At 40.5% G+C, this 144,179-nt stretch overlaps 1 protein-coding gene across 1 annotated transcript in view; it reads right to left on the reverse strand.

Moving 5' to 3' along the window:
• Positions 1-142,851: 142,851 nt before the first annotated feature.
• INSIG1 (insulin induced gene 1) overlaps positions 142,852-144,179 on the reverse strand; it is a 9,176-nt gene continuing 7,848 nt past the window's right edge. The window contains exons 5-6 of the mRNA XM_063452677.1: positions 143,751-143,850; positions 142,852-143,612 (exon numbers count right to left, since the gene is read on the reverse strand). Of these exons, the coding sequence (XP_063308747.1) occupies positions 143,583-143,612; positions 143,751-143,850 (130 nt within the window). The 3' untranslated portion in view covers positions 142,852-143,582. The remainder of the gene's footprint in view (positions 143,613-143,750; positions 143,851-144,179) is intronic.

A 144,179-nucleotide genomic window follows, 5' to 3' on the forward strand; every position in this document is an offset into this window, starting at 1 on the left:
AATAATGACCAAGTGGTGTCTTGATTGACATGGGCGAGAAATCGCTAAAAATAATTCTGTATTCATGTTACAGCTATTATTTTACAGTGTGTCAAGTGTGCTCTAGAATACATCTAAATATGTGGTTTAAGTTAATGTAAGAGATTCATGTTTTTACTGAAATTCATTATTTATTATCACTTGTAACAAGCTAAGATTTGTGGCTTTAAATTGTAGAAAAGGGTGACAGATAAATTGACTTATAGCAATCATTGCAGGAAATATGATGAGAAACAGATTTTTCCGCTTTCACTGAGTAAGGAAGGAGTGGAGCCAAATAGTCAAGCATTTAAAGGGACACTTCACTGCCGAATAAAAATACAACTTCTTAGTAGCTATACCCAGAGTGAAAACATGCATGCATTTAATTTTGTATTTTATCTAAAACATATCTAAAAAAACAGCTTCTAAAACCTGTAGTTCTCTTGTCTGCAGCGTTTGCAAGCCCTCCCCTTCTAACCCCGCCCAGAATTTCTGTGGCTGTCCAATCACAGACTTCCCAGTGCAGTTCAATGAGAAGTCTTTGCAAGGCAGGTGCTCTGAGCAATTGCTGCCTCTTGAGTTTAGCTCCACTGAGCTAACCAAACCAGGAAGAAACAGGACTGGTTATCTGATTGACAGCCTGGGGGTGGGGGGTATAAGGTTAATTTATCACACTGCCAATTTCTATCGAAATATACACTTTTTGTAAAATGAAAAAGAGGACACACTCTTCACACATAAATCACTTCAGCAAGTCGAAGTGCTTTAGGGCTCTGGAGTGTGAGTATGCAACCTTGTATAATTTGTGGGGGGAATGTATCCACACATTGTGTTCAGAAAAGATGCAAAAATGTATTCTGTGATAGAGTCACCAATAAAAAGTGCCTAATGGTTTCTACGGTGAATGTCCCACTTTTAGCACCTTGCTCTATTTTTCAGAATACAGCAGTTTGATAAATCACCCTTATGTGTGCTTAGTATTGTTTGTATAAGGAACACTATAGTCACCTAAATTACTCTAGCTAAATAAAGCAGTTTTGGTGTATAGATCATTCCCCTGCAATTTCACTGCTCAATTCACTGTCATTTGGGGGTTAAATCACTGTGTTTCTGTTTATGCAGCCCTAGCCACACCTCCCCTGGCTATGATTGACAGAGCCTGCATGAAAAAAAAAACTGGCTTCACTTTCAAACGGATGTAATTTACCTTAAATAATTGTATCTCAATCTCTAGCAAGCTATTAACATAGCAGGGGATAAGAAAATGTTAATTAAACAGAACTTGCAATAAAGAAAGCCTAAATAGGGCTTCTTTACAGGAAGTGTTTATGGAAGGCTGTGCAAGTCACATGCAGGGAGGTGTGACTAGGGTTTATAAACAGAGGGATTTAACTCCTAAATGGCAGAGGATTGAGCAGTGAGGCTGCAAGGGCATGTTCTATACACCAAAACTGCTTCATTAAGCTAAAGTTGTTCAGGTGACTATAGTGTCCCTTTAAAGGAACACTCCGGGCACCAATAAAACGTTAATGCATTTGATTGGGGTCGTCCTCATTAATATTTTTGCACACTCAAATCTTTATAGTTTTTGCACAAAATAAACAAATAAATAAATGTTTGGCAAAATGCTGCACTAAAAGCCCACCTCCTTAACCACAAACATCACTTCCTGATTGTAGCTCCTCTGACTGTCTGCAGTAAGACGGCAAATTCAAAGTAGATCACTCAGTGCTGGTAGGGACTGAGCTGTGTACATACACTAACTACTGTACACAACAATGTGAACGTGATAGATAGACAGATAGATAGATAGATAGATAGATAGAGAGATAGAAAGACAGAAAGACAGACAGATAGACATGTAGATAGATATGTCAGACAGAAATACAGACAGACAGACAGACAGACAGATAGATCAGAGAACCTAACATAACCAGGCTGGAGAAATTCACACAACCTTCAGCATAATCTACTGAAAGATAGTTTCTGAAACTAAGAAGGATATGAAAGCTAGAACCTAGAACGTTGGATGCATATACATGTTTTGGCTTTCAACACTATGGAAGGTCACTCCAAAGGTAACTCAGAAATAATGACTACGATATAATGAATGAGGTCAGAAAACATCATACCTTAACCTGTCAGAACTGTTGTGAAAACAGAAAAGGTTTGAGCACACAAGGACACTGTCCAGTAGCAGACTTTTTTCAGGATAAAACCAAACAATGGTTAAGCTCAACAATCAAGCCTTTTCCATCGTTACTCAATGATAACGTTTGCTTCTGGACAGTTCTCATGTACTGGGCCTTGTTCTGTTTTCTTTTAAGATTGAGGGACTCTCAACAACCTGATCTGGAGGCACCTTATATTAGGTTCATTCATTTTAGCGTGTGCCATCTCAAAATAGTAATATTTCAGGACGACTGCTGTGTCAGGTGCACATTCTAAAATGCTTGAAGATGCAGTGTTTAGGAAAAAAAAGAAACAATATCTGTTTATTAGGTTTTCAATGGTAAAATCATCAGAAAAAAATTGCAAAAAGTATGAAAGAGGAATAAAAAGTAGTAGATAGATAGATTCTGCCACAAATCTGAAAGTGACTACAACTATTTTTATATATATTACCCTATGCTTTCAGCAGCTCTCTAAGCAGTGGCGTCTCCAGCATTCATATTTAGGGGGGGCACATGGGGGGCCAGGGACAGAAGTAGGGGGGCAATTACAAAACGTGTGTGTTTGTGTGTACACGCACATACACGTGGAGAACATTTAAAAGTTAACAAAATTCAGATTTCCAGCACCTTGATAAATATGCTAAAGTCTGCTTTAATATGCAACTGTAACAATATCTCATGATGCCAGAATTGTTATAAAACTAGTTTTTTATTTATTTTTTTAATATATTTTTTTAAATAATATACAACATGCAATTTGAAGGGAATTTAAATTAACACTTCTATATAAATATTTCACATACATAGAAAATGGTCACTTAACAGTGTATTCTCTACGCTACAGTTTAAGCATTTTAAAGTGACACAAAGTTGTATTTTGAGAGGCTAACTCAAATGAATTTTTCCTGTAAGAAGAGCAGATTTAGCTCTACTTCCATGAACAATTCCCAGATTTTACTAGTAACATGACGTAAAGTCATGATTTTATTAAAGACACGGAGGCGAGTATTATGCATAACTCTTTCTTTATTTCCTCAGCAGCAAAGATAGAGGAATAGAAATATTATCAAAATGAAAGAAAAAACTGTATAGGCACATAGGCAACCAATCAAAAAATAGAGGAAGTAACTATATAAGTCCTGTGTCTCCCACAATCCCCCTCTTTCTTGCGAAACCGAAGACCAGGTAAGATGAACGATGTCCCACTTGACCAGAACAGGAAAATGGGAACAATGTGATAACTTCAAGCTAAAAAAGACAGAGAAATATGGTAATTTCCAAACTCAAAACTGTAGACTTACCAAATACAACCGTCGGGAGTCACAGACAAAACTGAATTCTGAAATAGAAAAATACAATATAATTAATAATTAGAATAAAACTTATAATCTGGGAATTCTATTAAAGACACGGAGGCTCATATTATGCAAGTTCAAAGCTGTGCTATCACCCGAGATGCAATGTGTTCAATTGGTCTGAAATAGAATTCTCGAAAGGTCGATTCTCGAGACCAATCCGCCGCTCTCATAATGTCTTCCATACGACATCAGACTGTAGATGCTTTCGAAGCCATCGCGCTTTGCACAGAATGAGGCGTAAATACAGAGGTGTCTATACCCACAGAAGATAACAGCCAACGCAACCAGCGAGCCAGGGTAGGTGTTGAAACCGGTCGGTGAGACGATTTAAAGGATACGAACAGGGCATGTAGTTCGGATGAACGAAGGGATCGTGTAACGTCTAAGTAAGTCTTAAGGCAATCAACCGGACAGAGTGCCGGACAATCTGAAAACCTAGGGTATGTAAACGACTTGGATGCCGACTTAGTCCTTCTGGATATGTAAAAAATAACGCCTTCCGGAGTAAAGGCAATGGCGTCCCAATCCAGGGCCCTGACGTCGGAGACCCTCTTGCAAGAAATCAAACAGAGTAGCATCACTAGTTTGGATGACAATTGTTTGAGAGTCAGATCCTGGTTAGGGTACCATGATGATAGGAACTGCAACATCACGTTGACATCCCAAAAGGCAGAAAAACGAGGCCGAGGGGGACGAGCAAGGCGAATACCCTTGAGAAGGCGAATGCCTGCCAACTGGGGAACCGTCTAAACCCTTGTGACCGGCCGAAATAGCTGAGCGGAAAAGGTTGATCGTGCGATATGCCTTGCCCGAGTCAAACAGGAACATGAGGAACTCCAGGATCAAATGTAGAGGGGCAGATACGGGATCCATTGCCCGTTCCATGCACCAACCAGACCACGATCTCCATGAAGCTCGATAAGCCGCTCGTTACCCGGGGCCCAGGCGTTATCGAGGAGCAGGAGAGTTGTCCGCGGAACGTCTGGGACAACCCAAGGTCCCCTGAAAGTAACCATGCCATCAGGGGTAACTGGTGCTGCAACACCAGCTTGTGTGAGTTCCAAACCGGATCCAGAAGTAGGTCTGGGAAGACCGGTATCAATCGAGGGTAGTCTATCGACAACTCCATCAAGCGAGGGAACCATGGTCGAGACCGCCATAGAGGCGTGACAAGTGCCAGACAGCAGTCGTGGCGAACCAACTTCGAGATCGTGCGTGCGATCATGTTGAATGGGGGAAAGGCGTATAGATGACCCCGCGGCCATTCCTGGAGAAAGGCATCCGTCGCTACCGCTGCCGGGCCCGGCCTCCAACTGTAGAACTTCGGTAGCTGAATGTTCAGTCGCGATGCGATTAGATCTATCCTGAATCTCCCCCACAACCTGACTAGGCTCTGGAACACAGAAGCATGTAAACGCCAATCCCCAGAGTCTCTTAAGTATCTGGAATTCCAATCCGCTCCCGAATTGTCCAGACCCGGGATGTGTTCTGCCGTCACCGAGACGTTGTTGTAGAGGCAGAACTGCCAGAAATCTTTTGCTAGAATCGCCAACATCTTGGATTTGGTACCCCCTAGGTGATTTATGTAACGGACCGCCGACACGTTGTCCAACTTGAGAAGAACGCAGCAATTTGCCCGTCCTGGGGTAAGGCTGCGGATCGCGAAGGCCCCTGCCAGGAGTTCAAAGCAGTTGATGTGTAACAACTTCTCTATGTCGGACCATCTGCCGCCTGTGGAAACGTCGCCACAACGAGCACCCCAGCCGTGCAAGCTGGCATCGGACTGTATCACCACATCTGGGACAGAACCGAAAATGGCTCTCCCGTTCCATGCCTCCATGTGTGCCAACCACCACACCAACTCGTCTCTGGACTCCGTGTCCAAGCGTATCCGAGATTCGTAGGAGTGACCCGACCGAAGGTGTGACCCTTTGAGCCGCTGAAGGGCTCGGTAATGTAGCGGACCCGGGAAGATCGCCTGAATAGAGGCCGCGAGAAGGCCAATAATTCTCGCCAGTTGTCTGATGGACAAGTCCGAGACACGAAGAGCCCTCCGGATTTCCTTCTGGATGGCTTTCATCTTGGAACCCGGCAGGAATAGATACTGTTGGACGGAATCCACTTTGAAGCCCAGGAACTCTATGGACTGGGCGGGGATCAGGACCGATTTGTCCCAGTTGATCAGAAATCCCAACCCTTGCAAAAGGCTGGTCGTCCATTCCAGGTGCAGGAGGAGATCCTCTCTTGATTGGGACAAAATCAGAATGTCGTCCAGGTAAATAATGAGGCGAAACCCCCGGGTTCGGAGGAATGCCACCACCGACTTCATGATCTTGGTGAAGCACCAAGGAGCAGAGGAGAGAGCGAAAGGCAGGCAGGTGAAGCACCAACGTCGTCCGTGCCATGTGAAATGGAGATAGTCCCTGTAGTCGGAAGCAATGGGGACCATGAAGTAAGCGTCCTTCAGGTCCAGCTTGGCCAGCTGGCGTAGAAGGTCTCTGAGGCAGTGTATACCCTCCATCTGGAAGTGTTGGTAACGAAGGAAAGCATTGAGTGGGCGAAGATTTATCACAGGGTGAACCCCACCCCCTTTCTTCAGCACCAGGAACAAATTGCTCGTAAAGCCTCTTGCGGTGAACGGCAATTCCTCTATTGCGCCCTTGGACAACATTTCCACGACTTCCGCGGAAATCATCTCGTCCTGATCTGGCGGAAGAGACAGTTCCCTGGGGGGAAAAACTGGACAGGCATGGAAACAAACTCCAGGCGATATCCCCTTACGCACTGCAGTACCCAAGCATCTTAGGTTATAGCTGCCCACCCGTGGTAAAACAAGGCCAGCCTCCCCGCTACCCGAACCTGAGCGAGAGGGGAAGAAAGGGTGCTCACCGTAAGGACGTCTGTTGGGAGTGCCACCGCGGGGGTATCTGGAACGCGCGTTTCATGTTCGCCTGCGCCTTATCAATTGGCGTAAAGGTCTTTACATAAGAGCCCATGTCCTTTACGAAGGAGGAGCCGAACAGCAAGCCCTCCTCAGTCGGGTCAGGTTCTGCCACTGTCATAGCGGCCAATTTGGGGTCGATCTTCAGGAGGATTGCCTTACGCCTCTCGGAGGACATAGCTGTATTAGCATTCCCCAGCAGGCATATAGCCCGTTGGACCCATCCAATGGCCACGTCCACGTCTAAAACTGAGTCCCCAGTTCTGGCGGCATCGAGAAGCTCGTATAGCTTTGATAGGGGCCCTAGAGTATCCAGAATCTTGTCCTGGCATCCCTTCAGGGAGTGGTCAAGACCCTTCTTGGGTTTTTCAGCCCGACTTATTGAGGAACTGGGCAATCTGGGGGTCAATGTCCGGGGTTTTACCGGCAGCGCCCGGGAGGGAAGGTCTTGGGCATTCGGCGCGCAGTTTATTGCGGCCTTCTTTAGAAAGTGGGGTGTGAATACGCTTAGCCACATATTGGGCAATATGATCTGGGGGTACCCATCCAGCGGACCGGGGGTGCTGCAGGTCCTCTGGGTCGAACAGGGTTACCCTGTGGGTCAAGAATCGCCCTGGTATCCCCAGAGGGGTCCAATAATTGGCCCCGGGCCTTGGCAGAGGAACCAGAGGGGGGTCACGCCCGTAAGGGGCAAATCCTCGCCAGATTCACCCTCATAAAAGGAATCATATCCCATAAAGTCGGATTCGTCCTCCACACTCCGGTCGGTATCCGACCCATCATCCAGGGCTCTAGCCCGTTTCCATAATCTAGCCTTTTTAGCCCGGCCAGGGGCTCTTTTGCGCGTGGGGTGCGCGCTATCTGTGACCGCCTCCAGCGTGTCAGTCATGGCAGGTAGCACCTGCATCGAAGAGTGGGAGCCGACATTTTTAGACTTGGTCTTTGCCTTACGGGCCCCAGGCACGGTCTGAGCAGTGGAAGGGGACCCCTCACCCTGGGGGGCCGGGGTGGCAAGTGCAGGCAATACCATAGAATGCAGGGAGTGGGTAAAGGAGGAGGAGACAGCCCCCATGGCTGAGGCAATAGCCTTCTGTAGTGAATAAGCCATAGTGGCCTCTAGCAGGGCCTGAAATTCTTGAGAGGCCATAGCACCCTCAGCATTCTCCATGTTAAAGTCCCCAGAAACAATTGAAGCAGAGTAGAAAAGAACTGAAGGGTTGATTAACCCACAGCAGAGTAGAGAACAAAAGAATCAGACCGTTAGTGTGCTCAGGGGGACCCAGAGGAGAGCGAGGCGACCGACCGCATGGCAACCCAAAATGCAGACCGCGTGGAGGTCCGCCCAAAATGGCCGCCGCACGCGAGGGAAGCGCTCGCGGCCGGGCACCCGTCGGGGGAAGGGGCGCGTGCACTCTGCCCGCGCGGGCAGCCCGTGTGCGGGTAGGGGAGTGCACGCAGCCGCGGTCGCGAAAGAAGGAACGGCCGCGGCAGAAAATCACCGCCGGCACCCGCGAGAGACACGGGGAGCAGGGGAGGGCAGGGAGAGGACCCCCCGGTAAGGAGGGAAAAACCCCAGGGATCCCTGAGGCACACTAAAGATGTAAAACAAGCACACAACAATGCAAATATCAATGAATGAAATAACAAATGCAATAAAACAAATGAAATATCATAAACAAATCAGAACAACATGTGAGAAGCAAGAGCAAAACACGTATCTGTCTGAGGAAGCAGCAAAGAAAGAGGGGGATTGTGGGAGACACAGGACTTATATAGTTACTTCCTCTATTTTGTGATTGGTTGCCTATGTGCCTATACAGTTTTTTCTTTCATTTTGATAATATTTCTATTCCTCTATCTTTGCTGCTGAGGAAATAAAGAAAGAGTTATGCATAATATGAGCCTCCGTGTCTTTAATAAAATTAAAAATGGTTTGTGCCCTGACCTATAGTTGGTGAATACTATACCAACACAAACTAAAATGACTTGTTTCATTTTCATGCTCACAATATGGAATCCTGGTTACATACATATAATTTAGTCAAAAGCTGCAATTAAAGTTCACGTTACTTACAGTAGTAGTGCCACTGTCTGGAGTGTCTGCTCCGCTCACTCAGTCCCTCTGCAAATTGCACTCTCAGGTAGGTAAGGTTTCACACCTTATATGGGGCCGCACTGCAAACTGTTTGCAATCTCTGGTAAGTAAGGTGACACTGTCACAACACTGTCTGCAATCTCAGGAGTAAGTGCCACTGTCATACCACTCACTGTCTGCAATCAAGAGTAAGTAACCTTTGTCACACTCACACCACTCACTGTAATCAGTGCAATTAATTCACTTTTCTCAGAACCTAGATGTGGCAGAGGCCGCGGGCCACAATACCTGCTCCTCTCTGCTTGCTCTGTTCTGCCTCCTTTGCACTGCTCCTCTTGGCTTGCTCTGCTCTACCTCCACTCTGCATGCTGTGCTTCTATTTGCATGCTCTGCTCCACTCCTCTCTGCTTACTCTGCTCCGCTACTCTCGACTTGCTCTGCTTCTCTCTGCTTGCTCAGCGGTGCTGCTCTCTACTTTGCCTCCTCTCTGCTTGCTCTGCTCTGCCTCTTTTCTGCATGCTGTGCTTCTTTTTGCATGGTCTGCTTTTACTCCTCTCTGCTTGCTCTGCTCCGCTACTCTCGACTTGCTCTGCTTTTCTCTACTTGCTCTGCTCCGCTCTGCTTGCTCTGCCTCTCTCTGCTTGCTCTGCTCCGCTACTCTTGACTTGCTCTGCTTTTCTCTACTTACTCTGCTCCGCTCCTCTCTACTTGCTCTGCCTCTCTCTGCTTGCTCTGCTCTTGTCCTCTCTGCTCCTCTCTACTTGCTCTGTGCTGCCTCTTCTCTGCTTGTTCTGCTCCTCTCTGTTTGCTCTGCTCCTGCACACATATTGCCTAATACATACACACCCATGCACACACACTGCCTAATACATCCATCCATACATTTATACACACATATTGCCTGATACATATACACACACACTGCCTAATACATCCATCCATACATTTATACACACATATTGCCTAATACATATACACACACACTGCCTAATACATCCATCCATCCATTTATACACACATATTGCCTAATACATAGACCCATGAACGCACACTGCCTAATACATGCTCACTGAATACTTACATCCATACACACATACTGCCTAATACATCCATCTGCACACACATATTGCACAATACATATATTGCCTAATACATACACCCATACACACACACTGCCTAATACATGCTCACTGAATACTTACATCCATTCACACATACTGCCTAATACATCCATCTGCACACACATATTGCACAATACATATATTGCCTAATACATACATCCATACACGCACACTGCCTAATACATACATACATACATACATACACACATACTGCCAAATACCAGACATCCCAAGTCTCTCGGTAGTTCAGGGAGACTCTCGCATGTTGAATGCGGTTTCCTGACACCCGCAGATCATACACAATATCCCGGAAATCACACACACAATCAAATCTATAAAGTATGACTTCTGTGCATGTCAATATGTGTGTGTATCTGTGTGTGTTTCAGTGTGTGTATCTGAATGTATGTGCCAGTGTGCGTTTCAATGTGTGTATCTGTGTGTCAGTGTGTATGTGCCAGAGTGTGTGTATGTGCCAGTACGCGTATCTGTGTGTCTGTGTGTGTTGGTGGAGGGGGGAGAGTGAGCACAAGCATGTCAGGGGGAGTTGGAGTGACCGCACGGTGGTGGCGTAGTAACTTGTGAAGCCACCTCCCTGAAATGCATTTTTGCATGTTGGGATGTCTGTAATACATACATTTTACATGAAATATATAATTTATAGCTGTGATAATAACATTTTCATTCATTTGGTGGGATTTTATTTATAATATTGTGGGATTTAATTTATAGTAATGGGTTTGTGTTAATGTTACAGTGAACCTGTCTGACAGGTTCACTGTAAGAAACATTTTTTTTATTATAATCTATCAAATGTATTATGAATATAATTGGTCGCATAGTCACTCGCAAACAATGTCACTTACACACTCTAACATACACTCTTACTGAAGTATACACACGTCACACACTCCCACTAACACACATTTATTAAGTATATACACAATGTCACTGACACTCTCACTAACACACACTATTATTAAGTATACACACAATGTCACATACTAACACATTATTATTACGTGTACACACAATGTCACTGACACACACTATTAAGTATACACACAATGTCACACACTCCCACTAACACTCACTATTAAGTATACACACAATGTGCCACAATCTCACTAACACACACTATTCAGTATACACACACACAATGTCTCACACTCTCACTAACACACACTATTCAGTATACACACACAATGTCTCACACTCTCACTAACACACACTATTCAGTATAGACATACACACAATGTCTCACACTCTCACTAACACACACTATTCAGTATACACACACACAATGTCTCACACTCTCACTAACACACACTATTCAGTATACACACACACAATGTCTCACACTCTCACTAACACACACTATTCAGTATACACACACACACAATGTCTCACACTCTCACTAACACACACTATTCAGTATACACACACACACACACACACACAATGTCTCACACTCTCACTAACACACACTCTTACTGAACTATACACACGCAATGTCACTCACACCAGTTTAGTCACACTTTATACACACACACACAATCAGCCCCCTTGGGCTCCATGTGGGCCATACCTGTGCTAGTGCTGTGGAGGAGGATCCATTCTGAACTTACTGCTCGCTGGGCTCCCTCCATGTTACTAAAAGCCCAGCCTCTGAGCAGATCCTGCAGGCAAGGGAATCCCCCTGTAAAGACACTGGAGGGAGGAGGGAGCAGGACGTCTCACTGAAGGGGAGACTTCTAGTGCTGTGGAGGAGGAACCATTCTCCAGCCTGCAGGAAGTCTCCCCTTTGTTTCTGCTAGGGGGGCCAGGATAGCAGTGCACTGTAAACACAGCTTGCTCCCTCCTCCCTCCAGTGTCTGTCTGTGTTTACAGGCAGGGGAATTCCCCTGCCTGCAGGATCCATCTGCTCAGGGGCTGGGCTCTCAGTATAATGGAGGGAGCCCAGCGAGCAGTAAGTTCACTTTCAATTGGGGGGGGCACAAAGGGTGGCACAGTCTGATCTAGGGGGGGCCATGCCCCCCCTCCCCCCCTAGTGACGCCACTGTCTCTAAGCACCAAAACCACTATAACCTAAGACTTATAATTCATGTTGAAAAATGAACCTCAATATTTTGATCTTAATTCACTAAATTAATGTAAAGACATACACTCAATCAATAGGCCCTCACTAAGTCTCATACATACAAAATGAAGCCCTGTTTATAAACTCCGTCTACTCCTGGGCAGAGACAATGGCTACAGTATTCATCAGCCCAAATACAAACAACAAAAACCGAACAGTTACCTGCGCTCTTCCCCAAATCCCTATGCACATTGACATAACTGGAGGTTTTTAAGTATTGCCAAGTTTCAGTACAGTCTAAAAGAATCTGTCCAAAATTGTTTATTCAATCACTTATTACAAAAGTTAATGTATTAGCATAATTATTAATATAAATTAGAATGTATATTGTTAATAGGAAATAAAACCTAAAGGGATTTAGATTTTATGTATTCTTTAGAAATTGGCTAAAATGTTTTAGAAAATGAACAGAAGTATGTGCTCTATGTAACAACAGTATTTTTTGAAAATGAAACATTAATAGTAGATTGTAGATATTTTTCTCACAAATTCTTTAGCCAAAGTAGTACAGATTTTAAAAATGAAGGGTACATTACAATCAAATCACTTACTACTGCTTAAAGAAGACAAGAATTAGAACACCAATAGCTAATAGCGTTGCATAATTCCTCTTAGGAATGTCAGTCTCATTATTTCATTAGTAAAAACACTTCAACATTTTAGGTTAAAAAGATCTATGTCCACATTCATTTTCTGCTTGTAATTATATAGAAAATAAACATAACCAATAGTGATGTACCGAACTGTTCGCTGGCGCCACGGCGGGCGAACATATGCGCGGTTCGATCCGCCCCCATTGAGTAAACTTTGACCCTGTGCCTCACAGTCAGCAGACACATTCCAGCCAATCAGCAGCAGAACCTCCCTTCCAGACCCTCCCACCTCCTGTACAGCATCCATTTTAGATTCATTCTGAAGCTGCATTCTTAGATAGAGGAGGGAAAGTGTAGCTGCTGCTCATTTGATAGGGAAATGGATAGCTAGGCTAGTGTATACAGTGTCCACTACAGTCCTGAAGGACTCATCTGATCTCTGCTGTAAGGACAGCACCCCAAAAAGCCCTTTTTAGGGCTAGAATATCAGTCTGCTTTTTTTTCCTGTGTAATCTAATTGCAGTTGCCTGCCTGCCAGCTTCTGTGTCAGGCTCACAGTGGATACTGTGCCCACTTGCCCAGTGCCACCACTCATATCTGGTGTCACAATAGCTTGCATTTAAAAACAATTTTTTTTTCACTGTAATAGATTGAATAACAGTTAGTTGTCTGCAAGCGTCTGTGTGTCAGGCCTACAGCGTGTACTCTGCCAACCTCTGCCAGTGCACAGTGCCACTCATATCTGGTGTCACAATAGCGTGCATTTAAAAAGAAAAAAATATTTTTCACTGTTATAGATTGAATAGCAGTTAGTTGTCTTCAAGCGTGTGTGTCAGGCCTACAGCGTCTACTCTGCCAACCTCTGCCAGTGCACAGTGCCACTCATATCTGGTGTCACAATAGCGTGCATTTAAAAACCCAAAAACTTTTTTCACTGTTATAGATTGAATAGCAGTTAGTTGTCTGCAAGCGGGTGTCAGGCCTACAGCGTGTACTCTGCCAACCTCTGCCAGTGCACAGTGCCACTCATATCTGGTGTCACAAAAGCGTGCATTTAAAAACAAAAAAAGTTTTTGACTGTAATATAATAGCAGTCAGTGTCCTTCATAAGTGTGTGTTAGGCCTACAGCGTGTACTCTGCCAACCTCTGCCAGTGCACAGTGCCACTCTTATCTGGTGTCACAATAGCATGCATTTAAAAACCCAAAAACTTTTTTCACTGTTATAGATTGAGTAGCAGTTAGTTGTCTTCAAGCGGGTGTGTCAGGCCTACAGCGTCTACTCTGCCAACCTCTGCCAGTGCACATTGCCACTCTTATCTGGTGTCACAATAGCATGCATTTAAAAACCAAAAAACTTTTTTGACTGTAATAAAATAGCAGTCAGGGTCCTTCATAAGTGTGTGTCAGGCCTACAGCGTGTACTCTGCCAACCTCTGCCAGTGCACAGTGCCACTCTTATCTGGTGTCGCAATAGATTGCATTAAAAAACCAAAAAACTTTTTTCACTGTTATAGATTGAATAGCAGTTAGTTGTCTGCAAGCGGGTGTCAGGCCTACAGCGTGTACTCTGCCAACCTCTGCCAGTGCACAGTGCCACTCATATCTGGTGTCACAATAGCGTGCATTTAAAACCCCCCAATTTTTTTTCACTGTTATAGATTGAATAGCAGTTAGTTGTCTGCAAGCGGGTGTCAGGCCTACAGCGTGTACTCTGCCAACCTCTGCCAGTGCACAGTGCCACTCATATCTGGTGTCACAATAGCGTGCATTTAAAAACCCAAAATTTTTTTTCACTGTTATAGATTGAATAGCAGTTAGTTGTCTCCAAGCGGGTGTCAGGCCTACAGCGTGTACTCTGCCAACCTCTGCCAGTGCACATTGCCACTCATATCTGGTGTCACAATAGCGTGCATTTAAAACCCAATTTTTTTTTACACTGTTATAGATTGAATAGCAGTTAGTTGTCTTCAAGTGTGTGTGTCAGGCCTACAGCATGTACTCTGCCAACCTCTGCCACTGCACAGTGCCACTCATATCTGGTCTCACAATAGCGTGTATTTAAAAACCAAAAAACATTTTTCACTGTTATAGATTGAATAGCAGTTAGTTTTCTGCAAGTGGGTGTGTCAGGCCTACAGCGTCTACTCTGCCAACCTCTGCCAGTGCAAAGTGCCACTCATATCTGGTGTCACAATAGCGTGCATTTAAAAACCCAAAAACTTTTTTCACTGTTATAGATTGAATAGCAGTTAGTTGTCTTCAAGCGGATGTGTCAGGCCTACAGCGTCTACTCTGCCAACCTCTGCCAGTGCACAGTGCCACTCATATCTGGTGTCACAATAGCGTGCATTTAAAAACCCAAAAACTTTTTTCACTGTTATAGATTGAATAGCAGTTAGTTGTCTTCAAGCGGGTGTGTCAGGCCTACAGCGTCTACTCTGCCAACCTCTGCCACTGCACAGTGCCACTCATATCTGGTCTCACAGTAGCTTGCACGCATAGTACCACTAATCCAAAAAAAAATGACAGGCAGAGGCAGGCCACACCACAGGGGCCGTCGTGGTCGTGGTGCTGTGATTCCCTTTTGCCCTAGAATAATGTCCAGTTTTCAGAGGCCACGTACCCTGAACTTGAAAAGTCCTGAGGACATAGTTGACTGGCTAACACAGGACACCCAATCTTCTACAGCTTCCGCTTGGAACCTTGACGCACCATCCTCCTCCAACTTAGCTTCGGGCACCTCTCAAGATACCACTCACCTGCCTGCCGCCACCACCAACACTAGCACCACAGCCGCTTCACTTTATCTGTCAGAGGAGTTATTTACACATCCGTTTGAAGAAATGAGTGATGCGCAACCATTATTACCAGAGGATGTAGATAACAGGGATATGTCTCCGTCAGGCAGCATTACACACATGGACGTACGGTGTGATGATGATGATGTTGTACCCGCTGCTGCTTCCTTTGCTGAGTTGTCAGATACAAGTGAAGCGGTTGATGATGACGATGCGTCCATGGATGTCACGTGGGTGCCCGCTCGGCAAGAAGAAGAACAGGGCGAAAATTCAGATGGGGAGATAGAGACGAGGAGGAGACGAGTTGGAAGCAGGGGGAGGTCGTTGCAAGGAGTTAGTGGCACAGTCAGACAGCATGTATCGGCACCCGGGGACAGCCCGACAGCACGCCAATCAACGCATGCTGTGTCCACCACCAAAATGCCGTAATTGCAGAGCTCAGCAGTGTGGAATTTTTTTTGTGTGACTGCCTCTGACAACAGCGATGCCATTTACAACCTGTTCCAAAAGAAACTGAGTCGTGGGAAGTCCAACACCCACCTAGGTACAACCGCTTTGCGTAGGCACATGATCGCACATCACAAATGCCTATGGGATCAACACATGAGTACAAGCAGCACACAGACTCAAAGCCGCCATCCTCCTCCTGGTCCAGCATCTTCAGCCACATCAACCACTGCTGTCCTCCTTGCCCCCTCTCAACCATCCGCCACTCCATCTCTCGCCTTGAGCAGTTCCCGCTCATCTGCCCACAGTCAGGTGTCTGTCAAGGACATGTTTGAGCGTAAGAAGCCAATGTCAGAAAGTCACCCCCTTGCCCGGCGTCTGACAGCTGGCTTGTCTGAACTATTAGCCCGCCAGCTTTTACCATACAAGCTGGTGGAGTCTGAGGTGTTCAAATTTGTAGCTATTGGGACACCGCAGTGGAAGGTACCCGGCCGAAATTTCTTTTCAGAAAAGGCAATCCCCAACCTGTACTCGATTGTGCAAAAGGAAGTAATGGCATGTCTGGCACACAGTGTTGGGGCAAGGGTCCATCTGACCACTGATACCTGGTCTGCAAAGCATGGTCAGGGCAGGTATATCACCTACACTGCGCATTGGGTAAACCTGCTGACGGCTGCCAAGCATGGAATGCGTGGCTCTGCAGAGGAGTTGGTGACACCTCCACGACTTGCAGGCAGGCCTGCTGCCACCTCCTCTACTCCTCCTACTCCATCCTCTTCCATAACCTCCTCGGCTGAGTCCTCTTCTGCTGCTGCGTCTCGCTCTACATCACCAGCTCCCCAGGTACTATTCCACATCCTGGATACGGCAGTATCACGCCGTCTTGGGTTTGACTTGCTTGAAAGCAGAGAGTCACACCGGACAAGCACTCCTGTCCGCCCTGAACGCACAGGTGGAAAAGTGGCTGACTCCGCAGCAACTGGAGATCGGCAAAGTAGTTTGTGACAACGGAACAAATTTGTTGGCGGCATTGAAGTTGGGCAAGTTGACACATGTGCCGTGCATGGCACATGTGTGTAATCTGATCGTACAACGCTTTTTGCATAAGTACACAGGCTTACAGGACTTGTGTGGCCATTTCAGGCGTTCCTACATGGCCATGGCGCACTTTGCAGATATCCAGCGGCGAAATAACCTGCCAGTGAGGCGCTTGATTTGCGACAGCCCGACATGTTGGAATTCAACACTCCTAATGTTCGACCGCCTGCTCCAACAAGAAAAAGCCGTTAATGAATATTTGTATGACCGGGGTGCTAGGACAGCCTCTGGGGAGCTGGGTTTTTTTTTGCCACGTTACTGGACGCTCATGCGCAATGCCTGTAGGCTCATGCGTCCTTTTGAGGAGGGGACAAACCTAGTCAGTCGCACCGAAGGCACCATCAGCGACATCATACCATTTGTTTTCTTCCTTGAGCGTGCACTGCGAAGAGTGCTGGATCAGGCCGTAGATGAGCGTGAAGAGGAAGAGGAAGAGTTGTGGTCACCATCACCACCAGAAACAGCCTTATCAGCATCGCTTGCTGGACCTGCGGCAACGCTGGAAGAGGATTGTGAGGAAGAGGAGTCAGAGGAGGAATGTGGCTTTGAGGAGGAAGAGGAAGACCAACCACAACAGGCATCCCAGGGTGCTCATTTTCACCTATCTGGTACCCGTGGTATTGTACGTGGCTGGGGGGAAGAACATACCTTCATTGAGATCACTGAGGAGGAGGAACGGGAAATGAGTAGCTCGGCATCCAACCTTGTGCAAATGGGGTCTTTCATGCTGTCGTGCCTGTTGAGGGATCCTCGTATAAAAAGGCTGAAGGAGAACAACCTGTACTGGGTGTCCACGCTACTAGACCTCAAGTATAAGCAGAAAGTGGCTGAAATGTTACCAAATTACAACAAGTCAGAAAGGATGCAGCATTTGCAAAATAAATTAAAAAGTATGCTTTATACAGCGTATAAGGGTGATGTCACAGCACAACGGGAATCTAACAGGGGAAGAGGTGAAAGTAATCCTCCTCCTCCCACGACCACACCGGCAAGGACAGGATGCTTTACAGACGTGTTGTTGATGGAGGACATGCGGAGCTTTTTAAGTCCTACGCATCGCCACAGCCCTTCAGGATCCACCCTCAGAGAACGACTCGACCGACAGGTAGCAAACTACCTCGCCTTAACTGCACATATCGACACTCTGAGGAGTGATGAACCCCTTCACTACTGGGCGTGCAGGCTTGACCTGTGGCCTGAGCTATCCCAATTTGCGATAGAACTTCTGGCCTGCCCCGCTTCAAGTGTCCTGTCAGAAAGGACCTTCGGTGTAGCAGGAGGTATTGTCACTGAGAAGAGAAGTTGCCTAGGTCAAAAAAGTCTAGATTACCTCACCTTTATTAAGATGAATGAGGGATGGATCCCGAAGGGACTGACAGTGGGCGATACATTCGACTAAAAAAGACCTGATGAGATGAGCTGCCTTGGGCTAAAAATGGTCCACACGCTGCTGTATTTTAGCTCTGAATGCCGGTTGACTTGCGTGACTTATCCGCCACCGACTAGGGTTCAAGCCGCAATGTTTTAGGGCACTTTCTGCCTGGGAAACAAACATCTATTTTTTTGGCCGCTGCTACAGCAGCGGCTGCAACAATACCTAATTTTTCAGGCATGTGTACATGCCTAATTTTTCGGGCCTCTGGTGCTGCACTCTGGCTTCAAAACCCAAACCAAAAAAAAGACACATAACAGGGATTAAACTGATAGGAATAGTACTACTTAACACACCACTCCTATCTGGTGGCACATTAGATTGCACGCGCAGCGCCCCAAATTTGAAGTAGGAGGACCAACCAAGCATCTTTTTCCATCTTCCGGTTCTTAAAATTGATGCCATAAACACGTCCCCTGATCTCGTTATTCTCTTTTTCACTTCACTACGGACACTTTACTGCACTATGGGCACTTAGACCCACTCTTTGTCTTGCACAGTGTTATTCCTAGCCAGCATCTGTGATGGGAAATCAGGCAGTCATCTAAACTTTTAGATTGAGCTTTAGTTTACAACACCCTTGAAGGTGTTTAAGGAGATTAGGGCTAGTTTAGAGGATTATAAGGCGCTTAACACTTATTTGGTGCAGATTATTCGGTATAGCTGCTATATGCACTTTTAGTGGATACTCCAAAACCACTATAACAGTGAAACCAAAAAACACAAAATACCAAGCAGTGAGTTTAGAGTGTAAAAAACATCAAACCAAACTTGATATAGGTGCAGCGCTAAAAAGTGTAGTATAAATATTCCTTATGCACTTACCCCTTACAATAGGCACGGGGTGTACATGAAAAATAAGCAAAGGAGATATATAGAGTAGTACTGTCAGATGACTTAGTATTAGAGTAAATGATATAAAAGGGGAAACTCACATTGTCAAGAGCCTTTTATAAGGATATAGGCTCTAAACACATCAGCCAACGTGCCTTTTAAGGTAGGCAGTAACACCTAGGGATAGAGGATGCTCCTTTCTTCCCTCTGTCCGTGGATATTATCTCCAAAATAGAACACAAAAGAAAATTCCTTGTGCAGATTTATCTTCAATCAAGTGGTGTGGAACAACAAATATAAGTTCAGTGCTCACCTTTTATGGAGCCTTTTGGGGACTGGCTCTAAGTACTGCAGACATCAGTGTCAGTTTAGAGGTGACACTTCCCTCAAACGGATACCAGATATATGGAGGAGATGGAGTATATGTACTTAAAATTTACATTTATTATATCAAAAAAATATAAAATACATACAAAGTAGCATGCATAAATATAGCACTAGTAGCAAGTCCAAACTCCTCTTCTCTCAGAAACGCGTTTCGCCGTCCTTTTCGGCTTCCTCATTCTGTGTTGGTGAGTCTGCTGGTATCCGATTTTTAAATCTTCCACTCGCGCCTTTTTTCCGTCCTGCAGCTGAATTTCATTTCCGGTTAGATGCCGTCGCGTCACTTCCGGTTCGGCTTGTGTTGCCGATATGTCATTTCCGGGCTGTGGTTGTTCCTACAACTCCCGGCATGCTTCAGTTTATACCTCCGATTTTCTGATATCTGGATTTAGGAAATGAGCTATGCGAAACAATAAAAAAATACTGGCCCCTTTTAAGGAATGACCCCATGCTGTATAGTATACTACCAGACCAGCCTAAAATTGTATACAGAGGTGCTCCGAATTTAAAATGTTTTTTAACTAAAAACCACATTAAAGAAAAAAATCCAACTCCTTTTTTTCAAAAGCTAGGTTTCTTTGGGTGCGGACAGTGTCTGGCCTGCAGGGGCACTAACAGCAGCAAGAGACACCACTCCTTTGAAGATCCGCATAATAAAAAGGAATATAGATTGAGGACTATGACTACATGTTTTTCTAAAAAGGTCATCTATATCCTGCAGTGCCCATGTGATCTGTATTATGTGGGGAGAACAAAACGCTCCCTACATGTACGTATCAGTGAACACGTAAGAAATATCAGAAAAGGTTATGAAAAGCATAATGTATCCCTCCATTTTAAAACACTACATAATAGTGACCCTAGTCTTTTAAAGTTTTTTGCTATTGAGAAGGTGGAGACAAATTGGAGAGGAGAAGATGCAATTAAGAAACTTGGCCAAACAGAAATGAAATGGATTTTTAACCTTAATACCCTTGTCCCGTTTGGCCTTAATGTTGATTTTGAGTTATGTCATTTTTTATAATATTTTTTTATAATATTTATTTCTATTTATTTTTTAGGTAAATTTTAAATACATTGACTACTGTATGTTTAAGAAGCAATCAGCATTTTTATAGCATCTTTATATTTTTGTCTCCCCCACACTTAAGAGTATTTGTTACTCCTGTTGAAATATGAATGATTATATTATATTTATACCTCAACGCATTTTGATATTTCATATATGATTATTATTAAACTGATTGTCCTGAATAGAGATTTATATAATACACTAACTATATTTCATTCCTTGAGCAATGGTAAAGGACTTGTTCTCGCATAGCTCATTTCCTAAATCCAGATATCAGAAAATCGGAGGTATAAACTGAAGCATGCCGGGAGTTGTAGGAACAACCAGAGCCCGGAAATGACATATCGGCAACACAAGCCGAACCGGAAGTGACGCGACGGCATCTAACCGGAAATGAAATTCAGCTGCAGGACGGAAAAAAGGCGCGAGTGGAAGATTTAAAAATCGGATACCAGCAGACTCACCAACACAGACTGAGGAAGCCGAAGAGGACGTCGAAACGCGTTTCTGAGAGAAGAGGAGTTTGGACTTGCTACTAGTGCTATATTTATGCATGCTACTTTGTATGTATTTTATATTTTTTTGATATAATAAATGTAAATTTTAAATACATATACTCCATCTCCTCCATATATCTGGTATCCGTTTGAGGGAAGTGTCACCTCTAAATTGACACTGATGTCTGCAGTACTTAGAGCCAGTCCCCAAAAGGCTCCATAAAAGGTGAGCACTGAACTTATATTTGTTGTTCCACACCACTTGATTGAAGATAAATCTGCACAAGGAATTTTCTTTTGTGTTCTATTTTGGAGATAATATCCACGGACAGAGGGAAGAAAGGAGCATCCTCTATCCCTAGGTGTTACTGCCTACCTTAAAAGGCACGTTGGCTGATGTGTTTAGAGCCTATATCCTTATAAAAGGCTCTTGACAATGTGAGTTTCCCCTTTTATATCATTTACTTTAATACTAAGTCATCTGACAGTACTACTCTATATATCTCCTTTGCTTATTTTTCATGTACACCCCGTGCCTATTGTAAGGGGTAAGTGCATAAGGAATATTTATACTACACTTTTTAGCGCTGCACCTATATCAAGTTTGGTTTGATGTTTTTTACACTCTAAACTCACTGCTTGGTATTTTGTGTTTTCTAGTTTAGAGGATTATTCTTAGATCTCTCTGAGTCTTTGTAGCCCTTCTACCTATCCAGCATTTCTGGAAACTAGCTAAGAGAAAGGGTGGCTGTGTGTCTGTGATACATTTAACTTTATATCACCTTATTGACACTTTTTATGACAGCATCACTCCGGTCTCCATACTCTCTGCCTATACCCATCTATTTAGAGGGAATTTCCTTGCCCCTGGCAATATTATATAATAGGTAATAGTATTACCATTATTACACAATTAGCCACTATAGGTGAATGAGTATAGTATCCCTTTGTTATTTATAAATGATCCAATAAAGACTTTTGTCCATTACTCAATTTACTTTCACAAAGGGTACTAACCACGGTATTAGGAAGCATTACTCTGCTTTCCCTTTCTCCCTCTATTATACACCTATGCTCACTAGGATTTGTAGGTATCACTTTATTATAGTTGTCTAACCTTTTCCCATGCCAGTTTTAGATCTCCTTCTTGGGAGATTTTTTATTTTTTCAGTTTGATAGCATACCTGGGTACAAGCCCTCGGTGGGGCTGGCACCACCACCTGACCACATTTCCTTGTTTCTTCCACTCATACCGCTTTTTCCATCTTTGAAGGGGTTTGGCGAAACAAGGAAATAGTCCTCTATTCGTAACAGGGATTAAACTGATAAGAATAGTACTACTTAACACACCTTATAATAACGCAGAGAGAGGCAACGCAGAGAGAGGAGTCTGAAGAAGAGGAGTCAGAGGAGGAAGGTGGCCTTGAGGAGGTTAAACGGGGAGTTTGGTCTGTCACTGTGAAGCGGGCGTAACCCTTACACTACCTGATCGATACAACATCATACAGTAGGTCCCCCCCCTCATTATTTTTATGGCCCCCACCCACCGCTCACGGGTGGGGGCGGGCGGGAGGACAGTAGGTCCCCCCATTGTGATTTATGGCCCCCACCCACCGCGCAGGGGTGGGGGCTGGGGGGAGGACAGTAGGTCCCCCCCCCCTTATCCTTATTTACTGAATATTCCTCTGTATAACAATGTTTGGCATTTAGTGAATATTCCCTATTCTGCTCTGTGTCAGTGTGTATCAGGGTCTCTGAGGACAGGTGTCAATCCATATCTGCCAAGTGATCCTATGTAGGAAGAACAGTCCCTATTATGCTCTATGTCAGTGTATATCAGGGTCCCTGAGGACAGGTGTCATTCCATATCTGCCAAGTGACCCTATGTAGGAGGAACAGTCCCTATTCTGCTCTGTGTTAGTGTGTATCAGGGTCCCTGAGGACAGGTGTCAATCCATATCTGCCAAGTGACCCTATGTAGGGGGAACAGTCCCTATTCTGCTATGTGTCAGTGTGTATCAGGGTCCCTGAGGACAGGTGTCAATCCATATCTGCCAAGTTACCCTATGTAGGGGGAACAGTCCCTATTCTGCTCTGTGTCAGTGTGTATCAGGGTCTCTGAGGACAGGTGTCAATACATATCTGCCAAGTGACCCTATGTAGGGGCAACAGTCCCTATTCTGCTCTGTGTCAGTGTGTATCAGGGTCCCTGAGGACAGGTGTCAATCCATATCTGCCAAGTGACCCTATGTAGGGGGAACAGTCCCTATTCTGCTCTGTGTCAGTGTGTATCAGGGTCTCTGAAGACAGGTGTCAATCCATATGTCAAGGTGTCAATATGTCATATGTCAGGTGTCAATCCATATCCATTGTGATTTAGGAATGTTATGTGATTTATGCCCTTTATGGATTAAAACCAGACTCTGCATCAATTTCCATGGGAGTTTTTCCATGGATCCCCCTCCGGCATGCCACAGTCCAGGTGTTAGTCCCCTTGAAACAACTTTTCCATCACTATTGTGGCCAGAAAGAGTCCCTGTGGGTTTTAAAATTCGCCTTCCCATTGAAGTGTATGGCGGTTCGCCGGTTCGCGAACATTTGCGGAAGTTCGCGTTCGCCGTTCGCGAACCGAAAATTTTATGTTCGCGAAATCACTAATAACCAATTATATACTAAAGCAATGAAATAAACTTCGGGGCGATGTATGCATATATAAACTCTGAAATTAAAGTCTATTGAAGAAGAGAGATTGATACAATGAATGTAAAATACACAATTAAGGGAGACCGCAGAATCAATTACATTTGAAAAAAAGAGAATCTAATATAACTATTTGTAACATCTCTAGATTTGGTGGAAGCACTCTTTTTTTTTTTAGAGAATATTGAAAAATAATGAGAATAGAGTGTTTTGTATCAAACTTCCACAGCGAGAATGGTAAAACTCACTAAATGCAAAGTATCTAACCCAAATCAGATCTTGACATACAGCCCGAAACAATGTTAGTTGAATGCATTGATTAAAGGTCTAATTTTGTTACCTTGAAAAGAAAATTAAACAACTGTTTTTTATTGATTTAGTTACATAAATGTATTCAGAAACACTGCATTATTTTAAAATAAAAACGTTCGTTTTGAGTAAATTAAAATACATTTTGAATAATTGCTTATTCTTTTTACATTTATTGTATAGTGCTTTGCAATGATTTGCGATTATATAATTTCAGGACTGAATTAAAAAGCATCAGAATATGGGAGAATTAGGTTACCTGATCAGCAGTTGGTTAACAAAGAAGCATCTGTCACATCATGGTACCTGACCAATCATGTGCAAGATGTAGAATAAACTAGCGCCTCTTAAATGTTGCCTCTATTAATATGTCACATGTTACTATGACAGTTGGAGAATTCAGAAATGTGACAGTTATAGTAACTGCCTCTCGTTAGGATTATCACAAGGTCATTATCACAAGGTCATTGAGTACCGAACGGCAAGTGAAAAGTACCCATGTGGAAGTGTGGATCACTATTAAACTACTTGGAGAAATTGTAGCCAGCTGGACAGGAAAGTCTTTGAGGATGGCCACTTGGAAGGTATTAGGTTTGCCGATCCAATATCCTCTTCCGTTTGTTGCGACCACAAATTCAAGTTGAAAGCACAGTTTTCTGGGTTAATGAGTCACTTTTCTGGCCTTTTTTGGACACGATAACTTGGAGGTACAACATAAAGCTATCAGTAGAGAGAGAACATATCAGGAATGTGCCCATTATTAGAACCAATTAATGATACATGTTATACGGGATGAGTACAGCAGGTCTCTGCAACAAAAGGAAAATACTCTCAAGCTTAATAACTTGCCCTCCAGGATATGACCTACTCAGGGGGTCTCAAACTAATGTTAACTTACCCATTCTGATGCTGAGGGATCCTATTCAATTAAAATATTAGACAGTACATCCATGTTCCATGTAGGTGTCTTCTGAAAATTACAGCGCCCCCATGTAGGCTCTGTCAGCAAGGGAATACTTAGAACATACCGGTGATTAAGCATGACAGATCCCCAAAAAGTGTAAGAAATCCATGTTGAGAAAGAACATTTTTAATACTCTTTCCTATGAGCATTCGCCAGATTGGGAGTTTTAAACAAAATGTTTCTCAATTGTGCCATTGCGAAAGTAACCTATACCATTGGCATAAAAGGTCTGCCCCTCATATGGAAGTCTGGACATGGCAGACACGTTCCCTCTGCATACGATGTTCAGCAACCCCAAGCATTCATTTTACCCTCTTTTAGAGACCTCACCAGCAACGTGAGGGTATTATTATCACATGCAGTCCCGTATGGCAACCATCCGGCTACAGAGTATAAAGATAGAGTAATGTGCCCCATGTGATCTGTACTTTTACAAAAAAGTAGATACAATATAAAAAGAAAAACTACAATTTAAAAAAAAAAAAACACTTTAGTGTTATTTAGCTCAATATTATGGATGTTGCAAAATGGTTAAGGTATCATTCATATTATAACGATATGGCCTCGATTTAATAAACTTTCTAAATGATTCAATATTGTTGAAAAAATATCCAAATTATTTATCTATAAATATACCGATAGACTTTAATGATTACTTCTGTAGATAAATCACTTGGAAACTCTTCTAACAGTATTGAATCATTTGGAAAGCTTATTAAATCAAGGCCATGCTTTGAAGAATCAGATATCTCCTATTAATCTGGGGACAAACATTTACTGAAACAAGAAGCAAGTTTATCCAACATAAACTCCACAGATGTGGCCAAAATAGTAAAAAACTAAAAGTTAGCATTTAGTAATTATAAAAAAAAACAGAGTGAGGAAGACAGATCTTTAAGATTAAGCAGAAAGAGGCTAAGCAAGTTATAAGAGCATCCAAAGCACACACAGAAGAGAAAATAGCACAGTCAGTAAAAAAAAGGGGGATAAAACATGTTTCAGATACATAAATGAGAAAAGGAAAGTAAAACAAGGATTAGTTAGATTAAAAACAAAAGAAGGAAGGTATGTAGAAGAGGATAAAGGTCTAGCTGATTGCCTCAATGAATATTTTTGTTCAGTATTTACAGATGAAAATGAAGGAAAGGGGCCTCAGTTAGGAAAAAGGGCAAATTAGTAATTTATTACACGTGAGTTTACAGAGGAAGAGGTTCTATTTCAACTATCAAAAGTTAAGACAAATAAGTCGGTGGGGTCTGATGTGATACACCCAAAGTTATTAAAAGAACTTAGTGGTGTACTAGCAAAACCATTAACAGATTTATTTAACCAATCATTGTTAACAGGAGTAGTCCCAGAAGATTGGAAATTAGCGAATGCTGTACCCATTCACAAGAAAGGTAGTAGGAAGGAGTCGGGCAACTATAGGCCAGTAAGCCTTACTTCAGTAGTGGGGAAAGTGATGGAAACCATGTTAAAGGATAGGATTGTTGAACATCTAAAATCACATTGTCAGGGTGGCGGTCCGGTGCCCGGGACCCAGACACTGTCTGGGCGGCGGTGCGTGGACCGGGACCCAATATGCCTGATGATCCGAGTAGGAGTCACAGTGTGGAAGTAGAATAGCAGGGTCTGGAGCAGGGTGACCGCACGCCCCCTGGTGTTGAGCACCAGCATTTGTGCGGCCACAAACCAAGACCCTGTAGCAGCTTAGTGGAAGCCAGAGCAGACATATGCTGAGATGTATCCAGTACTAGAAACAAGATAAAGCTAGCATAGACACCAAACAAGAAAACAAGACAAAACTAGTAGAACCCAGAACCAGAGAAGGATAGTAAGCTAAACCCAGAACATATACACAAGACATGAGGAAAACAAGAACATAACATGGGCAAGACTGGACAGGACTGTACATGGACTGGGTATACAAACTAAAACAAGACAAGATATATTAGGCAAAACAAGAGAAGGCATAACTAAGCACTAATGAGAAAAGTATGGGGATTTAGTTACACTATATGATCATACATTGCATAAGCCTGCCACAACGCCAATGTACCCCATATTCGGCAGGTCCTACACTGCCTAATGTTCACTAAAAGAACCATACTAGACCAATAGTACTTACCTGCAAGAAAGAGCAGAAGTCTTGAGCAGCTGCCTGCAGTAACTCTGAAACCAAAGGGAAAATGGAAAACAACGGGTGTGGCAAAAAACAAACATTTAAATGAAACCAAGAGACTGGGAAATCCAGGGACGGAATATAAGAATGAACCCAGAAACCCAGCAATAAGGAAAACCAGACACAGAATAGAAAACCAAAAACCAAGAAATACTAAACAAGAATAGTAAAAGGAGTACTGGATACCAGAAGCCAAGTCCAGACATAGAACAGAGCAGACCATGACACACATGGATTTCAAGATCAGAGACAACATGGGTTTACTTCAGGGAGATCATGCCAAACTAATCTTATTGATTTTTTTGATTGGGTAACTAAATTAATAGATCAGGGTGGTGCAGTAGACATTGCTTACCTAGATTTCAATAAGGCTTTTGACAATGTTCCACACAGAGGCGGCTCTCTAATTAGGCGGTTTAGGCGGCCGCCTAAGGCCTCGCGCTAGAAGGGGCCTCGCGGCCGCCTAAACCGTGTAATTAGAGAGCCGCTTCAGGGCTTTCTTTCCCAGTAAAAAAAAAAAAAAAAATTAAATACTTTAATGCCGGTCGGCGGCCGCATCAAGATTGCCGCGGCGCCGGCGCTATTAAAAGACGAAACCCTCTCAAATGGGTTTCCCCGTGCAGGAGTGAGTCCCCTCCCCTCCTCCTGCACACTTCCTGGTAATTGGCCAATCCGCGATGTCGATGACGTCACGACGCGGCGACGTCACGACGTAACCCCTCCCTGCATTCCCCCGCCTGCGGTACCAAGAAGAAGAGAGAAGAGTAGCTGCTGCTGAAGAAAAGAGAGCAGAGGAGAAGAGAGAAAACGGAGAAAACGGAAGGACTCAGGAGAGCAGAGGAGAAGAGAGAAAAAGGTAAGGAGAGCAAAGGAAAATACATTAAAGAGAAGGGAAGGAGTGCAAAGGAAAATAAATGAAAGGGGAAGGGAAGGAGAGACAAAGAAAATAAATTAAAGGGGAGGGGAGGGGAAGGAGAGACAAAGAAAATAAATTACAGGGGAGGGGAAGGAGAGCAAAGTAAAATCAATTAAAGGAGAGCAAAATAAAATAAATTAAAGGGGAGGGGAAGGGAAGGAGAGACAAAGGAAATAAATTAAAGGGGAAGGGAAGGAGAGCAAAATAAAATAAATTAAAGGGGAGGGGAAGGGAAGGAGAGACAAAGAAAATAAATTAAAGGGGAGGGGAGGGGAAGGAGAGCAAAGTAAAATAAATTAAAGGAGAGCAAAATAAAATAAATTAAAGGGGAGGGGAAGGGAAGGAGAGACAAAGGAAATAAATTAAAGGGGAAGGGAAGGAGAGCAAAATAAAATAAATTAAAGGGGAGGGGAAGGGAAGGAGAGACAAAGAAAATAAATTAAAGGAGAGCAAAAGAAAATAAATTAAAGGGGAGGGGAAGGAGAGCAAAAGAAAATAAATTAAAGGGGAAGGGAAGGAGAGCAAAAGAAAATAAATTAAAGGGGAAGGGAAGGAGAGCAAAAGAAAATAAATTAAAGGGGAAGGGAAGGAGAGCAAAAGGAAAATAAATTGAAGGGAAAGGGAAAGAGAACAAATGGAAAATAAATTAAAGGGGAAGGGAAGGAGAGCAAAGGAAAATAAAGAAAAGGGAAGGAGAGCAGAGCAGAAGAGAGAAAAAAAGCAGGAGAGCTGTACCCCCCCATCTTTCCACAGAATAATGGTGGTATATCATGACAATATTACTTAACAATATTAAATATTATTAATAATATAATTATATTATTTACTATAATTATATATTATCCTAATTATTATATTAATTATTATCATTAAAGGAAAAATCCAGTGCCAGGAAAACAATCGGTTTTCCTGGCACTGGAGGTACCCTCTCCCTCCCACCCCCCAATACCCGGTTACTGAAGGGGTGAAAACCCCTTCAGTCACTTACCTGAGGCAGTGACGATGTCCCTCGTCGCTGTCTCCTCCTCTGCGCCGCTCCTCCTACTGTCTCCGTCGGCCGGTGGGCGAGACTAATCCCGCCCACCGGCCGAGGAGACCTAATGCGCATGCGCGGCATTAGCGCTCCCCATAGGAAAGCATTGAAAAAGATTTTCAATGCTTTCCTATGAGGAAATGAGCGACGCTGGAGGTCCTCACACAGCGTGAGGATGTCCAGCGACGCTCTAGCACAGATAATCTGTGCTATGAAGGAGGAAGTGACCTCTAGTGGCTGTCTAGTAGACAGCCACTAGAGGTGGAGCTAACCCTGCAAGGTAATTATTGCAGTTTATAAAAACTGCAATAATTACACTTGCAGGGTTAAGAGTAGTGGGAGTTGGCACCCAGACCACTCCAATGAGCAGAAGTGGTCTGGGTGCCTGGAGTGTCCCTATATTAATTGTTAATATGTTAATATTAACAATAATATTATGATAATATGTAATATGTTCTAATCACAGTATAGTATTATAGTATAGTATTGACTCCTTGACTGACATCAAAATTGAAGATCTCAGCCAATCCGATGCTTTCCTATGGGAAAGCATTGTGATTGACTGAGATCATCAGTTTAGATTATGTTAGCCAATTGGGCGGATCCGGCGCTGGCGGACTTGTGCAGCTCTAGAAATTAGGTAAGTTTTTACTACATTGGGGGGGGGTGGGGGCTAAATAGTTAAACACGATAGGGTCAGGAATACACATTTGTGCTCCTGATACTGTAGTGTTCTTTTAATACACTGTTGAACTTTATTTCAACTTTATTTCAGTTTTAGGAGACATCAACAAGAATAACTAAGTAGTCAGCCACAAACCTTTTATCTATACCCAATGTTTGTGTATAGGTATTTTGTAGAATAATTTAATAACAAAAATAAGTTTGTGAATAGTGAGATTATGAGGTTTATTAATGTTTGCCTTAAAATATATAATTTATACAGTTAATGTTAATATCGGCTGCTTATTTTTTCTTTTTAGCGCGCGTGGCGCGGGGGGGGGGGGGGGGCCTCATATTTGATTTTCGCCTAAGGCCTCAAAAAGTCTAGAGCCGCCTCTGGTTCCACATAGAAGGCTTATCAATAAACTGCAATCTTTAAGTTTGGATTCCAATATTGTTGAATGGGTTAGACAGTGGCTAAATGGCAGGCAACAGAGGGTTGTATATTCAAAGCAAGATCTAGTTACCAGTGGGGTACCTCAGGGATCTGTACTTGGACCCATTCTCTTTAATATTTTTATTAGTGATATTGCAGAAGGTCTTGATGGTAAGGTATGTCTTATTGCTGATGATACTAAGATATGTAACAGGGTTGATGTTCGAGGAGGGATAAGCCAAATGGCAAATGATTTAGGTAAACTAGAAAAATGGTCAGAGCTGTGGCAACTGACATTTAATGTGGATAAGTGCAATATAATGCACCTTGGATGTAAAAACCCAAGGGGAGAGTATAGGATATTTGATACCCTACTAACCTCAACATCTGAGGAAAGGGATTTAGGAGTAATTATTTCAGATGACTTAAAGGTAGTAATTATTTCAGATGACTTAAAGGTAGGAATAGAGCAGGTGGAAATGCAAGAAGAATGCTTGGTTGTATAGGGAGAGGTATTAGCAGTAGAAAGAGGGAAGTGCTCATGCCATTGTACAAAACACTGGTGAGACCTCACTTGGAGTATTGTACGCAGTACTGGAGACCGTATCTTCAGAAGGATATTGATACCTTAGAGAGAGTTCAGAGAAGGGCTACTAAGCTGGTTCATGGATTGCAGGATAAAACTTACCAGGAAAGGTTAAAGGATCTTAAAGGACCACTCTAGTGCCAGGAAAGCATACTCGTTTTCCTGGCACTAGAGTGCCCTGAGGGTGCCCCCACCCTCAGGGACCCCCTCCCGCCCGGCTCTGGAAAGGGGAAAGGGGTTAAATCTTACCTTTTTCCAGCGCTGGGCGGAGAGATCTCCTCCTGCTCTCCTCCTCCGATCCTCCTCTTCTCCTCCCCGTCGGCTGAATGCGCACGCGCGGCAAGAGCTGCGCGCGCATTCAGCCGGTCACATAGGAAAGCATTCATAATGCTTTCCTATGGACGCTGGCGTGCTCTCACTGTGAAAATCACAGTGAGAAGCACGCAAGCGCCTCTAGCGGCTGTCAATGAGACAGCCACTAGAGGACATAGGGGGAAGGCTTAACCCATTCATAAACATAGCAGTTTCTCTGAAACTGCTATGTTTATGAAAAAATGGGTTAACCCTAGAAGGACCTGGCACCCAGACCACTTCATTAAGCTGAAGTGGTCTGGGTGCCTAGAGTGGTCCTTTAATATGTATAGCTTGGAGTATATGTAAACCTTGATATAAACATTTATATTGAGTTTTGGTTTTCCATTTTTTTTATATATATATTAATAAAAAAAACAATATATGTTCATAACAAAGAAAAAACATTTATTTAGCAAATATGCCCCTTGTGTTCGAATACTAAAAAACAACACGATGTAGATAAAACCACTAGACCCATTGTAAAACAGCCCATGTAGCAACACAATAAACATAATGCATTATAGGCAGCCCAAACACATAGATAGACAGACAGAAATAAAGACAGACAGACGGACAGACAGAAATAAAGACAGACAGACAGAAATAAAGACAGACAGATAGACAGACAGACAGACAGACAGATACTGGATAGATAGATAGATAGATACTGGATAGATAGATAGATACTGGATAGATAGATAGATAGATACTGGATAGATAGATAGATAGATAGATAGATAGATAGATAGATAGATAGATAGATAGATAGATAGATAGATAGACACTGGATAGATAGATAGATAGATAGATAGATAGATAGATAGATACTGGATAGGTAGATAGATAGATAGATAGATAGATAGATAGATAGATAGATAGATCAGAGAAGCTAACATAACCAGGCTGGAGAAATTCACACAACCTTCAGCATAATCTACTGAAAGATAGTTTCTGAAACTAAGAAGGATATGAAAGCTAGAACCTAGAACGTTGGATGCATATACATGTTTTGGCTTTCAACTCTATGGAAGGTCACTCCAAAGGTAACTCAGAAATAATGACTACGATATAATGAATGAGGTCAGAAAACATCATGCCTTAACCTGTCAGAACTCTTGTGAAAACAGAAAAGGTTTGAGCACACAAGGACACTGTCCAGTAGCAGACTTTTTTCAGGATAAAACCAAACAATGTTTTAGCTCAACAATCAAGCCTTTTCCATCGTTACTCAATGATAACGTTTACTTCTGGACAGTTCTCATGTACTGGGCCTTGTTCTGTTTTCTCAACAACCTGATCTGGAGGCACCTTACATTAGGTTCATTCATTTCAGCGTGTAGCATCTCAAAATAGTAATATTTCAGGACGACTGCTGTGTCAGGTGCACATTCTAAAATGCTTGAAGATGCAGTGTTTCTATCTATCTATCTATCTATCTATCTCTCTCTCTCTCTCTATTTATCTATCCATCCATCCATCCACCCATCTATCTCTCTCTCTCTCTCTCTCTCTATTTATCTATCCATCCATCCACCCACCCACTCACCCATCCATCCACCCACCCACCCATCCACCCATCTATCTCTCTCTCTCTCTCTCTCTCTATTTATCTATCCATCCATCCACCCACCCACTCACCCATCCATCCACCCACCCACCCATCCATCCATCTATCCATCCATCCATCTATCCATCCATCCATCCATCCATCTATCTATCTATCTATCTATCCATCCATCCATCCATCTATCTATCTATCTATCTATCTATCTATCTATCCATCCATCTATCTATCTGTCTCATAGTTTTCAAAGAAGAGAGATCTACAAGATGCAGTTATATTATTTGCAAGCACATACAATTTCCAAGGTAACAGTCATTAACTATTTCAATTTGTTCAAAAATATTTATTTCCAAAATATAAAATAGCTGCCTACTCTAATTCCCTTGTGATAGCATGGGGTACATTGAGGATATGTTTATACTGAAGCAAAGGATGATAGGGGCGAGGTATTTCTGCTAAATTTCAGCCATTGGAGGTAACGCAGAGCTTACAGAGCTGCAGGGAATTTCACAACGAAGCAATTAGACTCTTCAGGATGTACATTATTGAGCAATTGCTGCACACTTCTGGGGCCCAGAGAAGCACACGACTGAAGGCCAAGTTCTAATTCCCAATGAGCGCTGTAAAGGCCAAGTAATTTAAACTCTGGTGACTGAGCAGAAAAATAAATAAATATATTATAATTTTCTCTTACTCTAAAATGACAAGAATGCACAAATTCTAACTTTAAATTCCAAACAGAATTTTTTGGATATATATATATATATATATATATATATATATACCGGTATATATATTTTTTTTTATTTTTTATTTTTTCTCTTCATGCAATATTCTGAAATCCATTTTTTAAGATGTCCGTTGATCTTTGCAAAGAGCTTTTAAAAAGAACATTCTGTTTTAAATAATAATATTTTTAGTCCCCTGTGTTCATTATTCATTCTATATTACTACATGTGCCCTCTTTTTAATTGTTACAAATTGCTATTTGGCTAAAGTCTTACCCAGTGCTCGGACAGACAATCCACCCTCGATGAATTCATCAAGATTGATTTGCTGTCCAATCAGATTTTTCTCACAGAGAAGCAGACAAATACGGTGCATGTGCAGCAATCCCCACGATTCAACAATCCATTGCCGCTCTAATTTTGGCCCATTTAATAACTTACAATTTTTTTTAATGTTGTAAATATTTTTATTGTTTTTAACAATAGACAGTACCGGAAAATTGCTAGGTACAAAGGTTTTAGATCATTAATGCAATCAATCAACTCTTATTGATACTAATACAGACAACGCTAAGTTAGAGCCAACGTGCATTCTTCCTGTTTTGTAGTTTTGTAGTTGGTGTCCCAGGATTGACAGGTTTTTGAAAATGTCTAGGCACTATCTGTGAGATGATGAGCCATTTCTTTGTTGTTTCTTGTTGTCTGAAGGGCTTGGATCAGACCTTATATGGGAAGCAGTGCCATGGACTTTCAGTGTCTTGCTATGTGTATTTTAGCTGCTATCAAGATATGGAACAGTTTTTCTGAGGGCCCATGACATGGTCCAGTAGCATGTCTAGAGGGAATAATTGTGGTGATTGAGGTATCTTGCATGGAATCTTCAATGATGGAGTGTTTATTTTCCCAATAAGAAAATAATTGGTCGCATTCCAAGAATACATGAAAATATGTTCCATCCTTTTGTTGCAACTCCAGCAGCATCCAGAGGAGATATGTGCATATTGTTCTGGGACCAAGTACCAATGGGACATGTATTTTAAGATATTCTTCACTTGATTTCCTGCTGTTGTCCACGCTTCAAGAGAGAATTACTGGTTGAATATACACTCTGTATTGCTTGGAGAACTGAGGCTGGGATGCAAAATTTATTGAGTGTGTGGGACATATACAACCAATTGAGCCTATTGGAGTTTTTATTTTGCATCAAGGGCCATTTACACACTGAGAGTGCTGTTTCTTTGGATAATATCTATGAGGTCCATTATGATGAATGTTATCTGATATTTGCCTGTGAGGAACGAACCCTGCTTGTTTTCTAGAAATGTGGATAGGCAGGAGCTCGATCTACCTGGCGGCCAGGATTTTAGTATGTAGTTTAATATCTGCATTAAGCAAAGAAATTGGGTGGATGTTAGAACAGAGTGTAAGTGATTTGCCTGCTTTGATAGAGTACGGTAATTATATTTGTGGGTAATATCTCTGAGGGAATAATGCCCTTGTCTTTGAATACATTAAAGAGTGCCCTTAGTTATGGCACTAGTAGATTAGCAGCAACTTTATAGTATGAGTTAAACCAGCAGTTCCCAAACTGCATACCGCCGTGACCCAGGGCACGCAAGGGAGATGCAAGTTATTTTCAAGTTATTTTGCTATGATCATAGCACAGGGAACTGGGCTCTCCCCTGCCGGCTCTGCAGGACTGGAGTGGAGATCAGAGATCTCCCTCTCTGACCCGCTAGCACTTTGCTGACAGCTGGCAGGGGAGGGAGAGAGGACCCGGGGAGCTCTAACCTGCAGCTCCGCCGGGTTCTCCTCTTGCAAGCTTGGAGCCTTGCCGCGGTTACCACTCCTGAGGCTACTAGAGTTCACTCTTACCACTGGGACCACCAGGGATTACAGAAAATGTCCCCCCTCCTAGGCAAAGGTAAGCAGGGAGGGGAGATTTAATTTTTATTTTTAATTATAAAATAAAATATATATTTATTAATTTGCCCTCCTACCCTCACAGACCCCACACCACACAATAGCTTCCCCATATACACACACTATCCCCCATATACACCCACTACCCCCATACACACACACTATCCCTCATACAAATACAGTATCTCCCATACACACACTATCTCCCATACACACACAAACTACCCCATACACACACTGCCCCCATACACACACACTATCCCCTGTACACACACACACTATCCCCCATACACACAATTATCCCCCATACACACAGTTACCCCCCCATACACACACACTGCCCCCCCCCCCCCCACACACAATCCCCATATACACACATTGCCCCCCATACACATTGTGTCTGGTTTGTCTCTTTAAATAATCTACCAGTGCCACTCCCAAGTTTAGGGGCCCAGTATATGCTACAGCCCTGTACATATATACAACCTAGAAAATTGTTTTGACCTGGGGTGCTTTGGAAAATTATTGAAATATTAAGGGCGCCTTGAACCTAAAAAGTTTGGGAACCACTGTTAGACCATCAGGATCTGGTGCTTTGTATGTAGGTAATGATTCACAAATAGGAAGTTCAAGCTGGGCAGCTTCATCGCTTGTCACTTGAGCGAGTTGGATTCCTTTCAAGTAGCTGTCGGAGGTATTATGTATATCAGAGTCTTGTCTTAAATTTTATACTGCTTAGTAAAAAGTTGCAAAGGCGTCAACTTTTTTGGCTGTGCTTGTAATTTTTGTGCCGTCTTTAACTTGGATATAGGGGATTTTAGATTGGTCCTGTTTGGATTGCAGCTTGTTGGCCAGGAATTTGCTTGCTCCGTTGCCCTGGTTATAGTACGTTAATTTGAGTTGTTGTATGCACCATTCGGTGGGTAGAAATGGCAGGGAATGAAGCTTCAGAGGGAAATTTGTGGTTTGCTTAGTGAGGTTTTTCATGGGTGAAGCCTTGTTCTTCTATTCTAAGTCTTGAAACTGGGAAATCAGTGTTTGGTGCACTAACTTCCCCTTCTTTTTATAATGCGAGCTGAGCTGTATAAAATGTCCTCTCATAGCAATGGTCCATTCAAATTGTTGGTAAATCGATGTCACTGTGATTGTTAATGGCGAAGTACTCCTCTTAGAGTCGGCGAATTTTGCCCTTTATATCATTAACTTGCAGTAAGTCTTCATTATTCTCCACTGGCCTAGAGCACTCACTGGATAGTGAGCTGTGAATGAGGTTACACTTGGTGCGTGATCTTAGGCCTATTTTTGACGCAGTCAAAGATTGCAAAGTGGGTCGGTCAGTTCGGCAGAGATTTATATACAAATATTTTTCTAGGCAGCTAAGTAAAAGGTGTAGTCTCGCTTGGTGGGATCCCTCTCTTTCCAGGTGCCATGCAGACTGAATTGGAAGTGCAGGTTACTAATCTGTTTGTCTAGACGGATAGCACCGCTTAGTGGGAGGACAAGCCAGTGTATCTTTGGTGTCCAAGTGCGGATTCGGGTAGCATGTGAAGGCTCAGGCAATGACTAGTCTTCCTTTCTGCATTCTCTAAGTCCTTTTGAAGTAAGGAATATAATTCCGGTAAGGAATATAATTTGGTTCGCGTTTGGTGTGTAGATGGATGCAATGGTGATTGCTTCATTGCTTAAGGTTTCCACCAAAATTAGAATCATTGTATTTCTCGATAAGAGAGAAGGACCAGTCCTTTTGTAACAACATGGACACCCCATTAGTTTTAGAGGGCAATTATGCCTGATAGCCAGTGTGCTATTGCTGGCAGGAGATTTTTGGAGGACTGGATTCGCAAAAATGTGTTTCTATCTATGATTACTCAGTAGAATGCCATTCACTGTTTTCAAGGTAAAATGGGAAATAAACCATTTTGATAAAAGGGATGTAGAGTATTTTTTAAAAATGTGATTGCGAAAATGGATAAGCTAGCAATGCCTTTTTAATAACGAAGTATTTTATCAAAGATATATTTATTTAAGGCAATGTCTGCTTTAATTGATCCTACCCCACCACCCCATGTTAGTAAGTCGGCATTAGCTCAATAAGCTTTTATATTGAAGAGGTTATTGCAAAAAGGTTGGTTTCTAAGAAACTAAACTGATTCAATAGAGCCCTATTGGCAAACATTATAGCTGTTCTAAAAGCTTGATTTATCATTTCACAAAATAAAAAATTAATATATATATATATATATATAATAAAAAGGATATATCATTTCTTTTTTATAGAATTCATTCCTTAACCCTTCAGAGTGCTGATGAAGCCTTTAAAGTACATTTTTCATTCACAAAATGTGTGGATCAAGTTGACCAATTTTGAGGTTTCTGGTTAAGAATAAGTGACTTTTTTTTTTAATAATGTCTGAGTATACAGTACTTTGATTACAAGGATGAGTAGGTTGTCAGAGAGGAGGCAGGTGAAAAAACTAGACAGTAAATGAAATCACCAAGGTTACAGGAGGGAATAATATTTTATTGAACGAGAAATGTTACAACAAAAGGTCATACCCTCTTGCTGGAGGGTGAGAGGTTGGCAAAATGTGAGGTCATTCCTATTTATGAAAAGAGTGGGGGGTTGTTTCAGTAACCCATAGGGAGACTAAAAGCTAACACACCAACCCCACTGTATTAGAAGAATATTGTACATGGTTAAAGGTTTGTGTCGGAAGCTACGAAAAGGCAAATAATATAGGAGCCACGTGGTCTATTTTTTATTTGCTATAGGTGAATTGAACATAAATCCATTATTGATATATATTGATATGTTTTAATTGCAACACATTTATTTAACCCCTTCTCTCCTAAAAACTTGTCCCATTACAGTTTTTTTTTTAATGTTGTAGACAATCACATTGCATTTCCGGATCTCGTCAGTCTCTCTCCAGCTCTGCAGAAGGATTATAATGGAGCAGTTCCTCACAGCATATTTTGAAGGATAAAATATATCGTGTACTGCTGTGTTCTAATAGCTTGTGAGGTGCAAGAGATAGGAAGGGCTGAGATATCACTCGGCACGGACGACAGATATTTTACAGTCTGCTATAGCAATTTACAAAGGCCTTTAGATTACGGGATGCTTGTTACAACTGTTCCTATTCTACAAGAGTATCAAGAGTAACAACAGGCGACATATTAGCATGTAGTTTGTCATGATGTAATGGGACTTGCCTCACCCCTACCCCCCTTACCAGAAGGGTTAGGGTAAACCAACATGAAGGCTGGTTTACTTTGAGTAAACATTTGATTTATTTAAGTTATGTTTTTTCCCTTTAAGTAGCACAAAAAGGCACATTACAGTGCTCTCTGCTTTACCACTCGGCCATCTCTAACAGTGTCTAAATTATCCTAGCAATCTACTTTTCTACCCTACACTTACATTTTGTGTCACTCGACCCCACTCCCTCTAGCATGTAAGCTCGTTGAGCAAGGCCCTCCACCTCTCTGTTCCTGTGCGTCAAACTTGTCTTGTTACTGTCTGATAATCCCCCCATTGTACAGCGCTACAGAACTTGTTGGCGCTATATAAATAATAATAATAATATTAGGTAGCCTGACTGGTGCTGCATGTAGGGCCTCATGTCTGGTCCAACATAAACATTAAAAATGGGACGTTTACATTCCTGGAAAACGTTAATTTATCTAGTACACATCTAATTGTATTGTGGTTTCTATGGTTACCTATGGAGCCGTTGGAAGTAACCACTGTTTTCTGATGCAGCTATTATTATCAATATTATTATTTTTATTATTTATATAGCACCAACTTATTCAGCATCGCTTTACAATATTTGTAGATAGTTTAAATATATTATAGTAAATAACAGTTGGGCATAGATTTGCTGCAAAAGCTGAAAAAAAAATCTGACTTTAGCTAATCGCCCGGAAAGTTGGTTTAAAAATATGTGATTCGACAAAAGTGATTCAAGACAATACTAATTCAAAAAGGTTGCAAGTTTGTTTGTTTTTAACAAGATTTAGTTTGCGTTTTGTATTTTGCGACCAGTGCTCATACAAGTAGAACATGCCATCTGTGAAACATGCAGATTAAAAGTTCAGATTGTTCAGTTATTCAGAGAGATTTACTAATTACTATATATTCTGCTGCTAGATCTTTAGCTAATGTATTGAGTCAAAGATACTTCAAGCTGCACTTTTCATTCCAAGCCTCCAAGACGGAAACAGCTAAGGATGCAATAAAAAGAACTCATTCCTGAGTGAAGCTGAATTTATATATTTGACTACCACAATTTATAGAACAAATTGTATCCTCTATAAAGTGATAGCATGTAGGGTTTTTTGGAACCTGGTGCAGTATAAAAATTATAAAGAATGTGGGGTTGATACAATGCTGACTCCAAAGGACAGCAAACACTGAAACTTGGATACCCTAACAATCCAAGAGAGTGAAATTGAAAAAAAAAAGGGGGTAGATTACAGGGTGCACCAAATAATAATAGAATGATTGTATGGTCAGATGCTGATGCATGAGAGCTAATAGATATTTATTTTTTATTGCTAACTTGGAACTATCTTTGGGACTTTGTATCTCACATTCCCACCACCTGCTGCTATTAAGTTACTAAGTATTAACAGAATTGTATTGTTAATTGGCGCAACCTGTGCGTGTTCTCCCCATGTTTTATTATAAAATATATACCTAGCAATTGTGGAGAGCAATGGAATGTACATTCCAAGAAGCAAGTTTAGGCTATCACATGTAATAGCACCAAGCATTAGTAGGTCACAGATAGAGGAGCCTTTCTACCTAAATCTTGGTCCCTTGTGTGTTGTACAGGGAGCTATGTACATAAAGAATAGAACTGTGTTTTATGGAATGGAAGAATGGTACAGGAGATTGTTTTCTAAGTGATAAGACCTACTCGGTTCTACTCCAACGATCACACAGTTTCGGTAAGAGAAAAACATGGAATTTTTATTTTGGTTTGGTGCTCGCAACAAATTTGACAAATTCCTGCCACTGTTAAAGAAGAATGGATGCCCCTCTTATTTTAGAAGTATGATTTAAGATAGTAGCACCAGAGCAAAGTGATCGATAGATACATTCTCGTGAATTCTTTAATTTTGATTGTGTTTCCAACTTTTTGATTACAGTTTTGTCGTGGCTGCTAGTGTTATTCATACAAAGTATGTCATCTTGTTTGACCTGCTATATTGCCAGCAAATCTTATTGAAAACTGAATATAATAGAAAGATATCCTTTGACAGCAGATAAGATGCAATTGGCCCCATTTAATATATAACAGGCACATTATTCTTTTAGTTAATTTCCTGCCCAGGAAATTGTGTATTACAGGCCTTTCTTCAACTCTTTGCCACGTTAGACATTGTCATCATCGCTTTGCCATAACCCACAAAAAGGTCAAAAAGGTATGTTACTGCTAAATCTCAAGGAAATTGAAATATCTTTTATTAAACTTTCTATTTGTATGTTTGCTTGTGTCGAAATCTGTCATTTAAATGGACATTGGCATTTAAAGTGTAAACGTGCCTACCAACATCCCTAATACGGTGCAAATGTTTTGGGTTATTTGGTTTGAAGGGATTATAGGCATACTCCACTGCCCAAATAATAAGAAAAAACAAACAAACATTATTTAGTAGAAACCCTCCCAATGAAAACATGCAGACATTTAATTATGAATTTTTAAATTGGGGTATATATAAAAAGAACTTGCAAAATCTGTAGCTCTCTCCTTCAAACCCCGCCTAGATTTTCTGCAGCTGTCCAATCACAGACTTCCCAATTCAGCTCAATGAGAAGTCTTTGCAAGTCATTGACTCTGGGTGATTGCTGCCTCTTGAGTTTAGCTCAGCTGAGATAACCAAACCAGGAAGTAACAGGACCGGATGTCTGATTGACAGTCAGGGGGGGGGGTTTAACAGATTTAATTTAAAAAATGAACATTTCTATTGAAAGCTGCACTTTTTGTACAATAAAAAACACAGAACACACTCTTCACACATAACGCACTTCAGCAAACTAAAGTGCTTTAGGTTTTTGGAGTGTTCATTTAATAACAGTATTCACTTCAGGCTCTTTATAGACTTTGCCTTATAGTTGAGAGCAGTATGGAGAATTGTTAATGCAAGACTCACCTTAGAGGTTTGGCTCCATTTAGGCTGACGATACTCAGATTTACCTCTCCTCCCCTGACCTTTCTCATGTTCTCCTGGAATGTAACAAACTGCCTCTCTCAATCACTAACTGCATGTCTTCCTAAAACTTAATCTGTCTAAAACTGAACTCCTCATCTTTTCCCACTCAAACAGCTCTCATCCATCAATCTCCCTGCAAGTTAATAGGGCACCTATTACCCCAGCCCCGCAAGCTCGCTGCCTTGATGTTACTTTTGACTCACGTCTTTTTTTTTTTCCTCGCATCAGTTCTGTCTCCAAATCCTGCAACAAAAATATTGCCCACAGTCACTCTTTTCTAACTTAAGATACAACTAAGGCACCTGTTAATGTGCTCAACTTGACTGACCCTGTGAAATTTCGAGATCAAACAATCTACGTTTTAGTAAATAAACTCTCTATGTTGTTATATAGGATAACATAGTTACACCCAAATTGAATTACTAAACATAGAAACAAAGTTCACGTTGCTTTATTCAATGCTAAAATATATATAGCTTTGTGACAAAAGATGAGCCGATGCTTGCTTTATGAATCCGGAATATCAAATGAATGGCTGAATCGTAAAATCCCAGCGTCTTCAAATGTAATATTATACAGATGGCCCTTTTTACATTTAAATTGAAAATATCATTAAGAATTAAACCTTAAGAAAATGTTATATATATATTAAAGACACTGTTAATAATAAACCCTTTCTTGGAAGATTTTTATCATTCCTTGTCAATCCCGAGGCTCTTACAGCCCTGCAGCGATTGCCTCGGGCTCCTTCCATACTCTAAGTGAGTATTATGGAATGATATCCTTATTTGTTTAACCCTTGTGAGCCTGGAGTTGCCGAGAAGTTATTGCAAATCAAGCTCTTTGTAGTTCCTTCCAGCATGAAATCAGATTATATATGGGAAAACCTGCTAATAAAAAGTACACAGTCATGATGGCTTGAAATACTATGGACAGTGCTATGAATTTATTTTACAGTCGGTGATCAATGATATATTGTTAACTAAATGAAACATTTACTATTCACATTTTTTTTTTTTTTTAAATCTTTATTTTTGGTATGCAGGTAGGTACAACAGTGCCTGTTTCGCCCCAACGGCATTCGCAGGCTTGTTATTCATTTACATATTATAACAGTTGTGGCTGATTGAGTATGCATACATTTTTAAATGAGTATGATAACAGTACAGTGAACGTATAGTAAATAACATAAGGCAACATGGATGAATGACATATCAGGTATTGTGAATGGCAAGATATGCTGCACTTTTGCTTTTTTGTAATAGTTAAGGTTACAAGAGTAAATAGCACTATTGTATAGCGTAATAGATATCGTGACTGTCGTTTGTACAGACAACGAATGCTATGGATTATGCATGTATAGGATACAGTAGTTTAGTTCATGCTAAATGGCAGGATGTATAACTTGGTTAACAAGATTGGTCTTATCCGGGAAGCCCACACGCTGGTGGCCAAGTTGGAGGTTATAGTGTGAGCTGTTATGGGGCGGAATATACAATCTGCTTAGATGGCTTACTGTCAATATGTTCAAACTTAAACAGAACTTTTAGTAACGGCTAGACAACTTGTGAGGTGGAGATACCAGTAAAGGTAAGGTAAACGTGTAAGTCAGCTGGTGTACATTGGGCATGTAAAATGTAGAACAGGCTTGTTAGCAATCAATGAACCTAATCTACTTGCCTGACTGTAACAAATGAGTATGTGTCTAACTATGTGGGCTCTGAGATTGTGGAGACACATGTGCACTCTGGTGCTAAAAATTTGATAATGGTACACTGGGTAAATTGTATATACACAAAAGGGACTGGCTTACTGCTGGATTCAGAGTCCTGTATGAATGGGTCACCCCACCCCCACTCTCACCACGATAGTCCCACTGTAGTACCAAAGTCCAGCTTTTTGCTGATGCCCCCTCCATGGGGTCCAGGTCACCATTGTGTAGTGTGGTTCCGATTTGGGCCTCAGTTGCCTCTTGTTTTTTTTTTTTTTTGAGTGCTCGCTGGCGTGTAGGGCGACTCGCCGCTGGTCTAGGTCTGCTGTTTAGGGGATTGTGTCGGATCGTCCAACGCTGCCTTCCCACCCACCGTGCTGTGCTGGAGCGAGTGTGTATACACTGCGAGGACAGTGAAGCTTTCCTTTGGCCCTGTGCTTTGTGTGGGGCCTGCATCCTGATGCCACAGGCTCGGGTGTTCGTGGAGGCCGGGCTTTTCCCCACTGGGGTGCTGTGGTGGGTCCTGGTAGTCTGCCGCTGCCCATGGCGGTTGGGCCGCCGGTGGTGTGGCCGGTGCTGCGGAGTTGATCTCCTTACGACCCTCGGTCCGGGTGGGCAGACGGTACGTTGTGCTGGCACTGGAGGGCGTGTAGTGCCCGGGACAGGCCTGTTCCGTCTCTGCTTCCCCGACCCCTGTGTCATACCTCCATGTGTCAAGGAGGGCCTTGAGAGTAGCCGTTCCAGTTCATTCCTAAATTTCTGGAATATAAGGTCCAGGCTCGTGGGTTGCGGTGGTGAGGGTTTAAGTCCTGCGGGCCGCGGTGTTCCCGCCATGTGGCTGGGCCCGGGGCAATCTCTGCCTTTACGTGTGTCCACTTGGTGGGGACCGGGATAACCCCCGCCGGTCCATAGGGGGGGGAACGAAGGCACAAACTTTGTCTCATAGCCTGCTTCAGCGTCGGGAGAGCGGCCGTCTCCCCCACCGTCGCCATGCTTGTAGGCCGCAACCTCGGGCGAATCGGAGCCGCTGCAAACATCATTCTGCTTGGTGTCTACACGGACGTCTCGGTAGCCCCAGTCGTTTGGGATGTATAAGAGGGTGGTTGACAGCCTCAGTTTGTCGGTAATCAACGGTGTTCACGTTTGAAAGCTGGAGCAGCAGCGACATGCGACTGCTCCGCTCTGCGGTCAGGCCCCGCCCCCCACATTTTTTTTTAATAGCACCTATAGTTCCTTAAAATATGTATTAGCATATATACTTGTCTATAAGTTGAATACAGTTTTTTGACCAACAATTGTGAAATATGCTATGACTCGTGGATAAGTCGAGGGTACGTGTTCCCTTATTTGTACCTTGTTTCGTCAGATGTCCCCCTGCATTCAAATGGAATTGTTCGGTAACCGAACAGACTCTATGTGGTCCCCCTTGTTAACACCTCGCAATCACCGATCACCCCTGGCTGTTAACCACAAACAAGCATTCCCTCGGTGGCCGCCATTCGTATATACGAACGCACGTGTTTAGACAAACTTGTCTCCCGAACGCAGGCAGCAGTACATGGTCGTCGATGGCATGAATCTCTGAGTCAGCTACACAAGCCCGCGAACCCCGCTGAAACTTATAGCCCTGCCTGTTCGACTTCCCGACCAGCTAGGAGAATGGCGTTCGGGAGTCGACATTGCCCCGCATTCAATGTACAAAACTAGCACTGACCCATGGATAAGTCGACTCTGCGTTTTAAAATGAAGTATACAACAAAAAATTCTCGAGTATATATGGTATATTGGAGTATAATCGAATTTTGCATCTCAAAGTATAGAAATAAGGAGCACATAGCAGGGAAATCCTATCCTACTGTTAAACTATCCCTTCCCTCAACCTAAGCCATTATTTGTCTGGGAACATGATGGCTGGTAGTCATGGCAGCTATAGCAGAACAGCAGTAGGAGAGAAACTTGTTGGTTCACCTACTGAAATATCTACATAAAAGGACACAATATACTGTACAGTTTAGTATTTTTGGTCAAATGTTTGCAGAATATCATGTTTCAAAGAGTGTATTAAAGGAGTACTCAAGGCTGGAAGTGACGCTCAATTTAATTTGTAATGTGTGTTATAGATAATTAATTAATTAAAATGAGTGCAAAGTATTTAAAGTGTGAAATATACTCACTTTTAAAGTTTAGATTTTTTAGTAAATCAGTAGACTTTACATTCTCAGCCTTGACCTCTGCCCACATTAGGCAGTTGCTTGACCAATCAGAAACCTGCCGTTCTGGTTGAATTAATCCGAACTGTTGGACATATTCGACCCAGAACTGCAAGGGATAAAGAGCAAATTAGGAACTCCTTTGGCAGAAAATATTCTGCATCTGCATCTTTCTTTCAACTGTAAATCGGTCAATTATTAGCTGCTTGTGTGTCTGCACACTGTATAACATCCAGACAGGAAGCTAATGAAAGCAGTAAGTCCGACAGAGAATCCCAGAAATATTCCCTGTGCTTCTTGATAACATGCACAGCTCTGTTATTGTGAATACTTCAGGTTATGAGGGAGGGACAGAATGAGGTGGGTTTGTGGAGCAGTGATACAATGTAGGTAGCTCAGTAGTCAGCAGCAGCAAGACCATATTTTAGAATGGGAGTGTTGGTACAGAGGTGGCAGGGTTAAGATGCAGAATCTGCAAATATGTTTTCTCTGGAAAAACTATTTAAATTTAATTTAAAAAAAAAACAACGCAACTAATCAATTTAGTGAAAACCTATAAAATGCATAAAACACATGCAAGTCCCTAGAATTTACCTTTAATTGCAAGAAAAATTGTTCATTTTCAGTCAGGCATATTACACATTTTCTGGCTACCAAATAGAGTAATCTATGTTTGTTTGTTTGTTTGTCCTTTGCTAAACAGTGAATTGCATTGATTTGGGGAGTGAATAAAAAAAATCACTCAAAAGCAGCCAAGTTGTGTCTGTAGCTGAGTTGGAAAAATTGACCAATTTGGTTATTTTGGTTGAAATTTGAAATTCCCTTTAGAATTCACGCTGACTATCTGGAAATTGACATTCTAGTGTCTGTCTGATTGTAAGTGAGAGTTGATGTGTCACAATTGTTTTGATGCATAATATCATTATTTTATTTATTTTTTATTATATGCATTTCTGATTTCTAGAATATGTTTCCTTGTGTAAAAGTATGGGCAGGGGTTCCTGGTTGATTTATACATAATAAATGTTAATTTTGCCAACTCTGCCGTTTAGCTTGATTCACAACTCAGGTCACCCTGGGGTTAGCCAACTGCCAAGTTACACTGACTTAAGAGAAACAAAATGAAAGAAGGGCATAATCACCGAATAATGTTATTCACTTTAGAAAGAAAGGCTATAAGGTAAAACATTCCTACATTTAAACAATAGCATGAAAGCACTTAAATAAGGTGAGAAGAGGACCATTTTTAGCACAAATGTTCACACTAGTAACCTTACACCGATTACTGTTAGTTGTCTTGGAATGTTGGCAATCGAAGTGATAGCGATAAACGCGTCAGGTTATCTCATACTGCCAGAAGAGGATAAAACTCCTTGATATGGATTAACGATAATCGTTACTTTAAACATTGTCTACCTTGTCCAATGACCATGATTTCATCCCAGTTATAGAGACCATCTGATGAATAAAGGTTTAATGGTAAAATAAATGTTTGGTAACAAGGAATAGATTATAAATATAATATGAGAAGAGTGTGCTGTGTTAAAGAGTAGGGACACTATAGGCATCAAGTGGTCTGGGTTCCATGTCCCCTCAGTTTAATTATGCAGCTAAAAACATTGCTGTTATTATAAAGAGTTATTAATGTAATTAATGCAGTTATTGATCACAATTACCAAGGCTTTTTTTTTGTTGGCATTACCATTTGTAGAATATTCTTTTCTGAACTGCTAGATAGAGATCCTGATTATTAGCCCAGTATTATAATCACATTTTGTCGCCTTTTGGGTCGATAACTGGTAACGATATTCTAATAATTTACAGTTTTGAAAAAAGAAAAGCAATTTTGACACAAATCTACCATTAACTGAACATGCGTATTATTTAATGTGTCTGTAAATCTTTCTTTTATTGAGTGGCAAATGCTCAAAATATGCATGCCAGTCAGATTTTTAATATTTTCAAGAATATTTATGTGTGTGTTGTGAATGCAGTGTGTGTGTTTGTGTAGTGGATGCAGTGAGTGTGTTTGTGTGGTGAATGCAATGTGTGTGTTTGTGTAGTGGATGCAGTGTGTGTGTTTATGTAGTGGATGCAGTGTGTGTTTATGTAGTGAATGCAGTGCGTGTGTTTGTGTAATGGATGCAGTGTGTTTGTGTAGTGGATGCAGTATGTGTGTTTATGTAGTGGGTGCAGTGTGTGTTTATGTAGTGAATGCAGTGTGTGTTTGTGTAATGGATGCAGTGTGTGTTTGTGTAGTGGATGCAGTGTGTGTGTTTGTGTAGTGAATGCAATGTGTGGGTTTATTGTAGTGGATGCAGTGTGTGTTTATGTAGTGAATGCAGTGTGTGTGTTTGTGTAATGGATGCAGTGTGTGTGTTTATGTAGTGGATGCAGTGTGTGTTTATGTAGTGAATGCAGTGTGTGTGTTTATGTAGTGAATGCAGTGTGTGTGTTTGTGTAATGGATGCAGTGTGTTTGTGTAGTGGATGCAGTGTGTGTTTATGTAGTGGGTGCAGTGTGTGTTTATGTAGTGAATGCAGTGTCTGTTTGTGTAATGGATGCAGTGTGTGTTTGTGTAGTGGATGCAGTGTGTGTGTTTGTGTAGTGAATGCAATGTGTGGGTTTATTGTAGTGGATGCAGTAGGTGTTTATGTAGTGAATGCAGTGTGTGTGTTTGTGTAATGGGTGCAGTGTGTGTGTTTATGTAGTGGATGCAGTGTGTGTTTATGTAGTGAATGCAGTGTGTGTGTTTATGTAGTGAATGCAGTGTGTGTGTTTGTGTAATGGATGCAGTGTGTGTGTTTATGTAGTGGATGCAGTGTGTGTTTATGTAGTGAATGCAGTGTGTGTGTTTGTGTAGTGAATGCAGTGTGTGTGTTTGTGTAATGGATGCAGTGTGTTTGTGTAGTGGATGCAGTGTGTGTGTTTATGTAGTGGGTGCAGTGGGTGTTTATGTAGTGAATGCAGTGTGTGTTTGTGTAATGGATGCAGTGTGTGTTTGTGTAGTGGATGCAGTGTGTGTGTTTGTGTAGTGAATGCAATGTGTGGGTTTATTGTAGTGGATGCAGTAGGTGTTTATGTAGTGAATGCAGTGTGTGTGTTTGTGTAATGGATGCAGTGTGTGTGTTTATGTAGTGGATGCAGTGTGTGTTTGTGTAGTGGATTCAGTGTGTTTGTGTAGTGGATGCAGTGTGTGTGTTTATGTAGTGGGTGCAGTGTGTGTTTATGTAGTGAATGCAGTGTGTGTTTGTGTAATGGATGCAGTGTGTGTTTGTGTAGTGGATGCAGTGTGTGTGTTTGTGTAGTGAATGCAATGTGTGGGTTTATTGTAGTGGATGCAGTAGGTGTTTATGTAGTGAATGCAGTGTGTGTGTTTGTGTAATGGATGCAGTGTGTGTGTTTATGTGGTGAATGCATTCTGTGTGTCTCTTTTCTAAAAAGAAGAACTTATTTTATATAACTATTATTACAATATTGAATAAATAATTTTAAAAAAAATAATTGTAATTTGATTCCCCACCTTCTGCCTTTTACCTGTGGCTTTGTGCAGACTGTTTCACATTGTAGAGGCGGCAGCATGGACCCAGCACACACTATTATCTGTTTCTGGCAGGTACTACAATGTGAGGGGAATTCAGGGTGCACTGCCTCTCCCCCGCCTTGCCACTACTGGTATCAACATAATCGCTATCATTTAAATTGAAAATTATTATTGGCAAATTTCTAAATATCAGATGATATTATCATCCCTACCGATAATTAATCAATCCCTACTAGATGGGTGCTACTGTGAGCATTCTGCAAGAAATAAGTATGCAAGCAGGCATAGGAGAAAAACAAAAAACAAAACAAATTTCTTGAGAATATGTACAAGTACAATATTATCTATTCAAGATGAAACATAACACAATGACATTCTAACTATACATGTTAACTTCTGTTTGAATAAATAAAGGGTGATACCGTTGTTTTTAGAGACTGGTGGCAGTATTTAACTCATCTGAAAGGTTACTCGGCAGCAAAAGAAGAAATTCTATCCAAATTCAAGAACTGGCTGGCTTAGAACGGTTTAATATACCACAATGGACTTTATTTACTAAAAACATATTATAGTGACTGTAACGGACCGTTTCAGCATAAAAGGGGAAAAATCCGTTTAGGCGATAATCCCCTTTAGATGGACCAGCAGCTACCATAAGCACCAAGTTCCCGAACTCCCAAACTGCACGAATTCACCAACTCTCGAACAGCAGACACACGAACCCTGGAAGCAGCCGAACAGGAAAAGCAATATGAACAGCTTACACTCCTGGCAGTCGGCATACAGTCCCCTTTCCCCCCAAGAAAGAGACACACTCCAGCTTCAGGGTTAAACAGCAACAACACTGATTTATTCACACACAGGCTTATATGAGATTCTCCCATGCAAGGGAGGGGTTTACAGTACACCAATCCAGTTTAAGGTACAACCCACACATCTCCTCCCTCCAACATATCTGTTAACACAATTAACAGGGACATAGTTTTACCCAAGTTTTGGATGATACTTGGGGTACATCCACAAATCCAACATCTCCAGATAGCCCTAGTCTGGAGGGACAATATATGTTAAAATCAGCCCATTCGGATAAACGGTTCGGGAGTTATGGGACTTTAAAGTATTGACCGACCGCATGGGTAAAGTATCCGAAAACAGTTCCATGCATTTTGGCCCTGCGGTCGGTCCCAAACAGGTGAATGAAACATACGAATTACTGGTGTTATAGAGACTAAGGGGAGTTCGTATGAATCCCCTTGTTCGTACGTTTCTTTCTACCGAACGGCGGGCCGTTCGGTAGTTTCCCCACGAAATCCTGGAAGTCTGGAGGTCTCAGCGGTGTTTGCCTAGTCGAGTGTCCGATTTCAGTTCCAGACACTCGACGGCAAAACACCGCTGTTCGGTAGTTAAAGATGGCCGCCGCCACGTGTTTGTTTCCTGAATGGCGGCCACCCAGAGGACAAAGACCACACTGCACTGATTGCCAATTACCCGTTTGCAACATTGTTGCAAACGGTAATTGGGGCACACTTAGTCCTGGGTGGTCTGGTTGTTCGGTAGTTTCCTCAATATAATGAATGGAGTGATTCTACCGAACAATCAGATGAATACTGTATATATATATAACCCAGGTTAACTGCATACATAAATACATACATGACATTAAAGTATTAAAGGCAGGATTACTGTAATACGCTCCACAGTCTTAAAGGTACAGTATCCCAAAAGTCACCATAGATCCACGGATGGCCCTTAAAGGCCCAGTAGCAGTAATATACATTATTACCTGCCCAAATATAGTTTTTCCAGTACAATATGTTGAGGGGCCATAGTCGCAGGGCAGGAGGCTAGCAACCAGGCTTCTCCAGTTCACAGTGGCGAAGTTGGTTTCGCCACAGTGACACGAAAAACTACAATTCACAAAACTTAGGCAAAAACATGCTTATTTGAAAAACATCTCCACCACAACTATATTAATAGTCACAGTTTGAGCTTAAATTTTGAAATTTGTATGTGCTATTTACTGTATTTTGGTTTTAAATCCAAATGACGAGCCCTGTATTTACATCGGCGAACAAAATAATAAAATGTGTTATGAAAAAGTGCTGAGTTTACTGGATTTTACTACATTCTCCTCTATTTCTATGACCAGCATTAAGTATTTATCGTTGTAGCGGACCACGGGTAACCCGACCGGCTACCTCTGCTGATTCCCTTCCTTCAGCCGATCAGGAACATTTACAATACAAAGAGACCCATCTTTCCCCAGTAACTGGATGACACACAGTCCTAGTCCTAGAGGTACAACACAATTTTATTGGCCACACACAGCTTTTAATGCATTACCCCATGCAAGGGGTCTACCACACAATCATACAGGGTCACATCCCAAGATCCTCACCCTCTCTGGGGACCTAGTGTGGGATGGGACTCTATTCCCTTTGTCCCCAAAGCCCGCCACTAAATCCACAGGGTCCCCCACACCAACTGCCACGGGTCTTCTTCCCAAGCGCTTCTGTGCATGGGAGTCTAGGCATGGGAAAAGGGGCTGTCCCTTTGTCTCCCAGACACAGAAAAGCCCACCTGCTGGAAAAGAGCTGATCTCTTTGTCCCTCAGGCTCAGGAGAGCCCGCCAAACTTGCCAGTGCCCTAGAAGTGCCCACACCAATCTCAGGTATCCTCGTCACGGTCCCTCAATCGGTTGGTCTCCGTTCGCGAGGTCCTGGTGTGAAACCCAGACCAGGGAAGCGTCTCCTTTCAGAGTACGAATGCTTTTATATATGAAATGGTGGCTACCCAGGGGAGCACTCATTAATTACTTGCCTTGCGGTTTCACACTTAGTTTCCAAGTGAGAACGTTCTGATTAATTGGTGCGAACGTTCTATTGGGCACCTGGAGGTCTTAGTTCGGGAAACGAATGAGCCGGGAAAAAATCCACAAACGCTCCCACTGGCTGGCGTTCGTCTGCGGTTTGCGGTTTGATACTTATGTATGTGAGGTGTGAAGGTTCTAAACTAACATTCTAAATAAGGTATCGGGGTGGACCCTGTTCAGGAGGCGAATGAATCCCCTTCGTAAAGGCACTCCCGAACGGGTAGCGGGCACTATATACGAAGAGATGGGGAAACACACACAATATCAAAAAAGCAATACACAGACAGGCAGCGGTCCCGCCACAATTGTACAATCCATTTTCTAACTGGACAGTTTAAATAGATACATTACAAGACATGGTTTCTAATTTGGGATTACTATTGCTACAGATAGTAACATGATCAAGCTACCATTTGACATTGTAACACTGCTTTTTTCCATATCAAATTGTTTAAGTAATTTTGCTTTAGTTCCAAATACCATACTGACTGCTTGCTCAGAATTTAAGAAAAACTTGTTTTAGTGATCTGTCTTTCACCCTCTGAGAATTCATCTTGTTAAACAGCCTGAAGTTATAAGTTTGCTGTGTTGATATAGATTATTTTTTTTTTACTCAAACTATACAAGAAAACAAAAAAAGTATTAAAAATAAAGAAAACACTGGTTTTGTAGAATTGTATAATACAATGCTTAGTTGTTATAAAAAAAAGTTTTTATAAAAAAAAATCTTATAATTTTTTTAAAAGACAGCTATAGGTTATGTTGTGCTATGCACACTGATGAAATATTGAACTAATTTAAAACAGATGATTATCCCAGGAGCTTAAAGTCTCAAGGGTGGGGAATTTAAAGTCAGGGGTGGGGGAGATTACAGTCTCACGGGAAGTATTTTGTTAACCCTCTTCAGTTGTATTGGTGAAAAATTAAAATTGAGTCTCAAATTGCTGATTTGGAAAAGTGTCTCCAGTTTTTTCTACATTTCATACCGTTTTTCCCCGAAAATAAGACATAGCCAAAAATATACCCTAGCTTATTTTAAGGGGATGCTCGTAATATAAGCCCTTCCCTGAAAATAGGACCTAATCAAGATCGTTGCTAGTTTGCTAACCTATGTTCAGGGAATTTTCCCCGAAACATAGATTCACGGGATCCCATGCGCTAGTAAGGTAATCTATGTTCGGGGTAGTTTCCCCGAACATAGATTGGCGGAATCCCCCCGAACGTAGACCTGCTTTCGTGCACACGCTTGCTACAGTTTTAAAATTAAAGCATCATCCGAAAATAAGCCCTAGTGTGCTTTTGTGCAAAAATGTATATAAAACCTGGTCTTTTAAGGAGAAAATGGTAGTTGTCTAGGTTGGAAAAAGACTAAAGTCCATCAAATTCAGCTCTGAACATTGTTACTGATGCTATAATTCAGGGATAGGAAGTCTTCAATGTTACGGACTACATCTCCCATAATACTCTTACAACGATAATGCTGACAAAGCATCATGGAAAATGTAGATCACAACATCTGGAGTACCAAAGGTTGCATACCTTGCTACAAATTATGGTTTACTGAGTCAGCTTTTCTTCAAGTTCAGCTTTTTTTGCCGAAAAACTTGAAATTCAAGTTGAATCTAATGTGAAATCTCACTTTAGTTAATAACCCTGGTTAATATGCTAGGAGTGATGATACTATCTTAGCAACCTACTTTTCTACCCTAGCCTTACCTTTTGTGTCACTTTACCGCACTCCCTCTGGCATGTAAGCTCATTGAGCAGGGCCCTCAATCCCTCTGTACCTGTGCGTCCAACTCGTACCCATTGTACAGCGCTACGGAATTTGCTGGTGCTTTATAAATAATAATAATAACACTACAAAAAAGTGCAATATTGAACTCACAAAACAATGAACACATAGTTTGTTCTCATTTTGTAGATTCAACATTGCATTTCTAATGCATTTTTTATGCAATCAGGGTTATTTATAAAAGAGCGAATTCAATGTGAATTTCAAGTTTAAGGTTGAAATAGACAAACTGAAAAACTTCTAAAAAGTCAGTAGTGGTTCTGGTGTCTATAGCCTGTCCCTGCAGGCTTTTGAATGTAAACACTGACTTTGCAGAGAAAAGGCAGTGTTTACATTGCTTCCTAGTGACACCTCTAGTGACAGACACTCAGACGGTCACTAGAGGCGCTTCCTGTGTCAGTGCGGATTGGCTGAGATCATCAAGCTTGATGATCTCAGTCATAGAGGCAGAGACCAGCACGACGTTGGAAAAAAAAAAAAGGTGAGTAAAACACTATTTTTAAAAACACAGACACCACGACTGACACACACACACACACACACCACGACTGACACACACACACACACACACCATGACAGACACAGACACACACACACCATGACAGACACAGACACACACACACCATGACAGACACAGACACACACACAATGATACAGACACACACACCATGATACAGACACACCGTGACACAGACGACACAGACACACACAGCATGACACATACAGACACACACGGCGTAACACAGACAGACACACACACAGCATGACACAGATAGACACACAGCATAACACAGCCACACACACACACTGCATGACACAGACAGACACACAGCATGACACAGACACACCGCATGACACAGACAGACACACACACACCGCATGACACAGACAGACACACACACCATGACAAACACACACACACACACACACCATGACAGACACAGACACACACACCATGACAGACACAGACACACACACCATGATACAGACACACACACCATGATACAGACACACCGTGACACAGACGACACAGACACACACAGCATGACACATACAGACACACACGGTGTAACACAGACAGACACACACACAGCATGACACAGATAGACACACAGCATAACACAGCCACACACACACACTGCATGACACAGACAGACACACAGCATGACACAGACACACCGCATGACACAGACAGACACACACACACCGCATGACACAGACAGACACACACACCATGACAAACACACACACCGTGACACAGACAGACACACGCACACAGCATGACACAAACAGACACACACAGCATGACACAGACAGACACACACAGCATGACACAGACAGACACACACACACAGCATGACACAGACAGACAGACACACACACACCGCATGACACAGACACACACACACAGCATGACACAGACAGACACACATACACAGCATGACACACACACCATGACACACACACCATGATACAGACACACCGTGACACAGACACACGACACAGACAGACAGACACACACACACACACACACACAGCATGACACAAACAGACACACACAGCATGACACAGACAGACACACACACAGACTGATTGCTGTGCTGGCGGCCGCAGGGGAAGCTTTTCATGAGGCCACTGGGGGAGCAGGCTCTTCTGGGGGAGCAGGCTGTTCTGTCTCTGCTCCCCCTCCCACGCGCGCTAGAAAGAGACCGGGGCCGGAATATGACGTCATATTCTGGCTCCGGTCTCATTAAGCTGCGCGCGAGGGAGGGGGAGCAGAGACAGAACAGCCTGCTCCCCCAGAAGAGCCTGCTCCCCCAGCGGCCTCATGAAAAGCTTCCCCTGCGGGCGCCTTTCAAGTTCTCCCTGCGGCCGCAGGTCACCCCGGCCCCAGGTGCCGATGGCCCACCGGGAAATTTCCCGGTATCCCGGTGGGCCAGTTCGGCCCTGTGCTAGGACAGTGATGGGCTGAGAGTATGCTACAGTGAAAGGTTTCTACATTGAAGCCAGGGCCTGGAGGACAAGCACTGTCTATGGCACTTTGGGGTTTAATCATTTCTCTTAAGGTAAACCCAGGACCCCCCCGCCCCCAGACACCAAAACAACTTGATTGGGTTGAAGTCATTATGGTGCTTGGGGTGGTCCTTTAATGCATTACAAATTAAGTTGACTGCCAGCTTAGTGAGTCCCTTTAACAAAGAAAGTAAATTGATATAGAGGTTACGTAAGTATCCTACAGTTAGTTTTAATCATCAGAATTGAGTGCAGGACTCAATTACAGTGTATTGGCTTTGGTGAATGTGTTAGAGGCTTCTAGGATGCAGTCAGGTATAGCACAGGGTTGAGTAATGAGAGACAGAATTTAGCAGTCTGAAGCAGGTGGGAGAAGTGGGATTTATTTTTATTGATCGGCGGTCTGGGGGATTTACTAAGTGATCTGATAAGCTTCTCTGAAGAAGTGAGTTTTTCGCAAAATGCTTAAAGCTTTTGAGAGTCAGGAGAGTATGGAGCTATTCAGAGCACTCTGCAGACTGAGTTCAGCACTATACATTGTATGAAGGCATTTATTTATATTTCCACTAAAGATTAACAAAGTATCAAGATTTAACGGCCCACCGTTTATTGCAAGACAATGAAAAATAAGTGAGCTAATTGACTTTGCAGCATTTCTTAATCTGCTTCAGTGTTTCCAAGTGCAAGTCCATGATGGTTATTTGATCATATGAGCGAATATTATTAATATTTATGATGCTCCAGCATATTCTCCTATATGGTAAAGCTTAATTCCAAACACAATTATAATTTAGGTAGAATGTATATATCATCTATTAAACTGTTGTCGACACCAGCAGTTGTATCTCAGGGTTAGATGTCCAACGCCTGACAAGGTCAGTCTCCAGGTATGTGGAGTATCATTTATATCTTCATCTCCAAGTCCTTATCTACCACCATCTCTAAAATGAGCTACTTCATTGATGATTCCATATCTTTTGTGTCCTATTCTGAAAGCAGATATGTGACCGGCCAAATATGTTTTTTGGATTTCTTTTTTTGCAAAGACCTTCTAAGGTGACTTGTCCACTTCTGTGGTGGCATCAAAGGGGAGAAGGTGACATTAAATAAATGTACCAAAACAGCTTGGCTCGCCTCTGTCATGTTCCTGTTTGGCTTTATCTGTCAGGAGAGTACAATATGGGGTCTATAGAAGACCCAATGAAGCTATGGATCCTCCACAGATGATCTTATGAACTCATAATGTGATGCCATGGACATCCATTACTCATCTTGAGAGAAAGTCTTTTTCCAATCAGCAGTCACTCACGTTAGCTGATTGGAAGTGGCAAGATATGGTAGCTTTTGGAAGCTCTATAAATTGTGATATTTTGTCATAAATCGGCAATTAAATAAGGTAATAAAAATACTACTTTGTCCTACATAGGATCTTCTGGAATACAAGACACAAAGCAGGGGTGAATTTGTCTTTACTAAAAAAAACTCTGCAATTTCTATGTTGTTTGAATCATAAAAGCATTGTCCATTTTTTAATGAAAATTTAACAAGACTTAGATCTCAAACGTGACATGTGCCTTTTAACATAGACCTGTAATGTGCCTAAAATAACCCTTAGACCCACTGTATTTGGTAAAGCAACAGATGTGACTGGACTACATCTCTAATCATCCCTAGACTATTGCTGCCAATAATAGGAGTTATAGTTCACTAACTACTTCTCCTGCTTAGATCTGTAGTGCAGATGTTAATATTTAGCAGACAACTGGTTTGGTTTAATGAAACAGATAACCCACAAGACGTTATTACAAACCGCACGGAATAAATATGACTGCAATATTTATTTACTCCACTCCAGTAAATCAATCCCGATGGAGACTGGAGTTTATGAATTATTATTATCTGGCGTCTATTTGCATATGAAGCTACCAGATGTATCCAGCTATGTCCCCTGGAAGGCGTAGCGCTGGTATATTCTTCTCTCCTAGATCTGATGTTGTCGTTTACATGAAATAAATGAGTTTGCACTTCTCATCAAGATTCTCCTATTTATGCCTACTTGATCCATGAAGGCAAAAAAGATGTTTTGCATGCAAATCTAATATGTCTGCGAAACGATACGTTTCTCCCCTACTTGGGTTGCCAATTGAAAATCTACCCTGGAGCAACCATATTATCAATTCTTTATGCCCCCGTAATCAGTTTTTAAAGCATGTATTATAAATGACAAAGAAAGTTTTATGAAATGCGCATGCATGAACACGTCTACTGGAAGTACAGCTCTGACACTAGATATTAGATCTAGAAAACACAACACTAGCCATATGGATCATGAAGTGTAATCTAGAAAATGTACGTCAAGCATTGTAAAATTTAGGAGAGAACCACAAGGGTAAACTGCACTGCTAACAGAAAGGGATACTTTTTTTAAATTGTGGAAATTCTAATTTCAATAAAATTATGTGCTGTTATTGCAGTTGTTCTAAAATAGAATTCTTCATGTTGTGAAGTTTACGTTGTTAATCCTAACAACCACCTAGAATGACGGCCATTTCAGGCACCTCACCTAAATTCTGAGTTTAACCTTTTATTGGGGGGGGGGGGAGGAGATTAAGGGGATAATGTTTTCTAAGGTGCAAATTACTTCTTCGATTTCCAGTTGGCTCTGACAGTTAAGATGTTCCATAAATGGTAATTCCATTATATATTTCAAATTCCAGTTTATTGTTCATGTCTACATGCATTAAAAATAAATCTAAATACTGTAGAATCCTAGAGAACTGATTGTCGTTGTCAATAATAATAGAACTTAATTTCTTACTGTGAAATGGAAGGTTGATGTGAAAGAAAACCACAATATCACTTTGAATAAATGGCCATAACAGAAACCCTTACATCATTATTATTATTATTATTATTATTATTATGTTATTTATATAGCGCCATCAAATTCCGCAGCGCTTTACAATGGGTGGACGAACAGACATGTAGTTGTAACCAGACAAGTTGGACACACAGGAACAGAGGGGTTGAGGGCCCTGCTCAATGAGCTTACATGCCAGAGGGAGTGGGGTAAAATGACACAAAAAGGTAAGGATAGTATTAGACTAGTGACAGTTGCAGAAGAGGGATCAGTCGGGAGCTATTAACAGTTTCATTGATACGCTTTTATGAAGAAGTGGGTTTTTAACGATTTTTTAAAGGAGTGGAGACTGGGTGAGCATCTAACGGAGGAGGGAAGCGAGTTCCACAGGAACGGTGCAGCCCTCGAGAAATCTTGAAGGCGAGCATCAGAGGTGGGAGTACGGACTGAAGATAGACGTACGTCTTCAGCAGATCGCAAGGGCCTAGACGGGACATACTTGTGTAGAAGGGAGGATAGATAGGTGGGAGCAGCATTATGTAGCGATTTGAAAGCAAGAACCAGAATTTTAAATTGAGCTCATTAGAATAAGATTTCTCTCACAAACGTTACTTCACTGGCTCTGGCTGAGGTTTGGTCTTCTCGAATCTTCTTTCAACCCATACTTTTCTCCTGCCCTTTCTATTATTTGATATTCACATCACCTTTTCCCCTTCCCTTCCAATCAATAATAATGTCATCAAACCATTTATCATCCTTTACAACTGCTCCACTATTCCTCCATTCGTTCTACTTGTAACATCCTTTAACTTATCTACATTCCAGTCTCCAGTCACTTTTCACCTGACTTCCGATTGCCATATTGCCCCCTTCAATTTTTGTGTTGCCCTACTACCCACTCCTTCATCCTGCTACACTTCCCTGATCATCTCTCAGCTTTCTTATCTTCAACTTCGTCTCATCATGTTGTATCCTTCTCAATCTAAGCTTTTGACTTGGCAATTGAGTTACAACATATAGGCTAGAAAAATAAAGTTGGAAAGATAGACATTTACAAATGGACTATAAATCCTTTGTTTTCCCACATTTTTTTTTACCATAGCGCAACTCTCTATTTAAAGGATAAATATTTAACTGAAGTAATTGCAACATACACTACTTAATTACGATCCAAGAGGAATTGCAAACACTAAGTAAGGCAAACACGTGTCTAAGAGCTCGCATGGATACGATGCCATGTATGTTAGCACCTTGTGTATGTAAATGTATGTACATAAGCATGTGATTCTATGTAGGCATGCTCATTGGCTCTCCTGAATGCCAATTAGGTCTCCTGAATGCCAATTACAATTCTAACTTGTCATAAAGGGAGAACATTCTGTTTTCTTCAAGCAGGGTTACCAAGTGTATGCCAATGCATATCTACGCAATTAGACAATTAGATAGAAAACTATTTTTGTTAAAAAAGCGAGAATGAAATAGATTAAATAAAACCAGTGCAATATTATACAATGTTTTCTATTTACTAAACGATGAGTTTGGATGAGTTCACAAACTGGCTTGTAAAATTTCGGCCCAAATAGCTGAGTTGATAAAAATTTCCAAGTCAGATGAGATTGAATTCACAATGTATCGTTCGTGGTAAAAACACCAAATACATAAACAAAAAGTATTCAGTGTATTTTGCTACCTTGTCTTGTACGGGCTGTAACCAATTATTTTACACAAGCTGAAGTGAGTTTAAATAACTACCAGATAAAATACTCATAAATTTGTGAGTCTAAATATCAAAGCGGAGCATGGAATAACACTGAATAATAAACAATGGCGTGCTGTTTTGCTGATAAACTGGCTCCATCAAAACAGTAAGAGACAGATCAGGTGTTGTTATAGTGATACTGTACTGGTGCTGCATTTATGAGATACATTCTGGTCCGACTCAGACGTCACATTGATTCCAATGTCGATAAAAAAGGGTACAGCAGGGACACCAGGCCCAGAGCTGATTGGGTCCAGAGACAAAGTATCAGAACAAAACCCATTTTCTGTAACTACGATCACATAAACCATCTCCCAAAGCCATTACCTCTATTAATTCCCCTTAGTTCTAGTCCGCCACAACAAGTGAATTATTCTCTATTCTGCTGCCCATCTGATATATAGAATAGAAATCCCACCAAGTCCCAGTACAGTAATCCCCACTTATCCAGTAAAGTTTCCTCTTTTCCTCACCCACTGCTATATTCTCCTAATGAACCCTGCATTTCTCTGCATTCCTCATCCCTCTTTGTTCTATGTCTGCTACACTAGTGTCTTGTGGCTATATGACCAATCTACCACCCTTGTGTCTCATGCCATGCCCCCTTGCGTCTTGTCTCTTTGTCCATGAACCCACCCTTTGTTTGTCGTCTCCTGCACACAACACTTATTCCAGTACCCACTCTTCCAGCCACTGTATCTATTGATGCACTCCTGTCTATCCCCAAACTTTTATTATCTATGCCTTTACCACCCACTCCTGTGTGCTCACCATGTCCCTTTATTCTGTGTCTCTCTTTATTCTGTGTCTCTCCACTTCTCAGTTTGTCCTCACCAACTACTCTTGTACCTCACCAACTACTCTTGTGTTTCTATTTGTTTCCATAACCATAGATATCCTGACATGTTATCTCTGCCTATAACCTATCTATCACAGGCATATGCTATACAGCATTGATCAATAAGCATGCACTAAGTAAATAAAAATAATTATACTTTATCTGAAAAGAGTTGTAAGGGACTGCACTGCGGAAGCACTACTGATTCACTAACGGTAGTCAACATTTTGAACTCAATATTTTGCTGGTGTCATTATAAATTCAAGCCATTTGTACCTACCCCCAAATACCCACTGACAGGAAGAACCTAAACTATTTGTGAATATCTAATTTAATACAGAATTTTCCACATGCTTAAAGGGATCCTATACACAGCAAAACAACGTTACCTTAATGAAGCAGTGTTAGTGTATAGATGTTTGTGTTTGCAGTCTCCCTGCTCAATTTTCTGCAATTTAGGATTTAAGTCACTTCTAGTTTCTGTTTATGAAGCCCTAGCCACCCCTCCACCGGCCGTGTCTAACACAGCCTGCATGAAAGAAATGGTATCAGATGAAAACTTGCTTTAGAAATTTTTATATTCTGGTCTGTAAATTAAACTTGAATAAAACACACAGCAAATTCCTGCAGGGTCTAGAAAGCAAACAGTAAGAATTTCTAAATTAAACATAATGTGCAATAAAGAAAGTTAAAATATTAGATCTCTTTTTATAGGAAGTATTTAGGGAGGCTGTACTGGTAAAGGTGTGGCTAGGGCTGCATAAACAAAGTAATTTAATTCTTAAATGCCAGTGATACTGCACAGGCATGATCTATACACCGAAACTGCTCCATTAAGCTAAAGTTGTTTTAGTAACTGTAGAATCCCTTTAAGGGAATATTCCAAACACCTAAAGCACTTTAACTTGCTAAATTGCTTTATGTGTTTGCTGTTTTATCATTTGAAAAAATGTACAGATTTCAACAGAATTTGGCATGGCAGTTTCATAAATAAACCTTTTTACCCTCCCTCTCCTCTCCCCCCACCCCCCACCTCCCTTCCCCAGGCTGTCAATCAGACAGCCAGTTCTGTTACTTCCTGGTTGTTTAACTCAGTGGAGCTAAACTCAAGAGACAGCAATTGCCTAGGGTACCTGCCTTGCAAAGACTTCTCATTGAGCTGCATTCTGAAGTCTGTGATTGGACAGCCACAGAAAGTCTGGGTGGGGTTAGAAGGGGAGGGCTTGCAAAGACAGCAGACAAGAGATTTGCAGCTTTTGCACGCTGTTTCTAGACATACTCTTTATTTAAAAAGGAATAATTAAATGCATTCATGTTTTCATTGGGGTAAGATCTACTAAATAGTGATTTGTTTTTCATTTGGGCAGTTGTGTGTCCCTTTAACACTTTTATGAGAATATATTTTTGTGACCTTTAGACACGAACAACTACTATAGATGGCTGATGATTGCTTTAACAATATGACTTAGTATGACTTGAAATGTCTTTATATGATGAAAAATGGATAGAGAGAAAGTAGAGAGAGTATATCAGGTTGCTAAATATTAGTGGGGGGTAACCCCTAAACGTAAATTACTAATGAGAAAGGAAAAACATACAAGAATTCCAAAAAGTAAAATAAAAAATGTCTAACAGCATTCATTTTAAGGATCTTGTATATTGTCAGCAACCCTAATTAATCATCTCAGAAGAGAGATAAAATATAACTTTGAATTGATAAAGTTAAAATAACTGTAAGAGTAAACTAACATTTAAAAACTAATGGGTACAGAAACAGGAGAACGTGGTAGCTTGTCCGTGCTGCCTATGTCAATTAGCAACACAAGTGGCACAGGGGTAAAGGGGATATTAGTGTAGAAACAATAAAAAAAAGGGTATAGTAAGAATTCTCAAAAGAGTATCCCCCAACTCCCATCACCCTTGCGCAGACTGGCAGCACACTCTCCTTCCCCTCTATAATTCAACAGGAGCTGATTGATCTAAACGGCTACCTGACTAAGCATTATAAAATAATTAAGCTGGGTGGCTAACACGGAGGAAAATTAATATCGTCTAACGGCTGCAGCATAGTCCCCTATCAACCTCCTCCACCCTTTAGCTATTAGAAGTCCCGACGCACGTTTCGCCGACTAGCGGCTCTTCCAAGGGAACCGAATCAAAACTGATCGTTTTTTTTTTTTAAATATCCCGCCCTCCATCCTGATTGGTTCACATATTCACCAACATGATTGAGGGAAATAGAGAGGGGAATTAACCCATTGTGTTCGGCTGTAAAAAGAACAAAAAATTAATGATAATAATAATAAAGATAATGAGTAATTACTGTCATTAATATTTAAATGTACTACAATGTTAAAGAAATGATAAAGAAAAAAAAGAGTTTTATTTTATCTCTCTTCTGAGATGATTAATTAGGGTTGCTGACAATATACAACATCCTTAAAGTGAATGCTGTTAGACATTCTGTCTTTATATGATCACCCATAATTTAAACAAAAAAAAAAACAGCTTACCAGCATGAAGAATCATATATCATTCTTAAAAAAAAAAGAAAAGAAACAGCACATTGAAACGACTACTCAATATCTGCAAAACATGTCTTGCTGCTTTAATACATTATAATTTGATCCGTGGTCAGTATTCCTCATCATTTGTAAAAAATGCTTTATTTGCAGTTGTCACTCTAATTATACATTTTTCCTTTAATACTGTTGTATTGCTAGTGGATTTTTTGTAGTCTTAGTGTATATATCCCAGATCCTCGCATTGCCCAACTGACCAATATTATCTCTCCAGTTGTGGGTAGAGAGACAGAGATAGATAGATTAGATAGATAGATAGATAGATATAGGATGGATAGATAGATAGATAGATAAATTGATGGCGCTATATAAATAATAAAATAATAATAATAATAATAGATAGATAGATAGATAGATAGATATAGGATGGATAGATATATAGATAAATTGATGGCGCTATATAAATAATAAAATAATAATAATAATAGATAGATAGATAGATAGATAGATAGTAGATAGATAGATAGATAGATAGATAGATAGATAGATAGAAAAAGAGAACATGCTGCAGTGAAGCAAAGGAATTATTGAAGCTCCTATATTTGTTAAATTAATTTTATGCAACGTTTTGAAAATATATAATTCATACCACTTATCGCAAGTAATAATTGAATAAATCTTGTCCCAGAATTTCATAAAAATTTTCTATTAAAAATGTCATGGAATGTTATTAAAGCATTTACATTTCTAAGGTTTAATAAAAACAACAACACACACAGCCATACACACATGTACGCAAGCAAACATGCACAAACATATACACTTGCACACACGCTCATACACACACATTTTACGTTCTTTACTCAATATCTGTTCAAGTACAGCATTATATTTTCCTTGGAGAATATCCGCTGACTGCTTCATTGCCTCAGTGCAAAAGTCCACAGAAACTTTGATAAATCCCTATTGCTGACCATGTAAAATAACATTGTATCGATCTAAGTATTAAGGACTTTACTGTGTTTCTCAAACATGCATGAACAATTTCGTAATCCCTTGGAATACTCCACCATGCTGGAGGAAACTATGGCTCTGCTTAACTCTTTAAATGACCCTTCAGCTAATGAGTGGGTTAAAAGCTTGTGGGGAAATATCTTCACCTGGGAGTTGTCTATCTTTTTATTCCTTAAACTTGATGGAGTAGTTGTTAGTGGTCCACACAGGAAAACCTCCAAGCCATTCATCCCATTTTAAGTACTGACAGTTGAACATATATTGGATTCCTGTCAGTAGTCCTATAAACTAGTTATTGAAATTATAACCTCGGGTGAACGTAAATACTTCTTTGTTATTAATTATGTGTCCCCTTATTCAGGGTTAACGGGGCATTAACAGGACCATGCCAACATTCTACCTGTCCAGAACATTGATACCCATCACGGTTGAATAGTGTCCAGTAGTTGAATAGTGTCCAATAATGATAATAAATTAAATTAACTCAGAAAGCTGAAACAGACTTGTCATGCTTAGTGGGAACGTCCATCAATGAATCGCTACTTGGTTATAGAGTTGTTGGAATATCAAACTGATGTTCTGAGTGATTTAAGAGTGTAAAGAATTGATAAAAAAATTTACCAACACTAATCAATCATAATCTACATATGCACAGTATCAGAATGCTGTTACCAGAACGATTCACATTCTTCATTTAATAAAGCTGGCTAGTTCTTTATCCTTAATTGTAATTAGTGTAACAGAATTAATGACCTTTAAATGCTTGGCTAACATAAAGGGACGTAGCAGAACTAACAGCAATAATGAAGCCTAACTCTTCACCAACCTATATTTAGAAATGTCTGTTTAGCGTGTCAGTGTTACATGCTTTAGATCCAAAGTCATTCATCACATAAACAAATAATTTAACAATGTCTCGAATTCAGCCGGACTGAACGCCACCGGATGTCCGAAATCCGAGTCCATATACTTCAAATCTGAACAATTTGCCAGTGAGCATATATTTAAAAAGACCTTGGAGGCGCTAGGATTAATTGTGTGACCGCTGGCACTTGCTAGCCAGCCACCTCATTAAAAAAAAGTTTTGGGTTTTTTGTTGTTGTTTTTTTAACACAGGTCCATTACGAGCCCTAGGCCTAAGAAACCGAGCACCGGGGCCTACCCAAGACGGGTGGGGGGGAGGCGGGACACGACGGGGGGGGGGGGTATGGGGGGAAGCTTGGAGACGAAATCCTAAAACCACTACCGGAACTAAAGCCTACAGACTTGTGTAACTTGTTATACTGTGTTACTTGCTACTACTTCACCTGTATTGTAATCATTTCACTTTAAAATAAAGAATGTCAAAAAAAATCATTAAAAAAAAACCTATGGAGTCAAGACCCTCATATTGCTACAAGGGAAGTTTAAAACCTTGTAATGCCCCCCGCTATAATAGCTCAGGGAAAGTGTGTTAAAATGTCACACCCTATACAATATGATTAAGCCAGCCAATCAGAGCGCTTTGGCAGCCACGTCTAATGTGTATCAACAGACATACATTTTCTTTTTTTTATATATTCTTTGTTTTTGTTTGTGCGGGTGATAACAGCATGTTTGATCAGCCACGACAGCTGTAATAAACTCGGTATGGGTAACATATATCAACAGCATGGCATATAAAAAACAGCACATTTTTATAGTATAGTAGAAATACATGTCTGGTTCTGTCGTTTCATTTGTGTTTGTACTGTACTTGTGGGGTGGCTATTATTTCTGTGACTAGACTAACATCAGTAAGAACCTATGTTTGCTTGGGCGCCTAGGTGCTGCCATTTCGCCTAATAGTGAGGCCCATCGTGTCTGCGGTGAGTAGGAGTGGAGGGGCCATCTAGTGAGGCCGTTTTGGAGTTCCTGGAGCTGTATGGAGTGGGGCTGTCTAGTGTGGTGTTGTCTTGGTGTGCGGGCATGTTATGGTGTCCCAGGTACTCTCAGAGTGGTTAGCATGCATACCTGGTGTCGCTGGGCAGCACCTCTGTCTGTATGTGGGCTACGGTATCTGCAGTCTGTCCGGTGGGCTGTCAGGGGACTACATTCTGTGACCAAAAGTGTTAGGCGGTTGCCTGTAGATGGAGGTGTTCCTGACTTGGGGGTGTCTGCCCGCAACTTAGGTATTTGCTTGTGGTGTTGTGTTCGTCTGCTCGAATAGTGTGCCGTATGTCGCGTCTCGCACCGGGCGAGTGATTAAGTGGTGTGGGTATATCTGGTAGCCGCAGTGTGTGCGGTATGGGTGGGAAGTATGGGGAGCATGGGTTGTGTAGTGATCGACTAGGTAATACGCCGACGGCAGTGGGGTATAACTTATGGTGCATTTAACCCAATATGGCCTGGCATGGGTGGGGGGTAGGCCTGAGCTGTCAGATCCAACAACAGACATACATTTTTAACCAAATAGTTGTACTTTATAAGGTGGAAATGAAGTTTAGTTTCTGCATTATCAGTGTGGCTGAAGAGGGTGCAGCCTGTGGGCACTGGGAGAGCCCATGTTTATCTTTCAAATTGCTTAAATCGTGTTTATAAAAAAATAGACAACATCACCCATAGATGTACAGTCCCATATCCACTACAACGAGCTGTAGTCATGGTCTTAGAGTGCCTATTTACTTTCTACCTACCCTTTATCGCCAGACATTTTTACCCTCTTCTTCTTATTGTTAAGCACCTTCATCTTATTTAAAGGATGTAAATTTTAGGTTCAGTGGAGAAATATACATATGTTCCACTGTGAAACGCGTAAGACAAAGGGGGCTGCATATTGGTTATGGAGAGTTCCACCGCGGAGTGCAGACTAGATGTTCTGTTTTGGAGGAGGTATGTGTTCCAGAGTGCCAATGTTAAAGATAGACACACACTGTGCTTTACATTATGTGAAGAGTATAGTTTTTCTATAGACCATGCTGGGAGGGCATGGATGCCCATAATTTTAATATGAGGGGCACTGTTAGGAAGTGTGCTGCATATATGTATCTGCAATTATCATTGAAACCATGGAATGCATAGCCATATTTAGTAGGTATTTTTGTGGTTTATAGGTGTGTTCCATGGTGGAACGCATGGCAATATTTAACCCCTTAAGGACACATGACATGTGTGACATGTCATGATTCCCTTTTATTCCAGAAGTTTGGTCCTTAAGGGGTTAAAGTTCTTTTTTGATATCATTACAATAGTGAGCATTTGTACAATGCGTTCATATGTAGAACGCACGGTTTTCACCAATAGAATTTTCACCACGGTTTCAACCAATAGAATTTTTATGTATGTTAATTTAGGTGTGGAGTCAATAAAAGCCTGCATTTTTTTTTGTTAAAGGTATATGTAACATATACTGTTTCTGGTTGTTTGTTATCTATTCCTGTGGATGTCACTGAATGTCACGAAACATGTTGAGGATGTGGCAGAAGACACCAGATAAAAAAAGAGAACTGTTATATCAAGCACCTTGCTAGTGGAGCAGTTGTAGGACTGGGGAACTATCTGACGGGCTATCAATCTGTTTTGTCATATTATTAGTTTGTTTCAAAGAATTCTAAATAATAAATGCTAGATTCCTTTTTTTTCTGTTGGTGCTGGTAAGATATAGTTCATTGGTAAATATCAACACATAAGGTTTATAAATAGGTTAATCAGCCAACATTAGATCGACAGAGAGATGGATTGATGGATGGTTTGGTGGATGGACAGACAGACTATATGAGTGATTCTTTAACTTTTTTTGCCAAGAGCCCAAAGTTTGCACTTAACATTGGTTTGGTGACCTATTCTTCATTGGAAAATTAACTCATTGACCAATTGTTCCATCGTAATCTAATACAACGCAAAATAAATCTAGCAAAACATATTCATCAGACTCTTCCCAATATGAAAAGGGCCTCAGTTGCACTTACGAAAGCAGAGGTAACGCAGATATGAATTTCTCCAGGAGGTTGCCTCAGTTCTGATAAATAGAATGATGCTGTACTATCCTTTGGGGGCTGACTGAAATTGTATGGGAGCCCAGTTTTGGTTTCTGACTCAGAAAGTTAAGAACTACAGCACTTAAAAAATGACTGAAAATAAATATCAGATTTATTAGAAGCACACATAGGCATTGGCTTAGGAACCAAAGAACATCTGGGGGGACAGCCTTCCACAATAATCCTAGCCTCACTTGGGTTGCATTCATTAAACCATACAGTTTTCAGGCAAAATTATATATCATCACTAGGGAGAAGCATGGTATACCCAACATGGGTTTTGTTTTTCTTATCTTTCTAAAGCAGCTAAACACATCATCTTAAAATTTACAATAGATTGTTTCTCTAGGGTGGCTGGTCAGTGATTTGTCGTTTCCCCCCACTCATTCCCTCCCCAGTTCCAACAACCATGCACATACAATATGTATACAGCTGACAAAATAAACAAACAGATAGATTTACAAAGCAAGTAGATAGAACTAATAGCATATTAACCAATATCAAATTATTAATTAACAGAAAATGAAGCAAAAGGATTATATTGTAAAACTTAATTTGATGGATTCTGTTATGTAGTAGGTTTTGCAAGCTCTGCCTGCAAGTTTAGCTAGATTACAGCTGTGGCGAAAATAACCTCGCCACAGGCTTTTGAAGGAGCCTGCTTCCCAGTCTTTTGCCCCAAGACTATGGGCCATGCGAAAAGACTTTGTTTGTGCACTTTCCCTATTCTGTTCGGGAACCGAATAGGCGCATGAACCAGGGACCACCTGGGAGCTTGTTAAGTCTAATTGCCACTTTGTAACGATTCCAACCACAGTTCTCTAATTGTTCATCTGGGTAGCCTCCATTCGTATGGCCGAACATGTGGCAGTGGCCATCTTGTTCCCGCGAACGCAGGCAGCGGTGTTTGGGCATCGAACTCATGGAACTGAAATCAGACACTGAAACTCCCAAACACCGCTGGACTTCCATAATTGCCTGCGTTCAGTTCTGTACATCATAAAAGGGCACTGTTCGGTGGAATTGTTAGTCTGAACAAGGTGAACAAGCTCCAGGGTAAGACAATTATTATTATTATTATTATTATTATTATTGCCATTTATATAGCGCCAACAGATTCCGTAGCGCTTTACAATATTTTGAGAGGGGGGATGTAACAATAAATAAGACAATTACAAGAAAACTTACAGGAATAATAGGTTGAAGAGGACCCTGCTCAAATGAGCTTACAGTCTATAGGAGGTGGGGTATTAGAAACATTAGGATAGGAAATATCAAGTAGGAGTGAAGCAGAGCTGGAGGAGAGAGCAAAGCACTATCCCATAGGAGAGCAAGAGACAGGTATGTAAGGGAGAGATTACTCTGGGAGGCCATACGCTTTCCTGAAGAGATGGGTTTTGAGGCCCTTCTTAAATGATTGAAGACTAGGGGAGAGTCTGATGGCAGTAGGCAAGTTATTCCATAGGAGAGGAGCCGCCCGTGAGAGGTCCTGCAAGCGTGAGTTGGCCGTACGGGTGCGAGCAGCGGTCAGGAGGTGGTCGCGGGCAGAGCGGAGGGTACGAGGAGGGGCATACCTCTGGATCAGTGAAGAGATATAAGAGGGGCTGGAATTGTTCAGTGCTTTAAATGTATGGGTTAGCACTTTGAATTGACTCCTGTAGGATACAGGAAGCCAATGTAAGGACTGGCAGAGGGGCGAGGTGTGAGAGGACCGACTGGATAGGAAAATCAGTCTAGCTGCAGCATTCATTACAGACTGTAGCGGGGCAGTACGGCTTTTGGGGAGACCAATCAGGAGAGGGTTACAGTAATCCATGCGGGAAATTACTAGAGCATGGACAAGCTCCTTGGTAGCATCTTGCGTAAGAAAGGGGCGGATGCGGGCTATGTTTTTGAGTTGGAACCTACAGGACTTGGCAACAAACTGGATGTGAGACTCAAAGGTGAGACCAGAGTCAAGTATGACGCCAAGACAGCGCGCTTGTAGGGATGGACTTATGTGGATATCACTGACTTGAAGGGAGAGTGAGAGAGGAGGATCAGTATTAGGAGGAGGAAAGACAAGGAGTTCAGTTTTAGAGAGGTTAAGTTTGAGAAAGCGTGACGACATCCAGTCAGAGATGGAAGAGAGGCAAGCAGTGACACGTTGCAGGACGGCCGGGGAGAGGTCCGATGAGGAGAGGTATATCTGAGTGTCATCAGCGTACAGGTGGTAGTTGAATCCAAAAGAGGCAATAAGTTTTCCAAGAGAGGCAGTATAAAGAGAAAATAGAAGGGGACCAAGGACAGAGCCTTGGGGAACTCCAACCGAGACAGGGCGAGGGGAGGAGGTATCCTTGGAAAAGGAGACACTAAATGAGCGTTGGGAGAGATAGGAGGAAAACCAAGAGAGGACAGAGTCACAGAGACCGAGTGATTGAAGAGTTTGAAGGAGGAGAGCATGATCAACTGTGTCAAAGGCAGCAGAGAGGTCAAGGAGAATTAAGATGGAGTAGTAACCTTTGGATTTAGCGGAGATTAGGTCATTAGTCACTTTGATAAGAGCGGTCTCAGTAGAGTGGAGAGGGCGGAAGCCAGACTGAAGAGGGACAAGGAGAGAGTTGGAATTAAGGAAGTGAGACACACGGGTAAAGACAAGTCTTTCCAAAAGCTTTGATGAGTAAGGGAGCAGGGATATGGGACGATAGTTAGAGGGGGAGGACGGGTCAGAGATGGTTTTTTCAGGATAGGTATTACAGTGGCATGTTTAAGGTCAGCAGGAACAGTGCCAGAAGAGAGAGAGTAGTTAAAGATGTGTGTTAGGATAGGCACAAGACAAGGGGAGAGAGATCTGATGAGGTGAGATGGGACAGGATCAAGTGGGCAAGTGGTGGGGCGAGAGGAATGGAGAAGTGCAGCCACCTCTTGTTCAGTAGCTGGGGAGAAAGTCTGAAGGGTAGAGAAAGCATGATTTATGTGTGGTTGAGAAAGAGAACGGCAAGGAGGGGAGAATTGTTTCCTTAGCTGTTCAATCTTGTCAGTAAAGTAATATGCAAAGCTATCAGCTGTAAGGTTAGTTTGGGGGGTGGCCACAGCAGGGCGGAGAAGGGAATTAAAAGTGTCAAAGAGACGTCTGGGATTGCGGGAGCATGAACTAATGAGAGAGGAAAAGTAGGACTGTTTGGCGAGGGCAAGGGCTGCGCTGTACGAAAGCAACATGAATCTATAATGAAGATAGTCTTGACTATGTTCGGTAGCTAGGTACACCAGTCGGGGTGCCAGGCAGTCTGCCACAACAGCCTAGCTATGTTGGCAAATGGACACATAAAATACATACAGGGTTATTCAATAAAGTGAGAATTCAAGGTGAATTTAAAATTTAAGGTCAAAATAGCCAGTCTCTAAGTCATAAATAAAAATTTTCTAATTCCGGTTTGTCTACTCTGACCTTACATTTGAAATTCTCTTTGATCACTTTAAAGTCTCACCTTAGTGAATAACCCTGATAAACTGGGTAGATAATCAGATCAGCAGAATTTACACTTTGGTATAAAAAAAAAAAAAACAGTACAAAATAACCCCAAAACAATTTACTCTTGCATCAGACCCGGTAAATGTTGCAATGTCAAAAAGGAGAATATAATATAAAAAACCCTTCTGAAGGTTACTGTCATATTCTTAAAGTACAATAATCCTACCACGTTTTGTGAAGTTGTTCGTAAACTAGACCAGCTGTTGTTTATAGTAAAGCTCCTTTTCATCCATCTGTTTTATTTAAATTTCTCCCAAATAAACCTGTTCTTAAAGTGTTATTTGCAAATTATAGAGTTTCGTATCTATTGCCACGAAGAGTCTATTCTTTCTTATTTTTGGAAGTGAGTTTATTTTTTATTTTTTTTAAATTGTTTAATCTTTTTCAAACGGAAGGTCAATACAGAGCGAAATACAATAAATATAATAAAAGTAACGATGCAGCATTTGTTGCTGGTCTACTGAAATAAATGTTAGACGGAACCGTGTCGAATGCTGCAGGGGAGTAGAAATATTTCCTAAAGCATAAATGACCATGTATATATATTTTGGTATTCACACTTTAGATTATTGTCTATTCTAAGAACTGATGACCAAGTTGCAGAATTCAGAATAAACTAGTTGAGTGAAAAAACTATCCACCTCATTGAATCGTGCATTTTAGATTCTTTTGAGACCGACCTATTTTGGCTTACGTTTTGTAATTCTCTTATCAATTCACTACAACTCATTGTGGCGTGAATAAGATCAATAGTCGGCTTTCTATTGGACAAGATAAAATCAACATCACCAACAACCAATCGAAATGCTCAGGTTTCTCACTGCTCCTGAATAGAATAGAATGTTACATTTAATGAAAGCTGATTGCTGTTTTATTAAATAGGTTAGTAGTCAGGAGGACTTGTTGTTAGCCACTTGTCCATTCTTGAGGGTCACAGGACAATAGAAGTTATAATTAACATTCCTGGGCAGGTTATCTTTTTTTTCTTCTCATTTTCCCCATACTGGGAAATGTAGTTCAAAACATTGTCTTACTTAATGGTAAGGGCAATATGCTTTAGAAATGGAAGGCTGTGGATGATGAGAGTTGTAGTTAAACCACAATTGTCAGATCATTTTCTGAGGGGGTGAAATTTGATCGCTGAATTTTTCTTTACACTCTTAATTTTACAACTTCAAGTATAAACAAAACATGGATTCTAGAGCCATTTGAAGAATAACTGTGACTGAAGAAATGCACTCGTTGTAGCCTATTTATATATTTTTTGTAATGCATAACATGCAAATTACCACCTCTTTTCAGTGCATTGTCTTGCTTACCTTTGCTCTATGGGGACAGCCATCTTCAAGCTGTCTTTGACGAGACGCACAGCTTAAGTGAGCATAACCTGTGTAGGTAAATAAGAGCTTGTGGATATCCACGAATCCTGACATGATGTGCAAGTGGCAGGCATCTTAAATATGTTCTGGGCAATTTCAGATCTTCTATCTGTATATGGCCCTACTAGATGCCTTATGTTTCTGCCCATAGAGGGGTAAAAATGGCTGCTCTCACATAGGAATGGTAAACCCTTCTCTGAATGCAGGTATTCATTTAAGTTTAATTCTTTTTATTAAGTTTATAAAACACATTTTTTTAACATTGAAAAACAAACACATATTGACATACAAAGACATTAAATACATAGAATATTTGTTAGTATATTCTTTTAGGTCTAACATTTACATATATGTATTTAGAACACGACATATCAGGCTACTTGAGCTTGAGGTTTAGAGTAAAGAATTTTTAAAGAGATTTTCTTTATTATGTGAATCCATTCTAAATAATTATGGAGGTAATTTAACTTATTATTAAAGTAGGAAACTCCCTTCTCCATTTCAAGTTAATGAAGAAGTTGTTTTTTATATTGGGAAAAGGTTGCCGTTAATATTTGTTTCCAGTGTCTTGCTATTATTATTTCTGCGGACATAAGACAATGAACAGTCAGTAATTGTGAACTTTTTGGACCTTTTCCCCAATTAAGGCGGAGAAGTGCTGTTTCAGGGGACTTTATTAAGTTGATCTGTAAAGTCTTTAAATTCAAATATATCAAATCTCCAAATCCAGTTATTCTTGGGCAGTTCCAGCAAATATGTAGCATTGAAACCTCATGGGCTAGACATCTCCAGCATAACGATGAATTGGTTGGGGATATTTTAACTGGTCTAGTTGGGACTAAATGCCATCTTTGTAGAATTTTAAAATGGGTTTCTATAACGTTTTTTATAAAAAAAATTGTAATCTTTTTTCATTTTTGTTGTGCATGTAGTTACAGGTCATCATCAAATACCACCACAGCGTACATTGGTATATTCAGGCTAGACGGTGGCATGAGTAATTGAACATTTCTTCATTTTTATATGAACAAGCTTAAACGTATAGCAGTAGTTTAACGCAGATGGGATCATATCTAGAGATGCTACAGCACTATTTTTAAGTTAATAAAACATGCTTATGCAGGGCATGTCAGTGAATGGTTAAATAATCATTACTTTAAAACATGGTGCGTATTCTGACATTTTAGTTTAGTTAGAGACACAGCTTAGGTAAAGTAGAAGCAAATCATAGGTAAGGCAATGTTTTTGAGTGTGTCAAACTTAAAGACAAGCTTTTTTAATTGAAAAAGCATGGTAATAAACACCACTGGATTCACTTTGGGAAATTCAAGGGCTTAGCTCCACTGAGCTGCTAGAGACAGTATGCTGTCAGGCTTGCTGGGTCCCCCGAGCTTTTAGTTTTCCTGCCTGAAGTGAGGATGGGTCCGGTAGGTGCCACTCAGCCAGCCCCGGGCCCTGCATGAGCCGACCAATTGTGCCCTTGGTTCCAGTTCCATGTATGGCCGGTACAGGGTTCCTGGCAAGTGTGTTCCATCCAGGTGTTGGGCTGTGGTTTGAGGACCGTCCTCTAGGGGCTCATTGGCCCACAAAGGCTGTTGTGGGGGCCAGGCCCAAGCCCTGGGTACAGAGGCTAGGCAAGCCCGGATTACTGAGTGGTGAAGGAGTTCCACAGCAATAGTCCCACGAGTGGAGGTGAGGTGCCACTGGTTGTAACGCTCCCTGTGAGTGATGAGTGTGGTTGCGCTCGATGTGGGCCTTGTTGGCAGGGTATATGTGCCCAGGCGCCATGCGCGTCCCGCGGGAGGTATGTTGCTGAGTTTTAGATCCCTCCAGTGGGGGGCCGGGATGACCCTCCCGGCCCAAAAGGGGATGGGAATGGGACCGGCAAGCGTATCAGTAAGCCGGCATGTGGTAGCTGGAAAGGGAGGCAGGACGGCAGTCATCCACCCTGCTCCCCTCCCGGGTAGGCCGCAGTCTCCGAAGCATCGAACTTCCCTCAGGAGATCCAAAACTCCCGATTTCTGGGTCTGCTACACCTTCCACAGCCGTGGAGATATCTCTTGGGCTCATTTCGAGTGCAAAAGCTGCAAGTTGTAGCTTAAGAGGCCAGATTCCTCCTGAGCCTCTCCTGCATACGACCGGTCAGCATGGCAGACCGGCCCCGCCCCGGGTTTCTATAATTTGAAGACAATGTATGTGTTTTTTTATTATTTTTAACAAAGAACACCAATCCTCTTCTGTAATTCCTTTATTCAGGTCTCTTTCTCATTTATTTTTTTTGCTGGTGTTTAAGTTTGTGAATAAATTTGTCTCATTAAATCTTTGGCTGTTGAACTTGCCGCTTTAACCTTCCTACCATTAAAAATGTTATCTAATCGTTTTTTCTTTTCTCCTTCTACCTTCAATAGATGTTCATTTAAAAAAACGTTTAATTCTTAAAGGTTTCCTTTTCGGTGATACCTAGTTTTTGTTTTAAGCTGTCAAATGTCAATAGTTTTTAATTTAAGAAAAGATTAAAAAGCTTTTAGTTTTTCTGCCTAAAGTGAGGATGGGTCCGGTAGGTCCGGTGGGTCCGGCATATCAATATTTATTAGATATTTATTATGAGATGGTTTAAAACACATGAGTTAAGTTCTCTTGGTTGTTGGTCTAAATTACAGAGATTCTTCCATTTCTGAAGGTCTAAATCTCTATCCCCAAATCTGTGTGATTCTATCTTAAACCAGGCCTGCTTGAGTTATAGATTTGTAATTTCTGAATGTGGACAATTATGTTGGCCCAATATATTTTTTTTATTAGGGGGTATCCCATGCCTCCTTTATTACTTTTCTTTGCCAGAACTTGTACCTTAATTTGTGGTATCTTTCCTCTCCATATTAAAATATAAAATTAGAGAAGGAAAGTCGGATCATATCTAACCAGGTCTTGGGAAATTGTATTGGATCATATTGAAGAGATATGCCCATTTAGGTATAATATACGCCTTTAATTATTAAAGTATTAATTTAGATTTATTGATTAAGATATAATACACAAAATGGCTTTATTACAAGTAATATTTTATTCTTACCAACAATAAAAATTACACATTTCCTTTAAGTGATATGTTTGCGTTAGTCAGTTTGTAGCAGGCTACAAGGTATCTTGACTCTAAGCTGTGCACAGATATTGGAAGCCTGGACGTGTGAAAATATTAAGAAGAGAGAGTAATATGAGAAAGAGAGAAAGAGAGGGAGAGAGAGAGAGGGAGAGAGAGAGAGAGAGAGAGAGAGAGAGAGAGAGAGAGAGAAGAAATGTATCCACTAACATTTTGTAGGAACGTTTTGCAGAAAATTGACAATATCCTGCTCAGTTGGACACATTTTCTACAAACAGTTTTTACTCATTTGTAGATATATATATATATTATTTATTTTGCTTTGTGTGCTCTTTCTTATGGTGTATAGAACATCTCAAGGAAAAAATTTGATGAGACAATGAAATGATTCTGGAAGTGTGAAGAGAAGGAATAAGGAAATGAGGCTTCTACCCCACAGAGCGTGCAATCTGTGCAATCTAGGACTTTAATTTTGGGCCTGTCATGCATAAAAAGGGATAGCATGCATCAAACTATCACACATGAGGGTCTGTAACAAACAATTTTATCCTAGTAAAGAATTAGCATAATATTTTGGTAGGGCTGGTGCTGATTCGATAATACCTCACACTGAGTCGCCTCAGACAAATGTCACCTTGATTTTGCTTTTCTTGTTCCGTTTTTGCATTTTAATTACATTTCTCTGCCGTTTATTTGTGTGTTTATGTATATTTCCTGAATAGAGACATAGATACAACGAGTAGGGTTACAATTCACAGATCTGTCTTTCTCTGATGATGTGAACGGTGCAGTAACAATGGGTGTCAAGACTGATACCACCATTATCTACCTCAACTGCTGTGACTCCTTGAAATAACACTGATCACATAATAATAGGGACAGTCCCAATTTTAGAACCAGACTTGTTTGTCTCTCTTTACAATGTTAGTATGCCTCTCTAATATTTAAACTGTACATTTATAGGGTATATGAATATATAAAAGAACCTCACTGGAATGAAAAGTGCAGTAATGTACAATAAATGTGGTTAACAATACCTCACAAGTGTACCTATTTAGTTGATTACTCCCTATTTTTGGACCAAACCCCTCTGTCAATTTTTTCTCTCCCAATTTCCCTATTTTCGAGGAGCTCCATATTGTTGGTGTGTCTGAGAGTATAACAGAGCTCCACAGCAATAATACTCCCAGTAATGTGTCTGAGTGTATAACAGAGCTCCACAGCAATAATACTCCCAGTAATGTGTCTGAGTGTATAATAGAGTTCCACAGCAATAATACTCCCAGTAATGTGTCTGAGTGTATAACAGAGCTCCAAAGCAATAATACTCCCTGTAATGTGTCTCAGTGTATAACAGAGCTCCACAGCAATAATACTCCCAGTAATGTGTCTGAATGTATAACAGAGCTCCACAGCAATAATACTCCCAGTAATGTGTCTAAGTGTATAACAGAGCTCCACAGCAATAATACTCCCAGTAATGTGTCTCAGTGTATAACAGAGCTCCACAGAAATAATACTCCCAGTAATGTGTCTGAGTGTATAACAGAGCCCCACAGCAATAATACTCCCAGTAATGTGTCTGAGTGTATAACAGAGCTCGACAGCAATAATACTCCCAGTAATGTGTCTTAGTGTATAACAGAGCTCCACAGTAATAATACTCCCAGTAATGTGTCTGAGTGTATAACAGAGCCCCACAGTAATGATACTCCCAGTAATGAGTCTGAGTGTATAACAGAGCTCCACAGCAATAATACTCCCAGTAATGTGTCTGAGTGTATAACAGAGCCCCACAGCAATAATACTCCCAGTAATGTGTGTGAATGTATAACAGAGCTCCACAGCAATAATATTCCCAGTAATGTGTCTCAGTGTATAACAGAGCCCCACAGCAATAATACTCCCAGTAATGTGTCTGCGTGTATAACAGGGCTCCACAGCCATAATACTCCCAGTAATGTGTCTGAGTGTATAACAGAGCCCCACAGCAATAATACTCCCAGTAATGTGTCTGAGTGTATAACAGAGCTCCACAGCAATAATACTCCCAGTAATGTGTCTGAGTGTATAACAGAGCTCCACAGCAATAATACTCCCAGTAATGTGTCTGAGTGTATAACAGGGCTCCACAGCCATAATACTCCCAGTAATGTGTCTGAGTGTATAACAGAGCTCCACAGCAATAATACTCCCAGTAATGTGTCTGAGTGTATCACAGAGCTCCACAGCAACAATACTCCCAGTAATGTGTCTGTGTATAACAGAACTCCACAGCAACAATACTCCCAGTAATGTGTCTGAGTGTATCACAGAGCTCCACAGCAATAATACTCCCAGTATTGTGTCTGAGTGTATAACAGAGCTCCACAGCAATAATACTCCCAGTAATGTGTCTGAGTGTATAACAGAGCTTCACAGCAATAATACTCCCAGTAATGTGTCTGAGTGTATAACAGAGCTCCACAGCAATAATACTCCCAGTAATGTGTCTGAGTGTATAACAGAGCTTCACAGCAATAATACTCCCAGTAATGTTTCTGAGTGTATAACAAAGCTCCACAGCAATAATACTCTCAGTAATGTGTCTGAGTGTATCACAGAGCTCCACAGCAATAATACTCCCAGTATTGTGTCTGACTGTATAACAGAGCCCCACAGCAATAATACTCCCAGTAATGTGTCTGGGTGTATAACAGAGCCCCACAGCAATAATACTCCCAGTAATGTGTCTGAGTGTATAACAGAGCTCCACAGCAATAATACTCCCAGTAATGTGTCTGAGTGTATAACAGAGCTCCACAGCAATAATACTCCCAGTAATGTGTCTGAGTGTATAACAGAGCCCCACAGCAATAATACTCCCAGTAATGTGTCTGACTGTATAACAGAGCCCCACAGCAATAATACTCCCAGTAATGTGTCTGGGTGTATAACAGAGCCCCACAGCAATAATACTCCCAGTAATGTGTCTGAGTGTATAACAGAGCTCCACAGCAATAATACTCCCAGTAATGTGTCTGAGTGTATAACAGAGCTCCACAGCAATAATACTCCCAGTAATGTGTCTGAGTGTATAACAGAGCTCCACAGCAATAATACTCCCAGTAATGTGTGTGTCTTTAACCCCTTAAGGACACATGACGTGTCTGACACGTCATGATTCCCTTTTATTCCAGAAGTTTGGTCCTTAAGGGGTTAAGTTACAATAAATGTGTTTAAAAATCAGTCTGTGTAAATACGATTCATTGTTCTTGTTCTAAATTACATTTTAGGTTTATAAATTGTTATTAGTAAGTCACCTAAAATGTCTCATTGCAGCCCGCCCTTAGCCACACACCCTCTCACATCTCTATAACTAACGTGTCCTTCTTTGTCCATTTGAAATATTGGGAGGTATGCAGTTTGTTTTTGTAGATAAGATTGTTGAGTTGTTTAAATTTGATTCCCATTATAATTTTGTGGTTTCAAAACATACCCAGAGGTATTTTCCTTGTGAAGTAGCATCTATCGCCACCTTCTAACAGGGTCTTAAATAGCCCCCAGTCTCCAGCAGGAAGAGCGATGGATTTTTGAATATATTCTGGACATTCTCCTGATGAATGCTGGTAGCATTACCTAATAAAAATATTGGCAAATACTAATAAGGACCGATTGTAGGTTGTAAATATACAAAACATTATAACTATTTCCTTGCTGGCTGGTTTACGTTTACATCTTGGTCCCAAAGCTGTATTTTTATAAATAAGTCTAGTTTTAACAGATTGGGCACTTTTGGGGCCCTTTGTGTTTCCTTTGTTGTTGTTCCCCATGGCATACCATCTGCCTGCCACGATCCAATAATATGAGCCAGTTATTATTATGCGATTAAAGTATACTTTTTTAACTTGTGAGGATCAGAATTTTGATTGTACAGAGTGCGGCGATCTCCCGAAACACATTGTAACCTTTATAAATAAGCTCTGATGCCTTTAGTGTGTTTCATCAACTTCTCATTTTGTAATGGAACTAGCATTGTATTGTTGTCTCTTGCTATAATCCGAAGATTTCCACAGAACACAATAAATATGGAAACTAAACAGCAACAGAAAATGGTAAAATTGCAAAATGTAACAGCAGCAGTTTAACTTAAGTGTTGGAAATAAAATGCTTTGTTTTGATTACAGTTGATTCACAATCCTGAGCTGTAACCCGTCTCCCTAATCCTAACCTATCCACAAATATCTCTTCACTTTAATGTCTAACTATAACCACCAGCTAAAATTAGGATCAAACATGCTTTTATTGTAAATACATTAAGTTGTTGCTCCTGGCTTTCATGGTGACATTAAATACTATACTTAATTTTCAGGACCTTTGTTTATCCACTGTTAATAACAATATAATGCAGTTGCTGCCGATTTGTCACCTGCACATTGATGCTGTGAATCTCCCGACCTACCAAATCCCAAAAGAGGTCTTCTGGACTGAGATCTGATGACTGTGAAGGACACTGTAGTAAATTTAACTCATTGTATTGTTTTCTGAACCAGCTTAGATGATGTATACCTTGTGACATGAAGTAACCTGTAGAAGATGGGTAGACTGTGGCTTGAGAGAGAAGCACATAGTCAGCAACAATATTCACGTAGGCAATATTGGCAATGTGTGCCAATAAAATATTCCTCGTACCATTATTCCGTCACCACCACTAGTCTAAGCTGGTTATATTAGCTGGGATAGTTCAAATTATTAATGCTAATTATGTTAAATCCTGATTCTACCAAATTTTGATTCCAACCAACAGTAGATTATTGATTGGTCAGACAGGTCAATATGTTTCCAATCTTTTACTTTAGTTTTGGTGAACCTGTGCCCACCCGATCCTCAGTGTCCTGATCTGCAACTGCAGTCACGTCCACATTCAACATTGATGTTAAGTGTTTAGAATTACTTTTCTGCAAAGTAACATTGTAATGTCTGGCTGTCTCAGTTGCTGCTGCCACCATGACAGCTTTGACCTGTCTAGCCCTGTCTCCACTGACCTGTCTCTTTAATAAAGCATTTTTGTCCACAGAACTGTCACTTCCTGGATGTTCCAGATTGGATTAGCTCATCTGAGGTCTAGATTCTACAGAGAGCACATAGAGCACTGTGCTCAATGATGTTGGTCCAACCACCATTCCAGAATCAACTCAACTGCATGGTGTAAAATGTGCAATGCACCGTGTTTTACCTGTGCTAGTGTGGTAAATTTTGTAGGCCGAGAGGAGGCAACCTTCAGCCCTCTAGATGTTTTGGACAACATCTCTCATAAAGCTCATACAGCCATAATGCTGGCAAAGCACAAGGGGAGATGTTGTTAGCAACATCTGGAGTGCCAATGGTTGCCTACCCCTGTCATAAGCAGTCACTAAACCCTGGTGCCATTAGCTCTGCTGCACCAACAGCATAAGGCATCCAGAGACAATTTGTGAAACAGGTGGGCATGGCCAACGAACAACACTAATCAGAACTAACTACTCATCTTTAAGCAAGCATTGTCTTCTATCATTAATAAAAGAGCATATAGATGATAACAAAATGCAGTTTGCAGAGTCAATTGGACCCTGCTTACACCACAACTTTAAAGGTTTATGAATGAATTGTGTTTATGAATTGCTTATCTGCCCACCTGGTTTTATATAGAAGAGTGGCAAATCTGTGTTTTTCCTATAGGATAACCATGCTGGTTCACAAACCTTTTCAAGGCAGGGGCAAAATCAGAGACGTCGATTCAGGGCTCTGTTTTATTGAGGTTGCAAATCTGTTACGTATTAAGTAATATAATGTTAAAAGATCTTTATCAATTCATTCAAAAAATGTTTACTGTAAGTGCTGGATGCTACAAATCCTGGACATTTAATTGTTTTGTATTTCACATATACATTGGTCCACCATCCTACCAGAAATGAACAGTTTTATTTATAACAGTTATTACTATTTGTTTTCATATAATAATAGTAATCTAAATATAGCTAACTAGAGTTTTTCAATGGTAATACAGTTCTCAAAGTCAGTGTGCCAGGTACAGACAAATCAACGCACACCATGTAGAATAAAAACAAATATGAAAAATATCTGCAATAAATGTGACATAGAATAGTGTGAAAATCTGGAATCCTTGCGCATGCAAAGACGGGAGTTTGACACTTGTGGTACACACAATGGAACATACAGAGTAAGTGGGTAAAAACATCGACTCTCTTCTCTTCTAATCTTCCTCACTATAGGTGATCTCCCGTTCAAGGGTATTGATCTGTGTTAACTTGGATCACATTATGGATAAACAGAAAATGATCTGGATCATGGATCCTGGTAGACTCATAGTTGCAGATCAATACAAAATAATTTAGTATCACCCTTAACCTTATGTACAAAGACTTGACAATATGAATACTAATATTTTATTCTGGTGATTGTCTACGGCACGCAATACACTCTATAGAAGCCAGGGCTCATGTAGTCTATTTATACAAAACAGGATGTTTCCATTACAGAGTGAATCATTTTAGCACGTTGGTGTTCTAATAAGAGCTCATTTTCACAGCTATAAAATGTACCCTACTGGGGAAATATTTTAAGATTCTATTTTCTTAAATAGGAATTGTTATTCCCTACCCTTTCCCCCATCATAAACTCAGACAAGTCATACTTTGGTATATTTGCTCTACGGTTTTGCAGTGTTTAACAACAAATGGAGCAATCTAGTCATTATCTGCAGACGTTTATAATAATATTTCTTGGGTCTGACTTTGTTTGTTAATAGTATAACTAATAACTAATTACTTAATATTAAATAACGTTCGCTATGTATTTTGCCTGAGCAATAAATATATGTGGATTGCTCCACCTCCTTTTTAGTTAGCAGCTTTGTAGCAATGATGTACAAAAACAAAAGTCATCAAGGTGGTTAAAAAAAAATAATAATAATAATCCAAAAAGCAAGACTACAAAAGAAACAAATATATTTTTAATAAAGCAAATAACATTTAAAACCAAGTCATCAAGTGACAATTCTCCTTCCTTTCCAGAAATATTCCCGGCCTAAACTCATTGTTAATTCAGTTAAAAATATTGGAAAGCAATGTCTTAATAAAAAATGTTTGCATTGCCATTATCCAGGTTATTACCAAAAAAAATGTTTTGTATTTTGTAACTTTGCGCTATAAGTCATCGATGCATCTTCAATGTTTAAGTTTCTTGTTGTTGAGTATACAGAAAAGCAAAAATGTTGTTCTTATCAGCATTATTAACATACAATATAAATGTTTTGCATTTAGTGATTCTGTCTTTCTATAGATCTTACAATTCTTTAGCTGTTATAATTTAAAATCAATTACATTAGAAACCAACACCCTCTTGGATAAAATAAGAATAGGATATATGTTTAACATGGAGAAAGAACAAAATATATTTTATACAATCTGCTTAGAAATGCATCCAATTAGCTGTCATTTAAAAAACAAAATCATATCCATACCTAATTGTCTTTTTTTTTTTTTTTTTTACAACCGAAACAGCAACAAAATGATTAATTATATACAAAGAGTTATGATTTACGAAGGAGTATAAAGATATTTGATAATACTATACAATGGGTATAATAATAAAACTGCACATACTACGTATTACCAAGGAAAATTAGTTGCTGAAGGACCCTCTATCTTCCGTGTTAACTGTCCATCATTACAAGTTAATTGGACTTCCCTCTGTATTCTGTAAGAATTGCTTGACGATAGGATGGCCCTGTTGCATAGTATAACACTTTTTTTTATATTGGACCAAAATGATTTATACCGGTATATAAAGGGGAAAAAACACACACATTGTCTAAGCACTCTGTAATCTATAGCTTGACTCTAAAAAGCCCTAAAAAAAAAAACACATTAAAACAAGTTTTAATTCATTTATTTTTTATTTTTTTTAAATTCTTTATTTTACTGGGGCGTTTGAGTGAAAGTTTTCATTCTTAATAACAACACATATACCGAGAAGACATATACAAAGTAATCATCCAAGCAATAATTGAATAAGTTATGTAAGTAAACGTACAAGGGACATTATATCTGGCAATCCCCACAAGCAAATACAGATAGAAGCATATCTTAGATGTTTTCCTTTTTGACTCATTCTTAAAATTTCTAATAATTACTGGGATGAAGCATGGCAACCATTTTTATTGTTCTGTATGGCTTATGAATATTAATGAAAATAATTGTCATTATCAGAAGTCTGTGGGTGTGTCTATCAATTTCCTCTTTAACTGTTTCAAAGTGTATATTTATTCGAAATAGACCTCCTCCTTTTTTTTGTTTTTTTTCCATTTGTACTTTTTTTTTCTATTTTTCTTTGAATTGGGCCGTTCAATGGGCAAATTGACATGAATATGTGAGGGGAAAAAAACTAACGATTAAAACTAATTTCTCCTTCTTTCCTCTTTTTCTCAGGTCATCATGGTTCAGTAAAAAAAAAAAAAAAAATGGCAAAGAAAGAAAAATAATACAGAACTGATTTTTGAAAGAGAATTGATATGGCTTGGTTGTTTATTAAACGTTGGGTCTCCCAACTGCTCACTAATAAAGATCCCTTTTCAATGGTCCTTTCACATGCAGCAATGAACGTAGGTAAACGAAGCTGTGAAGAAGTCGTCAGCTCAAAAGATAATACGTAACGTAAGAGCGCACGTGACAGTATCAGGGTTACCCACTAAGCTTTGCATATTCCTCTGAAAATGCATGAAACTTGAAGAAATTCACAATATGTAATTCAGAGAAAAATTCTAAAATATTCCCTAAATGCTATTAATCACAATGGAAAAATTCAGTGTCTGCTCAAAGGTTAGCCCCAAATAAATATGAATTCAGGCATGTACGATATAACAAGAAATTAAAGAAATTCAGGCATGTACTAAATAATAAATGACCCTAAATTGCCCCTGAATTTGCACATTTGGAAGCACATTCAATTCTGTTAATTTTTTAATCATTTTTTTAATTGCAGCCATAATTGAAAGTTTAGGCCTCAATTTGTATTTTTTTTTATCTAGCTTTATTTGTCACTGTCTGTGAACAATCCATATAAAAAGATTGCAAATTCAAACATAACCCATCTACATCACAGCATTGGAAGACCTAACACTCGAGAACTTAATATATCCACCAAAAGCTAACATCCAAAGGGAATGCTTAAGTAATTAACTTTATGCCAGACATTCCGGGTCATTATATGCTAATTGGTTGCTTGAAAAGATCATATGAAAATGTCATACGTCATATGAATGCCAAATTATTGTTTACGGCTTGGTTCTGAGCACACGTAGGAGCAATTTCAGGGCTAATTCAGCAATATTTCAGTGGAGGTTTACTGAGGGAATTTGGAGGAAATGCAGAGGAAAGGCAGAGGGATTTGAATTGAATTCAGATAGGATTTAATATCGGGCTAATGTGAGTAAATTCAGGTGGTGTTGCACAGGTTGGTGGTTGATAAATGTAGGTAATTATCTTGAGATATACAAGTTCAAATTTTCTCAAAATGTGTGGAAATAACTGATTGATTTTCTAGATCCTATGTCAGTACGAAGCATAATGTGAATAAGGTTCAGAAACTGTGAGCACACACATGCACAGAACGTGAGTAACTGCGAGTGAGTTCACTACTACATACTCAACATTTCCAATGGAAAAAAGGTACACTTTAATGTTGGTGGTTTGAGTGGGGGTTTGACTAGATGCCGGGCGTTTCTGAGAAATTTTACGTGACTTACTAATAACAATTTATGCAACTAAAATGTGATTTAGAACAAGAACAATGCATTTGATTTACACAAACTCCATTTACTTAAGTTTAAATACACATTCCTTTGAGTATTATTGCTGTGGAGCTCTGTTACACATTCAGACACATTACTGGGAGTATTATTGCTGTGGAGCTCTGTTATACACTCAGACACATTACTGGGAGTATTATTACTGTGGAACTCTGTTACACATTCAGACACATTACTGGGAGTATTATTGCTGTGGAGCTCTGTGATAAACTCAGACACACCAACAATATGGAGCTCCTAGAATATAGGGAAATTAGGATACAAGAGAGGGACAAAGGGATTCGGGCCCAAAATAGAGACTGTCCCTCCTAAATAGGGACACTTGGGAAGTATGCTTCTATAGAAAGGAGTAGGCAACCATGGCACTCTAGATGTTGTGGACTACATCTCCCCAGATGTTTTGCCAGCATTATGGCTGTACTACCATTGTAAGAGACGTAGTCCATTACACCTGTATTGCCGAAGGTTGCCAACCCTTGCTATAGATATATAGACATTGATATTCTTTTGTTTTGTTTATTGGTATTTTAGAGGAAGTGCTATTTTGTTTATTGTTTTTTTAGAGGAAGTGTTATATTGTTTATTTGGGATTTTAGAGGAGCTTTTGGTATTCAGTAGTAGAATTTATAGTACCTCCATATTTTGTGTAGTGTGTTTTGTTTGTTTATCTAGTGTGTGTGTCATATAGTGTTTTTTTTTATGAAGACATTGAGTATTTTATTATGCAGAAATTGAGGAATTGTTATGATAGTGTTTGAGTGGCTCTTTTTGCAGAGTATTTGTAGGTAGTTTAGCAGAATGTGAGCTGGTAAGCATGCAGATAATGAGTGGAGTGTTATGCAGCATGTGGTTGTTATTCAGAGTACTAGTGGATGGTTATTTAGAGTGTAATTAGATGATGAAGCTGAGTGTTAGTGGTTCAACGAGTGGGTGGTTGTGATTGGTTGGTTATGCAGAGTGTGAGTGGGTAGTTATGTAAATTGTAACTGGTTAGGCTATGCAGAATGTCAGTCAATGGCTATGCAGGCTGTGATTGGTTGGTTATGCAGAGTGTTAGTGGGTAGTTATGTAAATTGTAACTGGTTAGGTTATGCAGAATGTCAGTCAATGGCTATGCAGGCTGTGATTGGTTGGTTATGCAGAGTGTGAGTGGGTAGTTATGTAAATTGTAACTGGTTAGGCTATGCAGAATGTCAGTCAATGGCTATGCAGGCTGTGATTGGTTGGTTATGCAGAGTGTGAGTGGGTAGTTATGTAAATTGTAACTGGTTAGGTTATGCAGAATGTCAGTCAATGGCTATGCAGGCTGTGATTGGTTGGTTATGCAGAGTGTGAGTGGGTAGTTATGTAAATTGTAACTGGTTGGTTATGCAGAATGTCAGTCAATGGCTATGCAGGCTGTGATTGGTTGGTTATGCAGAGTGTGAGTGGGTAGTTATGTAAATTGTAACTGGTTAGGTTATGCAGAATGTCAGTCAATGGCTATGCAGGCTGTGATTGGTTGGTTATGCAGAGTGTGAGTGGGTAGTTATGTAAATTGTAACTGGTTGGTTATGCAGAATGTCAGTCAATGGCTATGCAGGCTGTGATTGGTTGGTTATGCAGAGTGTGAGTGGGTAGTTATGTAAATTGTAACTGGTTAGGTTATGCAGAATGTCAATCAATGGCTATGCAGGCTGTGAATGGATAGTGGAGCAATGTGTCAGTACATGTTTATCCAGAATGTTAGTTATTGGTTATGCAGAGTGTGAGTGTTTGGTCATGCTGAGTATGAGTATCTGCTAATGCTCCCTGCAGGTTACATTTGTCTGCATATCTTGAAAGAGCAGGATTTAACTAATAAATGAGCACTCACTAGTTACATGATTTTTCTATCTAGGCCTCTGTTTACAGAATAATGGCACAAACTGATACAGTTTGTATATAAGGCTTAGAATCTGAAGTCCTGTGCTGTTAGCCAGGCCTTAAAAGTTACTTGCCACTGCAAGCCTTCGCAGACCCTCTACTCGCCAGGGCTAAATTGTCACAGAGAAAGAAACCAGATATGTAGATACCTTTCATTATCATGGGTTCTATGTAAAAATGTGTCATACAGAGCTCTAAACATCACATTCTGTGCTTCCTGATAATATATAAGTTGTTACATATCCAGGGGTTTATTAATTTGTTTAGTATATGACCAAGTTCCGCAGAATATGACTCCATTTAAATATTCAGATTTAGTATAATGTTTATTATTAAAAAAATATATATCACTTATACAGTAACACTATATAGTCATATAAAGCCTATCCTGTGTACTGAGGCTCAATGTACAGAACTGTTTAAACCCATAATGGTTTATCTTTACATTTGGCATTCCAAATATGTTTGAACTTAATTTCCAATAATGCTCATTCGGACTCGAATAGCCACAGTGGCGAGCTTAGCCAACACTCGTAAAGACAATAAGAAAATGTCCACTGGATATTTTAATGCAGATTCTTGTAATATCACTGGCTACATATCTGGGTTTGCTAACACAATACGAGAGAATTAGAGAAAAAATATGTAAAAAATCAGTATGTAATTTCAAGCGTTCCAAAGGCTTATTTCAAAAAGGTTACATAATATTACAAAACTTTTCATTACCATAGATACTCAAACCGAATAAAAAAATAAAAAATTCTAATTTTTACTTATCTGATTTTAATTTAAATCTCCCTGTCATTTACATGGAGACCGATGTCTATGTTATTAGTTTTATGTGGTCCTACTATGTGAGATAGCCTTTTTTTATTTTTAATTAAATCTGCAAAAGCACATCTTTTAATATAAATTCTCGCTGGACGCCATCTTACAGAAAAACTCATGTGATACATTTGGGAAGATAATACACAAGCTAGGGTCAAACACTGTGATTGTCTAAAAAAGTGTCATAAGGATTAAAAACAAGATAATAAGACTGGCAGAGTGTTTTGGGGGCTACACAGTGTCTAGTGGCAAGTCTGTAACAAATGCAGGTTTGTATCATGTGATCTGCTGTATGAATTAAAATTGATTGGATATTATAGCATACATGCATAGCATGTCTCTTATCACAAGGGGACTTATTCACTAAACACTAAGTTAACTGAAAACTGTATTGCAAAATTTATTTTACACTAGAAGTGCTGATTTTGAAAATGTCTCCTAAATTTTTTTTTAAATTTGTACAGTTCTCCCCTCCCATCTCCCCCAAGTTCACTGCAGTTCACTGTTTAGTAAATAGACCCCCAAGACCTTTCTATTTTATGCTGGCCATGAACCAAAAGTAGCAATTAAGTAAGTTTTACCAATGCCAGTCTAATACTGTTTATGTAAACCTTGGAGGAATTGATTGAACATGTGAAAGCTTGGCTGCACCCTTATTGCACTTATAGAGTTAAACATATAGACACACACACATATATATATATATATATATATATTCAATAGTTATAATGCTGAATATACACATAATGTGCTGTTTAAATATGTATTATTATTTTTAATGTGTGTGTAAAATGTTTTGACAATTATTTACTAATAAACATACTGAAATATTATATATATATATATATATATATATATATATATATATTTTTTTTTTTTCTGTGCACTTGGATATATAATATTATGCCTGTATGTTTGTCTGTGTGTGAGTGTATAGAAATGTGTGTGTGCATTATGTGTATGTTATTATTATTTTATTATTTATATAGCGCCAGCAAATAACGTAGCGCTGTACAATGGATACTAGAATGCCTGTATATAAAAGTGTGTGTTTATGTTTGTGAACATGTTGTATCTATATCAGTGTTTGTATACACAGGAGGGTGTATGTTTGTTATCTATGTGTGTATGCATGTGTGTGTGTGTGTGTGTGTGTGTGTGTGTGTGTGTTTATCAGGGGGCTATTATAAAATTGAAAACAAAAATTATTATATAAACAACAACATTAAATAAAACAACATGCTGCAGACTGTACATACAGCATTTATTTATATTAAAAGAATTCCATATAAATATTTTAACTTCCAAAAGAACACAACTCATTATGTTTAGTGCAAGAGATTAGGGAAATATAGTAAATATTTTCTCTCACAAACTCTTTAAATCACTAGGAAAATGCCCAACACGTATTAGAAAAATATCTAATGGACACAAAAATGTTAAAAGTTATTGAAACATACAGGTCAGTGGGATTAGGTATGGAGTATATATTGTGTGAATTAATGCTTTTCGTTTTTTTTTCGCTATATTTTAAAGGCTTATCCAATGATAACTCAATAGCGTGGTTTATGTGCTGAACATGGGCTTATTCACTAAATAGCGATTTTGGATGTCATGTTAGCCGATTGGCAAAATTCTGAACAACATAGGCAAATTGGAAAAACAAAATGTATCAGATTCAATTGAGTTGTTTAGTAAATAGAACCTTGTGTTAAGATACATCAATATCTCCATTATTTTCTGACTTTTCTCACTATCTGGACACACAATCATTAAATATTAGAAAGGCAAAACGATTCCCCACCCTTGTATCTTATCTATACATAGCTATGAGCCAGTGCTACAATCATGAAATACACCGTATCACCCTCCAAAAATGGTTCTCTTTAACCCTTTCAGTAGCACACTAAAACACATTAAAGCCACCTCAGATTTGGTAGATAGCAGAAAATAAAGGTTCATGCATAGAATATTACAGGAGGATATGTGATAAAAATAATAAACCAGTAATTATTCATCAACAATGAATGATCTATACATTTTTACTCAAATATAATTCTTTATTTTAAAGAAATATTGTACATTTCACTAACGAGGTACTAAAAGACCAAAGTAGAAACATTTTGTTTCAGTGTTTCTTTAAAATATATATATTATGATTATGTTTATATTTGTGTGTGTGTAAATGTGTGTGTGGGTGTCATGGATAGATAGATAGATAGATAGATAGATAGATAGATAGATAGAAAATCAAACTTTTAATTTTATATTTGAAAAAATAAAAATATTATAGAATATCTGTAAATATACAGTCACTACATAAAGTAAATACTCTCAGAAACACCATAATATAAAATAACCATTTTGCATCAATTGTATTAATATCCTCAGATAACCTCAAAATATACGTTTGCCTAACGATACAATATATTCAGTCAACAATGCCCCAAATAGCAGATCCTGGGCATCACTACCACGGTGTCTACACAACACACCTGCTTATATATTAATTGTGATCACAGTCTATTAGAAAGGCTGGTTTTATGGCTAAATATTGCTTATATTGATCAGGCTAGCAGTAGGAATGTTCAAAATATAAATGGGAGACAATACTATGGCCCTTCAATAATTCCACTGTTAGAATGAATAAAACATGCACTTTTACTTAGGAGTTTAATAATTCCTCCTCTTATAATTGTCTGCTTATTTAATATTAGATAGTTACATATTTTATAAGGGGAGCCAGTGAATATTAGCAGACTGTATTGAAATGTTGACTCAATGTTAAAAGCCTTTGATAAGAAAGAAATAATAATTAAAAAAAAAAAAAAAAAAACAATATTAATTCGAATTTAGTGATTGAGTGGAGAACAAATATTTTGGGTTTCTTATAAAATAGAATTCATGTAGAAAAAAGTTGTTTATATATGTGTGCTTGTGTATATACATATAAGGAGAATACACATAATCTATCTATCTATCTATCTATCTATCTATCTATCTATCTTTCTACCTATCTATCTAGTTTCTAACCATGGAGTTTCTGTAAGGGTAAGCAGATTCTGATATCATGTTACCTAATGTAAAGCATATTTTGGATGACCATTACAGTTTTTTTTGTGTACATTTCAACCTTAAATACATCCCATGATAGTTTCCATTCTGTCCTATTTCTAGCCCTGGTGTAGGATTAACAGTGAAATATTTGGGACAGTGGGTACCTGTCAGCTCAGTTAAGGGGCTCGGAGACAGACTAAGTGTATTCTTATAATGATCACATGTAAATGTATTGATGAGTCAAGGTTTATTTTTTTTGTATTATTTTGCTGACCCATAAACTCCCTGGGTCCCTGTCCTCCTAAGGGTTTGCACTGTATCTGAAAACACTTGAAAAAAAATATACAGAGCTTTTTTTCCTCTCTGCAAATAATTGCAAAACCAGGAATTAGGTTTAGCAGGTTAGATGGGGTTTCAGAATTAAATCAAATGCAAAAAAAATAAAAAATAAAAATAAACATAACCATTCAAAAACAATCCCAAAAGTGTAAATAAAATCCTTAAATCAATAAATATATTTTATTAAAATAGAATGTTGCTGTGGAACAAGACATGTTTAATAGTTAGATTTGTATTAAAACAGATACATTATTAGAACAAATCCTATGGACATTGCGAAGTGAATGCTGCTTGTGTTGAATTTTGCTAGCTGGGCTGGCCAGTTTTGGGAAATGACTGGGCAATATCTATACTGGCCAAATGCAACAAGTAATGCCCAGGAGAAGAGCGTGTTTTGCGTTCCACTTACTTATTGGCTTAGAGTCCTTGACATACAGGCTTCCATCATATCATGTCTCTTCCACATAGCCCCTTGGACTTAGTCCCCTGATGGTCCTCTTCTCTCTTCCCCTCCCTGCCCTCCTCATTAGGAGATTGCTTTCATTCTGATGACTTTTAGCTGCTATCTAGAACTGAAGTGTAAAGGTCGCCCAAAAAAAAAAAAAAAAAAAAAAAAAATCAGCCCTCATCCTTATCAGCTTTAGCTCTGCACGGGTCAGTAACTGGGAGAAGGGCTGTATTGGCTAAATTCAGCCAAAGCTGGGATCACACATTCTCCTAACAGGACTTTCACATCAAAGATCTGCAGCCAAGATTTTACAGGAATTTACAGTCTGACATATTGGCATCCTCTAATAATCTCCAAATAAATTCACAGCAAATACAGAGGACAGGTTAATTCTATGAAAGGTCAAAACATGGATGTATACACATACACAGAAATACCAATAAACACACACACACACACACACACACACACACACACACACACACACACACACACACACACACACACACATAATAACATAGCTTATATATAGATATAGATAAAAACTCATTCTTACACACACACAACACACACACACATATATAATAACACAGCTTTATATATATAGATATAAACTCATTCTTACACACAGACACACATACGCACACATAATAACATAGCTTTATATATATAGATATAAACTCATTCTTACACACAGACACACATACACACACATAATAACATAGCTATATATATATATATATATATATAGATATAAACTCATTCTTACACACAGACACACATACACACACATAATAACATACGGTAGCTTTATATATATAGGTATAAACTCATTCTTACACACAGACACACATACACACACATAATAACATAGCTTTATATATATAGATATAAACTCATTCTTACACACAGACACACATACACCCACATAATAACATAGCTTTATATAGATATAAACTCATTCTTACACACAGACACACATACACACACATAATAACATAGCTTTATATATATATATAGATATAAACTCATTCTTACACACAGACACAACACACACACACACATATATACAAAAACACACACAAACTCAATTAAATACACACAGACACACATAGACATACACACACATATAAATCAGGGCAAACTTGAAAACGAAAGAAACATCGTTGTAGCCTTCCTGGTAAAATATTTTATAAACAAGTAAATATAAATACACATACATACATACATACATACACAGATTGAGTGGAAATTATAATGTCAAGCTATCTGGAATGACCTTTGTAAGAATACATTTACATGCAGTTAATCAATAAACGTTTAGAATGTATCAGCAAAGTTTGTTTGTATATATATATATATCTGTGTGTGTACACACACACACACACACGCACAGACACACACATGCACCCATGTATGTGATCTATAATAAGAAATACTGACATTTTAAGCTGCTGACATCCAACTTTTGCTGTCAATCATTTGATTTCAAGGCTGTTTGGCGCCATATTCTCTAGTCTTAATTAGACCAATTACATGACTAAAATAGATGAAGTTAAAGACTGCGTAACTAATAGGTTTGTAGCTTAGAGGCAACTTTTCACCGGTTCAAGAGATGAAGCAAAGGGTGGCACAAAGAGGAGATGGCACTGACAGCTAGGCCTCCCCGTGTCCAGAGCCAACACAAGGCCCCAGCCCTGGCACCCATCTGACCTTTAATTAAAACAGACAGGGGTATTTAAGCCAGGCTGCATTTAGGTCTAGCCCCCCCTTGTTTCTTCCTCTTTTTGATGCCTTCAGTGTTTGAGAAAGTGGAGGCTGCCTTTGTGTGGCATAGGTCAGACACAGGCACAGTGCTCTATAAAGCTTTAACGGTTTGTGAACACACAGAAAGGCTCAACACAACTGGCCCAGGCCTTTGACAATCACCATTGTTTGAACAGGAACAGTGCCTGCTTTGGATGAAAAAATATATATATAAAAAACCAAGTTCATGGTACTGAAAAAAAGATTTTTTAAATTCAACATAACTTTGACAAACGTCTACATGAATATATATGAGTGTGTGCATGTCTGAACTTTATATATCTATACATACACGTATATACATTCTTATATATAAAATGCATAGAAATATAGTCCCATGTGCTCCCCTGATGGATATATCTCTGTATTTAGTTATGTTATTTTTTTTGCTTGTGTTTGCAAGCATATGTGTTCATATTTGTGTGTCCAACTCATCTGGTGACATATACTTGTTTGTTAGTCCAGCCATTGTCCAGTGCTGCGGAATTTGTTGGCGTTTTATAAATAATAACAATAATGATATAAGAAAGATAGAATGTTGGATTGATAACAGACAGATAGCTAGATAGATATACAGACAGACAGATGCAAAGACAGAGAGACAGATACATGGACAGAGAGACAGATGTTAGTCAGACATGTATATTCATGAAACACAGATGCATACACATATATTGAGAGAATGAGAGAGAGAGAGAGAGAGACAGCCTATATAGGGTTGAGAAAGAGGAAATTAAAGATTCGGAGTAGAACACAGTTCTACAGGCCAAATGGAGAGTTCTTGCTGCTGTATATCACTAATGTATGGAGTCTCAGTGACAGATAGCGGCCTTCCTCCTGCTGAGCTGGACACATAGATTGTACAGACTGTGGTGTTATAACATAGCTGTGTAACAAGGTATAATTGACAGGTTTAATTACAGAACAGGGCTGCTTGTAACATTCACACAGTATCAGAGAGTGTGCTAGACACAGAGACATAGCTCACAGTTTATTTGAACAGCAGAAGAAGGATTTAGGTGGAATGTAGTATGAGCTGTAGCAAAGAACATTCAATTTGTACTTCTGAGACTGCGAAAATAAATAAGCCTGAATGGGAAGAAAAAGTCAGGAAATTGAATGTTTTTTCTCTCTCTGTGCTGAGTTTCCCTTGAGTGGTTTCATTTTGTTCCTGTCTAGTCTTGCAGCATGTAGAACTGCTGTGGCCTTCAGCTTTTAGCATGACCCTGCTCTGTGATAGCAGCAACCTCTATACCTATGGAGGCAGGAAGGAGCACCGACAATGCATTTGTCATGTAAAACGTCCGCCAGATGAACAAAATATGTCATTTCACAGTCATTGTAATACAAGGAGAAATAGGATTAGCTGGGAATGTAAGCAAGGTAAGTAGGATTAATAGCTACATCAAATAAATTGCAGAATTCTATCAGGACAGGGCATATGTCTCTGCCTTTATATTACAAATTTGCAGCTTGTTTTGTTTGCTCCACCAATATCAGCAATATAAATATAACTTCAATAATTGTTTTAATTTACTTTAACACTCTAATGATTCCAGCCATGGATGTGAAACCTGCTTTGAGCATCAGAAGACAAGAAAATCACACATTCTTCTAACAACTGCTTAGCTCCCCCTGGCGGCTAACCTACAATTCGCACTGCTATGATTTGCTCCTTAGTACACAGCTAATAAGATATATTTCTTGGCTACATTGAGCTGTGAACTTGTATCTATCAGTAGTCTAACAGTGGTAGTAATTAGTTTTGAAAGCAATAAAATGAAATAAGAAATATATTGCAGCTATCTATCTGCAGAGATAGTTCTCAATTCAGTGGTTTAGATTGAAGATACAAAATGAACATACTTAAATGTTAATGTTTTATTAATGAGTGAGTTAAGAGACTCTGGCTGTGATACTCTTTTCTATAGTCATTCCCTGTTAAGCCATTTATTTATTTCCATTTCTTGAGTAAGAATATCATAATTTCATTTAATCTTAAAATTGGGTGTTGTCTGTCAGTGCTGTGCAAATGAATTATTTCAATAAAAACAAATCAGCCAAGAAGAGATCATATGATCAGATTGCTGATTCAAAACCAACACCAGGGAAACAACTAACGCAGAAAGATACTATTTAGCAAATAACGACTCATTCTCATCTTTATTAAACTGAACGTTTGGTGAAATAGCGCCAACGTAAGCCAAAGCGCACCTTCAATTCTGCAGCAAAAAAAAAAAAAACTCCAGACATTTGCCAGAGTAATAATGCTTCTTAGTACTGGGGAATATTGCACATCTATTGAGGAATAAACTGAACGTAAAAGCTGTTTGCAAATTAGAAGATGTGATTTCGATTTTTTTTTTACCCCCAATAAATAGTGGGAATTAAATTAACCAGACGACTGATTAGATTTGAACCTCAGTATTTATAATACAATATAAATAAACAGATCAGACACAAACTAACAACTTCTGTGTTTTTTTTTTTTTTTATTATTATTAATAACAAATGTGCCTAATTTTTAATATTAATGTATTAATGTCAGTGATGCTGGTCTTAATCTACATTATGCTTGGATTATGTAACAATGTGGTTTAACCCCTTAAGGACACATGACATGTGTGACATGTCATGATTCCATTTTATTCCAGAAGTTTGGTCCTTTAAGGGGTTAACCTGTTCAGTGCCATTGAGGGAGAGAGGGAAAGAAATGAGAAAGGAGCATTTATATCAGCAGGTATCTTAATAGCAAATAAATCACTTTTCATTCAGATGTTGTTACATGGTATCAGCAATATAAGATACGTTAAGGTAGAAGGAGAGTTTACTGCATGGGGCTATATTTAATGTAGATATAATGTAGATATAAAATATAGCAATGTCTCCTGTGTAGCAGACAGATATACCTGTTTCTCTAAGACAGCCAGCAGTCTGCAGTTTTGCTATCATCACATCTCTTATCTAGCTGTAAGTTCAATACTATTTGTGACATTTTAATTTTCTCAGCTATTTGGCTGAATCACTAGGACTTTGCCCATTCCTGAAGTGAGGGCAGGAGGTGAGATGAACTGGCTGTCAGACAACTGACTGACACATGTCTTCATCCCAGCAGCTACAAGCAAGCTCCCTTACCTGACCTTTAATTACATATCTCAATACCTGACAAGCCAGGGTGACAGAAGGATAACAAACACCTTGCTTGGAAACCTGCCTTGTTTGGGAGAGAAAAACAAACAAACCCAAAACAGCTCATACAAATACAAATTTTCCCTACCCTAGCTGACAAGAGACAGACTATTAGAGAAAGCCAGCACATGATTGTAAGGATTACCTGCGTTCATCTGGGCTACAAGATTCACATGCAAGGCTTAATATAATTATAAGCAATCTGTTTAACCCATTGATGGGTGGAATAACCCATCCAGTAACTCAATAGGACTCTAGATCCAGGTCTTTCACTTAACCCCTTGAGATGCATACACACAGTTATCAAAATGAATTGTACTAAAGTAGAATTCATTTTTTTTTATATAATATATATTTTTATATATACATATATATTTGTTTATGGGATATGCAAGCATTTAAGTCTGTGACAAGGTAGAAGAGATTAATGCATAAATCATTTTGGGGATACACAAGTACAGTTTAAAAAATAAATACATTGTAGGATACCCCACTCCCCCTGTTTCTTGGCAATTCAATAATATGGACAAGGACATAGTGACCTTGACTGACACACCTGAATAAGATCGTGTTCTAAGGAGCATTTTAATTTATAATGATATTATCACTAAAATTATATTAATTTATTCCTTGATGCTATTCGCATATTTGTATTAAGTGTTTCTGTAAAAAAATATAAAAGCAACATTGCACAAACACACATATGTGCAAACACACTCTAAAAGGCATACAAACACAAAAACGTACTTACAAAGGCATACAAACATACATGAACATTCTCAAAGAGGCTTGCAAACACACACACACAAACATACTCACAAAGGCATACAAACACTCACAAACGTATACAAACACAAATAGGAAAACAGATACACACACACACACAAAGGGAAAAACACACACACACACACACAGTCAAACACACAAACATACTCACAAAGGCATACAAACATACATGAACATTCTCAAAGAGGCTTGCAAACACACACACACAAACATACTCACAAAGGCATACAAACACTCATAAAAGTATACAAACACAAATATGAAAACAGATACACACACAAGCATACACAGACACACAAGCATACGCAGACATACAAATATACACAAACAGAGATATACATACAGACAGACGTACAAACACGTACACTGTGCTTGTTTCATTTTCACTCTTCCAATCTCTCTCACTGATATATCAAAGTGACTTTAACCCCTTAAGGACCAAACTTCTGGAATAAAAGGGAATCATGACATGTCACACATGTCATGTGTCCTTAAGGGGTTAAACCTAATATTTTGCAATATTTTCCTAGGTAGCTGAACGAGTTCCTTATTAATATACAGCACTGCTCACTGAGACTGTGATATTTTCTTTGTATAATATCCATTATTCGATTTCCATCTCTCTTTCTTATATTTTAGCAAAACGTTAGCCATATGGATAAAAATAACATTTTGACATTTATGCCAATTCCATCTGCAATAAGTGAGACTGGTTTCATTCACCACTTTCATTACATTTATTTGTCTTATTGTTTCTCTTTTATCACTTTTTTTAATAATACACAAGCACTGAGCACGGATATTGATCTGCGTGAAACTTTCATCAAAGTTTAGAGGTAAGACAAAAGGCTGACTCAATGCAAATAGGCAGCCCAGCTTTAATTATTGTATTTACTAACGGAAATACTGAAAAGGGTTTACTGATCATGATTAATATTTAATTATTAAAGATGGAGGCTAAAGTAATTAGATTTGGATCATAAGTTTAGCATCAGATAAATCCTGGATAAAGGAAGCAAGATAAATATTTGCATTTCATTCTGTGGCTCAAAAAAAAGTAACTAATATGCATTCTGTCTAGTTGGCAGATCAGTATTCTGAGCTGTGATAAATGGAGCATGCAATATCTATCTATCTATCTATCTATCTATCTATCTATCTATCTATCTATCTATCTATCACTCAATCTGTCTATCTATCCATCCATCCATCTATCTATCTGTGTCTGTCTGTCTCCCTGCCTGCCTGTCTGTCTGTATATCTATCTATCTCTGTCTGTCTATCTAACCATCTATCTATAATCTAACTATCTATCTATCTATTTATCTATCTATCTATCTATCTATCTATCTACCTACCTATCTATCTACCTACCTATCTATCTGTGTCTGTCTGCCTATCTATCTATCTATCTACCTACCTATCTATCTATCTATCTATCTATCTATCTATCTATCTATCTAATACTTTATCTATCTATTTATCTATCTATATATATATCTGTATCTGTCTGTCTGTCTGTCTGTCTGTCTATCTGTCTGTCTGTCTGTCTATCTATCTATCTCTCGCTCTCTCTCTCTGTCTGTCTATCTTTTTAGACAATATTCACTAATAATTAGGGGAATATTTACTAAACAATTAGTTGAGATTGCACCTGCATAATTAGTTAGGGTAATTTCTCCTGTTGAGCGCTGCTATACTGACCTACATTTTGTCTGTTTTATTGTTTTTGACTCTTCACTGTTTAGCTAATATACCCAACTATGTCATCTTAAGTTTGTAAACACCAAACAATCTGTTAGAAATATACAATTCAGAATATATAGATCCCATATTACTGCACTTAATTTGAAAGTTCCAAATCAGTTGCTATATCAATTCGCTCTTTAGTGAATGAGCCCTTAAGTATTCGTTAATTATGTGCTAATGTTTTATTTATAACACTTTTAACAGATTAAAGTCAGTCAAGTTGTCAAACCAACAAAAATAAATGCAACAGTCAGCTCTAGTTGAGATTCTGTCTGCAAAACCAGCAATAAAACTGACGCAAAAATGGTCTAATTCATCAACGTGTCAGAGCAGCATTTTTGTGGCGCAAAATCACAATATTCTGTTTATCTCATTTATTACAATACCGGTCAGGTATAAAAATTACATTTCTTTCGTATCCAGGTATTTGGTTGGATTAAGGAATAAAACACTATAATTACAAGATTACTCATTATTATTTTGTAATATATATATTTTTATTTTTAGTTCATTGCTTAAGGGGAACAATTAAAGGGCAAAAATAAAAATGCTATATTTCTACAGGTCACACAACGTATTGAACCGCAGAAAGTAATTCAAAGCCCTGAAATGTCGCAGTGTGATAAACAGAAGTCTACAAATATACACGTGTAATCTACAAAATGCATTTAGTGTATTATAAAATGGCTGTTATTGATTTAAATATTGCTTAGCAAATGCTAATTTTAATCGGTTTAATAATCGCATCAATTCCAATCCATTTAACGAAGTTAAACCCTGCAAAAAAGTGTTTCATTTTACATGTGACAATTCTAGCATTTTTTTTTTTTGTTAGACTTTTTATCGTTCAGATAAAAATGCCTATTACATATAATTTCCTTGTGGTCTGATCACATCCTACAAATAATTCAGTGTATCCCAAAGTCATACCAGAAAAATGTATTGTGATTTTCTACAGCTAATTAATGTTTTGACTTGTGATTATGCCTGAAAAACAATTGTTGGTTTGGAGTGTATTGTTAAATCTAATTATATGATAAAGATCAGACAAAACAAAGCCAAGACTTTCTCATTTAGTCCTGACAATCAGCTCACAGTTTTTAATAATTGCATTGAATTCAAATTTCAATCTCTAGACTTACAATACATTTAAATATTTCATTTCTGTTATGTGTGTGTCCATGTTAAAAAAAAAAAAAAAAAAAAAAAAATAAATAAATATATATATATATATATATAAACATACATTTACTAAATTAGATAGGTCTTCATAATTTTATTGTTACTTTCGTTCAACTTTCCCCTTTACACCATTTAAAAAAAGAAGAGTAAATATAATGCATTGTTAAACGTATAAAACTATTAATACTATTACATATATTATTAATATTAGAACAATTATTTTTTATATTATGTATCAACATGCTTTAGCAAACTGTTAACCAATTTGATAACGTTTATGTAAAAACATGCAAATAGAAATGTTAATATATATATATATATATATATAGAAACTTCAAATTGAATTAAATTACATTTATATTTAGAGAAACGTTAGATTAAATTAAATGATATATATTTTATGATGTCTTGCATAAAATAAATTGTCGAATGTGTTTTACTATAATTTCTTAATGCTTTAAATAAGGGATCATATTAAAATTTAAAATATAAAATATATCCTTTTTTTCCGTTTCTTTGTAAAATCTTAATCAGAGTAATAAGCCCCCTCTGTCCCCTCCAAATGGTGTCTTATATATAAGTGAATCATTCCTATCTGTAGTCACACGCTAAGATCTAATGATCACATCTAGTTTTGAACACTAAAAGGGATATTGAAGGCTGACTGAGACAGGATGTGACTTTTGACCTTCACATTGTACACTCTTGAGAATGCAGATATATTTCAAAATATCAGCTATCTACCCCACTCCAATTCTTGTCTAGTGAGCAGGAATCCCATCTAGGGATTTTACCTCTTTATTTCCATTAACTCATACACAAGACTCCAGCTAATGCACTTAGCTATTGAGTTAACATAATTAGAGCCTATGATGTTCCTTAGCTAAAAATCATTCTTTCCAGATGAATAATTATTTGATTCTCCCTATTGATGCAATTTTACCCAATACAAAAACTTACTGCCAAGCCTTTTCATAACTTATTTATGGAAGTAAGAAATCTGGAATTAGAATTTGACAGCAAGCTGTTTATAGAAGATACAATGTATCCATAATATTATGTCAAACAATAGAATGTTAAAGAATAACAATCACATTGAAGGCGGAGGATATATGTGTGCATCAATGCCAATCAGGGAAGGGATGAGAAAGTAACAATTTATGAACAAAATTAGATTTCTCTACACGAATAAGGTTTATTCACAGATAAACTATTACCTTAATATTGGTACACATTTTAAATGTAGCTGTCTGTCATTAAGTTATTATCTGCAATTAAAACCTCCTGTTATAAGTCTGTTTATCAGCCTCTTATATTCTATCTTTTTTCTTTTCTATTACATTTTTTTCCTCATCTAAATAATTAACGTTACATTTTAAATTCGAGATAAACTACTAAACCTGCAGTTATATTAAACAAATATTATTCATAAGAATTTCTTGATCTCTTCTTCCTAAGTCCAGAAATGTTGTTTAGTTCTTAATAGCTGTTTCCTGTTTGTACTACTTGATTCCTATTTTTATTGTTGATTTAAAAAAATAATTAAAAAAAAAAATAACAATAATATATATCAACGTGTTCTCTCTCTCTCTCTGTCTCTCTGTCTCTCTCTCTCTCTCTGTCTCTCTCTCTGTCTCTGTCTCTGTCTCTCTCTCTCTCTCTCTTTATATATATATATATATATATATATATTGATGGATAATTGACAATAACTTGTAATGTGAGGGTCAAGTCTCTGTGGCATCAAAGATCAAGTTATATCTAGTTATATAACACAATGAAACAGGTTAAAGTAAGGAAACATGCAGACAATTTAAAAAAATCTGTCAACGTTTCACATAAAACGATTAATTCACTAAACAGCGAATTCCTGCGAATTGGGAGTCGAATAATCTTTAGACTAAAACAGCCTAGATTTCTTAAATTCGAATCTTAATTCGCTTTCCGGCGAATAAATCCCCTGACACGACTTTTAAGGGAACAATGGCGAAACGATGGGGTTTATTAAAGACCTACGTGCACTTATCAATGCTATCACCTACACAAATAAATCACGATACATGCAGAAATAAATGATCACAATTAAGTCACAATAAAGTCTAATAAATCACTTGATTAATTTCATACTTTTAATTGATAGGAGCATGGTCAGAATAAGATTGAAAAATCGAATGTCCTATACATATGTTATGTTTTTAACTTTCAACAATATTTTATTTAATATATATTTCTATATTTTCTAGTGTGTAAGTATGCTTGTATACACACAAATAATACATATAGGTACACACAGTATTGTTTTATTGCACTATATAATTTTTATAATCTGCATAATATTGTTTAGTTCACATAAAGATTCGTTAGATACATATTGTTCTGCCCAATACATCCTGCATTTATGAACAGAATACACTGTTAGTAAATTAGCACAGTATACAAAATACACAACAAGAGTTAACATATTTATATTTGGATTTTGTTGTTGTTACTCTAATAAGTGAGTCTAGTTTGTATTCATATGGTAATGGGGTAAGACTATTGGAGAAGACTAGAGGTTAAATTACTCTGTGGCCACTTTAAATACACCAATATAGTTTATTTACACGCTAAAATGGATTTCTATTATAAAAGCCAAACAGCTTAAACACAGCATGGTGTAGAGACAGATCTGCAACAAAAAAAAAAGGAATCGACAGTGTGGTCTTTTTTATACCATTTCCAAGATTTTACCTCTTCTTCCCAACAGGAGGCAGCCCTGTCCAATTTAGACAGGGTACAATTACTGGCTCTATCTAACACCTTAGCATCTGATTGCTAAAATCTCCACGCTTGACTTATTATTCATGAAAGGCCAATGTCAGTCTCACAATGCACAAGGATCATTCTGCTCTGAATACTTATCTGTTATATTTTACACTCCATGTCCAATATGTATATGCAAACTACAGAGACTGCACACTTTATATTAGATTTTGGGTTCTCCTTATTATTTTGCCTTATCCTTTTTATTTTATTCATCATGATAATGTATCACTTACAGCATGTCCTACAGATGCTACAAACCCCACATTCCCAAATAAGAACACAATAAAATGCAAAGGATAACTCACTCACTACATCAATACCTGTGTGTGTTAATTCACTCAAACCACTGCATAGCTCTCTACAAAATATGCACCTTGATTTTTTTTTTTAAATATGCATGTTTATAGGATTTGTTTAAATTATATAGATTTTTTTTTACATGCAATCATGTACGTGTCTTTTAACCCTTAGGATGCCAAATGATGAAGGATACATAGGCTACAAGACCAACTCACTTTATTATTATATTACCACTGTTTCTACATAGTTGAGCTTCTAGTAATTAGGTTTATAAATTAAGTAATGAGCTACCATGATTTAATGTAGAAATATCTGGGCTTCTGTACCTAATAATATTTTATAATATTGTACCTGGGAGAGAATTCAAGGTGAATTTTCAATTTAAGGTCAAAATAGCTAAAATGGAAAAAATCCCCAAGTCAGCTATGCGTCCAGTTCTCTAGCCTTAAATGTGAAATTCACTATCAATTCACTTTGTGTTATCACTTTAGTAAAAAGTCCTAATTGTGTTTAAAGGGGGAGTGCGACTCAATTTTTCTTATAATATGTCCCTGAAAATTCTTATGTTTGAAACATGTTATATATTTCACATGTAAAATATATATTGTGGTGCAATAAATCTTTTGTCTTTACCATATATATTCATCAGCCACAACATTAAAATCACCTGCCTAATATCATGTAGGTCCCCTTCGTGCTGCCAAAACAGCTCGGATGCGTCGAGGCATGAACTCCACAAGATCTTTGAAAATGTCCTGTGGTATCTGGCACCAAGTTAGCAACAGATCCTTTAGCCCTGCAAGTTGAGAAGTGGGGTATCATCCATCCATGGATCAGATTTGTTGTTCCAGCACATCCTACAGATTATCAATAAGATTGAGTTTTGGACGCCAAGGCAACACCTTATACTCTTTGTCATGTTCCTCAAACCATTTCTGATCAATTTTTCCAGTGTGGCAGGGTGTTTTATTCTGCTGAAAGAGGCCACTTCCATTAGGGAACACCATTGTCTGCAACAATCTTTAGGTAGGTGGTACATGTCGAAGTGAGACCCACATAAATGCCAGGACCCAAGGTTTCTCAGCAGAACATTGCCCAGAGCATAGCACTGCCTCCGACGACCAGCCTAATTCCCATAGTGCATCTCACTGCATTCTCTTTTTCAGGTAAATGACCCACATGCACCCAGTCATCCACCTGATCCAAAATAAATCTATATTGTACTAAGCAATCTACTTCCATTGCTCCATGGTCCAGTTCTGAAACTCACGTCCCCATTGAAGGCCCTTTAGGTGGTGGACAGGAGTCTTCATGGGCACTAATACCAGTCTGCGACTACACATCCCCAAACATAGCAAACTGTGATGCACTTTGTGTTCTGACAACTGGCCAGCAATAAGTGTTTGCGCTACAGTAGCACTTCTGTGTAATCAGAGCAGATGGGCTTGTATTCGCTTCTCACGTGCATCAACGAGCCTTGGGTGGCCATAACCCTAATGCCTGTTCACCAGCTTCCTTGCACCACTTTTGGTATGTACTAACACCCAACAAGACTTTCTGTTTTTGGAGATGCTCTGACCCGGTCATCTAGCCATCACTATTTGGTCTTTGTCAAAGTCACTCAGATCTTTCCGCTTCCCAGTTTTCTGCTTCCAATACATTCAATTCAAGAACTGACTGTTCCCTTGCTGTCTAATATAACCACCCCATGACAGCTGCCATTGTAACAATATAATCAATGTTATTCACTTCACCTGTCAGTGGTTTTAATGTTGTGGCTGATCAGTGCATATGCTATTTGTATTTAGCACTCTTATCCTTCTCAATCAGTTAACCAACATCTAATCTTATTGATGCTGGAATGGTTTGCCGAACCTTTATTACCTCTGCACTGTAGCATGCTAGAAGCAATAATTGAATCCAGAAAATGAGAACAATGGAGGTTATTCGCTAAACAATAGGTATTTTTCATTAATTTAAACCAGCTGATCATGGGAAAATCTCCAAGAGAATTATTCAGTGAGAATGTTTGGAGCAATTTAGAATGCTCAAATCAGATGAAATTAATAATATGCACTAAAATCAAATTGAAGAAACCGAGTTCCATATTTATTTACGTAACTCTATGTAGCCAGGGTCACATTTTGGGAGGGTTCAGAGATTGTTTGGGAATTAATTACTGAATCATTCTGGAACCAGTCAACTGGAACTTAGGGCTTATTAAGGTTGTTTGGATCAATCTGGAAAGAGGCCAGTTCAGATCAATACCGGAACTGTTGGGTATTGACCGGGGAATTTGTCAGCCAGTAGACAAAATGAAAAAAAAACTCCAACCCAGCTAAGTTTCCAGTTCAGCTATTTTTGTCCAAAATAAAATATTAAATTTCTCAGTAATTCATGAGATGTGAATACCCTTCACCGGAATTTTCATTAACTGGAAATGTTTGGAAAATGACCCAGGAGTAGCAAATTTTAGACCTCAGTAGTAGACATGAAAAGGATTATCCTCCTAGCTTTCCCTATCACCAGTTCAGGATTAAAATGTAAAATTCTTTGGTCAATTACCAACAATTCTCAATTTAGTGATTGAACCTAAGAGAGTTTGTTTATTTTCAACTCAACAGGAGACTAAATGTTAGACTTGCGCACAGCAAACATTTTCGGTTATTCTGAATTGATACAGTTCTGATTTTCAATATTTTTCAGATCTGGAGAATTTCTGTCCACATTTCTTTTTGTTCAATTCAAAGTTTCGGTTAAGTTCAAAATTATTAAAAATTGCTAGGGAAGCCCTAAAAGGAAGGAATGTGCCTATAGTATCCCTTTAACAAAAACAAACCAAACAACTCTAAAAATTTAAATTAGTGATTCCAAAGATAAGAATAGTTGATATAACAGAGCCAAGTCAAACCATAAAGACACACTGAATACTATAATGTGCTCTCAGGCTTCTAGAGCTTAAATAGGCATGAGTGTGAGATGATTGGCTGGGGAACAATTAATGATCTATTTTATATATATATATATATATATATATATATATATATATATATATATATATATATATATATATATATATATATATATATATATATATATATATATCTCCCACAAATGATTTGGGCTACTGTCATTTTAAAATAGGATGGAACCAGGCATTGTGTCATGATGTCATCATGCACACACCTAGTCCTGATGAGTTTGCATTCGGCATTGGCATCGAAAGGAGGAGGTCGGCTTCAATGCTGAACAGTGAGCACTGTAGACAAATGCTCATTCAGTACAGATATTTCCTTGTTAGAGAATGTAGCTGTGAGCAAATTATGATGTCGACCATAAATGACAAAGAAAGTCATATCATGGAGTCGAATAATTTCTTTGATGAAAACTTGTCCCAGTTCAGTGGAGAATGACAATTTCTTTAGATGTATGGAGTATGCATTTTGGAGAATCAGTCCACCACAATCAACATGACAGTAAAATCCTTAGACAGTATGTCGGCAATGAAGTCCATGGACACTTGGGACCAAGGAACTGGTAGAACAGGAAGGGGATGCAGAAGATCACAAGGAACCTGCTGAGTAGTTTTGCATGGGAGCAAATCTTACAGGATTTGACATAAGCCTTAACAACATTCCTGAGGGACGCCCATCAAAATTGTCTGCAAACCAGTTCAGTAGTTTTAGAGAAACCCATATGACCAGCCAACTTGCTATCATGATAATCACTGGGTATAGTTTATCTTAGGATATGTGGTACATAGCAGAGGAGGAACTTGAAACCACGGTGCGAAAATTGCCCTGGGCCTCTCCCATACGTTGCCCCCCCACACATGCAGACAAACAGATACACATGCGGACACCCACATAGACACACACACACATATACAGAGACACACACATATAGGCACACAGACACACACATACAAACACACACACACACACATATACAGACACACACACACACATACATAGAAACACACACATACACACAGACAGACATACACACATACACAGACATACACACAGACATACAAACACACATACAGATACATAGACACTTACATACAGACACACACACATACATTCAAACACACATACACAGACAGACACACACATACATACAAACACACATACATACAGACATACATACATACAGGAACACATACATACAGATACACATACATACACACATGCAGAGAAGCATTCATACAGACATACGCGCACACACACACACAGACAGACATACACACACACACACACATAAATACAAACACACACATATCCAAAATGGTTTAGTCTCCCTCCTGTTTCCTACTGTTTAGGTACAGTAGGGTGACTTTCCCTGGGATCCAGTGGCGGCTCAGTCTGATGGGAGTCCCACTCTGACTCCCTCCTCTTCCCCTTGCGCGCCTCCCGGTGTAAGCTGGGAGGAGTGACCGAGTGACCGGAACAGTCACTTCCTTCCAGCTGTGATGTCATCATAGGTGGCCCAGTTGTGCTGTTAAAGTGCCATAGCGCTGACCAGGCCCCCTGGAAATTAATTGTGCCACCTGATGGGCCCCTTAACAGGCGGCCCTGGCGGTTCTACTGCGCGTCCGGGGCCACAACACATGGCGTACCTGGAGCAGCTGGGACCCCTGCGTCCATGGTAGTTCCACCACTGGTACACAGTATTGTCCCAGAGATATATCCCCAGGGGCTTTTTTTCTGGGCTTCCTGGATGGTTTCCAGAAGTAGAGAATAGATCGTGGTTCTGGTGAAAGTGATGACCTTTTCTATGGGTATGACAGTCTCGATCTCTTCCTCTTCTTTATCAAGGGTTTCAAACTGCCTAGACAAGGACACTGCATTAGTTATTTTCAGGATGATATTATATCAGGTAATTTAATTGGGAAAGTAAGAGGGACCAATGTGATAGATAGTCTTTTGATGTCATTTATGTAGAACAGTTTTTGTAGTCTGTAAGAGTCATGGTGGGAACAGCAGATCCTTCTAATAAGTGATGCTGTTCTTTTAGGGCTAATATTATAGCCACACGTTTCTTGTTACCAATATCGTAGTTTCTTTCTGCTGTGCTCAACTTGTGAGAAAAGAAAACATAAGGATGTAACAGTGTATCTGGGGAAGCCCTCTGAGAAGGAATAGCCCAACACCGGACTCAAAGGTGTCTACTTCTAAAATAAAAGGCCTAGACGGATCTGGATGAAACAAAAAAAAAAAGGCAGATGCAAAAGCGGCATTTAAAAGATTGAAACAAGCTTAGCTTCCATAGACCAATCAACGTGATTTGTCACTAAAATAATTAATACTGAATAAATTGCCTATAATAGTTTACGAAACAGATGAACCATTGTACAGCTTTCCAACTAAGAGGTATCATCCACTCAAGGGTAGAGCAGAGTTTACTTGGGTCCGTCTGAAACCCTTTGGCTAATATAGTGTAACTTAAGAAATGAACTGTGGATATCAGGGGTATATGATACACAATTTGGATGGTGATTTTATTTAACCAATACAAGGGAAAAGGTCACCTTCTTTTTTTGGAAACAATGAAGAACCCAGCTCCTGCAGGAGAGAAGGTGCATCTGATAAACCCTTTCAGTAGTGATTACTGAATATATTATTCCATGATCTGATTTTTATTCTGAGATAAAGGTGACATAGTACCCGGCAGTAGTCTGATGGCACAATCACAAGGTCTATAAGTAAGACAACGTTCTGCCTCTACCTTATCAAACACTTTCCTAAGATCTGCATACTGAGGAGGAAGAACATTAGACATAGGGGAGAGGTAGGAGATTTGATGCACACAAGTCTACAAGAAGGACTCCAAGAAAGCACCTGTCTTTCCCTCCAATCAAGAGTTGGGTTATGTTTATATAGCAAGGGAAAACTTTGAATATAGTTTCTTCTTTATGCAATTTACCCACCAATAGAGTAACTGCCTGAGTTTGGTGGGTTACTAGTTGAACTGTTAATAGCCTACCATCTATGGCCTCAACAGTAAAGTGTGTTTCTTTCTCTTCTAGAAGAAGAGAAATCTAGGTAGCAGAAGACTGCTTAATAAAGTTGTCAGCAGATCCAGTGTCAATGAGGGCCATAGTTTGATGACTAAAGGTACCCAAGGACTGAGTCACAGAAATAAGGAAGCTATATGGAGCTAGTTTAAAGGCATTACAGACAAGGCCTGAATTAACTTAGGTATTGGAGGTTTCCAGATGGGTAAGACAGTTGTTACGAAAATGTCCTTTTTTTGTCACAACATAAGCATGCACCCTCCTTTCTTTTGTGGGTCTTTTCTGCCTCAGATAGTTTGGTAGTGCCTAACTGCATAGGTTCAGGAGCAGAAGAATGGGCAGGTAAAGCAGGTAGTTCAACAGTAGAAGAACAAAGGGTAAGTCATGCCAAGGCCCTTCTGTGTCTGTCTAATGTAAGGTCTGACTTATCATGCCAAGGCCCTTCTGTGTCTGTCTAATGTAAGGTCTGAATTATCTGACTCTAATGTCTATATCACACATATATTGGATTCAATCCTCAAGATGTTCAGGGAGTTCCCTAGCAGCTACTTCATCTTACAAGGATTTAGTTAAGTTAAGGAGTGCGGTCAGGGCACTATGGTTCCGGGTTACTTTGGCTTATAGGTTCATTATGAATGCAATTTTAGACCTATCAGTCAAAGGAATTTTGAGCCATGTCAAAGTGTACTCTTAGCTAATTCAGAAAGTCTCTACACAAAGAAGGATCCTCACAATAACTAGGAGGTGGAGTTAAATGCACTGAGAGAGTAGGATGTGGTGAAGGTTGAACCGGGGCAGCAAACCTGCCCCCCAACATCACAAGTTTCTGCCTGGAGACAAGCCATTCTAGTTAGGATAGTTTCAAAGCTTGTGCAAACTGATCCATTCTGTGATCAAAATCCTTCATCCGTGCCTCACATGATGCTATTTGTGTTTCCAGGTTTGCAGGGTCCATAGCCCTGTCATAATGTTCAAGAACTACCCCAACACGCATACAAGAGGCAATAGATATAACATACTACCGGACCTTACAGTAGTCGGGCTGAACGTATGCAGCAAAGAATATATATAGAATATGAATAACCATAGACAGGGCAAGGTCAAGGATAGGAGAAGGTAGTATAATCGAGTACACAGGACTCCACAGGTAAGAATAATCTAAATAACAGAGCCAAGTTAAACCAGAAAAATACACAAGGTGGGAAACCTGTAATTGTGGGAGGGATTTAGTCCCTATAAAAAATCCTACCAATCCCTACCCTTACCTGTAGCATCAGCATGAAGTAGGAGGTGTGTCAGTCTGTTGCTACCTGCTGTGCAATCAACTGGATCAACTGGATCAGCTTGTGCCGCAGTCAGGGCTGCAACCAGAAATTTTGGGGCCCCTAACTGAGCTCAGGGTCTGGGCCCCCTGGGGCCCGCCTCCAAAACCGCCCACAGGGACCACCTTCAAATCCCACCCACAGGAATACACACACAGACACAAACACATTCACTGATACAAAAAGACACACATACATACTAACAGACACACACACTGATACGCATATAGACATTCATACTGACACACACATACTGAGACATACACACATATACAGACAGACAGACACATACTAACATACATACAGACACACATGCATAAGGACATACAGACACAGACACATTCATAATGACATACAGACAGACATACATACATTCATACTGGCATACAGACACTGACATCTATACATACATACAAAGACATACATTCATACTGGCATATATTCATACAGACAGACATACATGCATACAGACACTGACATACACACATTCATAATGACATGCAGACATACATACACTGACAATCATACACACATAATGACATACATACATACACTGACATTCATACACACATAATGACATACATACATACACTGACATTCATACACACATAATGACATACAGACATACAGACAGACATGCATACATACAGACATGCATAGACAGACATACATACAGACTGACAGACATACAGACTGACAGACATACAGACAGACATACATACAGACAGACATGCAAACATACAGACATACAGACATGCATTCAGACATGCATACGGACATACAGACATGCATACAGACATACGGACATGCATACGGACAGACATGCATACAGACATACAGACAGACATACAAACAGACAGATATACACACACAAAGCTCATTTTCCAGCCACCCTCCTGTTTCTTACCTTTTCGTTGCAGGAGGGTGGCTGGGGATGATGGGAGTAGTCAGCTGACTCTTCCTCACTGCCGGGCTGTCTCTACTTCCTCCCAGCAGCACTTGCGCTGCGGCTGCTTTTTTTTTATTAAGGGGCCCGTTCGCGCTATACCACGGCCGCAGTGCTGACCGGGCCCCTGTAGATATGGGGCCCATCGGGTGGCCCTAAGTGCGTGGGCCATCCGATGGGCCCCATCAGCGTGCAGGCGCCAGTGCAAGTGCACCGGCAGCAGTTCAGCCGCTACACGTGGGGCCCGGGCAGCCGGGCCCGTGACAACTGTTATGGTTGTCACCCCCTGATGGCGGCCCTGGCCGCAGTTGTTTAGCCCAGCTCTGCATTGTTCAGACAGCCTGCTATCGGACGGAGCTTTAAAGTTGTATTCCCTCGATGCCGCGGCCGTTATACTAACCGGACAGCAGACTTTACAGCTCAAAGACCACCCAGAACTCACTAGAACACATGGGCTTGGTGCAGCTACACTGCCTTTGGAGATTACCTCCCTTCAGCAGCTGGGGGAACTAGTGTTGCGGCACATGCTTTAACTCCACAGTGCTTGAATTCTCCCGCGGTTTTGGAGAAACAGCGTTCGGAAGATCGTGAGTACAATAAGCTCGGTTAGGCTAAATATACATTTTTGTATTTCACAATAATTTCGTTTTACAAACATTTGGGTGGCTACTCTAGAGAGGCTCAATCTCCCCTTTACATCACATTACTAAGTTGCTGGTACTAGCGAATTACTAAATGTATCAGCCTCACAATACATTGTTGCATAAGACTGTGCAAGTTGCTTCCTTCAAAAAACAAAATTTTTTATTAAAAAATGTAAAAGTTAACCCTTCGCGTCCAGTGCTCTGTGTTAGTAATATGGCTAATTGGGTATTATGGTCAAAAAATTTCCAGTGTTTTGTAAGCTTTATTCTACCTCCCAGACGCAACGTTGCACAGGCAAACGCATTCAATACTTGCAGCTCAGATCTTTTGGCTCTATATTTCGTGTCCATTTTCATACACATACGTTTAGTTTATCTCAGGTTGTCACCAGGCCTCTGGTGTGTATCTTTCAAAGCCACCTTTACATACTGACAGTTGGTTCTGTTAGCATTTTCCGGTACGTTTTGCTTAGCTTTCATATTTCTACCGTTATTCAGGTGTTATTTGGACGAATTCCTATTTCATTAAGGAACAAGCTCCATCTATTTCCAGAAGCCTAGGAAGTAGTGTTATTCATTTGTTTCAGGTTTTATATTTGACTAATCTGTTGTTGTACACATTTAGTAGGAACTGGCTCGTTAATACTAGTCCAAATAGTATTTTCAGGTTTCTTCCTCCTTATTTTCTTTAGTGGTCCCGCGAGGCCTTAGCATTTCCTCCTGAGGCCAATTCAGTTATATGCCCGTATCACAGTTATTTGCCTCACATGTTGCATAGTTGGGTCTAACGCCTGACCGGTCCATTTTATCTTGAATCTAATAGATACCATCGAGAGGCCAACACCCCGCCATATACGTTTATGGTTCCCTTTACCCATTCGGGCCAAATCATAGGTAAAGCCTCTCAAGTCGCAGGGCAAACTAGCAGGGCCTCATTCGCCCCATTTAGCATAATATAATTTCGCCACTTGCCATTCTTACTAGCCTGACAGTTCCTAGTTATTGGTGGTAAGTTACTCATTTCCATTTCCTTTCCTCATAGTATGGCTAACATTTTGATCCAGGATGATGAGTTATTCCCTCAAAGCACTCCTGCCAGGACAAATTCCCCCGACAGACTTAACAATCCTCCAAGTCCAGCTTCAAGTTACAAATCTTGGACTATTCCAAAAATCACAGTTGAATTAAAGCGAAAAAATGTGCCTTTCCCTGCTGCTGCTAGTTATTCCGTTTAATGAGAGCACAAAATGACAATGACAAACCTTGTTCTAGTGAGGGGACACCATTCAAAAAAGCCTGTCTGAACTCCATAGTATGATGTCCTCATAGTATGATTAATAACCGTTTAGAATCTCTGGAGAATTACAACTTGACCAGTGGTTCCGGTGTTACTGCCAGTGTTCCTAGCGCCCCAACTGAACTGAACCAACCTACTGCCATTACTGTTACTAGGCTGAACAAAAAGTTATGTGTTCCAGAGTTTGTGTTGACCTTTGGCCTATTCAGGGATGTAGTTTGCACTATTCACCCACATCGTAGGCAAGAGCTAGATTTGTATTTGCACAAACTGGTGGACCTTGGGCATAAGTACGGCGGGTTCGCATACTTCGACTACCATAAGTCATTTTCTGCTAAGGCCGCCGCCCTGGCACAATTTAATGTACACACGGATTAGAGCCAATTAGATACCAAATTATTTTGCAGGCACTTCGCTTGCCTCAAGATCCCAGGTTGTGCAAATTGCGCTTCGGCTTCGCAGGCCACCAATCTATGCCCTATAGATGTTAGCTTGTCATCCACTAGCCAGACTGCGGCACCATACACATACATACCACCACAAAAGGACTTGAAAGACAAGCTGGGTTGGCCTATTGATTTTCTTGGCAAATCGCAACGTTGTAACAATTTAAATGCTGGGGGTTGCAGGTATAGTGCCTGTAGGTTGTTACACGTATGCTCAAAGTGTTTTAGAGCACATGTTAAAACCATGTGCCCAAACTTGCTTTTTCCAAGGAAACTAATATCCCCCGTAAAGGTTGACGTACTGATAAATCTCCTGTCTACTCAACCCTCCCAACATTTGGTTGAGTTTTTGAGCACTTGATTTTCCGAAGGATTTCACACAGGTTTAGATTCTTTACCCACTGGTATTTTGGAGTGTCCCAATTTACAGTACGCCTTGCAAGATTTCCCTACTGTATCTTTACTGTTGAACAAAGAGATAGGAAATGGATTTGTGATCAGTCCGCTTGGTGTTGCATCTGGTAAATTTTACAATAAAAAACGACTGATCATAGATTTCTCAGCTTCGCATTCCTCTACAACACCTAGCCTTAATTCCTTTATCCCATCCTCTGATTTTTCACTACAATATGCTAGGATAGACGATGTCATAAAAAAGCCATACTCTATCTAGGTCACAACATTTGGATGAGTAAGACTGATATCTCCAACACTTTTAAACTCCTTCCTATACACAAGTCACTTTGGCATCTGCATGGAATTAAGTGGAACAATAGGTACTATTTCACTACTAAGCTTACCTTTGGTTCCAAGAGCAGCCCAAAGCTTTTAAATATTTTCACGAAAACTTTATGCTGGCTCTTGCTTAATTCATGCAGATGTCCAATGGTAATTCATTACTTGGATGACTTCCTTTTGGAAAAACATAATGTTACTCCCACTGGTTTCCATCAGTCACTCCAGCTTTTTGACAGCTTGGGGGTCCCTGTAGCTTTGGAGAAATAGAGGGCCCTAGTCATGTCATACCCTTCTTGGTGGTTCAGCTCAATTCTGAGACTTTGATGGCCAGTTTGTCTTTGGATAAGGTAAACAGGATTGTGGAGTATGTGAATGTTTGTCGTACGCAGGGTTCCTGTACCAGGAAGGAAATCCACTCGTTGATTGGTTCACTTAACTTCTTAACTTTGCAACAAGAGTTATTCCCCAGGGGTGTTCGTTTATATCACGACTACTCTGTCTTTTGCACGGTCTCCCTGACGATGGTACTAGAAATTACCTTGACACAAACGCCAGGGCAGACTTAGACATGTGGGAAATGTCCTTGTCCTCTCGGAACGGAAAATCATTATTAATTCCACCTATTTTGTACAGTTCACCAGTAATTTGAACTTTGGCAATGAATGGGTTCAATCACGCTGGCCTGCCAAGGTGTCTCAATTGGCGAATTTTCAGAATTCCTCCGCTTTGTTCCCTCTTGTTGTAGCGGCCCTTCTCTGGGGTCATAAATGGAAGGGACGAGCTGATAGATGCCTCACAGACAGCCAGTCCACTGCTCATGGCAGGGCATAACAGGGCAGGTCTCAGTCTCTCACCATCATGAGACTTGTCAGGAAACTAACTTGGTTAGCAGCATCCCCCCAGTTTTACCTTGAATGTATTCATGTACCTGGTATCTGCAATAAGGCAGCTGACGCACCATCACGCTCTAAATTTCAGTAGTTCTTTCTAATCCACCCGTCAGCCGAGCCTCGCTCCATGGTTCCTCTGGAATTCAAAGACCTGTTAATGGCCCAGAGTAACGTTCTGGCCCAAGTTGGTCTGTCCTCTAACACAAGGACTACGTATTCTAGAGTGTATAAACTGTTTAAGAAATTTGTTTGGGATTTTCATATAATAAATATGTTATTGAAACACTGGTCCTTTTACAACATTTTGCCACTTTTCCTTAAACTTAGCATATAACACAATCAAATTATTATAATGTTAATCACCTTTCCTAATAATAAACCTTTTCTAGCTTCATACCCTATAAAAAGGCATATTAAAATTAAAAATAGAAACTCCTCCAAAAAGACTACCTATTGATTGTAGTAAGTTCTGGGGCCTTTTGGACTTATTAGATTCAGCTCCTTTTGAACCAAATACCAACATAATACTCAAAGCTGCTATTTATCTGTCTTTCCATGGTTTCTTAAGACCTAAAGAGTTTATGATAAACAAAATTTCTGACCTTGAACTAGAAGAATCAAGATAATTATATATTGTCCTTACAACATACTAAAACTATTCAAATAGGACACCAGTCCAGATACCTTTCTATCCTACAGATAATAAATGGTGCCCTGTCAAAGTGTTTGACTTATTAAAACACTCTCTACCTAGTCTTAAATCTAATTCCCATTTACGCGCAATTCATGGCAATCCTATTACAACTCAGAAATTCATGTTATACACTAGAACATTATTGTTTAAACTTGGTCTCAACCCTTCATCATTTACAGGCCACTCCTTTCGCATAGGAGCCACTTCAGCAGCATCTAGTCTCAATACTCCCGCTCACATCATAAAAACCTGGGTCGGTGGAAATCTTCAGTCTATTGCAAGTATGTGCCACAACCTGAGAAAGAAGTTAGGTTGGCCTTCTGTAATATTGCAATGTAATATTAAGAAGTGTTAAAATAAAGGTTGATTTGCATATTATCTTTTTCCCTTCGTATAGTGGCAGTACTTACAAGTGGGATGTTCCTTAGGATTCTGGACAAGAAGCTCCCCCTTCTTTAGAATTTAAATGCTGTGCTCCGCCTGCTGCCTCCATATAAGCTGTAACTTAGAGACACTCACCAGTTCTTCTTGTCCCGGCAACGGGACGGACAGGTTCCCCCACAGTGCAGGTGGAGATTTGGTGCGTTCAGCACAGGTTGCTGACCGGGAGGTGAGTGCCCGATAGTTTCCCGGGCGGGAACTGAGCGGCAACAGTACTTCCGGGTTCGCGTTACGGAACGTGACCGGGTACTGTCTTTTGTGTTTTTTTCTGACGGAGTTCCCAGGCGGTTCTCCTTCATTGCTCATTACGCATGCGCACAGCGGTGGAACGCACGCCCGGGAGGCTTTGCGTTCCACCAAACACAGAATCACGCTACTGAGCATGCGCGAAACGGTGTTTGGCGCCAAATTTAAAATTTGGATACATGGCTGTGCAGGACCTTCCTGACCCCAAGGGTGGGTGTACAGTTCTGGTTCTCCGTGTCACCTGCCCTCCTACACGGATCTTAGGTGATTTAAGGTGAGGTTTAACTATTGAACTCTCCTTTTTTTCACCTTTTGTTTTTATGCATGCTTCGAGAATAAGTCCTATGTCTCCAGATAAGACAGATATAGACGAGATGTCAACTTCTGTTCCAAACACCACAAGTAAATCTAAGCACTTATGTTGTCTGGAATGTGCGTTACCTCTACCTGACGGATGTCGCAAAAATACAATCAGTGCGCAACGGATCGGCTAGTAAAAGCCGAGCAGACTGATATGGCATCCTTCCTGGGCTGGTTTCAGGAAAATTTGTCCCAGACATTTGTAGCTATTCGGGAGAAACTGCCCACACAGCGTAGGAGGAATAGATCTCCTTCTGTGTCTGACGTCTCTTCGCCTTCGGATATTTCCAGCCTGGCTTCAAGTGTGGAGGAGGGGTTTCCACCAGAAGTGCTGAAGAAATTTATTAAAGAAGTGACGACGGCGGTACAAGAAACTGAAGCTACCAAGGGTAAGGTTAAAGGTTTCCCAATGTCTCCTTAAATCTTGGATCTCCATCATAGAGAATGAAAGAATCTTGAAAGACGTACGTTCAAGTCAAGCTACAGTCTGGAGAAAAATGGGAAGATCTTCCTAAGTGGATGTTCAGATTGACCAGCTATCAAAGAAAACCACTATACCCATTGGCGAAGTCTCAGGGCTTAAAGACCCAATGGACGAACGGGCCGAAACTTCGTGTAGTAGAATATTCCAGGCCGCAGGATATCAGTGCAGAGCTGAATTTGCAGGTTCAGCGGTTCTCAGAGCTCAGAGCGTTTGGCTACAAGCCCTGGAAGATTCCATTATGGGAAATCTGATACAGATCCTTCCCATCTCTTGTTCCTACTGAAAGATGAGTTTTCTTTGTTTATCAGCGAGGATTATGGGTTTGTCGTCAGTAGCCAGAAGAGCTCTTTGGCTACGAACATGGACAGCTGACTCTGTCTAAGGCACCCTTATGTGCATTACCCTTTGAAAGGAACAAAAATTTTTTTTTTTTTTTGGCACTCCTTTGGAAGACATTGTTAGACAGATGTCTGATACGAAGAAAGCCCTTCCTCTGGATTCAAGAACCCAGGGATATTAAAGTTTTCAGTACAAGGGTCAGAGGTCCTTTCGTTACCAGGGCGGTTTTGCAGGTTTCAAAAGCATGATGGCCTATGGCCATACCAGCCTGAAAATCCCTGATCTCGTCAGATCTCAGAAGCCATCCAGACTCGGGCCTGGTTAGTACTTGTATGGGAGACCAACTTTGTACCTCAAATAAACAGCCAGTGGTCTTGACAGGAATCAACAGGCATGACAAAAGGGGAAGTTTTGACGCCATAAGATGGGAGGACGCCTTCGGTTCTTCACCCAAGACTAGGAAAGAGTGCTTCATAGGTGGATTACAAGAACCATTTCAGAAGGTTACAGAATAAGTTTCATCGAAACCACGTCCATCCTTCCTACTGTCAAGCTATCCAACAAGAGTAAACAAATTCTCTTCTTCGTTAAGAAATGTGGTAGAGAGGTACCCAAACGTTGGGTATTTCAGGGAGTTTACTCACGCCTTTTTTTCTGGTTCAAATACCAGATGGAAACTAGTAAACACCTGCTTACCATGACAGAAGTTCCGTATGGAACGTATTTTGTCTTTTGACACACATTTTTACAAAGGGAGATTACATGGCAGAGTTGGTTTAAATATGCTTATCTCCATGTACCGGTTTCAGAATCTTCCCGGAAGTTCTCAGGTTTGCGGTTCTAGCAACACTGGCTTGTTGGTCTAGTGGTATGATTCTCGCTTCAGGTGCGAGAGGTCCCGGGTTCAAATCCGGAAGTGCCCAAGCATTCTTGTTTCAAGAAAGCGAAGGATTCTCCATTTACATTTAAACTCTTCCCTTTGGCCTGTCCTCAGCTCTTCGAGCTTTTACGGAAATCCTGGCATCCATAGCAGTGGTTTTACGTCTGAAAGGTATCTCGATTGTTCCATACCTGGACGTTTGGTTCCTGAAGGCCCAATAAAGACAACTGCTAAATCTTCATCTCACGATTACAATGAAGGTTTTAAGAGATCACGGTTGGATCCTGAACCTGGAAAATCCAAGCTGACTGCGTCACGAAGTCTAGAGTTCTTGGGTCTTGGAGGAAATTCACAGTCCCTCTCTTTTTTTCTACCATTAGTGAAACAAATTAGGATTTAAAAGCCGTATCAAAGCTGCATAAAAACCTAAGTTCAATCAGAGATGCTATGAGGTTCTAGGCCTCCTCGCTTCTGCAATCCCAGCAGTGGCCTGGGCAAAGGCAGAAGCAAAACCATTGCAATGGGACATCCTTTCCCAATGGACACGAAAACAGGAAGATCTAGACTTTCCCTTCCTCCTATCCAAAAGGGTGAAAGGACTCCTGAACTGGTGGAAACACAGAAGCAAAATCTCAAAGGGCCTACCGTTTGCTCAGAAACAATGGTTTATGATATCCAAATATGCCTCCCAGATGGGTTGGGGCGCCCATCTAGCTTCTCAGTTCCGTCAGGGTCTTGGAACGGAGTGGAGTCAGGCGCTTCCTGAAGTTTCAGGGTTTAATGCGGTTTGGAAGGCACTGGTTTCCTTCCGTTCAGCCATCACAAATCAGGCAATGAGGATTCAGTCGGACGACGCCACTACAGTGGTTTTTTTCGCCAGGGTGGCACGAAGGTAAAAGCTCTTCAAGAGCTCTGCTACCTCATATGTCTTGGGCTCAAGCGAATCTTCTCGCTATATCAGCTACCCATGTCAGAGGGTCTCTAAAGTTAGTTCAGACGGCCTCAGCCGTAGACTTTGGTCTCAGGCAGACTGGGCACTGTCAAGCTAAATTTTTTGGCGCTGGGTTCACGCTTCGGCAGGCCGGAGATAGACCTGTTTGCCACAAGGAGATACAGGAAAGTTCAATGTTTTGCTTCTCTCCATTCAGGAGAGTACCCAGTTGTCCTAGACGGTCTATCGATACCTTGGACCTTCGACATGGCTTGTGTTTTCCCTCCTGTCGCTCTTATACCACGGATTGTTCATAAGTAAGATGAAGAAGGCAAGTAATTGGCAGTCCTGCCCTTCTGGCCGAACAGGAGTTGGTTTTCGGAAGTGGAAAACTTGACAATCTCACGTTGGCATCTCCAGTCTCTTCTCAAATATTGGAGAATGTGACTCTCCCCGTGGAAACTCTGGATATTTTTCACCTGACTGCATGGTTGCTGCAAGGGTGATCCTTCAAGGCCATGGTCTCTCTGACCTTTATGTGACGTGTTGCTGTCTTCTGTCCACTGGTCCACTTCGTAAATCTATTTCAGAGTTTGGATGAAGTTCAGAACCTGGTGTTCACTTCGAGGTTGGATCCGGCCAAAGCCTCTATCCCGGAAAGTCTTTCTTTTTTGCAAGATGGGTTTGAAGCCGGCCTGGGAGTTTTACGCTCAAAGGCCAGATTTCAGCTCTAAATCACTTCCTGGTTCGTGGCTTTGCCTCAAACCTGCTTTTTCTAAGATTTCTTAAATCCATAAGGCTTAAGAGGCCTCCTAAGTAGTACCTTCCCTACTTGGGATCTGTCTGGTGCTTCGAGCCCTTTGTGAACCACCATTTGAACATTTACTGGAGGTTCATATCAAGTTTCTTACCTTCAAGACGGTTTTCCGGGTGCCTATCGCCTCTGCTAGTTGAGTAGGTGTGATCCGAGCTCTCTCTTTCTCTCCGGAATTCACCTTTTTCATCGCGACTAGGTGGTCCTGCACACCGAGCCTTCTTTTTTCCTAAGGTTTTTTCTGGTGCTGCAATTACCAACCTATTGTCCTACCGGGGTTTTATCATTTTCCTACGTCGGATCTAGAAAGAATGTGACATCTCCTAGATGTTAGAAGATCCCTGAAAATCTGTCTTCAGATGACTCAGGGATTAGATCCTTAGATCTATGTGTATTCTTCATGGCGCTAACAGGGGTTGTGCTGTCTCAGGACCCTCTTTGGCCTGATGGCTAACGTATACAATCAGGTTGGCTTATCAATCCAAAGGGATTCCCCTTAGTTTCCCTTTAAAGGCTCGTGCCTCTAGAGCTATGACGACCTCCTGGGCTGAAAGAGCAGCCGCCTCACCTGAAGACATCTGCAAAGCTGCTGCTTGGTCTTACTTACATACTTTTATCAAGCATGGTAGGCTGGACGTATTCTCATCATCTGAAGCTGCTTTGGGCGTAAGGTGCTACAAGCTGTGGCCTGCTGAGTTCCCACCCTTTGTTGTTTGCAGGGGTCTTGCTATATCCCACTTGTAAGTACTGCCACTATACGAAGGGAAAAACAGTAATTTTACTTACCGTAAATTCCTTTTTTCTTAGTATAGTGGCAGTACTGGCTTTCCCTCCGCTTTCAAATAGATAAAATTCTATGCATCATTCGGTCTCCGTTTTGGTTCTTTTGTATTACTGGTGAGTGTCTCTAAGTTACAGCTTATATGGAGGCAGCAGGCGGAGCACAGCATTTAAATTCTAAAGAAGGGGGATCTTCTTGTCCAGAATCCTAAGGAACATCCCACTTGTAAGTACTGCCACTATACTAAGAAAAAAGGAATTTACGGTAAGTAAAATTACTGTTTTTTGCCCTCTTTTATTTCAGGCATAACCTCTTGTCACTTCATCCAACTTATTTCATATTAAATGTATAGTATGAATGCATATTTATACTCTATCGGCTGGTATGTCCCGACCACAAATATGTATACACATATATATATATATTTGGCCCACAAATAATTTTGGCTACTTACTTTAAAGTAGAAAGTAACCAGGCATTGCGTCATGATGTCATTGTGCATGCCCGCATTTGGCATTGAATGGAGGAGGCTTAGCGTCAGGTGAGGGAAGAAAGGAGGTATGACAATAAGGGGTCAAAAGTCTTTTATTTTTAGGTGTTATTTTGTTATGGTCAGTGTTTCCAGTAAGAAGACATCACAGTTTATGCTCTTCCTATTCTGGTGCACAGATGGATCTGGAAGCCCACCTTCTGTCCAACAAAAGCTTTTCCTATATCCCATTTAATTTCTTTACTCATGACACTTTTTTATATTTTATTTTTAACTTCAGCCCACCTTCAGAATTCCATTAATTATACTTTTGATGAAAAAACAAATAGTTTGCAGTCCTAGCACAGGTATGACATGTAGAATTGAAGTAAACCATATAGCATAAGATTGGCTTAAAATTTTGAGTGATACATTAAAATCACATTTCTGAAAATTTAAGAATTTTACACTTTCAATTTATTTATCCTTTGCAGAAATATTGGCTGCTGCTGCAAAAAAAGAGATAATAGAGAATCCCTTGCCTTGTAACACTTCATATATGTATAACAGAGATATAAAAAGATCAGACAACTACTTACGAGTATTTGTAAGGAATCTGCCTACATTTGTGGGAATCTACATTCCCCAACTGCTAGCTAAATGCAAATTTTATGAATGCATATGGCCATAATATCTACATGTAGGGTCAAAATAATACTGAGCTATTGTTTTTTTCCTTTGAGTGAAGACTAGAGATAAGAATTAGGTAAGGGGAAGGTTTATTAAGGCAAACCAAGGTTGTCAGCTATATTAGGGACAAGTTCTAAAAAGGACAATCCTTTGGTTTCCATGGTGATTGCTCCTTGTTTAGAACTTTATCATCTTGTTGCACTATAAATCTCCCCCATAAAATACTAACTTTCTCTCCTTCATTGCTTTTTATTCATCAACTGGTCTGATCTCTTCATTTGCTCTCTGGCGCTTGTTACAAAAGCCTTTTCTACTTAATCTAAGTCTCGGTAACATTTAATAGTTAACGGGACACTCCTGCTGCTATAACAATTTCATCACAATGACGTTATTATGATGCGAGGAGGTCCCAGGTGCTGGCTTATATGAAGGATTTAAATTTATAATAAATGGTTAAACCCAAAAGTCTTCACGTTGGTGACAGTTTCTGCACTGCCACTCACTATCTGTAGTTATCACTAGTACTGCAGTTACAGCAGTAAAATAATGAAATAGGTGTAGATGTGATACTCGCAGGTCTCAAAGCAGTTGAGGGAGAATGCAATAATACATGCAAAGCATGTACACATGTCCGGCAAGTGACCTTCCGGATATATCTATCATATCTGATTGATCAACCGCACGAGTGTGTTTGTGCGTGTGATATGGGCTAATTATTTAGGGGGCGGGGTGGGCCCACTGCACACAACACAGACCGTGGCTAGGAGTGATATGAGTGATAGTATATGTGCCCACCCTGGTTATCAAATATCCCAGGTTTCCACTAATAAGGACTCTCAGTGTTAGCCTAATAGTTCACCTGTATCATATGTTATGTCCCGCGCACTGGGGACCCCCCACACCGACCGGGGCCATCCAGGCCGGCTCCCGCTGGGACACTAAGATAGAAAGGGAAGAAATAGGGAGAGAGGATTCTGTGAGTAGTAGGTTGGAAGCAGGAAGGTTAGTGAAGAAGTGGGCAGGGGAGAGAGCTGGCTGGAGAGGGGTAGGGCACACCCTTTATTCAGCGCCCGCTGGCCAGCCCCAGCACCCCCAACGCGCGCAGTGTCCGTCCGAGCCACATCTTCAAACCAGGGCTGCCAGCGCTCTGTGTGTTTCGTGTCAGTCCCAATCAAGGACGCTTGCATTGCCTCTGCTGACTGGATTTCCAAAACCATATCTAACCACTGCTCAACTGTGGGGGTCTTGTCTTGTTTCCAGAGGGCAGGTATCGTGGATTTGGCTGCATTTAGGAGGTGACGGTAGATTGATTTTCTGTATGTGGCTAGCGGGTAAGGGGTAGCATGTAGGAGTACATGTTCTATCTCAAAGGGTGGAGTCTCTCCCCGTATCTCCAAGATCTTGGTGCTGACAACTCCCAAAATTGTGTTATTCGGGGGCAGTCCCACCCGAGGTGTCTGAACGTGCCTCCTGCTTCCCCGCATCTCCAACAGGTGTTGGGTACTGTGGAGAACACCCTGTGGAGATAGTCAGGTGTACGATACAAAGAGGAAAGGAGTTTGTAGTTGTTTTCCTGGTACCTGGTGCTTATTGAACTTTTTATGGGCCAAAATCAGGATTTTCTCCCATAGCGCATCAGTGATAGTTTTTCCTAGGATGTTTTCCCAGGTTCGTTTGAATGTATGATTGTTCTCCAGGTGTCCAGTGAGTAGATGTTGGTAGAGCAAGGAGACCGCTCCATCAAGGTAAGTTTTGTCGTTGCATAATCTTTTAAACCAGGTGAGATTCCTATGTATGGCTGCTTTGTTCGGTATCGTATGATAGAAGTGTTGTAGCTGCGTGTATCTGTATGTGTGAAGGTGTGTCGGTGTGGTGCCGTCGAGGAGTTCTGTGAGTGGTCGTAGTCCAGTGTCCCGGAGGACCTTGTGGATGGGGATGAAGTCTCCATCCCCCAGTAAGCCTCACACTCTTGGGGGCAGTCCGCCCCCAGGAGAGGGTTGTTCATCACGGGGATCATCGGGTTAGGTTAGGTGCGACATGCGGGGCCCTACGGATCGCGTCCCATATTTTTAACGTTTAAACTGCCGGGCATATCTGATGATTTCTGTCCAGGGATAATTCTTTAGTATTCCACATGGATGCGAGCAAGGAGTGCCCCATACTGTCTTTATCCAGTGCAATCCACAGTTTTTGTTTTGGGTGGGAGTGCCAGTCTAACGCCCTCTGAAGCGCTGCCGCCTGGGGAGACAACGTAGGTCGTGCCTAACTTGTGGTTTCCCGTTTCTCCATATGTATCGCAGGGTCGTGAAGCGTAAGGAAGCTAAATATGATGTGGGCATGGCTAACGTTATAGTCTGGAAGAGGTAGAGGAGTCTAGGTAGGATGTTCATCTTGACGACCGCTATGGGTACAAGCCATGGTATGTGAGGGTAGTGCCACTTCATGAGATCTTGCTGTACTCTGAGCAGCAAGGGCGCAAAATTCTTCTCATAGAGATCCAGGGGGTCAGCCATGATTCAAATCACCAGATATTTCATCTGGAAGGGACACCAGTGGAAGGGCAGTCGAGATCGAAGGTCCGCAGCCGCAGTGGTAGACAGAGAGACACCAAGCACCTTGCATTTAGATAGGTTGAGCTTGAATCCCGCTTTCGCTCCGTAAGAACCCAACAACTTGAGCAGATGCGGCCTAGTCGATTGTGGGTTTGTGACGTAAAACATCGGGTCATCGGCATATGCCGCCACTTTGTCATGTCATTCCAGTGGAAGCCCTCAATGTCTCTGCTCCGTCTCACCGCCTCCAGTAATGATTCCATGGAGAGCGCGAACAAGAGCGGGGAGAGTGGGCAGCCCTGGCGTGTTACGTTGTGTATCAGGAAGCTATTCGTCAGGGCTCCGTTCACCCGTACCCTAGCATTCAGTGAGCCATATAAGGCCCCCATCCAGTCCATCCATTTGGCTCCAAAGCCAAAATTGTGCAGTGTGGCCCTAAGGAAGAACCAGTCCACTCGGTCAAACACCTTCTCCGCATCAGTAGAGAGGAGAAGCAAGGGTGTTCTCCCCCTGCATGCTAAATGCTGGATAGAGAGCACCCGCAGAGTACTATCTTGTGCCTCTCCTCCCAAGATGAACCCCGTTTGATCCAGGTGGACTAGGCCCAGGAGCTTCGACATCGACATTGAGCAACGATATTGGCCTATAGCTCCCGCAGGATTCCGGATCTTTCCCTGGTTTAGGGAGGATAGTGATTGTAGCGGATAATGATTCCTGGAGGAACTGTTCCCCAGTGGTCAATGTGCTAAGGGCTTTAGTGAGTTTGGGATCAAGATAATGCTGAATTTCTTGTAATTATCCAGTGTCAGTCCATCTGGGCCTGGTGCTTGGCCCGTCTTTGCGGTTTTAATGGCCCCCATAGCTCATCTTCCGTAATCAGGGTGTCAAGCATTGCGACGTCTTCCGCTTGGAGGGTAGAGGTGACATAAGTCGCCAGAAATCTGCTCCTCTCCCGCTCCTGATCGCCCTCTATGTCGTTCTCCTCAGCTCGTGCTATATTGTATAGGGAGGAATAGAAGGTCCGAAATTCCTCTGCGATTTCCTCAGGTATTTGAGTCGTTCGTCCTGTTGGTCTTGATTCTGTGGATCTGTGCGTGAGTTTGTTGACCTCAAAGCATGCGCGCCAATAACCATCCACCTTTGTTGGCATGTAGGTAGAAGAAGCCCTTTGACCCTTGTACTGATCTGTAGTGTTGGTTCAAGAGCAGCGCCAGTAGTTGCCCGTGGGCTTCTAACAGTTCCTTGTATACCGAGACAATCTGAGTGCGTTTGTGTTGGGATTCAAGGTTGAAGATTGTGTCTACCAGTCACCGCTGTGGTAAGGGACTCATGCAGCGTTGCAGAGAGAGTTTGGAGGTCCTGTTTCGTCACCATCTTTTCAGCAAGCTTCCTGAGTTCTGCCCTTATGTTGGACAGCATGGGGCTCCCTGTGTCGAAGGCCAGGGAGGAAGCTGATGAGGAGGGCGCCATTTTGGTGCCATGTGTGGCCTGTGCGGGACCTGCCGAAGTCTGGATGTACCCGTCCATCGGACCGGTGCTACTGCCTGGCTGGCCACCCCTGGGGGTATGTGGCATATCGGGGCGTTTTGTGCGGCCCATCGGGTAAATTCTGTGCTGATTAAGGCTTGGTAGCACAGAGCTCAGCAATCAGGCAGCCAAGGCTCAAACCAAGCCTCCCCTCCAAAATATTTACACCAACTTGATAAGACACACTGAAGTAATACATTAATTCCTGAATATCATGATTTTTTTTTTTACAAACCATTAGCTTTCCTGCAGAACTCCATCCTGAGTAATTTTACAAAAAACAATGATACATTTTTCTTAACAAAATGTATTACACAATTCAAAGCCTCTATTTTAACTTCTGCATTCCGTTTCTAAACACATTCTAATTCGTCTGAATTTTTTGAGATCGGTTGGCCATTTTAATTCTGTAATTCTGAATCCTTTTCCAAGACAGGTACGTTTCATATCCCTGTGCAATATGGTGCAGACACTACATTTCATATTTTTCTTAAATGATCTTATTCCCTAAAATGTTACATATCTGTATGGAACATATAGGCATCAAAACAACTTTAGCTTAAAGGAACACTATAGAGTAAGGAATACAAACATGTATTCCTGACACTATAATTAGAAAACCACTGTTTAGGTGGCTGGCCCTTTAAAAAGTTGTTTACTTACGTCAGTTTAATTGTGGCCAGTTCCACCCCGCCCCCTTGGCTTAGAAAAATTGATCTCAGCCAACTTGGTTGACGATCATCCGGGGTTGCAGAGAGAACTTGCCAGCATTTTGGTTCTGGACTGCCCTTATGTGTGAGATCAGTCTAATATGCAAATGGAACAGGTTCTTTTTTTCTTATGGCAAATGTGAGAAAATAGAAGGACAAACTGCTGAGTTTCTCTAAACTTTTGCCTGTTCTCAGATTCTTTGTTTTGTTTTCAGATATACCCCAATAAAAAAAAAAGCATAATTAATTGCATACATGTTTTTATTGGGGGCGTATCTACTGAAAAGTAATTCATATTTTTTATTTGAGCAGTGGATTGTACACAGTGTATCATGTTTTCTAATTTGTTTTTCTGAATTGCAAAACTCCCTGTTGTCCACTAGATGGAGCTCAGTCACATGACAAAAATAAGTTAAAACGATGTAAAAAAAAAAAAAGATTATAGGTATTTCTCTCTTCATTAGATTATGTGTAGCCTTAATTTCATAGATTGCACTCCATGGGATACATTTAAAACTTTCAACACAACAAATTGGGAAATTCTTATAGGGAATTATGTCTCTGATCAGTCTCTTAACTACCACATTGTACACAAATTTACAACGAAGTTGCAAAGTCATTTCAACTTTCTCTATTGTGAATGAACAGATTTAAATTACAGATAATGTGGACATGGCATAACATCAGGGCAAAGGGAGGAGCAGCAGTAAAGGACAGCATCCATAAGTCACTCCGATTTATTTTGCCAGCTTACCATTGCAAGTTCATGATATGCAGGTAGCGAACACAGGTGGGCAAATTGGGACACACATGTAGCACCTGCTTTTAACATATTCGAGACATACATTCTATTAAAATAGTGTATTTACTCAAATCTAATGTAATAAAGTCTCCAAAATGTGAATGCGCATTAGATTTGATGGTGTTTTAGATTTGAGTACAAGCAGTGCAATGAATATGACGGCCATACTACACGAAATTCACCGGGAATGAGAGACTTGGATTCTGTGTACAGTAAAGCAGTACAGTACATCTTTGTTGAATGTACATTTTGCCCCGGACAAAGGCGTTCCTTGCTAATCGACCTATATGTTGTATAGTGGTATCTTGTACAAATGTGATTTAGATTCGCCAGCAAAAACATTTCTCAACTTTCAGTTTTAAAAAGGCGCACAGATTCAAGTAAATATGGTATTTACAGGTTTTGCAATTTATGTTGAGTATTGTTTTAACAATACAGATCCGTATATCTCAGTGCCAAGCATGTTGATGCAGCACGGTTGACAGGGTCTGGAGCTCTGAGTGGGGTTCTGAAAAGCCCTGAGTTTTGTCACATTTCATTGTTAGTTCCGACACCGAGTCCCTTGTAATACTGAGCTCAGGGACAGACTAACCGCCTTCTGACTCCCCAGGTAAAATTAGATCATGGAACCTTTGAAGACCAAATACTAAGTATTAAGTAAATGTTAAATATAACATTCAAAGAAAACACTGTCAGGGCTATTCTCTGAAGTGAGCATTGCTGGGAGTTTAAGTACTTCTCCCACAAATTCAGGCCTAATGGCCTTTCTACTTGTGCTCGGAATTTAAAACGTAATGGATAGTATCTGTAAGGGCAAACTTGGTTGTGGTGTGCCGAAACCAACGTACGAGTGGGCCTGTAAATAAAAGAGGGCAAAAGAGAAGTTCATGAAAATACACACTTTATTGCCTTTTTACATAACCAAGTTCCTGAAAGCTTGACAAAGCTCTTTTTCTGGTCGTGGAATATAAGTATGGTATATGGAGGATTTCCATCGCCCCAGTCTCTTGATGATGTGATCCGGTGTATTAGTGCTGGAGGCTGAAGAGGCGGCTCCTATGCAAAAGGAGTGCCCGGAGAATAAAGTCGGATTGAAACCCAGTTTAGATAATAGCGTTCTGACGTGAGACGTGAATTTAGCAGTGGTAAGCGGGTGCCCTTGTATTGATAAGAGCGGAGAGTCTGGTAAGTGTGCGTGAAGGGTTGACCGTAGGTGGTCTAGCGCCTTGACCGGACACCAGGCATTATCAGTAGGGAAGAGAGGAATTACAGTGGGGTGTAGTGAATGGTTGGTTTTAGTTGATGGGATCGAAAGTAGATAGTGATCCTCCACCTTTGTAAGGTGCAATGTTTTTAGGCTGTGCGTGATATCCCCTTGACGAACAACCGTGAACTCTAGGTCTGAGAAAACCGTAGAAACAAGATAGATAGCCGCTTTGATCACCAGGTTAGTGTCGGGATGAAACAGGGATTCGTCAAGGAGATTGCTAAGTGATCTGAAGATAGGCCCATCTATAGGTAGTCTTGTGATAGTGAGAGGAGCTGAACCCTTTAACATACCTTTCAATACCTTTTTAATGGGGTGTTGTTAAGGAAATTTGTGAGGCTATGGTGCTGCACCCCAGTGAGATAAAGTTTTATGGTGTTGTGGGAAAGTTTAAGATGTAAGTGGCAAAAAGAGGCAAAAGCCATCATGGTTTGTATAGAAAGGTCGCCTTGTAAACCGAATTCTGCAGTGAATTTGTTAAATATGGTAAGTGCCCTATTATAAGAGATAGCTGTGTTAGGTGATAGTGCTTGGTGAGTGAGAGTCCTAGCGTGATGCATTAGTGTGCTCAATGCAGGATTAGTTTGTGAAACCGTGGTGTCCTGGATGGCTGGCGGTGAGCCGTAGGGAGTGCCTGAGAGAATACCTGGAATTGAGAGCGAGAGAGCGTCAGCTGCAGTGTTGTGGATACCCGGGATGTGACAACAAACTAAGTGAAACTGACCGGTTGCTGCTAGCCAGGTCAGCTTGTGAATCAGCCGCATGATGGTCAGGGATGATGGTCAGGTTGATGATTTTGCAAGCTGCCGAGTTGTCAGAGTAGCATTTTACTGCCTTGCCGGACCAGAGATGACCCCAGGTGTGTGCGGCCGCCACAATGGGATATATTTCAAATAGGGCTGAGGTCTCCCTGAATCCTGGCAAGGCATCCGTCTCAGCGGGCCAGTGACCCCTAAACCAGTGGTTGCCAAAGATGGCTGCGAAACCAGTGTTGGCTGCAGCGTCTGTGTGAATGATGGGTGAAGAAGTGGAGAGAGGGGGGATAAACATGGAGATACTGTTCCAATCTGCCAAAAACTTCCCCCCAGGGGCGGACTGAGAGCCTTTGGGGCCCCCGGGCAAAATTAGATCCCAGGCCCGTTGAATGCACAAATGTATGTGCATTAAATAAATGTTAAAGGATCACTATAGTGTCAGCAAAACCACTTTGTTTTCCTGACACTATAGTGCCCTAAGGGTGCTCCCACCCTCAGGGTCCCCCTCCCGTTGCACTGAAGGGGTTAAAACCCCTTCAGCAGCTTACCTTTATCCAGCACCGGGCCCCCTCGGCGCTGGTGACCTCTCCTCCCCTGCCGACGTCAGCTGACGAGTGGAGCGAAATGCGCATGTGCGGCAAGCGCGCTTTCAAACAGTCCATAGGAAAGCATTTCTCAATGCTTTCCTATAGACGTTCTGCACGTCAGGATGACACCCACTAGAGGTTTGATTAACCCTGCTAAGTAAACATAGCAGTTTTTCTGAAACTGCTATGTTTACATCTGAAGGGTTAAAACCTGAGGGACCTGGCACCCAGACCACTTCATTGAGCTGAAGTGGCCTGGATGACTATAGTGTCCCTTTAAATATAACTCTCATATAATACAGCATTCCTTTGGATGTGTATATTGTGAAGACCTGTGTATCAATGCATGTTTGTATTTGAGTCCGTGTGAATGCACTTGTGCATGTCTGGATGACTACATGTGCTTTTTTGTATATAGTGTCGGTGTGAATGCATATGTGACAGGTGTGGGAGGTGGTGACAGGTGGCAGAGTGAGGGGGTACCTGGAGGCAGAGTCAGGGAGGGAGGGGGTGACTAGTGACAGAGTGAGGGAGGGGGTGACTGTCCCCCTTACTCTGTCACTATTCACCACCTCCCTCCCTCACTCTGTCACCAGTCATCCCCTCACTCACTCTGTCACTAGAGTGAGGGGGTGACTACTGACAGAGTGAGGGAGGGGGTGACTAGTGACAGAGTAAGGGAGGGAAGGGGTGACTAGAGTGAGGGGGGTGACTAGTGACAGAGTGAGTGAGGGGGTGACTAGTGACAGAGTGAGGGGGTGACTAGAGGGGGTGACTAGTGACAGAGTGAGTGAGGGGGTGACAGAGTAATGGAGGGAAGGGTTGACTGGTGACAGAGTGAGGGAGGGAGAGGGTGACTGTCACTAGTCACCCCCTCCCTCCCTCACTCTGTCACTAGTCACCTCTCCCTCACTCTGTCACTAGTCACCCCATGCCTCCCTCACTCTGTCACTAGTCATCTCCTCCCTCTATCACTAGTCACACCCTCCCCCTCCCTCACTGTCACTAGAGTGAGGGGGTGCCTAGTGACAGAGTGAGGGAGGGGGTGACTAGTGACAGAGTAAGGGAGGGAAGGGGTGACTAGAGTGAGGGGGGTGACTAGTGACAGAGTGAGTGAGGGGGTGACTAGTGACAGAGTGAGGGGGTGACTAGAGGGGGTGACTAGTGACAGAGTGAGTGAGGGGGTGACAGAGTAATGGAGGGAAGGGTTGACTGGTGACAGAGTGAGGGAGGGAGAGGGTGACTGTCACTAGTCACCCCCTCCCTCCCTCACTCTGTCACTAGTCACCTCTCCCTCACTCTGTCACTAGTCACCCCATGCCTCCCTCACTCTGTCACTAGTCATCTCCTCCCTCTATCACTAGTCACACCCTCCCCCTCCCTCACTGTCACTAGAGTGAGGGGGTGCCTAGTGACAGAGTGAGGGAGGGGGTGACTAGTGACAGAGTAAGGGAGGGGTGACTAGTGACAGAGTAAGGGAGGGAGGGGGTGACACAGTGACAGAGGGAGGGGTGGGGTGACTAGTGACAGAGGGAGGGATGGGGTGACTAGTGACGGAGGGAGGGGGTGACTAAGGACAGAGTGAGGGAGGGAAGGGGTGACTAATGACAGAGAGAGGGGGTGACTAGTGACAGAGGGAGGGGTGACTAATGACAGAGGGAGGGGGTGACACAATGACAGAGGGAGGGAGGGGGTGACAGAGGGAGGGGTGACATTCATGAATTAAATTTAGCATGGTTTAACAGAATTAACCGTAATAGGGATTTGTACCGTGCGTTCGTTTAAACCGTACGAATAGATCGGTACTGAATGAGAAAATAGCGAGGGGTGAATAGGATTATCGTCTAATGTTAAGGATGCACGAACGGGTAAGTAGGTAAGTACGAGGTTCATGCATAAGCCCGAACAGTAACATAGAAATACAACGATTAATATGAGCATTATACTTATACATAGTTCGGTAGTTTTCCGTACGAATACGTGAACGATGCGTAAGTGTGACGGGCATTCGTCCATTTTGGTGTGAACGCTGAATACGTCTAAACGAGCATGGATACGCGTAAAGAAGATAGAGGGAGCCTACCCCTACGTTTTTAGGCCTGAACGGAGGGAAATAGCCGAACGCTATTTCCCTCTCTTTGCTTATGTGAGCATGCCGGTCTCGTGACCGGAAGCCGGGTACCGCGACTGGGAGGAAAGCTCTGGACCTCTTGCTGCAGGAGACTGAAGCTGATCTGGCGGGAAGCTAGGACCGGAAGTGCTGGTTGCTATGGGGATAGACAATCAGCTGAACGGCAGAGATGAGTAGGGGCTGGGAGTTTAAGTAAGGGACTTACTCCTCCCACAAATTCAGGCCTAATGGCCTTTCTACATATATATATATATATATATATATATATCCAAAATAAGTAAGCAGGGCACTCTCCTCCAATCTTCTAAGAATAAAGTATATGTTGCCTAGGTGCAATCCCGCGTAAATATATAAACAAAAAGTGAAGGGAGCACACTAGGACTCTTCTCAGTGGAAAAAAACAAGTATTTACTGTATCAGCAAGTAATACATATTCTGTGTAAAGTACAAAAATCGACGTTTCGACCCTCCTTGGGTCTTTATCAAGATCACAGTGAAACAGTGCTAACAATGACAATTTATACATATGCAAGTAATAAGGCTTACCAATTAGGTGATCGAGCAGCCGGCGGGCCGAGAAACCCGGAAGTGAAGGACCACGTGAGCGCATGCATGTGACCAGCGTGAACGTGCATGTGACCTGGTTGCTAAGCAACCGAATCAACAAAACTGCTCAGTTAGTTCTGTTAGTTTTCCGGTATACTTTCTACTATGCGGTCCTACTGGTGCACGTTTAGTTCCAATTGAGTTAACATATTATGGATAGGCATTATGAGTTGCACCTTAGTAATTATGGCCTTCAAATATAGATATATGTTTTTTCTACTGTATAGATTAGATGTTGGAATAACTATGTGCACACCTATTAGGAATAATAATCGCATTTTGTATAAAGGACACTGCTCCTTTAAATAACTAGAGTATAATATCCTTATATGGAATTATTTGTACATACTTTTTGTGTATACTCGTTAAAGTCCGGACTAGAAATATTTTCCGGACATGTATATTATATTTTATAATTTTGTAGCCTTTTTTGTTTATCTAGCATACTCCAGATAGTTATAGATTTGATTTGGACATGTTTTCATTATATTATTTCACGATTGTCACTTGATGATTTTTTAAACACATCACGATTTGTTTTTCAATCAGATCTATCCTCACTTGGGTGCTAGCAGTAATCCTCCTCCTACAGGCACTCAGAATACACTCACTCCCATGGTATGGGATCGTAAGTTTCGTTGATTCGGTTGCTTAGCAACCAGGTCACATGCACGTTCACGCTGGTCACATGCATGCGCTCACGTGGTCCTTCACTTCCGGGTTTCTCGGCCCGCCGGCTGCTCGATCACCTAATTGGTAAGCCTTATTACTTGCATATGTATAAATTGTCATTGTTAGCACTGTTTCACTGTGATCTTGATAAAGACCCAAGGAGGGTCGAAACGTCGATTTTTGTACTTTACACAGAATATGTATTACTTGCTGATACAGTAAATACTTGTTTTTTCCACTGAGAAGAGTCCTAGTGTGCTCCCTTCACTTTTTGTTTATATATATATATATATATATATATGTCAGGGCTCCGCAGGCGGCTGTGAGGGTAGGCAGAAATCCTCTCGCAGCACTCGCCCGCGGTCCGTCGCCGCCCGCGGTCTCCTCTCCCCTTACCTGTCAGCGAGCGGCGTCCTCGCTTCTTGACACGCCGTTCGCGTCCTCCTCCCCTCCTCCCAGCGGCAGCATGTATAATGCTGCACGCTGAGAGCCGGCACAAATATCTGAACGCTGGGGTCACTCACGTGACCCGGCGTTAAAGCTACAGCACAATAATCACAGAGGGAGGTATAGATATCCCCCACGTGTGATTGTTAATTCTGATTGGAAGTTATCCAATCAGAATTAAGCACAGGATTTAAATACTTACCTTTCCTGTCTCTCAGTGCCCTGTTGTGGTCTTTGATACCTGTATTGCTTTTTGCTCGTGTGTCTCTCTGGTTACCGTATATTTGGCTTGTTATTCCGATTCTCCTGCTTTCTCCATTCCTTTGACCTCGACTTGTTTCTCGTTCTCCTGTTTTCTGGCTCCCTTTACTTGGCTTGTCTCCTGACTATTCTTAGTCTGCTTAACCCGGCCATTCTAAGGACCGGTACTGCACCCTTTACTATCTGTGACCTGTTAGCGTGTTAGGTTCCTGAATCATGACAATATATATATATAAGCCTTATATGTATAAAATGACAAACAAATAAAAAGCACAAGAAAGTTCAAATATAAGTCCAAGTATGAATCCAAATGTAAAAACTTGCTGGAAGATAAAACCTCAAAGATCCAGGGTAGTTCCTCTGGAATGGGGTCAGACCAGAGTATTCTTGGCAGCCATATATGCAATAGAAAGAGAGAACTAATGGTGCAGAAAATCCCAGAATAACAGAAAAGTAAATCAAATCTGTGTCAGTGTGTGTGAATAAGATGTGTATTTGTAATCAGGATGTATGTAAATGAGGAGTGCATTGAAATCGGTGTCAACATTCCTGTATTCGTAATAAGGTATATTTATATGCTGTAAGTGTTTTTTTTACTCTCCAATCTCCTTCTACGTTTCTGTCTTTCTTAATCTTCCCAGTGTGTGTTTGTCATCAAATTATCCCCCCATTTTATGTCACCCATGGTCTCCCCTTTTGTGACGGTCTACCACCACTTGTTACCCATATGACCCACTCCTGTCCCTCTCATCTCCCCGCTCAACTGTTCCTCTGTTTCACCCCACACTTTTCCTTCCTAAACCCCACTTGAGTGTCAGCCACATTTGTTTTCCCTCTCACACAATGTTTAACCCACCCCATTAATTTACCACTACCCTTCTTACCTGCCCCAGCCTGATTTTTGTCCTTTTTCCATATTCCTCAAGCAGCACCAGGGAGGTTCCCTGCTCTGTCTGCCAATCTCCTGTTCTCACCATTCCTACATGCTGTGTGAGGGGAGAGAGCAGGGGATGTGATGTCACTTCCTGTCCCCATCCTCACATGCAGCATTGTGCAGGGAAAGCAAAAAAAGAGACCTGGCACATAGAGAGCAGGGGATGTGATGTCACTTCCTGTCCCCATCCTCACATGCAGCATTGTGCAGGGAAAGCAAAAAAAGAGACCTGGCACATAGAGAGCAGGGGATGTGATGTCACTTCCTGTCCCCATCCTCACATGCAGCATTGTGCAGGGAAAGCAAAAAAAGAGACCTGGCACATAGAGAGCAGGGGATGTGATGTCACTTCCTGTCCCCATCCTCACATGCAGCATTGTGCAGGGAAAGCAAAAAAAGAGACCTGGCACACAGAGAGCAGGGGATGTGATGTCACTTCCTGTTCTCATCCTCACATGCAGCTTTGTGCAGGGAAAGCAAAAATGGAGACCTGGCACATAGAGAGCAGGGATGTGATGTCACTTCCTGTTCCAATCCTCACATGCAGCATTGTGCAGGGAGAGCAAAAATGGAGACCTGGCACAGAGAGAGCAGGGATGTGATGTCACTTCCTATCCCCACCTCCCATCCTTTGCTGGGAGAGCAAAGAGGAGACCTGGCACAGAGAGAGCAGGGAACATTATGTCACTTCCTTACCATGCCTCCCATCCTCACACTGTGCTGGGAGAGCAAAGAAAAGACCTGGCACAGAGAGCGCAAGGGTATGATGTCACTTCCTGTCCATGCCTCCCATCCTCACACAGAGGGTGTGCAGGGAGAGCAAAGTGGAGACCTGGCATAGAGAGAGCAGGGGGTGTCATGTCACTTCCTTTCCCTGCCTTCCATCCTCACACTGTGCCAGAGAGAGATGTGGTGTCATTACCTGCCCCTGCCTGCCATCCTCTTATACAGTACTGTGCAGGGAGAGCAAAGAAGAGAACTGGCACAAACAGCAGGGGATATCGGGTCAGTAGTCGACGTATGAATCTCACCATGCATGTTACCTATTTTGGTATTATCTCTGGCCCCAACCTTACTGCTCTCCCCACATATGCAGTCTAAATCATGTAACTTTTACCTTAAACATTTACTTGCATTTTCAAACACAATACACAAAGAACTTGTTCATGCACTCATTTCCCACCCCGACTACTGTAACTTACCTATAATTGGTCTCTCCAAAGCCCATACTTTCCACCCTAAACTATGTAATGAATTCTGCGTCCGGGCTTATCTTCTTCACCAGTCTACCTAAGCTCTATTATACAAGCCCAACTTCTGGCCTAGCAAGTAACGGATTGAATTAACACTACCTCGACAGGGAGTTTTACTTAATGGTGCGGTATAATCCCGTTGAGGTATCTTTGGGTACTCACCCACCCATATAAGACCTTTTTCAGACCATAGGCAGGGACAAATGATGTAGAGAACTTCACCATAGATGGAGTTCTCCAACTTAGATTCCTCCCCATTAATGTATAATTTTTGGCTGTGAAGTTTTAATTTCCATCTTGCATGCAAAGATATTTTTTTTTGTCATTCCTTGATAAGAAGTGGTGATGGGTCTCAAACTGCTCTCTAGTGTTCTGTGGAACTGATCTTAATGGACTCAGGCGGAGCTCACGTTTTCAATTTGTATGATACAGTGGTACCTCAGTTAACAATTTTCGATTTACAAAATTTTTTTACAAATGAAAGTCCAATATAATGCCTCGATTTACAATTTATTTTGCAATATGAAGCAAGTTTCCCTAGGATGCATTGCGCTTGGGAGGTTTATAGCGCCGCCCACGTGCATGCTGAAGTCTGTGTGTAGCATGTGGCGTAGAGTGTGGAAGTGTTGGAGCGGTTTTTGCATCAAGTTTTGGAGCCATTCTGGAATTTTTTTGCAGCGGTTTTGGGACTTCTTTAACCCCTTAAGGACCAAACTTCTGGAATAAAAGGGAATCATGACATGTCACACATGGCATGTGTCCTTAAGGGGTTAAAGGCATTTCTCAAGCGGTGGAAAGGTAGGGAGCTGAGCTTCGTCATTTGCGTGCCTTTTACTGTGCGTTCTGCGTTGGTTTTCATGCCAGCTCATTTTTACTTTTTTTTTTTTCTGACCTCCGGAACGGATTAATTGGTTTTCAATGCATTCCTATTGGAAACCACGTTTTACGTTTTCGCAATAAGAAAAGTCCAGGAGAAGGCATTAAATTCGTAAACCGAGGTACCCCTGTATTTCGAATATTGTGTACCATTGCAAGGTATTTGTTGGTAAGCATCATACCTCTCCCCTATTTGACCCTTCCCCTGTCCGGCCTATCCCAACCTTTGCCCTATTCCTCCCTTCCCAAGCCCCACTAACCAATGTAATATGTACCATCACTGCTCTTATTCCATCAGGCAGATGGTGCTTAGACATCTCTCCTCTCACTTACCTGGTTCTTTTAAATATATCTGGCCATTTCCCACGGATTAGCTACCTTACACACTGAGAACGGCTGAGGAGAATAGCTAGACTTTCTCAAATCCCGTCTCCTTTCCCCTGCTTTTAGTCCCACAGAAACATCTACCTGACCTCAGTCTAAACCTTAATCTTATTTTCTTTACCTTCATACTCACCCCTTTTTTCTTCCCTTGCTTTCACTATTTCTCAATGGCAAAAATCCAATAAATGCAAGAGGCCTGAAATCCTCAAATTAAAGTGCAGGTGCTATGTGAGCTCAGGGCTCACACACACACTTTTTTTTTTGTTGGAGTAACCTTTTAAGTAAGAAAATCCTAAAATGAACCCACTGGTAGTTAACCTTGCATAAAACATTAAAAATATAAAAGTTAAAGGACCACTATAGGCACCCAGACCACTTCAGCGCAATGAAGTGGTCTGGGTGCCAGGTCCATCTAGGGTTAACCCTGCAGCTGTAAACATAGCAGTTTCAGAGAAACTGCTATGTTTACAATAGAGTTAATCCAGCCTCTAGTGGCTGTCTCCCTGACAGCCGCTAGAGGCACTTCTCACTGTAAAAATCAGTGAGAAAACGTTTACGTCCACAGGAAAGCATTGAGAAATGCTTTCCTATGGACTGATTGAATGCGTGTGCGGCTCTTGCCGCGCATGCAGCGCTGGCGTCGGAAGAGGGAGGAGAGTTCCCTAGTGCCAAGGGAGCCCGGCGCTGGAGAAAGGTAAGAATTTAAACCCTTCCTCCGGGCAAGAGTGGTACCCTGAGGGTGGGGGGGGGGGGGGGGGACCTAAAGACCCTATAGTGCCAGGAAAAAAGAGTTTGTTTTCCTGGCACTATAGTGGTCCTTTAAGTTGCAAACCGTAGAATATGGATACCAAAAATAAAATTTTACAATGTCTAATGAGTCACAGCCTTTATTTAAAAAATAATAGAAGTTATATACACATCTATAAACATATCACATTAAATCCTACATGATGATAATATGACTGAATTAAACATAAATCCAGCATAGTGCAATTTTATAAACTTTTTCAACGTGGATCACTTTGGTTCACAAACTTGCTACAAGTGTTGGCAACATACATCTTTTGGACTGTGCACAAAATTCTAAAAAAAATAAATTAAAACAAAATAAAAATGTTTTTAATACATGTTCCTTTTGAAGGAGTCAATAATAGATGCACCATAAGTATTAAAACAAAATATATATTTTAAAGAATATTTATGAGTGCATCACAGTAAACTGTATTTTGCATTGGTTAATGGTATTACAGTTAAGCACTATGGGATCTATCTACTCAGTAAGTTCAATGGAACACTGCAAATTTTAGATTATGGTAAAAGATTTTACTAGTCTGTGAATGAAGCAGCACTTCATACCACAAGCATCAATACAATTTTAATGCATTGATGGGTTTGGCCTCACTAATATGCTGTGTTTTTGAATCTCAAAAATATGTTGTTGTTTTGGTGCTCATAGTGTCCATAACTCTGCAAAGATCACATTTGGAAACAGATGTATTAAAACAAACAAACAAAAAAATTTGCTGTTTTTGGTTTTAATAAAAAAAAAAGCTAATACCTCAGGGTGTCTTTAGAATAAAAATATATAGTGTCTGCAGAAACACAAATGGAATAAATGTGTTGACAGCTTGCCATATTTGCATCCATCTTGCAGCAAGAGAAGATTTCCAAAGCGATGCTCCATTGCATAAAAGTAATATATGTAAAGGCAATTTCACAGGTAAAAATACAATTATATTTAAAACACACAGAAATGGAGTATTAAAAGAAACAAAAATCACACATAAAATTGTACCAGTTATTGCTGAATTTTGTTGTCCATACCAGAGGCAAACTCATAAAATACTGCAGAAGAGAGTCACAGTAAGAGCACAAAACTGGTGTTATGTATCATCGAACGCATTGTTTCCAATAAATTTATATATATATATATATATATATATATATATATATATATATATATATAAAAAAAAAAAAAAACCTAATAGGGAATCGTTCATTGAAAAATGTAAAACATGCATAATCAATCCCACAGCATAGCAAAGTAAAGCATATTACTATTTTCAGATTTCTGACAGTTTTAAGATTGTTTTTTTCACCAAATCTTGTCCTCCAGCTACTGAAAAGGATAGTCTATTAAACCAAATGCGAAATGAATTAATTGCTGCAGGAAGGCCCCTCAATGAAAGCCCTGATTTTACACTGCAAGATGAGGAATATGTAAAAAATATTAAAAGAAAAAGTAGATTCCCTTTATGTTTAACACATTGCACTTAGAATCTGAAATTCCACTAATACACGCTGAAATTGGTCTAGATGTAAATAGATTCATATAGAATAGTTTGTGCTCACCCATATAACAGAATGTTTCAAAAGAACTTTTACATTGGTTTTTTTATTTTTTTTAATGAAGTGACAAATTCACTTTTCTTTTTACAAGGCAATCACAGACTGCAAATATTAATAAGGCTGTAAGGAAAGCCATAGATGAACAAAAGAAAATACTTGAACAGGCGGAAAACTGGCTTTTGTGCATTAGGTAATCTAACTACGTGGCAACCCAATAAAAGTATTGGGAATCGTGGCAAATAAGTTCTGACCGCCCATGTGACAGACATATTGCATTCCAGCACTTTGAAGAAGAACACCAATTATTAGCCAAGATCTACCCACCCCCACCCAACGTATTTAAAAAAAACAGAACAAAACCCTGAATATCTGTTTTACTTGGATGGATACAGCAGCGGATATTTAAAAATGAACAACTAGCTTGTGTTTTTAACTTTTTTGTTCAATAAAGTGCACTAGTTTTGCTGAAACTGAGCTGGTTCTTCTTACACGTTTATACTTTGTGGCAGAATACCAGGTTTCCGCTGGGTTTGTTACAATGGAATAGCGCAAGTTTGCAGACGTCATATGCAATATTTCCATTTTAATGCCTACTGCCTTATATTTTGGATAATTAACACACTCCTATTAAATTCCACTTCACCCTTTGTTTTAAAGCACCTTGCACCCACAATTAGCTCTAATAGGACAGAACACTTCAAGACTCCATACTACATTGACCCTGCAGGTTGACATAATACTGGTTTGTAAAGATGTCAAGCAGCTTACTCCACTTAATGCAAGCCACCGTCCTGCTGTCTTATAAGCTACACCTGTAGCAATTACGGATGCTGCAAAATGTAGCAATGTTCCATTCAGCTTCATTTCTGCCACAAGGAAACAATAAAGTAAAAATGATTGTATGTCATCTGGGAAGCCAAACATTCCTTCACACCATGAAATGCAAAATTCAGAGATGAACAAGCAACAGTCGTCACGTTTAGTTTGCAGCTGCAACATGTGTGGGTTATCATTGACCCAGTGCATGCTTTTCCCATTGTCGGTATTCGCTTCTCCTGGCGTAGTGACACGGATTTCGGGTGCCCTTCTAGTCTGTGTGGGATTTTTCTGTGGGACCCTGAATCAAAAATCAGAAATGGAGGGTTTTAGGAGCAGAACATTAAGTTAGAAAAACAAGTTATTTAGAATATGCCTGCGTGTGTAATACACACACACAAAAACAAAAATTGGAAGTGTGTGCATGAAATAAAATTACCATTGCCAACTGCCGCCCAATGTTGCCAACAGTTACACCTCCTGAGAAGAATATGCATGGCAGCCAAGATCGAATGTACAAGAAGTCTGGAGAAGTATACCTAAAGTTATAGGATAAAATAAATAATTATAAAAAACAATTTGCATTCATTGAGAGATTAAAAAAATAAGAAGTGCAATGTACCATGTGCCACTGTTTTATTTCCAACGTGTATGAAGTATAAAAAGAATAAATAAATTAAAACATTTAAAAAAAAACAGCTCAGTGGTTTGCAATTACTCATTTAAGAAAGAAAGCATGTCTTTCCATAGACTGCCACTTGGTGGAGCTCTGCCATTATCACATGTTCGAGTTACTAGTGATAATGCTTGATCCTAAACTAACATTGTTCATAAACACAGTGCATGGCTTCTTATGCTCCTACACTTT

The sequence above is a fragment of the Pelobates fuscus genome, chromosome 4, assembly GCF_036172605.1.
Source record: "Pelobates fuscus isolate aPelFus1 chromosome 4, aPelFus1.pri, whole genome shotgun sequence".
NCBI lineage: Eukaryota > Metazoa > Chordata > Amphibia > Anura > Pelobatidae > Pelobates > Pelobates fuscus.